Below are 111,328 nucleotides of genomic sequence, written 5' to 3' on the forward strand. Positions count from 1 at the left end.
CCCTCTGATGCTTCCTTGGAGAGGCAGCTGCACCAGGGCCATGCTGGGAGGTCTGTGGTCTGAGCCCACCTAGGACCCCAGCACCTCCTCAACATTTTCTGGGCCTGTTTCTCTTCTAAATTGTTTTTTGGCAGGTAGGCACCTGGCCTAACACAGCCCTATTCTCTGATCTGTACCCCATGGGACTTCCCTTTCTTACCTGAGGCTCCAGCAGAGCCTGGAGGGGCATTAATGAGATCCTTGGACCCACCTGAATCTTCAGGTTTTGAGCTTCCCCTGGATATGGGCTTCCTCTGGGCTGAACCACCCGCACAGCGACATGGGGCAGCAGGATGAAAAGAACAGCTGGGGTAGATTTTCCTTTGTGCTCTGGGAGCTTTAAAGGGAAGTCCAGAAGGAAATCAAATGAGCTCCTTACACCCCGTGTGGCTCAGTACAGTTATGTGCTGCTCATCTGCAGTCGTGATGAGACACTAGTGACATCCCTCCATTCACAGCAGCTCATTTCAGGTTTGAAGAAGCACCGACAGATTTCTGTATTCGCACCACTGAAACCAAGCTCCATCTGTGTCTCATGCTGCAGTTGGTGTTGCTCCAATTCCCAGTTGCTTACATCCCTTGTATATGATGCACGTTAGGACCCAGGGTTGATGCCTGTACTGCAGAGATTGACCCCACTACTGCAACTGTGGCTGTAATGCTACTCCACCTGCAGACCCGCTGGATCACTGTGACAGATGGCTGTCACACAGCATCACTCATGTAGGGCCTGGCAAGGGACGTGGGGTGGGACTGGCAGATGGGAGAGGATCAGGGAGCACACACTGTGCCTCTTGTGCCAGACTCCACATTCCGGCTGCTCTCTTACACAGCCAATGCTCAGCCCTGAGGGCTGCCTGCTGCTCACACTGCCTGTGGCCCACAAGCCTCTGGGGGAGAACAAGGGTGGTGCAGCCCCTGTGCACACAGTCCTCAATCAGGAGAACAACCCATGGCTGCACAGAAATGATGTTTGGCTTACTCTTAAGGACCATAGGAGCAGGGGAGACAGGAAGCCTTCTGCAGTGACCTGCATGGACCAGGGGATGGACCTCTGCACCAGGAGCTCTGCCTCCACCCTCTTCTCCATCTCTAAAGGATCCAGGAGCTCTTCTCTATTGTCTCTGGGCTGGAGCTCACAGCAGGGCCCTTCCTCTTAGCAAAGACAGCAATAGCTGTCTAATAGCTCACCTGGGTAAACACTTCCCAGGCAGGTTGGAGCATGCACCAGGAAGAAAAAGCAAGGCAAAGTCTTATGGGCTCCTGCCAGCCCTGTGGAGAGTTGTGTGCGTCCTTGGACCTCACCATCCTTGTGGGTGTGAGGAGCTGCTTCAGCTACCCCAGGTGCTCCTTGTGCTCACCCACAGCTGGGGACAGGAGACCTGTTTGGCAGCCGTGCCAAGAACAGGACACAGGTCCTTCCCTGGGCCTAGGAGGGCTCAGGCTACATTGTCTTGGTAAACCTTCCTCTCCAGTTTAACTGTGGGTGGTGTGGACACAGCCTAGCATCCCCCAGGCAGCAGGTTTTGGTGACTCAGAGGAGAAGGTCTCTGTTCCTGCATGCTCTTGAGGAGGCACTGAAAGATGATTCACCCACAAGTGATGTTGGGGCTGAATTTAGCATTTGACACTTGCCAATGTGTCACTTGAGTCAGGCACTGGGTCGGCTACAAGCATGGGAGATGTTGACACCAGCATCTCCCACGGCTTTCAGGGAAACCTGCAGCCCCATGGATCACCAGGTACTTCTTCCACAGCTCCAAATAAAAGCCATTTCTGGGAGGTTAGAAATGTCTGTGGTGACTCCAGCCCCTTCCCTCCTTGTGAACACCCTGCTTAAGTCCTGTTACGCAGCACAGCAGGGACTGGGAGGATGTCACAACTGCTGGGTGACACCCCAACCTCCCCCGAGGTCTAGGTACATCAAGGGACGCGAGGACTGGAAAGCGGCAACTGTGGCACCAAAATGCTTCCCCGGAGGCAGCCAGAGAGTCCCAGACTGATAAATGACACATCTGTTCTCTGCAAATGAACAAAAATTGGCATAAGGAGTAGGAAACTGGCATTATTGTTAGAGGATAGATGGATAAATATGACATAGTGGAGAAGAGGTGACACAGTTCTCCTAAAGTGAATTCCAGCTGAGAGAGGTCACCTGCATTACCCCAAGCAGATTTTTTGATGAATGAGGTCAGTAGAGAAGTGACAAAATCTGCTAATAATACTGAATTATTCTGGATTCTTTGGATGAATGCTATACATTTCAGGACTTTCAGGATCTGAAACAACAGCCAGTGTCAGGGAAGTGATACATATGCAGAAGCCAAACCCTGCCTCATGTCTAAAGTGATGGGCTCTGAGACCGGGAGCTCTGATATTATATGAAAACATCTCCTTGGCACTCAGCAAAGGTCAAACCTGCAAAGGTTCTCTCTAAAAACTAATAGGAGGGGGTAGGAAAAAGTAGAGGCAATAGCAGAGGTGCCACTGTTCCCAGGTCAGTCCTGGCCTTTGTGTGGTCCTGGGCCCCGTATCCCAAGAATACAGCAGATCCAGAAAATGAGCAGAGAAGGATGACAGGATGGTCAAAGGCTTCTGCACATGGTGTGCATGATGGACCAGAGCTCTTTGGCATGGAAAAGAAACAACTGGGGTCACAGGACAGAGAACTGCGTGGCAGGGGGAGATTAGAGAGAGACTGGTAGATTTGGGGTAAACACAAGGAGGTGACTCAGTGCAGAGCAGTCCTGCTGCCATCGGCCGCTGCAGATGCTGTGTGGTTTAGGAGCAAGACTGAACAAATCCACATAAAGGAATCCATCACCCACCTCTAAATACAGAGACTGGCAGGAAGAGCCTTGCAAATATTTAGAGGCAGGAATTGTGTTGAGGGGAAATGTTGCTACAGATAGGCACCAGGAGACCACCAAAGACTGGGCAGTGGGTGAAATGGAGCATTCTCACCACAGCAGCTGTCCATGTGGAAGGGGATACTGCTCCCAGATATAGCATGCTTTTGTTCAGCAAGACATTCCCAGGCTGGAATCATAGTTCTTCCAGCAGCCCCTCATCTGCATACCAAGTACATTCCATACTGGTTGCTCCATAATACTTAGGACCCTACAAACTTCTGTCATTCCTTCCAGATATCCCAGTTCCCATCAGGCTGGAAAGAAATGGCATGCCCACCCATCCCAGCTTGCTGCCAGGTGCTATGGAGAGGGCTAGCATTGAAGAGATGCTCTGAACAAGATGCTTTGCAGCCTCCTCTCACCCCAGCCTGCTGCAATATGTTGCACAAAGGTAGCAAGGGCCAAAGACAGGTGGTAAGTTGGGGAAAAGTAAGGAGGAACCTGGAAGAATATGGCCCACACCAGATCCCATATATGATGTGACACATCACTCCTCCCAAGCATCACAAACTAGGACATTTCTGTGTCAACATTCACACACATGATGCAGAACCAGGCTTTGTAGGTGTGTTTAGGCCATTCGGACCCTGTCTGTCCAGACATGAGGGATATGCCTGAAGCATGTATATTTACCATGTGGAGCAAATTCTTTCTGCACTTTCTGCAGTTCCCCAACTTTTCTGTCGAGAGAAATCATGATGCAGTTGGTAATATAACTGAAACCATGCTAATTCACCAGAAGAAGAAATGACAACTTGCTGACAGACATCTGCCAGCTTGAAGCCAGATACATCGGTCATTGCCTCACCAGTGCCAAGCACCTTTTCTTCCTCTCCTCTCAGCGCTGACAGTCCTCTCTGCACATCCATGACCCTGAGCATCATAACTGCTCTCTGGTGTGATCCGTTATTCCATTAACACATAACGAGGTGTGGGAAGCCATGGGGAGCTTAATTTCCCAAATCCAGGAAACAAGCCAGCAAGAGAGCTGGGTGACAGGAGAAAAAAATGACTTCAGGACTAATACCAGAGTATGAGAAACACATCTTTCACTGACAAATGCAGGTATGAGTTGAGGGAAATTTCCAAACAGCCACTATGTAAAATCTTTGCTGGTGTGGGGTTTTTTTGTTTGGTTTTTTGTTGTTTTTTCGTTGTTGTTATTTATTTGATTGATCGATTGCTTCTGAGGGTTTTTTTTTTGTCTGGTTGAGGTTTTGTTTGGTTTTTTGTTTTGGTATCTTTCCATAAAAATGTTTTGCATGGGCTCAAGCCCTGGAGACCTGGAGCCATACCCGGTGCCTGTGGGCACAGGGCAGCCAAGCTGAAGGAGGACTCTTTATACCTGCCCTGAGTATTGCCCCAGCAAAATCAGGCTCGTGGCAGGGAAACCTCAAGACAGATGATGGCTCAGTGGCAACAGCTGTATTATACCATGCAAACCTCATGGCCACCTGCTTCCACACTCCGCCCAGCCAGATTGATGCTTTCAGGGCTTTCAGCCCCTTCATTGCTGTCCCTCCGATGGGGAGGGCATGGAGAAACATCTCCATCGATGGGGGTATTATTTGCCCCTGCCAGGGAGCTTGACCCTGCAAGGGCACAGCAGTGTCCAAGTGGGATAAGATGCCTGAATTTCTCCTTTGAATGAACAAAGAAAGTGGATCCAGCTGGGAGAGCATGGATCTGAACGCTACAGCAAGTGGTAAAGTGAAATTGATTGGAGCTGCCTGCATTCATCGATCTGAGGCAGAGCAAACTAAGGAGCTGGAACATTTGCAGCTCAATCAGAGCCACGTGACAGTTGAAGGCCTGGGCTCTGAGGCTGGCAGGGGACCTGTGCACCCCAGGAGAGTGTTAATGGTGGGTTTGATTAATCCAGCTGCAATGGCCATGCTCACACAGCTGAGTCCTTGTCCAGACACTCACTAGCTTTACATTGCCTAGGGAGTGTTAACTGCCCCTGGCATCCCCTTTATATCTCTTAATAGGCCTGTCATCAACCATCAGAAAGATGGGTATGGGACAAGAGCAAAACGGGCCATTCTCCCCATGCAGATGGAAAAAATTGGTTGGTTTTGCCACCAACCCAGCCCCATGTCTTTGAAAGGGCTGGAAGGCTGAAAATTAAGGTGAATTCAGACAGGAGTGCAAGACATGGAAAGGTGAGGGCCAGGCAGGCTGCTTGTTTTCTGCCTGCTCAGCATCACAAAGCTGGGTTAAGAGGTGGCTGTGTGCAGGCTATAAATCCCTGCCGCTGGAGGAGACTCCCAGTCATGGTGCAAAGGCAGAGGGAGAGCTTGTGCTGGTAGCTGGAATGAAGCAGGACTCACACACACATGTGGCAGCATTTATGGCGGACTGCAGGGTGGCTGACTCTTTCCTGGGACACTTTTATCACATCCCATCTTCAGCTGGGTGCTGAACCAGAAAGAGCCCAAGAGGCTGCTCCAGGCTTTGTGCTCCTCGGAGATCAGACAGGACGACTTTGGTGAATCCCTCTCCATACATTTTGGGGGCCATTTTCCTTGATCTCTAAACACTGGAGCTGGGCAAGGGGATCCCAAAACATAAGCAAGCAGAAAATTGGTCTGTTTGCCTTTTTGCCTGCCCCACATAGCACTGGCAGACTGGAAAATGTCCTTTGAAGCTTAGGCTTTAGAAGAGCCAGGACCATCTCATGCACTGTTAGGGGTTCATAAAGTCTTTCAAGAGCATCAGATATGAACATTCATGTCAAGAAATACTTGAGTCCTTCTCCTTCAGGCTTTGGTGTGTGTCTCATGAGCTAGAAGAGGATGGGGAGGTGAACGGTGGGGAGAGAGCCTTGCCAGATTGCTTGCAACTGTCTTCCAGCTACCCTTCAGTCCCAAATCCCACTTAAAACTTTCACCTCCAGAATTATCCCAGCCCCAGGACATTTCCCTGGCCTCATCTTGCTTCAGTATTCTGCACTGGTCTGTCAGTGCCTGTGAGTATGGGAACATGGGATACTGTGCTAGATGGAATGAAGTCACTCTGATTTGCTTAGGAAGGAAGGTAGGCTTTCAGCAGCAGACAAACTAAAAGCCGAATTTATGGCCTCAGAATATCCAAAGATGACAGTGCTGGCTTGAGTCAGTGCGCTGTTTCCTATCACCAGTAAAACACAGAGCACCTTGTGCACCTTGCAAGACGGGCATCTATCCTGCCTTTCTGTGCACCAGTGCCACTCCTGAAGCTGTTTTCAGGATGTGAGACCAAAAGAGGAGGCCATGGATATTGTTCTGCCTTCCATCTGCCTCACTGAGGCCAGGAGAGGTGGGCAGGGACTGCCCCAGTGAGGGAACAGCTGGAGAGGCCACTCAAAGGGCACAGCACCTGAGACAGCCTTGCAGTGATGAATTACTCTTGTTCCTGTGCCAGCCAGAAGATTTATTTGTGCCACAGAATGACAACATCTGGGCGCAGCAGCACTCTCTCTCTGGCTGCACGGGCATTTCAACATTGCAGGCATCTTTAAAATCCCACTGAGTGCAACCCACAGGCATCAGAGGGCTTGAAGAAAAGCCTCCTCTGAGGGACAGAGGAGGGTGGGAAAAGACGAGGCACCCACCTGGAGCAGCCATCCCACCCAGATGCTGAGCAGAGCCTTAGGACATCAGGTCAGCTAGCAGGCAGAGGATCCCCCAAAGCCCCCACAAGCTCACCTCTTTTCCTCCACACTGAGTGAACATGTCTTGGCAGGTCCTGACCCTGTGGGTCAGACTGGCAGCAGCTGTGAACAAAATCACACAGGAGTGGACTGTTGGGGCCCTGACAACCTGGCATGATTTCAATAGGAATGATCATATCCAAGTCCTCCTGGGGAAGACAGCCCTTGGGTAAGCAGCTGTGCTGGAACAGGGCCACCACCACAAGTGATGGGTGGCATAAGCTTCATTCCTCCTCTTCTGCACCAGCCAGGCCCCTGCTGCTTATCTCCATGTCCACTCACCACCTCCCAGCTCACTTCCATGTTTGGCCAACTGCTCTATCGCTGCAGTGTTTATCTCAGTCATGCCTGTTCAGCAGTTGAGATCATTGTTATTTGGCCAGCTTCCCTTTCCAGAAAAGTCTGCTGAGCATCACAAGCACGAGCCTCACTGCCTTCTCCCTGCACCATGCACACCATGTGAGCAGCACCCAGCACACACCATGCAAATGTCAGCTCTGCACCAGACCAGATCGGGAACCGGAATCAAGACCATTGTGGACACCAACCTTAGGGGTTCCACTCTGTCTGTTCATGCAAGTGCCCTAGGAGGAATCCCCTGGTCACCACGTGTGTCACTGTAGGTTCTCCATCCCCACCAGACACGAGCAGCGTGTCCTGCCAGTGGTGGTCCACATTTCCAAACCATCCCACCTTCTCCCTTGGGTGCTTCTTTCCCCCCACCACTGTGCTGACCCGCATTTGCGGCAGTTGTCCAAGACTATGTGTGAGAGCAGGCCAGCATGGAGCTGGGCTCATCCTTACACCAGTGACACAGTCTAGCTCAGTGGCACTGGACACCACCAGTCCAGTGTGGAGGAAATCACCTCAACCAGGCAGAGGACAGCACAAGCACCTGTCCCTCTACAAGGTTGTACCTTGAGATTCAGAGATTGTAATGACTCCACCTCTGTGGCTCAGCAGCCCCTGTCCTGCACATGTCTGGGTGGTCAGATCTCTCTCCACAGTGCAGCCAAGGTGCTGGTGATGGTGTTAAACTCTCTGGATATAGGAGACACATGTATCTGTTAACAGTGGAACTGCACTCACTTTAGTTACACATTAGTGAGGACACAGATGGTGTCAGGGCACAGAGGAGTAAGATCAGTGTCCCTGCATCACTATGGGAGAGACAGACTGGGATCCTTGGAGGGCAGAAAATGGAGGGAGAAGGCCAGCACTGGGAAGGCAGTACCAAAAACCCATGTGGACTCCCAGGTCATGCAGATACCTCCAAAGAGGCTCTCCTTCACCACCTCCTGATCAGCCAGGTTTTGTGTTATGGAGAGCATCTCCCACTGCAAAGGTTCCCACCATTGCTGAGGGACCAGCCTGCACATCAGTGATGAGGGCAAGTCATCAGTAAAGAGGCTGAGAGAAGAATGAGGTGGGCATAGAAAAAGGGAACACAAAAGGCCCTTTTGTCTTCCTCCACCACTCTGAACTCTTTGGGTTGGATACAAGCAAGAGGAGATGATTAAGATGGCAGGGGTAATTACTTCATGGACTAATCAAAGTGTACAGGGACTTCCACTGGCTTGTCCTGAGTTTCAGGAACACTCGTAAGATTTAGGATTCGCCAGCTGCAGCAGATAAAAAGGGACAGATATGGTGCAGGGACATAGCCCTTCCCAGCATGGGCAGCATGGTTGCAGACTTCCACCTCTTCCAGCACACTCTCACATGCAAACAAAACTTCAGAGGTGCCTGTAGATGATGCCAAGTGACAAGCTCTCTGTGCAGCAGGAGCAGAGCGTTCTGTGACTACCTTTTCCCATGCAGCACCACAGAGGTGTGTGAGTCACCTGGGCCACCCCAGTGCCTTGAAGTGCCCTGATTGTTCTAAAAATACTTGAAACAAATAAATGCTTTTGATCCCAGGTGTTGGGAATTCTTCACATAGCTGTGAAAAATAACAGCCTCTTCAATACCTGGAGCACTGTAAAAACCAGCAACAGAAGTGTCAGCAAACAGTCATTTACTATTAATGTGTGCTTCACCAGGAAGAAATAGGAACCACGGCATAGACTGATACCTGCCACTGCTTTGGGTCGCAAAGTCAACTTCATCATTAGCCCCTTATTTTCCACTTCATCTGTAGACACTGCCCTGGTGTGTCCAGTTGTTAATCATAGAATCCCAGGCTGGTTTGGGCTGTAAAGCACCTCAAACAAAGCTCACCCGGTTCCAATCCCTGTCACAGGCAGGGCCACCTTCCACTGGAGCAGGATGCTCCAAGCCCCTGTGTCCAACCTGGCCTTGAACACTGCCAAGGATGGGGCAGCCACAGCTTCTCTGGGCACCTTGTGCCAGTGCCTCAGCACCCTCACAAGTGAATGCTGCAGCGAAGAGAAACTTTGTTCCCTGAGAAACACGCAGAGTGGTGAGAGGTAGGAATACACTTGGTATTGGGACATGGTGAGAGTTGGCTTAACAGGTTGAGGGAAGGTTTGGGGCAAGAACTGAAGGATATGGCTGGAAGCAGGAACATGGTCAGGATCACAATCTGCAGTTGAGCCAAGGCTAGAGGAGGGGAGTTAGGGTTAGGAGTGAGGTCAGAGAGGGTTAAAACCACGGTAAGGTGGGGGTCACGATGAGACACAGCTTTGGGTTTGGGGCTGGGATCAGGGAAGGAGGTGAAATGGGCTTAGAAGTGGGGTCAGGCCAGGGTGAGGGGCATGGGGAGGGCCAGGGTCACGGCCCGAGCTAGGGTGCAGGTGGGGAGCGAGGCCCCGCTCGGGCGGAGCTGAACGGGCCGGGGCGAATCCCGTGCAGCGCTGCCAGCGCCGGGGGCGGTGGCGGCACCCGCCAGTCACCGCGCGTCGCCATGGAGACACAGCGTGACGGGGGCCGGGCGCCGGCCACCCTGCCCACCTCCGGTCACGTGCTCCAGGCCGTCAGCGCTAAGGGCTGTTTCAGCAGGCGGAGGAAGCGGAGCCTCGGTAGCGCGCCGTGATCGTATAGTGGTTAGTACTCTGCGTTGTGGCCGCAGCAACCTCGGTTCGAATCCGAGTCACGGCATCGCCCCGGCGGTACCACGGCAGAAGGGCTCCTGTTTTGCCATTTTGTCCATGGCTTCATCTGCATTAGTTTTATATTCCTTTTAGCTTCCCGTGCTCCGTTACCTTTCCCCCCGCCGCCTTACAAAGCCCCGGGCAGGGCGGGCTGGGCAGCGCAACACAGCGCCCCGCCAGAAACCCAAAAAAACCCCTTTAACAGTGAAATATTGGCACGATGTGGAAAAAGAAAATAATGGATCAGGTCGTTGGGGCGCAGAAGGAAGAAAAGCAGAAGCCCCTTTGCCGTGCTATCGCCGAAACGATGCCGTGACTCGGATTCGAACCGAGGTTGCTGCGGCCACAACGCAGAGTACTAACCACTATACGATCACGGCGTGCTACTGGGACTGTGATCCGCTGTTCTGCCGATGCGGCCCTTAGTGCTGATGGCGCAGATCACGTGGACAATGCACACGTGGCTGACACCAGTTGTGCCTTGGGGTCTGCTCCGTGGCACCAGTGCGGTGACGGGCGCGGACATGACTGAGCCCCCTCACTATACACGTGTTATCAATGAGCGAACCAATGTCGTTTTAAAACGCAAAATCATAAATTTATAAAATTGAGCAAGCGATAGCAGATAAAAAACAGCGCTGGGTGCGCCGCGAAGTCTCTGCTCCGCCCAAGACGCGCACATGGGGTCTTTGGGGGGCTGTCCTTTATCCTTCTCGGTTCAAGGCTTCAGCCAATCCCGCTGCCTCCTTTCGCCCGGATGTTAACGTGGCGCTTTTCCATTGCTTCACTCTGTTGCTGGGGTCTCATCGTCGATAGGTTTCGAGAAGCTCCCAGAAGCTTCAAGAAGTGTCCGTTACCAGCCTCACCATCACCGGAACCTCTATTCTTTATGGTGTATGTAACCATACTACCGAACTCCCCCGCCCTCCACCAGCAGGGGTGCGCTCTGAACACCAGCTCGATCTCGCTGGCTCCAACCTCAGCATCGGGCTCGGGGCTCCCCCCCCCCCCCCAAGTCCCGTGCTGTGCAGTACTGGGGGATACCAGGTTGCACCACCGCAGCTTTGGAGTCTGCCTGTGCCTGCCTCTTTTCCTGGGAAGCATTTCTCAGAGTGGACTAAAGGCTGGATACGTGGGGGTAAAAGTACCCAGCACAGCCTCTTCTGGGCTGCAAGGCCACCCCGATGGGGTTCTGCCCAGGCTCTTGTGGGCACCCGGGTGTAGGACCTGGGAGGAGCTGGGGCAGCCCCAAGTGTGCCCAGCCCAGCTCTTTGGACCTAGCTGTTAATCGGTAACTGGGTGTGGGGATAGGTGCTGTGTGGTCAGTGCGGCTGGCAGGTGAGCACAGGAGCGCGGCGGGTGCTGGGGTGGCAGTAGCCATGGGGCTCGGGGCAGGCGTTAGGCCATGGGGTGCATGAGAGCATGGGGCAGGAAGATATAGGAGGTGTGAGGGCATGAGGTGCAGGGAGGCAGCTGGGAGGGCAGAAGGGCATGTGACCACATGGCATGACGAAGCTGTGGGGGTAAGGATGTGGGGCGTGGGAGCATGGGGGACACCCACCTGCTGCCCCACTGATTGCCTACCTGTTCATATGGGCCCACTCCTTCAGTGGATGGCAGTGTAAGAGGCTTCACAAGAACAGAAACCAGCTGAGCCACTGGGGGGGGGGGACGGGGGACGGGACGGGACACTGAGCCTGTGAGGGATGGAGAGAGCCAGGAGCCTTGGTGTTCTTGGGGGGTCACTGAGCACTGGAGGTGCCTGCAGGGTCACTAAGCTCAGAGGGATCTCTGGGTGTTCCTGAAATGGTGGGCCTGGGAAGCGAGGTCCTCGTGTTCCCTGCCAGGGTTCTGGTGAGGGGTCCCTGAGCCCTGGGGGACACTGGGGGTGCTGGAGACCATGGTCTGGGGTCCTGGATTCCTACCATGGCCTTGGGTCCTGCCCTGTTGCTGAGGAGCCATCAGACTCATTAGCAGCTGGGGGACATGCTGGAGACCAGCATGCCTCAATGGTCCCCATGGAACCAATCACTACCTTGAGCTGTTGTGAGGTCCCAAGCTGAGGGGGATGTTCTCCAAAACTCACCTCCATTTGTTGCATTCAGGGCTGGGACAGCCCCTTCAGTGAACCCTAATTTTCACACTGGAGGAAGCAGGTGATGACGCTGCCTTCTCCACCTTCTCCATGCAGACCTCTATGGCTCTCCTCCAAAAGCAAGGACAACTCCTTACTTCCTCTGTCCTCACACACAAATGATTCTACAGTCGATCGCTACCTTCTCTGCAACTTGTTTGCCCTTCCCTCATCTTTCTTCAGGTTAAAGGAACCTGTAGGAGCCCAGGTGGCATGCTTCAAGAGTTCCTGCCCTGGCATGACACTGGTTCTTCTGCCTGTGCTGGACTAGTTCTCCCTGTATGATTCTCCTTAAGGACCAGTCCCCATGCAAACTGCCACTTACTCCTCCCCATTCCTGATGCACTGTATTAGTTACGAACATGAAAAAACCTTCTTCCTTATCATTCCTTATCTTCATCCTTATCCTTATCCTTCCTTACCCTTGTCCTAGCCTTCCTTCTTCTCATTCTTCCTTATTCCATTTGAGATCCTCAGGACAGTGAGAAGAGTGTGTAGCAAGCTCACTGCCCCGAACTTCAAGAGAGCAGACTTTGGCCTCCTCAGGAACCTGCTCAGTAAAGTTCCATAGGATAAAGCCCTAGAGGGCAGGGGGTCAAACTCAGAAGGAAGAAATAAGCTTATAGAAGGTGGAAGTGAGGACATGTGCCCTGGTGGAATTCTGGTGTCCTCAATATAAGAAGGACATGGAGCTGTTGGAGCAAGTCCAGAGGATGCTGTGAGGATGATCCAGGGGCTGGAGCACCTCCTGTATGAAGATGGGCTGAGAAAGTTGCAGCTGTTCAGCCTGGAGAAGAAAAGGCTGCGTGGAGACCTCAGAGCAGCTTCCAGTATCTGAAGGGGGCTACAAGGATGCTGGAGAGGGACTATTCATTAGGGACTGTAGTGATAGGACAAGGGGTGATGGGTTCAAAGTGAAACGGAAGATTTAGGTTAGATATAAGGAAGAAGCTCTTCCCTGTGAGGGTGCTGAGGCGCTGGTCCAGGGTGCCCAGAGAAGCTGTGGCTGCCCCATCCCTGGCAGTGTTCAAGGCCAGGTTGGACACAGGGGCTTGGAGCAAGCTGCTCTATGGAAGGTGTCCCTGCCCATGGCAGGGGTTGGAACTGGATGAGCTTTAAGTTGCCTTCCAACCCAAACCAGTATGGGGTTCTATGATGTTATTCAGTTGCGCCCAATGAGTGATGCAGGCAGATTTATTTTTTGCAGAATCTCACTGGAAGGGTTGCTCACAAAGGCTGATGGCCACTACCACAATCTTGGAGGAGCAATACCAGCTCTTCCTGCTGCACCTAGTCCTCTCCTGTAATTTCTTGGAGACATGGAAGAGCAAACCTTCCAAGAGATGAGAACAAGGGATTCAGTATTCCCTCCCCACAGCTTGAGGATCCTATGGGATGGTCCCTTGATGTGCTGGTGCAGAAACTACTCTGAATCTTTACTGCAAAAGGTGTTTTCCTCCTGGGGACCTGGAACTCAAAATCAGGGTTGGACATGCATGTTTCCAGAGGTGATCCTCCTGTCTTTCTCTTCCCAGCCAGCATTGTTCCCCTGCAGTGCTGTTTCTGTAATGCATTGAAACTGCTGCACTTCTGGAGATGGAAGAAAACCAGATAACCCTGGACAACCTTGGGAGGGGCTCAGATAACCCAGCTTTCAGCTCTGTGGTAAGTCTTCCTTTCCCCTATGTGTGGTACAGGAGCTGCTCATGGTGCTCCAGCTAATGATGCTTTCCAGGGGGAGGACAGACTCTGTGAGGGATATGATGGTCCATGTGGTGAGACCAAAGAGAAGAGGAGAGGTGAATGGAAAGGGAGATTCTCCTCCTACTGCAGGTAGGATAATCCCTGGAGATGCATCTGTGTAGGGTGTTTCCAGTGGTTATAGCAGGTCTGCAGTCCTTGGGCCAGTGATTCCCCTGATCACAAAGCAGGGCAGGGTGGTATTGACCACATAGCAGGGACAGTGCCTGACAACTCCATATGGCTTTGTAGGGTGCAGTCAGCAGTGCAGCCACCCAGCAGAAACCTCCACTCTTTGTGCCCAGGGTGTTGTGTGTGTGGTGGGGTCTCCCTTGCTACAACCGGCCAGCTCACTCCTCCTGGTAGCAGGCAGTAGGGCTGCTGGAGGCCATGGCACAGCTATCAACCATGCTGCTGCCACAAGCACCCTCTAGTTATGACCTGGTTCCTTTGAGTTGGGCTGGGTTCACCTTCAGGATCCATCTTCTGTGCCTCTCAAGTCTCTGGCATGTGACTCTCCCCAGGAAGGCTGTGCAACCGGCTTCCAAGGCAAAGTGCTTCTCCAAGGCTTATGCCAAGGTGTTGAGAAGGGTCATCCTAGCGCTCCTTGGAATAGGTGAGGACTTCCCAGTGCTGGGACCCCATCTCCACATCCCTTTGGCTGGCCATGTCCCCAGCCTCCAAGAACTGGGTTTGGCCACCCATGTGGAGGTTGTATCTGCCCTCACCCCATGGCCTGCCCCCTCCTCGGTCACCCCTCCTGTCCATGAGGGCTACCTGCTCCTCACTATCCGCCTTCCCTTTGTCTGCCTACCCAAAGGGTTTGGTATGCCTGTTCTGGTTGCTCCATGTGCCCCTAGACAGCTGAGGTGCTGTCACCGGTGGGCCCGTCTGCTGGGTTGGTGCTCCTTGTGCACAGATAGGAGCCTCAAGGAAACTAACCCCGTTGTTGGCCATGGTTAGTGTTATGAACTCATGATCTTATGGGCCTGATATTTCTGACCTCCAATGTGCCTTCTCCAGCCTATCTGTGCTACTTTATTGCTGCCTGCTGGCTCAGCTTCCAGCGAGCCCTTCCTTTGGTTGTGATGACTGCTGTGGTTGTCTTCTTCATCTGCTGGAGCCTCTTCAAGAAGCACTGTGGGGCAAAGGTGCTGCTGCTCCTCAGCCCCATTTGGAAATGCTTCAAAAAGTCCTGGCTATGGCTGAAATGGTGAGTCAGGAAAAGGCAGGGCCAGATCCCTCCCAGTACCAGAGACCCTCTCCCATGGTTGCCCTGCCAACACAACCAGCAGCTGGTGGCTCTGGACAGATGCCTTAGTCCTGCGCAAGCACCTCATGAATGATGAGGAATGGCCCAGCTTGAGAACCACTTAAAAGCCATGGCAGAAACATCCTGCTACTCTACCTCAGCAGCATGATGGCTGTTTATAGCCCCCATTTGTGTCTGAGCCCCAGGTTTCCTCAGCTGCATGGACCTCACAGTGGCACCTCCCACACAGTTATCTTCTGCCCTTCATGAGCTTCTCTCCCCATGGGGACATCCTCTCTGTGATGGTCTGGGAATTTCCTTTGCAGGCTGCTGTGGGTGGCCCTCCTGGGAGGCCTGATCATATGGCTGGCTTTGGACACTGCCAGAAATCCAGAGCAATTCATCTCACTGGCTGGCTTCTGCTTCCTGGTGCTGTTCCTGTTTGCCTGCTCCAAGCACCACAGTGCAGTATGTGCTTCAGATGTTTCTTGCCCACTGGTGCTCTCACAGCATGTGGCCTCCCAGTACTGGGAAAAATGTGCTTCTCTCCCCTGGCATCCCCTTATGGCCCATCGCTGGAGCTCCCTGGAGGAAGCAGAATCCAGCAGGGCTCCTGGGCAGAGCTGGATCAGCGTGGGGACCTAAGCTGGGTGGATGGAACCAGCCCCAAAGCTACCCACTGCTCTTTTCCCACTGCTCATCACCATGATCCCACATGGTGCCTCTATCCTGTTTTCCATCATGTCTCTCATAGCTGGATCAGACACAGAGACCCAGGACAAGACTCATGCCTGAATTCCAGATGCCTGTGGGTGGAGGGTGGGCCAGAGCTTCAGGTGACTTGGGCAGAAGTAATTGAAGTCCCAGTGCTTTCCAAACCAACCTGCTTCAATGTTTTGGGCAATCTGCTGCCTCCAAAGGATTAATGAACAGGAAGTTTTGATCCAGCAGGTCTGTACTAGCTGTCGAACCATCAGAAGGTCTCTGTGCCCTTCTCCTCCTGGGTAAGCCTGGCAGATTTATGTTCTACCAGCCAGTTTCTGAGTCCCACCAACTCATCTTCTAAACCCACATTATGTTTGTGGATTACTATCTCAATTTCTTTATTAGTATCCCCATGACGTTCATGCAGGTGTTTGCCATATGCAGCTGTCAAAGGGGCAGGAAGCTAAGAAAGGGAAGTCTGTAGGCTTCACTAATATTTCAGTCCCTGTTCTGCTCTTGGTCCCCAGGTGTCCTGGAGAGCTGTTTCTTGGGGTCTTGGCTTGGAGTTCATATTTGGACTTCTCATCCTCCGAACAACCCCTGGCATCCAAGCTTTCAAGTGGCTGGGTGACCAGATCCAGGTACTGCATGTGCTCACATCACCCCATGCCCTCCATGTAGCCCCCCCCCTTGGGATGCAAGGACCTGCAAGAAGAGCAGAGGTTGGCATGGGGTGGGGAAGCTGCAGGGACTTCACACTTAGAAGCATTTTTGTTTGGGACTGGAGAAAAGCCAGCTATTTCCTGCTGGTCTGCAGCAGCCAGGATCTGGTGCAGTCTCCAATGCAGGCTGCTGCTGTGCCCCAGCACTTGGAGACAGCCCACCAGTGTCCACAGCTTAGGTTTCAGCAGGTCATTATCTGGTGTGGTGGTGAATTGAGCTATGGGGCTGGGGGGATAGACTTCTGCTAGGTAGATGTAAGATGTCAGGGAGAGAGCTAATGGAGATCTCCCTCCTCCCATGTAACTTCTCTACTGCAGTTCTTCCTAGGCTACACCACAGCTGGCTCCAGCTTTGTCTTTGGGAACAGACTTATTGAAGAAGTCTTCGCCTTTCAGGTCAGCTTGGGGTATGGGCTATAGGGAGAGAGAGGCCGAGCCTGGTTCTCTTCTGATCTGGCTGCCTTGCTGGATCCTGAAGGGCATGAAACTGAACGCAGCCATGTTTACTGCAGAGATCAACCAGCTCAGGCATGGCTCTCTCTCAGCTTTGTAAACATTCATGGACCTCCTCAGAGCCATAAGGGGTTTGCACTGGTCCCCTGTCCCAGCTGCCAGCCCAAAGCTGTGGCACCCCAATAGTGAGGGCTGGCTCTGCAGTACCTTGCCATGCTTATTTTATGGGGCAGAAGGGCTTGTTCCCCAAGTGTACTTAGATGTGTTGCTCAGCTCTCCTTTAACCCTATGTCCCTGGTGTCTTGCCTACAGACTTTGCCCATTGTTGTTTTCTTCAGTTGTGTGATGTCCATCCTCTACTACCTTGGCATCATGCAGTGGCTCATTGTCAAGGTAGGGCCTCACATCTGGCTCTGGGATGGTAGTGGAAAGAAGAACCTGGTGGGTTCTCTGACTACTGTGACCAGCTTGAGGGATGTTCCAGGAAAACTGGCATAGTACTAATCTGGGGTGATTTGTTCTGTCTAAAAGAATAGACACAACCCTGGTCTTTCTTGCATGTCCTCTTGAGAAAGTCCATCCTTGGAGCTGATGTTGCTGCCTGGTCTGTGGACACTTCCCAAGACCACCTGTGTGCAGCCTGAGCGCCCTCCTTCATGGGGTGGGTGTCAGGGTGTCAGTCTTTGGAAACATGGTGGCCTTGTCTTTCCCCAGATCTCCTGGATCCTTCAGGTCTCAATGGGCACCACTTCCACTGAGACGCTGAGTGTGGCAGGGAACATTTTTGTGGGGCAGGTAAGGTCCTGGGCAGGAGACCCAGCTCCTCAGCCCTTGCAGATGACCCTGCCCCAGGGGAAGGGCTTCTCCTCCCTTTCCAGGAGACCTATAGCCCTGAATGTCCCTGTCTCAAGGACAACAGGGCTTTCTCTCTTGCAGACTGAAGCCCCGCTGCTCATACGCCCATACCTTGCAGACATGACCTGTTCAGAAATCCACGCTGTGATGACTGGTGGCTTTTCTACAATTGCAGGCAGTGTGATGGGTGCTTACATATCCTTTGGGGTGAGTACACAAGCAGATGTGTGCCCCATACTCTCTGCCATGGGGTCCTGACACACAAGAATTGCTCTGGACTTGTGGGTGAGAGAAGACCCCCAGAAGGTGCCTCATGTCTCCCATGAGCGGGATGAGGGCAGGGTGCCTCGATGTCTAGCCTCACCTCCATTGCTCTGTCCAGAACCCTGAGCTCTGCCAGGTAGGAGGCACTGCTGTGGGGCCCTTATTGCATGTCCTTGCACAGTGAGCGGGGGAGATCTTACTGCATCATGGGATAATTTAGCTTGGAAGGACCCTATGGGGATCTCTGATCCACCCTCGTATCCAAGTGATGTGATGGCAAAGCCCACAGGGTTGCCCAGAACCTTGTCCAGGTTGGTGGTGGACATCCCATGGAAGGAGGTCCCCTCTCACCTCCCTGAAGTAAGGACTCACAGGAGCCTCGTTTGTGGAGAATACTTTTTCCATATATGCAACTGGAATTTCTCACTGAAACGGTGACATCAATTCTCACTCTTTCCATGGACATCTCTGTGCAGTATCTTCCCACCAACACCCCTTTTAAGTAGTTGGGAACAGTTACTACAATCCCCAGCCCTCTTTTCTCCCAGGTGAACAAGCCCCACTCCCCCAGCATGGCCTTGGTGGTCCTGTGCCCTGATCCACCCAGGGATGCCCTCTCCTGTTCATCAGCTTCTCAGCCATGGAGAAGGTGTCCAGATGTGGTCTTATAGAATCATAGAATGGTTTGGGTTGGAAAGGACCTTAAGATCACCTAGTTCCAAGCTCACCTCACACTAGACCATGTTGCCCAAGGCTCTGCCTAACCCAGCTTTGAATACTGCCAGGGATGGGGCATTTACCACTTCTTTGGGTAGCCTGTTCCAGGGCCTCACCATCCTCACAGTAAAGAACTTCTTCCTTATATCTAACCTGAACTTCCCCTGTTTCAATTCAAACTCATCACCCCTCGTTCTATTGCTACATACAGCCCTTAATGAAGAGTCCCTCTCTGGCATTCTTGCAAGCCTCCTTAAGATACTGAAATGCTGCTCTGAGGTCTCCACACAGCTGCTCATCTCCAGGCTGACCAGACCCAACTTTCAGAAGAAGGCCAGAGAAAGGAAGACTTCCCCCTGATTATAGAGAGTTGGGTTAGGGACAGGTTAGACAGACTTAACACTTATAAACCCACGGGCCCTGATTGGATGCACTTGTGGGTGCTGAGGGAGCTGCACCCATCATCGTTGAAAAATCATGGAGAATGGGAGAGGTTGCATGATTGGAGCAAGGCCAGTGTCACTCCCATCTACAAAAAGGGCAAGAGGGAGGAGCTATGAAACTACCAGCCAGTCAGCCTCATCTCCATCCCTGCAAATATGATGGAACAGGTCATTCTGGAGTCATCACCAAGCATGTAGAACATAAGCTCACCAGGAGTAGTCAGCATGGATTCACCAAGGGTAAATCTTGCCTAACCAATCTAATAACCTTGTATGATGACATAACAAGATGGGTCGATGAGGGGAGAGCAGTGTATGTCATCTACCTTGACTTCAGCAAGGTTTTTGACACTGAATCCCATAGTATTCTCATAGGTAAGCTTAGGAAATGTTGGTTAGATGAATGGACAGTGAGGTCGATTGAGAACTGGCTGAATGGCAGAGTTCAAAGGGTTGTGATCAGCGTGATCAGTGGAATAGAATCCAGTTGGAGGCCTGTAGTCAGTGGTGTTCCCCAGGGAGCAATACTGGGTCTGGTCTTACTCAACTTGTTTATCAGTGTCCTGGATGAAGGGCTGGAGTGCACCCTGAGCAAGTTTGCTGATGATACAAAGCTGGGGGAGTGGCTGATACACCTGAAGCCATGCTGCCATTCAGCAGGACCTCCATAGGCTGGAGAACTGGGTGGAGAGAAACCTGTTGAGATTCAACAAGGGCAAGTCCAGGGTCCTGCACCTGAGGAGGAAGAACCCCAAGCACAGGCTGGGGCTGACCTACTAGAGAACAGTTCAGCTGAGAAGGACCTGGGAGTGTTGGTAGATGATAAGTTGACCATGAACAGCAGTGTGCCCTGGAGCCAGGAGGGACAAGAGTATCCTGGGGTGCATCAGAAGTGTGGCAGCAGTCAAGGGAGGTTATTCCTCCCCCTCTACTTGATCCTGGTGAGGCCACGTCTGGAGCACTGTGTCCAGTGCTGGGCTCCTCAGTACAAGAAAGACAGGGAGCTACTGGAGAGGGTCCAGTGAAGGCCACAAGGATGCTCAGTATTCTGCAGCACCTCTCTTATGAGGAGATACTGCAGGAACTGGGCCTGTTTATTCTAGAAATAGCAGACTGAGAGGGGATCTTATAAATGCAAATCAATAGCTCAAAGGTGGGTGCCAGGAGGATGATGCCAGACTCTTTCCAGGGGTGCTCAGTGACAGGACTCATAGCAATGGCCATGAACTAAAACACAAGTTTCACCTCAAAACAAGGAAGAACTTCTTTCCATTGCAGGTGGCAGAGCCCTGGCACAGGCTGCCCAGGGGGGTTGTGGAGTCTCTGTCTCTGGAGATATCCCAAATGCACATGGGTATGTTCCTGTGTGACCTGCACTCTGTGGCCCTGCCTTGGCAGGGGGTTGGACTGGATGATCTGCAGAAGGCTCTTCCAACACTAATGGTTCTGTGATTCTGTGATTCTCAGCCTGTCTTCATATGGGAGGTGCTCCAGCCCCTGATCATCCTTGTGTCCTTCTCTGGACTTGCTAAACAGCAAGCAGCTCCATGTCCCTTTTATGTTGAGGACAGCAGAACTGCACACAGTATTCCAAGTGGGTCTCATGAGAGCAGAGGGGCAGGATCACCTCCTTTGACCTGCTGGTCACACTTCTTTTGGTCATCAGTGCTCTATAGTGAGGAATAAACCTTGCCCTCGATCTGCTGGCTGAGATCCTGCTATTTAAACATTAATTAGTCTCCTTAAACGGGTATTCAAGAACAAAAGGTCAGAGAAATGAGACATTGCCATTTGGCAGGCAGGGAAGGTGTGACACTGTGAATGTGGCCCTTTGTCAGGAGGGAGAAGTTCGCACTGTTGCACATAATGATAGAAAGGGATGAGGAAGGGGCAAGGATGATTATGGTTAGGTCAAATAGCAGGAGAATTTATACCTTCAAGGCCAAGATTGCTTCAGTTCCACCAATGCCTCCATCCAGGCAAGCTGCTCTACATGCCATGGCCAGCTTACACGGGAAAAAGACAATTTTCCCATCCTGAGAAGCCCAGTCTGCTAATGCCAGCAATGTGCCAGTATTCCTGGGGGTGGCATGTCTTGGGGAACAGCCTCACATGGAGTTGCCTAAGCCCACAGTCTGCATATTGTAGATAGATGCGGCATCACTGATAGCAGCTTCCGTGATGGCTGCGCCCTGCGCCCTTGCCATGTCCAAACTTGTCTACCCTGAAGTGGAAGAGTCCAAGTTCAAGGGCAAAGCAAGCATCCGCCTCGCCAAGGGGTGAGTGTGAGGATGGTGGAGTGGGGCTGCATGCATGGCCAGTGCGGGGAAGCCATGGGGGCAACTGCGGGGCACAAGTGGACATTCCAGGTGGCCTGAGGCTGGGAGAGCCTGTGGTGTGCAGACATCCACAGACAAGGAGCTGACTTAGCACAGAGAATGCTTGGCCACAAGAGCCAATTGGTTGTTGTTTTTTTTTCCGTACAGAGAAGAGAGGAACATCCTGGAAGCTGCAAGCAATGGGGCTGCAGCCTCCGTAGTGCTCGTAGCCAACATTGCAGCCAACCTCATTGCTTTCTTGGCGGTGCTGGAGTTCATCAATGCTGCTCTGCGCTGGTTTGGGGAGATGGTAGACATTGAAGGGCTCTCCTTCCAGGTATCCCCAAGGTGCAACCCCATCATCTGGGCTACCAGATCCTACATCCCCTACCCATCCCTACCTTTGCCTCAGTAGGCTGCTGAGACCCTTGTTGGGTGTTTGGCAAATGCTGACACAGCAGGTGTCTGCCCCAAGCCTGGGGCTGTGCAGGTGGTCAGCTCTGAGTTGTTCCCTTCTGGGATCCTTTTCCCAGGTTATCTGCTCCTACGTTCTCATGCCTGTGGCCTTTCTTATGGGGGCAGACTGGGCAGACTCTCCACTGGTGGCTGAGCTCTTGGGGATGAAGATCTTCCTGAATGAGTTTGTGGCGTACCAGCAGCTGGCCACATACAAGAAAAAACGTCTGTCGGGTCTGGAGGAGTGGGATGGGAGCCGGAAGCAGTGGATATCTGTGAGTGGCACCTCCAACCCTGCCAGGCACAGGGCAGGATGGAACCAGATGAAATGGGGCATGGGACATGGCTGGTCAGGCAGGAGGATAGCTGTTGGGGTGGGAGGGCACTTATGGCCAACTAGATGTGGATGTTTGCTAACTGCTGGGTATGGGGTCATCCTAAGGAATGAGTGAAACTCTTTCCCATTTATCCTTCTCCTTGGTGGTGCAGATCATAGTTCCAGAGGCCCTCCTGTTCCCCCAGCCCAGCCTCTCCCAGGGGCAGGCTGCCTAGCATCTGCATTCTTGCTCCCAAAATTAGCTGAAGGAGAAAGGATTGGGATGGGGAACTTATCTCCATCATGTCTGTCTGGGTTGGGAACTATGCCAGCTCTGGGGCTGCTCCGGGGGAGAGATGACAGTTCCCTCCTGCTGCGCCCTCCAGGAGCGAGCCGAGAACATCACCACCTTTGCACTCTGTGGATTTGCCAACCTCAGCTCCATTGGGATCATGCTGGGAGGTCTGGGTGAGTGTGACCCATGTCCTGGGTGCCTTGCAGTGATGCAGGGTAATCTTGGGACCAAGGACTCAACTGGGGCAGAAGGAATTTGCTGCCCTCAACCCCCCATGTTCAGCCTCTGCCAGCACAGAAATAAGAAACAGGATTTGTGTGAGGTGAGTAGGGATGATTTTGCACTGCACCCATGGGCAAAAGCACGTGCATGTCCCACAAGCCCAGGTGCCACCCAGCCATGCAGCAAAGAGCAGAGACTCCAGTGTTAAGAGCACCGAGTGCTCTGGTTGATCACCCACGGGTGCAGAGTGCAGACAGTGTGCTGGGTGCTGGCTGTGACTGCTGTGTCACCCAGACACCAACAGTTGAGATGGGCAGTGCGGTATGTGACAGAGCCAGCTAGGGACCTAGGACACATCCCTATCTCTTCCTAGCCTGGGGTGGAGCCAGAGCAAGGACTTAACGCACCTCAGTCTCTGCTTTGTCCCTGCAGCCTCCATGGTTCCCCAGCGTAAGGGTGACTTGGCATCTGTCGTGCTGCGAGCCCTACTCACTGGCGTGTGTGTCTCCATGCTCAATGCCTGCCTGGCAGGTAAGTCCCTGCCCATTGACAGTGGGCCAGAATGAAGTGGGGACAGGCAAAGACCTATAAATCCAGGTGCAGGTATGCATGTCCTCCTGATGGCTCTGCCAGGGCCTCCAAACCCTTTGCAGAGGCTGCACAGCAGTTGTGCTGAGGCCCTTCAGCTTCATTTGTGCTGGGGATATTTCAAGGACAGCTTCTGGGGCACTGCAAGGAGTTCCCTGGAATCACTGCTGCAACAGTCTTGGGGGTGAGGTGGGAGAGCACATGCATGGTCCCAGGCACAGGATCTGCAAGCAAGAGTAGGGTGAGGGTATGGGACTGGGGAGCAGGGTCGGGGTGTGGGATATGTATGCATGGTCCCTCGAGCCCCAACCAGGAAACTTTGTCCCCCAGGCCTCCTTCATGTGCCAACAGAGGTGGGTGACTGTGTGACCTTTCTCAGCACTGCCAACTTCAGCTCTACCAGCTACGCCATGTATACCTGCTGCAAGCAGCTCTTTGCCAGGTGGGCGTGAAGGGCCCCAGAGCCATATGGTCCTGCCCAGAGACCCGGGCGGTGGCCAGCACCTCATCCTGACCATGCTTCTCTCTTTCCAGCTCGGTGCTTGACAGTGGAATGCTCTCCTTCACTGGAGCCTGGGCCGGCCAGCCAGAAGGCATGCGGTGCCTGACACAGTGCTGTGGGCACTACAACGACACTACCTGTGAGGGGACAACCTAGAAATATGCAAACACGGCCTGGAAACACCAGCATCTGCAAAATCTTGCCCCAAGCCTAAGAAGTGCCTCATCAGAAACTTGCAAGTTTGGTCTCCTCTGCTCCAGTAATGATTGACAGCTGCATGCACCCTGCAGCCAGCACCCTTAGGTGCTAGCCTGCAGACACAACAGAACTGCTCCCAAATAAATCACAGAAATCCCCATGTACTTGCCTTCAACCCCATTCTGGCCCCTGACCGTGGCTGTCCCACACAGCATGAGGTGCTTTGCTCAGGCTGCATGCTGCAACTGCCACAGCCAGCTTTTGCTGCAGCCATCAGAAGCTGAGCCTCTGCCATGTTCCACCTCAGCTTTCAGATCTGGCCCAGCCACCCTCTTCCCTCCTGTAGGGTGTGGATGAAAGTAAAAACCATTACTTGAAGACAATTTCATCCCTTGAGCACAAAGCCACCCCCATCCTGCTGTGTTTCGGTGCATCTTTTCCACAGGGACCACAGCAGCGGGGAACAGGCCAGTCCTCACTTTATTGCACTCAAGAGCACCCATTCGCCAATGCAGCCTTGCTATGTATATCATTATTTTACAATGACCCCACAGCAAAGCACCAGGATCCCAGAGCATGCCACACTCCCAGCCCGGTCCCTTCTGGACAAGCTTCTTCACCAAGCTGCACAGAGTCACCCTTCTGGACACCACTTTGCTGGGTGGCACTGCTGGCACACAGCACCCTCCTCTAAAGCTCCAGGGAAGGTGATGCTCTTCAGCATGATGAAGCATGCAGCTCTAGGGCTCTTTGCGAGCTTTGCTGCCCATTGCCACTCTCTGGTGGCTGCTGCACACCTGAGCGAGCTGATGGGCACAAGGGAGGCTTGATGTGATGCAGGGTGCTTTACTTTCCAGCATGAGCACCACTGCCTGTCCATCACTGCCTCCTGACGCAGGGCAGTGGGACCTGGAAAGAATGCTCCTAGCTGCCACTGAAATAAGGCATGTGCCAAGCAGGGGTGATGCCAAGTGAGCATGACCAGGTTGTATAATGGAGCTGAGCAGGGTGTACAGGGTCTGCATATGGCAGGTGGGCAAGGAAGGGTGAGTCATATAGGTTGGATACCCACATATACCTGGCATGGATGGGAAGTGCCTCTTCACCCGTCTCCTGGGTGCCCCATGTGAGGTAGAGCAACATTACTGTGGTGCTGGGCACCACCTGTAGCAGCACTGCTGCTCCCAGCATCCGCCCAGCAAGGGGATGGAAGGCTGACCCCAGGGTACAGGGGTTCAAAATCCCATCCCTGTGAGCTCATGCCAGTGCCCTGCCACAGGCCTGGACCCCAGAGCCCCACACAATGCCAGCCCGAGCCCTACAGGTCATACTAAACCCCTCCACAGCAAAACCTTGGAAATCACAGTGTGCTGCTGGACTTCACATCCTCCACATAGAGCACAGACAGGGCTTGGCCCAGTCGCTTTGCAGAGGACAGAAATAGGGACATGAGGTGCTGGGAGCCAAAAGAGCAGCCCAGACTCCCAGTTTGCTCAGGGGAGCCAGGAAGGGGGCATAGCGCTTGCAAAGCCCAGGGGAGCAGGTGTGACAGCCCCTGCCTTAAGTCAGGGAAACAGAGAGTTGGGAGAGGAATGAGAGCCTGAGCATGGAGGATCTCCACCACCAGCAGCAGCTCTTGTAAAGAGGTATTGGCAAGGGGTCCAGGCTGCCCAAGGCTCACATTCTCCCCACGACTCCCACTACCACACACCACACAATGCAAGTGCCGCGGGCCAGGGCAGGAGCCAAAGGGAGAAGAGTGGTGACAGTGGCCACTGCCAGGGTCTTCCCTTCCCAACCTGGCCGCATGCTGCCTCCAGGCTGTTTGGATGGGGTTCCAGAGCAGGAGGTCCAAGCTACAGCGGTGCTGGCTACTGTGGGCGACCAGACCTGCTGCTCTCTCCTGACCGGGGTTTGGAGGCTGCTGGGGTCTCCCCTGTTTCTGCTGCTCTCCGAGAACTTTTTGGGCTCACAGCAGCCTTCCGTGTACCCTGGGGACTTGCCAGCCCCTTCTTCTGGAGCTGGGGACTGGACTGTGCAGATTTCCTACCCAAGGAGGGGCTCTTGGAGCCTTTAGGCTTGGCTGGCTCCAGCGTCTTCAGGCCAAGGATGCTGCAGTAATGGTTACACTGGTGAGCAGTCGTGAATTGCTCCAGCAGAGAGGGGAAGCAGCTTTCCTTCATCCCCTGGTACCTGCCAATACAGCAATCCTCAGCCCCTGCTTCGCACCAGGAGACGTCCCACTGGAGCAGGGAGCTGAGGACGGAGCCTGGCTGCACTCACCACCGTGGCCCTTCGCCACATGAGCAGTGAGAGCTGGGACAGTTTGTGGGGGACACTCACCCTTTCAGGTTGGTAGCAATCCGCACATTGGTGATCTTCCAGCCCACTCCTGCAATGAAAGGGAGGAGAACCAGTGTCTCCCTGAGAAGAACAGGCACTGGCAGCAAGAACAAGTCACTGTCCTGGGAGCTGGGCTCCATGGCATATGGGGAAAAAGGCAGAAGGACAAGGCTAGGGCTTTTCCCCTCTCCTTTCACAGGCCAGAAAGTAGTGAGGGGTCACAGAAATCAGATGGCAGATGCCTTTACCTTCCATGTCAGTCACAAGGATGTTTCCATTTGTCCACTGATAGACCCAATGCTGGAAGGTGCAGCATTTGAGCACAATCTCTGAAGTGCCTCGTGCCACCAAGCTGCCATCTCTCTCAGTGACACAGTACTTCTCGCAGGGTGCACCCAGGTCCTCCTCCATTGTGGCATAAGGGATGTTGTTGGCAGGTCGGTATATCAGGTACAAAGGAATTATCCTGCATGGGAGTACACAGGCAGGTTCAGCATCAGACACACTCTCACTGCAGCCAAGTGGAGATTCACACTGTGGTCTACAACCCTTGGCTTTTGCCTTTCCCCTATGCCCCTTCTGTCTGAGGGTGGGAGAAGAGCACACTGCCCTTTGGGATGTCCCCAGCATCCACAGGTAACCCTCCCACCATCCCCCAGGGTGCTCTGCCAGGATGTGAAGCCAATGAAGCTGCTGGACTTACTCGGGCACTGCTCCAAAACCAGGGACAGCTCGTGCCTCAGCAGCAAAGATCTTGCAGTACTCGCGGCTGGAGTTCTGGATTTTACATTCCTGGAGATGCAAACAGAAGAGTCAGGGACCTGTCCTGTCTTGCCCAACGAATCCCAGGACACCCTGCCTGGCCAGGCATCCTCTGGGAACACTGCCAGCTGTTTCCCTCCCCTGGTGGTCAAAGGACAAGTGACAGGGAAAGCTCTGAGCAGTTCTGTGTTGTTCAGAGAGAAGAGCTGAAGCCAAGAATAACAAGGATAATGCCAGCCTGCTAGAAGGCAGCTCAACCCCTCCAGAGCACTCAAAATGGGGATGGCAATAAAGAAAGTGGGCACAGAGTTGGGACTGTGGCACAGACAGGGAAGGTGTGGGGGAGACAGGTGGAGGTTGGCCCACAAGGATGCCCACCTGGATGGTGATATCGTAGTTCTTCTCTATCAGACTGTTCTCATTCTTGGTCCCAAAGACAATGAAATTGTGCACTTTGATTACACAGGTGCAGCCAGACTCAAAGACGGGCTCCAGGCCGTAGATAGCTCTTGCCCGGCAGGCTTTGTGCAGGAAACTGGCACCCACTTCCAAGTCTTCGCTTACCACGCGCCCAAAGAGCTTATCTCCCCAGTAGCCTGCATCAGCCAGACCCTTCGCGAACACCATGGGCGTCATCTCAATCTCCTCACCAACTGGTGGAGGGAAGAGCTGGTGAAGGAGGACAACATGGACACAACCTGCCCCCATCACAGAGCTGCTGCCCCTTGCACATGGCTCTTACCTTCGATCTCTTCCCGCAAGATAAATCCTGACAGCACTATATGGGACAGAAAGCAGAAAGGCGTCAAGGTCCTACCAGGATCCCACCCTGCCCCATGTGCTTCCACACCAAGGGACAGCAAGGAAGATGGTATGAATTGCTCATGTATTAGCACATGGAGGCAGATGCACCTCACAGAGATGGTGTTACGGGGTGTGCAAGGTTCCTCCCACTCCGCAAACCTGGCACCAAGCTCTGCCTGGTTCGCCACACTGCCCCATGGCACAACTGGGGAAGCTGGGAGAGCTGTTCAGGCTGCTAGGGGCTCCTCACCTTCTCCGCTGAGGAGGAAATCAGTGGAGTCAGTGCCATACTCATTGCTGATCACGCATCGGTAGACCCCGCAGTCCTTCTGGGATGCCTGCACAACAGCCAAGGCTGCCTGGCTCTCATCACCAGCGCTGGAAGGAACCAGAACATGGCCTCAGCCCTGTGTGACACATGTGGGCACATAGGAGACATGTCACGGGCACTGAGGATAGGCACTGTGCTGCTCTTAGGGGACTGGAAGAGGGCTACAAAGGAAGCCAGCCCAAGGGCATTCCAGCTCCTCTCCTGGCACCTTATGGTACCAAGAGTCCTGCTCTGCAGTTTATACTTGCAGAGATGCTCATCTTCCAGGCAAGCCTTGCAAAATCTGATCAGGACTGGGCTACAGACAGACAAAGGTACTTTCCCTTGAGTGTGGCTCAGGGCTGTGCTTGGGCTAAGAGACTCACATCTGAATGGATGGATGGATGGAAGCCAAACAGCTACAGAGCCTGTCCAGCTTCATTTTCAGCTGTTCATGAGTGAAGGCAGACACCAGTCCCCATCCTGAAGTTTGCCCCTCTCCAAGGGACTGGCAAAGCATGAGCTCTGTGTTCTTCTCCAGCCTGCAGCACCAGGCTTTGGGCTGGCAACTCATCTAGCCAAGGTGGCCCACTACACAGATGAGTCTCCAAAAGAACCAAAGGTGTGTTTCTGCCCCACATGGCCAGCATAAACCAGCAAAGGGATGACAGGCTGCAGAGGGAAGAGGTAGGACCTGAGATCAGCCTGCTGAGCAGGCTCTGCTCTGGTCAGCTAAAAGGCATTGGCTTCTCCAGGTCCATCTGCCCCAGCTCAGATATCTGAGAGATATCAGGAGACTGTTTATGCCTCAGAAGCACCTCTTCCTTCCTGCTTATTATTAAGGGAGCTCAAGGGATGCTCAAAGGCATCACGTAAATCTGGTCCTACTCCACCAAGCTCCCCCGGCCTTCAGAACAAGTTGCTCTCCATAATGCACCCTAAGAAGCATCCAGGATACACCAAGCCACCCAGCTGCCCAAATATGCTCTCCCTGTGCAAGGACAGTGCCCTGGGATAGAGGGGGCACAGCCAGAGCTGCTCTTTCCCTGTTGGTGCTTGTCAGTGGCGGTTGCATGGGAGCCCCTGCACCTTGGATGCAATGTGCAGACCCTCCAGCACAGCTGCCACCCTCACATGTATCACATGGGGTTCCAGTTTTGCAGCTCACACCCAGCTCTCAAACTCTGCGATGGGCACAGCACTGTCCCTGCCCTCCCCAAGGTTCAGGTTCAGCCCCTGCCCTCCCCAGGGCTCTGCTACTCTCAAAGCATCAGCCCTTAAACCAGGCTCCAGATGGAGCATCAATAGGACAAATTTGGCAGCTATTTCCCATCTGGGCAATCCCTCCCTCCCTGGGAACTGAGAACAAAGTTTGCAGTATACCATGCCATGCAATGAGCTTCCCATGCAGCCTCAACAGAAGGGGCACCTCCACCTCAGTAAATGCAAGGAGCTGGATTTAACACACGAACCCAGGGTTATGCACAAGGACCACAATGAAGCAGAGCTGGTAGATTACCTCCTTTGTGCTTCTGCTACAGGGATCTCATCCTTGTACCACATCAGCTTAGAATCACTCAAAATATTGAAGAACTGGCACCAAAGTTTCAGGTTTCCTGATGCATCAGAAAATTGTTCTGCCCTGATTTTACGAATCACCTGTGGAGCTAAGGACAAGGTGCAAAGAGATTGATGGTGAGATACACACTGCTGGATGCAGCTCCAGGGGCAGGGCAGCCTACCCCAGAGCTGCTGCCTAGGACTTTGGTGTTGGATATCACGCATATGTCAGCACAGCCTAGTATAACATCACCTTCTCAGTGAAAGTCTCATAGTCTGCATGACTGGAGGCAAAGGAGAAAAACCACTGCAATGTTGGAGGAAACATCTACTGAAGTAGGGATTTATTAAGGTTACCCTTACTTTTGCAAGAGTGCTGATTCCTGTGAGGGTATCATCTGGCTCTTGCAAGAACTTCAATATCGGGATTATGACTTTTCTAATTCAATGCCATAAGGAATCAAATTAGCATTTACCATGGAGGTGGAAAAGAGTGCACACTCCGCTAATGCCCACTGGACCCCCAACCAGCATGAGGCATAGTGAGGACCAGAACACAAAGACCAAGAACAAGAATAGGGAAGTTCAGGCTATGGAGATAGCCAGTCTCAGTGCTACTGCCTCTTGTATTCCTTTGCCCTCCCTGAAATAGGGAAGAAGTGTTGTGGCAGAATTTGCCTTTTACATTGCCAAAGGATGATACTGAAAACCCTGCAAATGCACAAACCTCTTGTGGCCCAGCTAACTATCGCTGGCTCAGCTGACCAGCCTCCCTTTGTAGGGAACAAGAAAACATGCTCCATGGGGATTACCTCTTCCCTTACCTTTTAAGGGGTTGTTTGCTTTCTTGAACTCTGCTGGCTGTGCTTCTGGCTTAGCATCTTCAGGGACCTCATGGTCACTACTGCTGTCACCTGTGGGCTCCTCATACAGCTTAGGAACCTCCAACGTGGCCATCTTTTTCATGAGGGTTGGCGAGCACTGCTCTGCAGGAGAGCACAGAGTCAGGGCAGGCGATGGCAACAGGGCCGTGTTCTTCCTGGATTGTCGTGGTGAAACATTTGGACTTCTCATGTGGCCTGGGCTCTCTGGGGTTGCCTCCTCTTCCTGCCCAACCTGCTTGGTTTTTGGCAGGTATATTTTGCGCCGGGCTCCAGAAGCCAGCTCCTCTGGTGTGGCACAAGGTAAAACTGCCAGAGGGCCACCAGCACTCTCTTTTTCAGGGCTTGCTGCAGGCAAATCTGAAATCTCACTAGGAGGCTGCCCCACTCCTGGGGCTGGGATGCTGCCCACCACAATGGAGGGCACAGAGAGCTGGGGCAGCCCCTCTCCCTCGGCAGCAACCCGAGTACGTCTCTTTGGTGGCACAGGCCTGCAAGCCAGCATCTCCTTGCTGGTAATGAATTCCTCGTTAATCATGCCCGTGATCCGCCTGGATGTCCTGGGAGTCAGAGGCAAATTCTCTGCTGTTTGGAAGAGCTGATTGTTTTGTACCTTTTCCAAAACTCTCCTTGAGGTGCGAGGGCTCAGGCCTGCAATGCCTATTTCTGGGAGCATGAGCTCCTCTGCATCAGGCTGCTCTTTGTCACCGGGGTCAGTGTCTTCTTTCATGGCATCCTTACTGCTATCTGACATTTTTAAAAGCAGCAGCAGATAGTTCTTCAAGGAGGAAACAAGGTTTTTGTGCTGCATCTTTTCCTCCAAAGACATCTCCTGCTGTGTCTCGGGGCTCGGCAGGACCAGTGGTACTTGTGGCTGAACCTCAGCACCTCCATCAAAAGTGCCTGAAGGTGCTGCCAGCTCCTGGTGTGGACCTGTGGCTGTTAGCTCTTGTCTTTCCTTCCTCTGAGGTCTCATAGGCACTGATTTGGCACTATCCTCCCCTACCATGCTGGCTGAAAACTTCTCTTGTGGGGCAGATCCATCTGCCTTTCTGATTTCTGTTTCTCTGCTCACAGCAGGCAGCAGCTGTGCTCCAGACTGCACCTCTCCTGCTATGACCTTCATCCCTGGGGCACTGGGAACTGCAAGCAGTGCCTCCTGAGCCACCGATGTTCCCGCTGCAGGAGCGGGGAGTGGCTCTTCTGTGGCAGGTTGAACTGAATCAGGAGCTGGACGTTTAGTCTCCAGATGTCCTAAAGGTGTTCCTTCTGCCTCTGGGTGCACAGCCCCAGGAGATGGCTCTGCTGCACCTCTCCCTTCTGCCTTTGCACTGTGATGGCTCCCAGATAGCTCCACTCCTGCTTCTTTGCTCTTCCCATCCTTGACTGCTGTCTGACATGTGATTTGCTCAAGAGGAGTGTTTTCTTTGTGCTCTGGAGGACTCAGCTTCTTTAGTAATGGCTTTTCCTCACCTTGGCTTTTGTACTCTTGATTTAACAATGCTGATTGGATCTCTCTGCCCTCAAGAGCATGGGAATGTTCTTCTGTCTGTTTCCTAGAGGCAGGTTGCTCCTTTCTGGGCTGCACATTGTCTGGGGAAGGTGCTGGTGGCTTTGGTGGCTCCTGTGGCCTCAGCCGAGGATTTGTCCTTTTCCCTGATCCCCTGGTCTCCTGGCAGAAAGGTATCTCTTTCCTGAGCTCCTCTAATTTACTGGCTTGCTGACCAGCCTCTACGGTTGGAGCAGACACTGGACGGTTCAGATCACAAGCAGACTGTCCCATGGCTGCTGCAACCTAATAAAAAAAAAAGAAAATAGAAAATTAGCACTATTTTACTGCCTGGGTCTGCTCAGTGGTGCTTGTGGTCCATCTGAATCAGATGGCACTGCCCAACTTTCTGCTTGAATTACAAGTATTAACCTGGTACCACTGATACTCACTCATCCATGGCCTCTTGGTTTTACCATCATCCCGTGGTAGTGAGTCACACAGTCCCCTGTCATGCTGCACAAAATGTCTTTTAATCAGTTACAACTCTTCTGCCTTTCAATACCTTGGTTTTGCACACACAGGCAGGAAATTGGCTACTCTAAAACATTAAGTGGGTTTTAAACCATAGAATCATAGAACAGTTCTCCAGATGAGAACCATTCCCTCTCCTCTGACGCGGCACCTACCCAAGGAGCAAAACTGTCACGTTTCCACCAGCCGCTTTAGAGACCTTTTATAATTTCCTTGCTCTTAAGATTCAGTGTTCCCCCTATACTGTATCTACAATCTCCACACTGAGACGGGCAATCAGCAGATCACACACTATCCCAATGAAGCTGCCCAAATGATTTACAGCGAAACTGTACACCATGACGTTATCTGCACTATTCAACCATCCTGTTTCTTTGACATTCGGGAAGCTCAAATGTTTCCAACTGCAGCTCACACCCGCAGACGTTTCAGCAAGCTCTGACAGCTGAGCTTTATCCCAACGAAATGTGACAAAATCCTCCAGCCAAGGGGCACTATCTATTCTTGTAGGATAAGGATCAGGGAGGCAGTGATACCACTGATAAATGCTGTGCCCAGCTGATGCTCAGCTAACAACATCAGGACAATTGCATGGGATCAGGGCATGCACATGAGAGCTTCCTCATCCATCCTAGATAATCTGCTGCTAAGGATTTTCTCACTGAGGACTCTGACTTGAGGTTTAAGGCTCCAAGAGTAGGTCCATGGGAAAGGAGGGCTGTGGAGCTCTTGCCTTTCTATTTAGCGCTCTTTTGGCTTCAATTGAAAGTTTGGTAAAAACAGGAAAGCTAATGCTGGTGTCTCAGCAAACTGTTAGGGCAATATGAATATCAGCTGGGGTGGGAGGAGCAGCATTAGGGACACCATTCCTGAACTCATTATTCAAGTCTGTTCCTTGGTAGTCTCCAAAGAATGCCAAAGGCTGGGCAGTTTCTGTCTCCACACACAAGGAGTGCAGAACCAGGGGTCCAGCTCACAAGGTTGCATAGCACTCCCAAATGCCACACACCCCTCCTGCTGTCCCACTAGAGACATGTCCCTTTCCTGCTTCATCAGCTGAGCATCACAACACAGAGCATCCCAGGGGTCAGGCTTAAAAGGTTTTATTTAAAGAGACAGACAGGGTTCATGCAGTGAAACCCTGCTGAATTTTACCACAGACTATATATGGTCCTCTGGGGTGCAGAAAGGGAAGGGACACAGCCCATCTAACTGCAGGGCCGGCACTGACCCCTCTGCTCAAGGGGCTGAACAGCTCAGTGCCCTGGAGCTGGAGGTAGCCCAGGCTCACAGATGGGATGCACAGAGGTGGCTCTGCTCAATGGTGATGGTCAATGGGTTCAAATGATGGTCCTCTTTGGCTGAAGAGGACTTTGGGATATTTGCTTATCATGAACTAAAGCTTATTCAGAAAAGCTTTCAGGGGGCTTTTCAGAAAAGCATCTGTCCTTAAACGATCAGAAAACACTCAAACTAGGGGCATATAAAAGAAATATAATAAAATCATTGGTTTAAAAGTTAGGCAAGAGTGATCATCATGCAAATCTAGCTTCTCTGCTCTTGTGTGTGAGGCTGTTCAGAGCCTGGCTACAGTCTGGCATTTTGCAAACCCCTTTGGCTATGGACAATTGCAGCTCAAAATAGAAGTCCTGAGCATGAGGCCCAGCTAGGTCGGTCACAAGGCCAGAAAAAAAATCATGTTAGGACCCTGTCTTGTTTAAGGGAAAGTTTAAAAAGAAGGAGATAAGCAAGGTTTCCGGGTGAGTGAAAATATCCTCAAACATGTCTGGAATCAGCTTTAAAGGGCTTTAAAATAGCTTATTTGGTCACACAAAAGCTTGAACACTTTTCCCAGCATCACCAACTAGCTGAAGCATTCAAATTCAAATCAAAAGCATTTCCTTTTGTCTACTCAAAAGCACACCAGCTGACAAGTTATAAGTTTCCCTCTGCAAGTGGGTTTTTGAAGAGAAAAATACCTTGATGCATGTCAAAGGCTAAGGGATGACAGCCCAAGTGTAGCTGCTACACACCAACACTTTCATCCCTCCTTAAGAACAAAGGGTGTAAAAATGAGCAGAGGGAGAAAACAAATAGTTCTGCCATGGGCTCACATGCACAGCAGTAATTTCTGCAGCATTATGTGATGCTGATGGGTCAGGTTAAAGACAGGTTCGGGGTGCTGCCTTGTAGCAAGGGACACAGATGTTCACTGTATAACATAGTAGTTTTCTTACCAGTAAGCAGTGCTCCTACCTATGGCTAAAGAAAATTAGAAGAGGAAGAAAGGGGTTTTATTTTAGCAGAGCACCCAGCAATCCCACTTTCTGTATTGTGGATATTTCCATACCCCATAGTATTTGCATTACCTACCGAGGGAGATGTGCTGCACCCAGAGTGCCTCCTCTGATAGCCTGGGTCTGTACTGAAAGCCTGCACCTATCATAGCTCAAATGCTGAACCATAATGGCACCTGCAAATTGGACTTGGGGAACCTTTTACCACAAAAAGGGTCATTATAGAAAAAGGATCTAGAGATAGATATATATAAAAGACTGGTAGTTTCCAATCTAGTATTTTCATGGAAAATGCTTCAGGTTAAATGATTAAAATAGAAGTTGACTAAAAGATGCAGTGAGGGTCAGGAGCAGGTGCTGTGCCTTGTAACTGCATCAACACCACAGTAAGTTTTGCAACAGAGTTTTTCCATCAGGGAAGAGCCAAAAAATAGCCCAGATCTACTGTATATGTGTTGCAGCATAAACAGAACCCAGCACCCTGCCCAGCACAGCTCACATGGCGGGCCTGGCACACCACGTTCGTCTGCATGGGACTCATTAAACACCAGCCGAAGCTCAGACTCAATTGCTAAACTGAACAGATGTCATCAGTCTCACTGCTTGTCATATGCACCAGGCATCCACCCCCAGCTATAAATAGCCATTCAGTGCTCTCTGCTTAACAGATTTGGAAACATTTTGTCTGAGGTCAGCCTGCCGATTAAACAGGAGAGCCCACAGCATGCCCTGGGCCGCCTAGAGACCAAGGCCCTGACATACACCTCACCACCTCATCTAACATTTATTCAGAGATGGGATGGAAGCCCTGCTGTCAGGGCACACGAAGTCCAGGAAGCCCTTTTTCCTGGGTGCTTTTGCCAATGGAGACCTTGGGGTATACACAGCCTCCCACAATACAAAAATGTGGCATGAATATTGTCTTGTTGCAACCTCTGTGTTGGCTGCTTTCTGCCCTAGTTACCTCTGGACTGACAGCTTTGTTTCCCTCCGCCATCTGTGCTTGGTGCCGGCCTCTCTGTGTGTCGGACAGCACAGGTCCTGCCTCTGCCACCTTTGAGGACGATGGAGCATCCTCTGGCTGTCTGATGATTGCCACAGGCTGCAGGGCAGCCTTGCTCACAGCCTCTTCCTTGGCTCCCGCCTCCTCCTTCCCTGCTGCTGGCTCCACTTGCTTGTCAAAATACATCTCTTTCAAAGAGAAGTGCATGTCACCATTGATTTTAGCATCCTGACTCACAGCTTTCCCAGGCTCTTTGATTTTTAGACTGCTTTCCACTTCTTGATCATTTGTCCCCCTCAAATGTGTGTTCTTGCGTACGGGGACAGGAGGGGCAAACCTTGGATTTAGAGAGGGGTTGGCCCTGTTTCGCCCACTTTCTTCTCGCTTGGAAACTTCCTGCTTTGCTGCTGGAGAAGCCTCCACTTTCTTTTTCTTTTTAGCTGCAGAGTCTTTCACCACTGGCTTAGTCGTGAGGTCCTCCACTGTCTCATAGATGTATGTAAGAAAGCTGTTCCCATTCTCCTCCACGCTTTCAAAAGAGGCATCTCCGTTGGCGGTCACCTCTGTTTTCAATGGTGTGCTCAGTTTGTTTGGAAAGCCCGTCATTGCCTTCACTGGCTTCTCATTTGGTTCAGCAATATCCTTGTGTAATCTGGACTGAGAATCGGCAACATGAACTTTTGCTGCATCCTCTTTCTCCCACAGAGAGGCTCCTGACTGGTGGTTCATATCCCTGACCAGCCTCCGCTTTCTCTGGAGCCGATCGGGGCTCATTCCCTGCAGCCTCTCCACCTCCACATTTTCTTTCCCTCGCTTCTTGCCCTGTTCTATTTCTCGCAGCTTTTCTTCAGCTTTTCTCTTAATCTTGGCAAACCACTTCTGATGAATTTTGAATTCCGTCATGGTTCCCACTTCCAGCACACCAGAGCAGGACACAATGCCTTTGTTATTTCTAGCTGAGGCCTGGTAAATGCCTGCATCTTCTTCTTGGCACCTGGAAACCAAAAGCTCTGTGTGAGACCTGCCCACCCTCCCCAGGCACTACAGCTGGACACACAGGCATGCACGTTCTCCCACTTCTTGCTCCAGGAGGGTGAGAAAATGAAGATGTGGCCCTTGAGGTGCCGACAGTAGGTCTGGAGGCCTGGGGCTGTCCTCCCTCCTGGGGCTCTGCCTGTTCTCAGCACTGGCAGATAAGCAAGTTGGATGTTAAATCAGTGTCCAGCTCCCCCTGGGCTGTAACTCTGATAAGACAGGGCTGTGATGGAGGAGGAACAGCTAGCATCAGGCTTCCCAACTGTTCTTGCCCACATTCTTCTGCAAGATGGTCTCCTCTCAGCAATTTACAGCCTACATGACATTTCTGTTCTTCCTCCACCCTATTGCCTTACCAAATCCTTCCCATCCCACTTCACAGGCAGCAGGACAAGCACATGCATGCCATCCCAGCTGTCACCCCTTGGAGATGCCTGGCCCATGGAGATCCCTGATCCTATGAGAGGTGATCCAGCCTTTGATAGAAACCTGAAACACACCTGGGGCAGCAGAAAAGCCCGGACTAGAAGCATGAGGATGACAGAACTATCAGTACTGATATTCTGCACTTTCGGACATTGAAAGTGCAAAATACTTCTGACATCCCAAATCCAGGTTGTGGTGCGACCAGTCTCTGCTTGCTGGGGACATGGTGTGCCTGGCTCTCCAGAGGCACAGTCCTCTTTTAAAGTTAAAAGAAGCTAGTAGTGAGGGCTAAGTTAAAGAGGTCCTTGGCTCCATCAGTCCAGTGCCAAAGTAGCCCTTTCCCTGACTTCATGGTGAGAGCTAAGAAAGGCCCTCCTGGGACAGGGGTGCAGCCCTTTCCCCTGTTTGCCATTGCTCAGGACACTCCTGTGAACTGTTTCTGTCCTTGTCCCACCTTATCCCTGGACCATCATTCTGGAGGTAGACAGTGCATTCCTTTCACTCACCTTCAACCAGGCCTAATGTTCAGCTCTTGTCTGGAACAACCATAGTGCATGCTGCTACCAGCACTGGAAGGCTCCAGAGAGGAATTTCTTATGGCAGCTATCCCTGAATGCAGTAATTGATCTGATGCTGATATGTTTGGAGAGTTATCAGAGTGAAAAGCTGAAGGGGAAGGGACAGCCAGGAACATCTCAATGGGAAGCAGGAGGGGCCAGCACAGGTGCTGATGGGAGATCACTGCTGACAGGCTGCTCCTCCAAATACTGAAAACACACTCAGAGCTCTCATCACCAAATCCAGCCACTCTCCAGCTTCCTTACTCACTTGTACAGCTGCAGGGTGTGGCGATTTCCATGACGGAATATCTGATACTTGGGTAAGCCACAATAGCGGTCCATCTCTTCATCATCCTTATACCACGTCACCTCCGGCTGCGGGTACCCTGGGGAGGAGATGGACGGAACACCAGTCGGTGTGAAACATTGCACCCAGTAGCCCAGCAAGCCTGCTTCAGTGGGGACAATGTATCAACAGCAACACTTAACCCTCCATCGGAATAGGATATGTGTTATTCTAGGCTCAGTGCATACTTTAAATCACAAAGCAGAAAAAGCATTGTGAGTGGAAACCTGATGGGCTTATCCAAATCTTTTATCACTCCTAGGAATAGGTCTATTTTTGAGAAAAAAATCCCAGCACTTCATTCCTGAACAGAGGGGAGTAGATCACACGATCATCTCTTGTAACCCTGGCTGGGAGGAAAAGGCAAGCACACTGTCACTCTTGTATGAAGAGGCCTGTTTTGATGAGACTAAGGCTAAGGTCAGAAAACAGGCATTCATCTCTCCATGGAGTTCACAGGATTTTGCTAAGTGTCACAGCTTGTAAGCTGATCCAAAAGTTTCCATTGAACAGAAACAACCTTGATTGCATCACAGCCAGCTTGGTGTCCTACAAATGTCACTTGACAGCAGATGTCACCTGCCTTTTGAGGAGAATGACATCATGCGGTGTGTGACTGGCTGGCTAGCAGGCTGGGCATGCAGCCATGGTCCCTGCCACCACTAGCAGTGGTGGATCAACATAACTGCCCCACATGGACCAGTGCTAGCCACAGCTCCCACTTCCCACTGGCAGCAGCCCTAGCTCAGAGTAAAAGCAGTTTTCAAGGGAAAACTCTTGAACCAGTGGCCAGCACTGGTTCCAATTCTCTACATGGGGCTCCCAGCCCAGCCAAGCTGGCCTTAAGGGCATGGAATGAAAGTTTCAATGATCACATCATGCCTCCACTTAAGCTGATGTACTCAACAGTTGTTCAAAGCCCCAAGGTAGATATCTGAAACTTATCTCCTAAAAACGCCTCTGCTGGCTTTCCGTGCTGCCAAACAGAAGGAGTCCAGCACACTGCTCACTTCCACTAGGGTGTCCCCACCAGCCCCTGATACCCCCATAATGCAGCAGGGGGTCAGTTCTCATAGACAGCCCCAGCATGGAGCCAGCAAGGGCTCTCCAGGAATACGCAATGCATCTAGACTTGACGACTTGATGAGAGAGAAGGCAGGGAGAGGGCAATACCTACCTATCCTGGATACTTCCCAGCTGAAAACCCACAGGTTTCAGGGCTGATGAGGATCCTTTTCATCTCCAGGGTGAGGAACCTGCACCAGCCAGAGATGATGTCAGCCTGTAGCAATGCCTGAGCCCAGCTTACACATGCTCCTAGGAAGGTCCCACAGCAGAAGCAAGAGACCAGGAGCAAGGACTCATGAGCAGGAATCCACCCTGGTTTTGGCAGATTCAGAATCTCCTCCTCATGTATTGCTTAGCTTCCCATGCACCAACCTCCTCTTCTGATACATTTCCTGTACCCACCCCTTACTTGCTGGGACTCTCCAGTGTCCTCTGGCCCCTTGAGGGACTTAGCCCACTGGAACTAAAGAGGGTTGAGAAAGCAGTCTTAGACACCAGTCTTTCCTGCTCTCCTCCACGAATAGCAGCCATCCCCATAGCCAAGACAGCCCCCACACTAAGTTTTACTTTATTATCTTCCTGTCCTCAGTGAGGTCTCTTACTCTGCACTGCTCCTGGCATCCACCCTCTCCATCCTCACTGTTCATACATCTCTCACATCCTTTGCTGCCTCATTCCCTTTCCACTGCTGCCATCAACAGCTTTGGCTTTCTGTTGGTTAGCCCCTCGTTCCTCCTCTTCTGCAGGAAGCCAAGTCATAACTTTCTCCTGAAGCCCCTCCTGCAAGGCTCTCCATCCTCCCCTTCAGTCCCTGTCCCACCATGGTCTGCAGACCCACATGGTACTTGTGGCTGAAGCAAATGAGCTCTCAACTGCTAACTGGCAGAGGCCATGAGAGTATCCCAGTGATGGGATCACCAGGGACTGATGCTGCTGCTTATATTTTCCATAAGTATTAGTTACTGCCTGTACTTGGTGGTGGGATCCTAGGCTGAATGAGCCTGTGGCAGTTTCTGTCTGCTCCAAAGATAAGGAACAAAGCAATTTTCATACACAGCTCATACTTTGCCCAGAGCAATTCTGCCCTTCCCAATGGCTGTTCTGCAGGCAAGACTTGCAGGAGCCCCCTGGTTTGTAATGCTGGCAGCTGGCAGGCAGATTTTCCTAATACTCTGTGAAGAGCAATCATAGCACTTCATTCTGGGAACTGAAACATATCATTTCCAAGAAGCTCTGTGATGTCCCCCCATGGCCTCTGCAGCTGATTCCCATTCCCAGCTGACATCATCTGGAAAGAGCTGCAGTTTCTATAGCTGCACAGTGCCTCGATGAAATGCTTTTCCTCCTGTTAAGCCTAAACTCCATTTGACCTGCAGCACTTGTGTCCTTGAGGCTACCTGCTTCCTACTTGGGGCTACCACCCTGCAGGCAAGGAGGTACTAGCTCCTGCTGCATGCTCCTGTCTGTGGTGAAACAGAGTTAGAGGCAAGTGCTGGCTGGAAACCTGCAGGAAGAGAGATGCTAAAAGGCTTCCACCTCCCACACATAAACAGTGGCCACAGCTGCCTGTTCAAATACCAGCCGTCCCTCCCCAGGGGCTGCCGCTGGAACGAAGCAGGGAATGAAGAGATGTCTGTGCAAGGACAAGGTCCCCTTGCACGCCCTGCGCTCCACTTTGACAGGGGAGCTGCTGCTGACACTGCAGGCACCTATCTTCAGGCTGCTGAGCAAATAAATTCCCCTTGTCTGGGGGTTAAGGGTGGGCAAGCATCACTCCCAACACATCCCCTGCAACCACAACATCCACATCCAACTGCCACAACAGGAATGGCAGAAGTGGGATAGGATGGCTGAGCTTAGGGCTCCATTGGTGGGCACTGCCACGCTGCAAGGTGCTGGATGCCCATCCTTAGCATAAGCATTCTGCAAAACAGAGTACCCATTCATAAATCATATATTTGCCCCTCCTGAACCTGTCCCTGCTACAGATCCTCTGCAACTGGTGCTGAGTAGGATTTGAGAGCAGCTGGTCTCTGTGTCCACCAGCGGGTGCCCTGCAGCTGCAGAGTGGTGCCTGTAAACAGGGCTGGTGTCCACTGCACATCATTAAGCCCAGCAGAAGTGTTTGTCAGAAGCATATCTCTCAGCTGCTTCAGGACCCAGGGAGATTTTTTTCCCCACCAAGACTGCCAGATTTAGATCAACCATTCTTTTTCCCAAAGCTGTTGAAGTCTGAGAAGTCTTCAAAGCCTTGGTAACGTTATCCAAAACAGCTCTTGTGATAGCTATCCAAAATCTCCCACAAAAACTCTGCTTAAAGCAACTTTGGATTTTATTTTGTTTTAGTTTTGGGGGGCAGGGGTGGGGAGGAATTAGCTTTCTGAAACTTGGGAAGGTGGAAGAGTTTAGAACACTTACATGTAATCTCCATGGGTTTCTGTTTCTGCTCTACACAAGCTATGTGGAGGGGGGGAAGTGCTTCAGGCAATTTTAGGAGGAAAAGTCATGGTAAGATGTCATCCTTTCTGGCTTTAAGGATTTGAACCTTCCCATCGCCTGAAGATAAGAAGGTTTCCAGTAATGCTAACAGGAGGGACAGATATGTGCTAGGAGTGGTAGTTCCCATGTCACCAGCCTGCAAATGGTGCTTATTCTCCATCCCCCTCTTGCCCTGCTGTCCCAAACTCAGGCATTCTCATCTCCCACAAGCCTGCTCTCTGCTTTTGTGCTCACCACCCCATCCCCAAACCCACCCATCCACCGCTTTTGCAGCCCCTGCATTGCTCTTCACTCTCATCCTTCAGATAGTTCACTATAAGGGCCACCCTAGAGGAAACAAATTGAGAACTTTTATGCTTATTAAAATCGTCATCCACTAAGCCCATAGCTTTCTACTCATGTTACCCAAACTCTCTTCCCAATCCATGGGCAGAGCCCTTTCCCCTCCGTAACCCTACAATAAAACCAGACTGGTTCTGGTCACACTGCTTTGTTAGCATCCTCTCAGGGATGTGCTACTCAACCCAGTGCAGACACTCACACTGACACACTGAGCACCATGGTAAAGGTACCAGGCTGGACACTTCTTCAGCACAGCAGTGACCCATGAAGGCAGCAATGGGACCATGCTCCTGAGCTGATGATTTAAGTAGCCAGGTCAGAGCGGTTGAACCTGCCTAAGGAAGGGGGTTGGAACTAGATGATCTTTAAGGTCCCTTCCAACCCAAACCATTCTGTGATTCCATGAAATGGTGCTGGAGAGGCAGCAGTACAACAGCGAGCAGTACTGGTTCTGATATATGATGGCCTTGGCTAGATCCAGTCATCACCTCTCTCAACCTGCCTCATTCTCTAACAAGCAGTCATAGGCCCAGGCCTCTTCATCCAAGCCCCCAGATTTCGTCAGCCAATATCCCTTCTTCCTGGCCAACACTATACAGAAATGACTGAAAAGTTGTAAATCCCCTGTAAGTAGCATCTCCAATAAGATCCATTCTCTGAAGAGAAGAGCCCAATACCCACTTAGTGAGAAGGATATGTGATGACCCTTGAGATCTGGAAGTCCAGACAGACACATCAAGGAAAATATTTGGTGCAGAGAAGCACAGTACCCTCTGCTCTATAAGAACCTGCACAGTAAAGGGAAATGTTCTCATTTTCCTTTTCGCATCTCTCAGAGAACAAAGGATGAACTAATTTTGTCTAAAAAAAAGAAAACATGTCATAACTGATGCTGGATTTGACCCAAAACAATCAAATCAGACATACTAGGGACAGCAGTAGCAGGCAGCAGTAGACAAGTGGAGGAAAAGAGGGTTTGTGGAACCACCCAAGAGCATCAGGTCTGCCTCTCCCGATTTGTTTTTTTTCTTGCCTGCACCACCCAGTACATCTTGGAGGCTGGCTCTTCAAATACTTGCACTTTGCTGCCTTCCCAGGACAGTCCCTGGTATTGGCAGATGTGGAACCACCCTGTAACTCTTATTATTGATCAAGAAGCAGGAAAAGAAAAAAATAATGTTATTGTAGGTCAGATATCCATATCTGTGGCTTGAGAGTCAAAACAGGAGCAGCTGACAGTCTGCCCTTTGCCTCCTGCTCATCTATGAACCGAACTGTCCCTGGACTCCAGCCACAGCAGTGGAACTGAGCTGGTTTCACTCTGGTCACTGGCCAGAGAAGAAACCACCACTTCTTTTTTCCCAATAATGTCTCCCAGTTGAATGTAAGCATCATGGCAGGGGGAGACAGCTGAACTACTGATCAGACTTTGAAGTCACAGTTCGCTTTGTACCTCCTGCCTCTTACTCCCAAAGAGATTTTGAGCTCCTAAAACAGTTCACAGAGACACATGCAAGAGATGACTATGTGCCATAAGTGATTCAGGCTGCTTTTAAGGACATCTCCATGAAGATTCCTAGGTTTGTAGGTTTATTAATTGAAGGCTGCTTTTTAGGAGGTTTCCTTGAAGATTCCTAGGTTTGTAGGTTTATTAACTGAAGTGCATAAAGACATTCCCCAATCTAGTTTACCATGTTACAAAATACTGCAATAGACTATATGCTGAAGAGGCTTATCTGATACTTTTCTTCACTTGAGCAGAAAATGACACTAGTATCAGGTTAAGTTTTCAACTTCATATAATACACCGGGTTGTGCTACACAGCACCAGCAGGTCATCCAAAATTGGCAAACAGCATCCTGCCTATCAAGAGCAATAATGCACTGCAGGAAGAGCAACAGACTGGACAGGGACCAGATCTGTCTCTAGACATTGATACTTTGATTTTGGTACAAGCAGAGGAGGTTATTCTTTGGCAGCATGTCTCCTGCACAATATACAGTGAAATTTCTCTAGCTTTTCCAGGTAAGATGCTGGAAAGAACATGGTTATTGCATCTACAAGGCCTCCTTCGTAGGGCTGACTGTAATATCTCTTCCCCAGGAATCTGTACATGCTGGGCATCACACACACAGGGCATATCCATCCAGCTAGTCTCATGGTGAACTAATGCTCAGATGCACAAATGTACTTCACCTTGACAGAGTCTACATGGAGCTGATGGTGTCATCTGGACGTTGGAAGAAATTAAGTTTGTTAAAAGAAACTGTCAACCTCAAGATGCAGATGTTGAAGGCTTAAGCCAGTAAGAGAAGTCAAGACTGGACACTTAAAAATGGGCAAGAAATCCTAAAACGGCAAGCAATACCACTGCATGTCCTTGTAGTAAGCAGTCATGGTCTGGGTCTGCAGCACTTCTACACTTTCAGGGAAGGGGAGATGGAAGAATTTTATCTGCTGCTACTCAGGATTTCCTAATATATTTAAACATCACTCATTTTTCAACCTCTGACACTCATGGCTTACAGAATGGTAAGTTCCATGTTACAGCACAGTATGTTAAGCTTTTGCTTTTAGAAAACTTGAATTGGGAAAGCCCTTCTAATGCACCACCAAAGGGCATGGTTTGGAGGTATCTCCCTTGCAGCCCACTTCTGCTCTAGAAGCAGGAGGTGGTCTGCTGAGGTTAACAATATAACAGTTGTACCCCTGCAAGCACAGAAAGTCAGACCTGCAAAACAAGTGAATCTGTAACACAAGAGCCAAGAATTCAAATCCAGCAGTTCTCAGAGGGGCTTGGTCTGCTCTTCCTGGTGCACAGCTTATTTACAGCATGTTTTTAATGGCAAACTAGATTTCCTAAATCTTGGGAAAGTCTTGGTCCTTGTGACTAGGAAGCTAACTGGAGACATCCTCCTCCTTCCAAAACTTACAGACTTGTTTAATGTCTCTCACCGAGTAACCCACCAAAAAAATTGACATGAGCAACATCAGAGAGGATCACAGAGTCAGAATCCTACACAGTTCGTACAGACTACCGACAAAAAGAGTTTGGAATCTCTATATTTAAAAGACAAAAGCTCATCTGCAAAGGAGCTGCTTGCCTTTACACCAATGCCTGCCATGTCACATCATCATAATGCCTTAGTACCAGCCCTCTTTTTCAGTCTCCCCCTCCTCCTGTTACTGGCCTAACCCCTTCTTGCCCAAGGTGAGCTGTTAGCTTACTGGGCAGAAACCAGCTTCTATTTCAGCTATTGACAGATACACAAGTTTACCACTGATGCAAACACACTCTAACCACTTACAGCCAGTGAAGAGAGCCAGAGTTGGCTCCAGTATGACAGCCTTAGTCTTCAAAATTGCATATTCCTGAGTTATGGAGTCCAGGATTAGAGAAGCAGCAGAGATTAGGACAATAAAATGTAGCTTGCCCAAGCAGTAACCAGAATATTCCATCTTCTGATCTGTAATTTGCCTTGTTTGAGATGTTAGGATATGCCTTTGCCTCTTTATAATCTCAGATGGTTCTCCCCCTCCCCCTTAAATTAAAGCTGAAATCACCATGCAATTGCTGAATCTTTACTTGCATTCTGGCAACAGTGAACTTTTTAATGCGTTGCCTTGTTATCACTTGCTTTAGAGTTTAACTAGTGCAAGTCCAGCAAATGAGGCAGGACCAGGTTATTCACAGGAGACACTGTTACCTGTCACTATGCATGTGAATTTAGCATCAGAGTCCTCGGATACAGAACGGGATTTGATAGTGGTTTCAAATAGTGGCTGGGTTTCCTCCGTCAGCTGAGAAATGATTGCGCAGAAGGTGCTCCTGGAAGATTTAAGAAGCATTTCTTAGACATCAAAGTACTAGAAAAATCACAGGGTCCAGTTTCTAACTCATCTAAGAAGCCTATGTTCTTATTATGAATGCCTTCCTTCCCTCTCATCATCCCTACAGCAGGTTGTTCACAAATCCAGTTCAGCATCAGGGTAATTGACCTTTATTTCTCCCCTAAGATGACTGTTAATTTAAAGTGTCTTCACTCATGGATATCAGGATAATGAATGTCAAGAACCATATGTCTCTATTGCACCTGAACATTTCCTGAATCAGGCAGCAAGCCCAAAGCAGAACCCTAACAAAGTCAGCTTCACATTCCAAGTGAATGTGTGAACTACCAGTGTTTCAAGTGTTACTCTGTTCACTGGGACTTTATTTATATGTGAAGACTTCCTATGTAATTTCAGGCCAAGTGTCAGCTGAACATGTCTCCTGAACACAACGGCCCTCTTTGAAAATTTTGAACTAAGAAAAGTTGCCTGCTTCAGGGGCAGCTCAGTGAAGGAGACCTTGATCCTGGCTTGCAGCTTTCTGAGCCCAAGAATTGTACATGAAGCTGACATCCATACCCTCTTTAACCTCGCTCAGCTCCAGGTAGGCACTCACACTACATACTCCATGAGTTCAGGCACTGACCTTGAAGTTCAGGCTCGGTCACCCAAATAGCCATAACTATCCAAACAGTGCAATCTATGAAGCTCAGAAAAGGAACTCATATTCTCCAGTCATTTAAGCACTATTCATTTTTTGCAATAAATCACCGTACAGCACTGCCAACCCCGTTGGAGCATCACCAAGAGAGGCCCCAGAAGATCTGGGCTTTCTTAAAGGAAAATGGGAAAATTCCAAGCTGAGTCTTCATTTGGATAGTGCTCTGGGGCTCTTGGAAGGGAAGAGCTTCTTTCATTTTCTCCTCTGGAATTAAAACACTACATGTTTACATGAGGAGAGAAGACCCCAAGTTCTCAAGGGCAAGGATCTTAGGAGAAACAGGAAATGCTGCAAGAGAACTAGTAGCTGGCAGCTCTAATTATAGCATTTTCAGCACTGAAAGACATTCCTTAAACAAGTGATCAGCTTCTAGAGACATGCAAGAGATAGAACAAACCCCCAAATCATTCCTGACAGAGCTCCACCACAAGCATGTGCTCACAGCACATGGTGACAGGTCCATAAGGAAGACCGCATCCTCACAAGCAGCCCCTGGCTTGCAGGCAGAATGCTGGTGCTGATGCTACTCATGCTCTACCTGCTGAGGAAGCAGACTTGTTCAGGAAGAAAAAAAACCCACCATGTTTAGCATGAGCCCTGCACGGTCAGGTGCACTGACAAGCTCTGCAGCAGGGACTGAAGGTGCCACAGCCACAGCAACTGCCTGTTTCATCCATCCAAAAACTTACCTGGAGGCTGCAGTCCTATCATTTTCACTCTGGCTTCCTGATAGAATAGGTTTGTAAGAGACACAGGTAGATGAATCCCTCAGTAACAAACAGCTGGGACACAGCAGGAATCTTGCCAAACTCCCAGGCACTTTGTGCTGGGCAAGGGTACAGGGCAGGGACAGCTGGGGTTGCAAACTTGACTCATCTACTGAACAAGGGTCATAAGCACTGTCTATATGCAAACACATGTGGGATGGGGTAAAAAACAGATTCCACAGCTCAGACTCTTCTGTGGAAATCAATGGTCCTGAGGAGACTGGGGCAAGCAACTCTTCACACAGCTACAAGGCCAGGAGAGGGCTGCTTAAGCCAACAGGTGTTCAAACCAAAGAAACTTTTCCATGCTCCAACCCCAGGAGAAAAAAACTCCCATTTCCAAAGAGCAAGGCAAACAATCCAGTATCAAGGCAGTTACTGGTGGGGTTTACTGGTCTGGCCCCTTCAATACAGATCCCCAGCCCTAGGCCAGTAAATGCCTTTTAGATCCACATAAAGGAACTTTCCAAGCATCAATTTCATACACCAGCAGGAGAGCAACCGGATCAGCATCTCAAAAAAAGTGATGCGCACACACACATAGTGATACTCGTGACCAAGTTCAATCCCAGTACCATGCCATCGGTATCAGCAGGCAGTGCCAGGAATAAGTCTGGTCCCTTCAGTGCAAATCCCACAGTCAGGTGAAACACAGCAAAGGCTACTGAATGTTTTAGGAGAGCAGCATCACAAGAAGCTGGGGGCTCCACAGGCAGAGCAGATGAATAAGAGGAGATTTGCCCAATGTACACTTGGCAGGAAGCCCTGGAAGGCCTATTTAATATTTCAAAGAAACCCTCGTATTAGTCACAGGGGGGAGAGGGTAGAGGGGGTTTGGAAACTGCAGCACTGTGGGGCTCTCAGCTGACTCCCTCCAGCTGCAGTGGGACTTGTCCAATTCAAATTGCTTTCTAAACCAGTAATTCAGAGCATTCAAGAAATCTGATACAAAGCAGCAGCCTCTCTTCCTCCAGGCCTTCCTGAAGCTGCATCTTTGTTGCAGAAAAGCCCTGGAGCCTTTGTCCTGTGGAAGAGGACATTGGTAATTCAGTAGCCTTTTCACATTAAAGAGGGATTTCCATACAAAAGCAGTCTGCTGGAAAAGGAGATTTAAGAAGTGTATTCCTTTCCAGCATTATTTTATTTTCCTTACTCTTTGGTTAACAGTCAAACAGCTACAGGGGTGTTCTGGAGAGGCTTTTCCCTCCACAGTCATTCCTCTACCTGCTTCTGCAGCAAGTCAATAATAGCAACTGATTTCCAAATGTGTTATTTTGCCAGAAGCAAAGTACAGCTGTATAAGTGCATTTCAGGGCAGAGTCTAAATGAATGAGGATCTTCAAAACAAGGCACAGGATGGCAGGGGGAGAAGAAAAATGCTTCTTTTAAAGTATTGGGGCAGGCTCATCTAATTTTAAATGTCTCTGGATGGAAATCTCTCTTTAATATCAAGAAGTAGCTGAGCATCCATCCTTTGGCTAAGAAAAAGAAGTATTTCTTGCACCTTAACACAGGAATTGCAATTAACATTCACTTTGCTGTCTGCAGTTCAAGCAAGTACTAGGGATCCAATCATGCAGAATAAGGCTGTTAGATCACTTCAAGGCTCTCTACTAATTAGTTGGTACCAAAGCATTATAGATTAATCAAGTGCAGCCAGATTCAGTGTTGGTCAGAGCAGTTTGATGCAACAGAGTTTTACCTTCCTAAACTGGAGGGAGAGAATCTGCTGCTTGATAAGCTAAGCAAAAAACAGCATAAAAAACATTAGAAGGAGAAGCATGGAAAAGAGCTGAAATAAACAAACCGTTACAGAGATGATTAATGATGAGTTGTTTTGCACAGGTCAGAGTTCCTATTAAAAGAAGGCACAACTGCCTCACTCAGGCTGACTGCCAGGATGAGCAAGCCACATTATCAACTGAAATCAAAGGCTGTAAAAATGAAATAGTCGTTAACTGCAGAGAATAAGTGTAAGACATTTATACAAGTAGGTTTCCAAGAAGCAGCACCTGAGCCTTCCATGCACCATCCACAGCGCTGTGCTCAAAGCAGCAACTCCACCCCAGGAGATGTTGGATTAAGTGGCAGGCAGGAGTACAGACCATTGCAAGCCCACTTCTCTGCTGGCAAAGCAGGTGGCCTGAGCTGGTCACCCTCTGCGTTTCCAAGGACAGCTCTTTGGAGAAGCTGAAAACTCTCCGGTCACTATACAGCGCTTCCCAGCTTGCCACGCAAATCACTAAGGTCTGGCAAAAAATTAAAATAAAAGAAGTAGACTTCACAAGAATCTACAGGTTTTGCTATCTTTGCAGGAACATACTAACATGTTATAACATTAACCAACTCATGGGAGGGGGGGAGTGGAATCAAACACCCAAGTCCTACACAAGGGACACCCAGATGAGCTACTTACCAGTGGCCACCAGCTCTCCCAAAGAAGTGTCTTCAAGGACTCATGTCCTAGCCAAAAGGCCACATTGCCATTGTGTGGCAGCAGCCCTCTACAGGCTGTAAGAAATAACCTCTTGGCACTGACTCACAGCAGTCAGAGGCAGTTCCTCGGACCCTCAGGTCAATCACAGGACAATCAAAAGCCTAAAACTAACTAGGTACCAGGTAGTCATCATCACGTAAGCTCAGTGATTTAATCACACTGAGATATATGTTAGTTATGCCTATGCAACAATCTCCCCATTATAGCCTCAGAAGCGACTGCAGTACAGACATCCGCTTTGGAATGTAAGAAGTCATACTCCTATATTGGTACATGCAGACAGATCAAACCTTCTGAGCCTTGCAGCCTTGTGCACTAAAGACCACCACTGAACAACCAAACTTCAGTGCTTCATGATAAAGTTACAGAAGACAGCATGAAGAACCAACAAAGGTGCACCTCTTCAGGTCTCCTACCCAGACGATCACATCTGGGTTCTGTGCCTGTCTCAATAACATGGAAGTAAGCAGGACTTCAAGTCTTACCCTAATAATTACCACAGAGGGTCTCTTGAAAGTGCTCCTGTCAGCCATATGGCACTTCCACCTGCAGAGGCAGAACCTGAATGGGATTAGTAAGTAAAAAAGCAGTTCAGCTTGAAGGTCTGACACTTTACACAAATAATTGAGAAAAAAACCCCAGCATTCTGAAGAGCTCACTGACTCCTTTCCTTCAGATCAGGAGAGCAAAGATCGAAGAAGTTTTAGACAGTGCTCAGAAATATGGGTGGCACTTGCCCTTTTGGCAGTGGCTTCACCCTCTCCACTCCCAACCGCATGATCTTGATCCCTCTCCCTTGCCAAATGCTGTTCACACTGTCAGAGGATGAACAGATCAGGTGTTATCCAGCTAGAAAATTCAAACACTAACTATAACAGGCTGAGGATCAGCCACCTGATATGTCTTGCATGAGCTGGGCTGACCCATGGGAGAAATCAGACAGAGGACCTCTGTCTTTCCAGCTGAACCCCACTACCTGGGGCATCCTTTTGAGCCCCATGTCCTCTCTAACAGTGCAAGGCATGCCTTTGCATTACCTTACTGACCAGTGCATCACCTTGTCCTCATCACACTTAGACACCATAACAGATTAGAGAGCTCAAACTGTACATCAAGTTTTTCTCAGCCTGCTCTGACCTCTAAGGGTCATCCCCACAACCCTTCCAGGCAGAGCCATCAGAGCTGATCTTGGGCCAGCAGCACCCATGTACTGGGTCCCTGTGCTCTGGGCTGCCCCAGGCAGGTCTGTCTAGCGGGAAAGATAATATGTGCTTCCATTACATGAACCACCACTTTTCAACAGTAAATGAATCCATCAACATTTTGCATACCAGTGCAAGAGAAAAATGTCCTTCTAGCCTCCAGAAATACTAAGGTTTGGGAATTGCCTGAGGAGCCAGCAGGGAAGATCCTAAAATGCTGCTGGAGAATGCTAGTGTAGGCAGAAGTGGTTTTAATCTTACTTTCTTGCATAAGACAAATGGGAAGATGTTTTGGTTTGGATATAAAGAAAATCACTCAAATAGCGAGAGTCAGAATGAAGGGTGCCTGTGCCATGAACCCTTTGTGCTCATAAATGTACTCAAACAGGGAGCTTCATCAATACTTCTTTTTAATCCCCAGTGTTGAGCACACAACCTGGGCTTTATTCACTGCACATCCTGAAACATGGTCTGAGGGTCTCTTCAGGATCCTTGATATTATCAAAAGAAAAAGGTAAACGCCACACATTAACTAAAGTTTAACCTCAATATGCTAAGGAATCAAGTAAAATTTGCTTTCCAGTCTAGAGATTTAAGCACAGAGAGAGCAAGATCAAATTCTGAATGCCAGAACTGTCTGCAGGCAGCTGGTGTTTCCCTTCATTTTAATGACATTCACATCATACCCGCACAGAGCTGCAGCAGCATAACTACATCAGACTCCAAACCAAACCCACAAGATTGGAAACATGGGGCTTCCATGCAAGGCACGACAGACGCACCAGCATGACTAGTCTGATACGCTGGGATTGGGCTGTTAGTGTCCTCAGCTCCCCAGAGACTTGTTAGTGCACACAATACAGGACTCAGCTCATGAGATGCAGCATCAGCAGTGGATGTGTCTCTCCTGAGCAAGCTTCAGGACATTCTAGCTCCTTTATCCTGAGGAACACATCTAAAGTGGGTAAATCAAAGTCTAAAGGTACTGGTTTCTCTTTACTGGAGCTCAGACAGATATGCATGTCCAGCATCAGTGGAAGGAAAGCCTCTTCTGGCACCTTGCATTTATGAATTGAAGCACAGCTACCCCTGAAAGTACAGGTTTAGTTATTAACCACTGTAGTACTGTACCACAGAATTATACCCCTCTACTGTGTACCTTCTACCAGCCTCAGTTCTTTAAATATTATCAGATACTTTCAAACTGTTTGGGAATTTTATCATCCTCTTACAGGTTTTAGCTCTTCGATGACTCATAATTTTGCTCGAAGTGTAGACAGTCTTCCCCATTTTTCATGCACATAGAATCGTAGAACAGTTAGGGCTGGACATGCCAAATTTCAGTCTTGCTGCGCTGGCAGGAGTCTGAGCCATCAACACCACCCACTTTTTTTCATCACTAAAAGTACTTCTCAGGTTGATGGCCTAGGCTGGTACATCACCTCACTGGCACTGAAAAGTTAACTGCTTGAAAAACATAGATTTTAAACCTGGCAGCTTTTCTAACCTTCTTATGCAATCACTGCTTGAAATTCTCCTCTTTCTGTATTTCTTCTCCCTGAGATACAGAAATCTTTCTTCTTCCAGCTCATGTTCTCATATGGAAGTTGACAAGAGCTCAGCAGACTCTGAAATAGGCTTCACAGTGGTTCCACCCTCACACATACAAGCACAGAGACTTGTACTTGCAGCTTGAGCTGCAACAGTCATTAATATATTTCAGTGTTCTTCCACAGCACAAAAACTGAGCCACACACATTGTCCAGTGCAGCAAGTACACAGCAAAACGTGTCACAACAGCAAAGCTGAGACATATGAGCTCTGTGTTGATAGAATCAGCAATGCACAAGAGCTCCTCAGAAAAACCCAATGAGAACTGGCAGCCCTTCCATCCTGGGAGCGGGACAGAGGGATGGCCCTGGCAATTCCCTACAGATTCTCCCTCTTGCTGGCATTCTCACCAGTGACATTATTGGGCATGTTTTACACATGCAGATTTCCAAGTATAAGATTTCATATGAACTTCTCTGCCTCCAAGGTTGATACTACTTGAGACAAACACAAAGCACTCCAAATGTCTTCTCCAATGTCAATAGCAAACCGTTTTCAACATTTAAAAGCCAACAAGAAGCTTTCATGTATGGTTATGCTTCTTTCCTGCCCTGTGTCCCACTTCTTATCAAGTGCTTCATGCACACACAGTACAAGTGTGTTTGTGTTTCATATACCATGACAGCAATTATCAGCAATCCTTTGATAAAGCAGCTGTGAGTGCTATGGAGCTGTACAAGACACACTGTTATTTTACAGACTGGAAAACGGATGTATTGAGTCTTTGCTTGGCAAGGTCATGGAATGCACTGATGTCGGAGCTGGAGAAATATGGCAGTTTTCCTGCAGGTTATTTACTTTGAGCAGAGATAAACACAGACTTGCATGTAACAATTTAGAGCTAGATGGCATTAACAGAGAAAGTGGAAAACAACAAATTAAGCTACATGTTTCTGTATCAGCATCTGAAACACTGAAGATGGCCCAGACCTGTGTATTTTAATTCTGAATTATTGCTGTCTTTATGGTCCAAATTAAACTGGTAACTAGTTGAAAGACATCAAGGAATGAGAAAGGATAAAAGAAAGCAAAGCAAATACTAGGCAATGAGATGCCCAGGAAAGCGGACATCTTCCTGGTAACGCATTGTGCGTAGATTTTTGTAGCTGTGGGCTAGAAAAGCAGCAAGGTAAAAATACAGTTGTTCAGAACAGTTCTGCCTTCCTCTTCTTGTACCAGGTGATGCTGCAAAGTGTGAGACTTCATTCAGCTTCATTCACCCAAGATCTTTCTCCTCTTGCTGAAACAGAGTGAGGATAGAGGAGGTCTTCGTTCCATCTCCTGGAAATGGCCTCTGCTGTGGAACAAAAGGTGCCCAGTTCAGAGGAGATCATGCTCTCCTGTCCATGCAATCAGATGGGATTCCAGGCCTGGGAAATGTCTCCATTTACAAAGTTTCCAGAGAAGAACAAAGTTTACACATGTGATATATTCTATATTTTAACACTGGCCCTGAAGACCACTGTTTGTCCAGCTCCACATCTTCATCTTCCAGCCTAGGCTATCAGCTCTTCAGCCTACAGCCAGTTCTGCTTGACCTTCTAGAAGGTAAGGACAGGAGGCTTTTTAATGGGGGCCAAAATGTGAAGTTTAGGATTATTATTCAATTAACACAACTGCTGAGGAGCCCCACTCAAACCAAGCATTACTGCGCAGATAATCACACTGAGAGGAAAGTGATGCCTCCAACCTAGATATCCTACAGACCGCAGATGAATTTACTGATGCTTTTACTTTTGCCTTTGCAGTGGGTACTGGATGTTCCCTCCTTTCAGAGTTTGGGACGCTTCCATCCGACACAATAAATGGACTGAATTTCCCCAGATGCAACAGCATCAAAAGGCTTCTTGTTAGGGATTTAGAACCCTTGTTGCCAAAATAGCCAACCGAAAGTCTGGGAGTTAGCATCCAAGGGAACATTACTGAGGGGATCTGCTAAAGGCCACCTGATCAGGAATCTGTGGGTGAAGCTCTCTATAGACAGATAGGAACAGCTTCACGTTTGCAGGTCCTTGTCCTCATGGTGGACTTCAACCACTCCAGTATTTGTTGGAGGGATGGTATGGCCTGGCACAAGCAATCCAGGAGGTTCTTTGATTCCGTGGAAGAGAGCTTCCTCTTGCAAGTAACAGAGGAGTTGACAAGGAGAGGTGCCATGCTTGACCTCATGCTCAGGTGGAAGAGGGGATAGGAGGGCTGGGAAGAATACAGGGACATTGTCTGGGAAGCTAGGGATCAGGTCAAGAAAGCTAAGGCCCAGTTAGAACTGAGTCTGTCCAGGGATGTCAGAGACAACAGGAAAGGCTTCTATAGGTATGTTGCCAGAAAAAGACAGACTAGGGATAATGTGGGCCCTCTACAGAAGGAAACGGGAGAACTGGCTACCCTGGAGTTTGGAGAAGGCTGAGGTTCTTAATGACTACTTTTCCTCATTCTTCACTGGCAAGTATCCTGACCACACCACCTAAGTCTTGGAATCCAGATGCAGGGACTGGGAGAATGAAGACCTTAGGCCCTCTGCAGGAGCGGATCAGGTTTGAGATCATCTTAGGCACCTGAATGTGCACAAATCCATGGAACTCCATCTGTAGGTCCTGAAGTTCTTTACTGTGAGGGTGGTGAGGAACTGGCACAGGCTGCCCAAAGAAGTGGTAAATACTCCATCCCTTGTAGTGCTAAAGGCCAGGCTGGATAGAGTCTTGGGTGATATGGCCTAGTGTGAGGCATCCCTGCCCATGGCAGTGTCACTGAAAGTCAGGAGAATAAAATTCCTTAATCCTAATGTAGCATCAAGAAGCAGGCACTTCTTTATTGCAGTGCTGGTACTGAGTGGAATTTCCACAAATCAAGTACACCCCATGCCGATTTTGTTGTTACATTTATACACAAAAATGACAAGGTAGAACACTCCCAGTTACAGTGATTTGCATACAATTATACTATTCTCTTCTGCTACTACACTTGCACGGGGGAAGGGTCTTCACTTGGGCAAGGGTCTTCCCAATCTGTGGGTGTGCTTTTTAGTATTATAATGAGGGCAGTTTACTTCAGGTCATTTTAGAAGTAAGTTTTGTTGCCAAGTTGGCTGGCTAGATTTCTACCTTGCTAGGTTGTCAAATAACTCATCCTATACACAATAGACCTGGGTGCTCTGGTTATGGTCTAGTGAGTAAGGACTAAGGCTAACATGTTACAGAAACAAGGACTTCAAGCAACACAGCATCAGATTTCAAGTAACACCACAACCCATGCTAACATAAAGGCTAACTTCTTATGGTTATGGTCTAGCAAGTAAGGACTAAGGCTAACATGTTACAGAAACAAGGACTTCAAGAAACATAGCATCAGATTTCAAGTAACACAGTAACCCATGCTAACATAAAGGCTAACTTCTTAAATCAAGATGTTCTGTAAATAACTGTTTCACAAACAAACACAAAATACAGAAAGATTCAGTAAAACTTAAGATAATCTGCAACAGCAGGAGATTGGAACTGGATGACCTTAAGGTCCTTTCCAACTCAAATCATTCTATGACACTATAAATAGCAAGGTCCCATAGTAAGTTACAGATGCCCAACTGCTGAAGAGGGAACCCCTCTGAGCTAAGAAAGCTATGCTCCTTCCATGCTCTTCAGGAAATAAGCACTCTTGAGTTTTCAGCCCACTTTATTATAGTAAGATATCTTTCACCTTCATTTGATATTATGTGCAAACCAAGAGGTACAAGATTGAGGATATTTTCTAGCCAGAAAAGCCAGGTGGCACAGCACTCTCCTGAGCTCAACTGCTTCCACAACCAGAGACAGCATCCAAGAAAAGATCAGAGGCAATGCCACTATACTCTATAAATATCTGCATACGATGAAGCTATGACAGTAGGAAGATATTTAAGTAAGGAGGCAATGCTGTAACAAGACCAAGGAGCAGACATCAGCATTAGAAAAGAGGGACAGATTGCTTCCAACAGAGGAGTTTGCCTAGGACTCAGATGACGTTTTTACATAAAATCGTGTCTCTCTGCACAAGTCATATTTCAGACTCACTAGTTCGTAAATTAAGGACACCTGAAGGCATGGCTTGAAGTTGTAGCCCATGAATACAGCCAAGGCAGACCCTGGAGAGGGCTGACAGCTTCTCCTTTCACTTTGTGAAGTAATTACAGTCAAATGCTTTGAGACATAAGAATTTAAAACAAAGAAACCTACCCCAAAATAAAAAAGCCCCCTCAACTGCCAGAGCAGAATACACGTCACCATGACTATAAGCTGCTCCTCACATTGTCTGTTATCTAGCATGTTGAAAGACCAGCAAAGGAAAGGCAGTGATCTCTTGCCACTGAACTATCTGCTCACAGAGAAGATTCTTCCTAAAGACTAGTTCCCAAGGGTACAAAAAGTAAATATACTGAATATTCCATGTAATAAATGGATTATCTCTCTATAGCTATTCTCAACACCTGTATTCTTTCGCCCCTGGAGCACCACCTCTGACAAATTCTTTAAGTTAAAAACCAGAAAGACCATGTTCTGTTTTCCAAATTAGTATCCTTTAATTTACACAACATCCCTTTCCTCCTATAGGATTAGGGAGACCAAGTAAAATCATCCAGTCTACTCTCTATGTGGTTCATGAATGCAGGCACATAGATGAAACATATTCATGAGCCACATCAGAAGCAGCAATTGCTAACCTTAGTTTCTTCTCATAAAGATATTACCATGCCTCTAAGGACCCCCATCATGACACTGTACTTGCCACTGCTTTAAGAATCAGCAAAGAGAGCAGGCAAATATTTTGCTTAAACACACTCTACAGATACATACAATGACAACAACAGAGAAGACTGAAAAACAACCCCACACTGGGTTTGGATCAGAATATCCATTTTTGCTTTCTAACCACCATAGCAGCCTCCCACCACAATTCTGTGTCTACATCACTTGTCCCATATTTTTGTTAGCTCCAAACCCACCAAATTCAAATACTGTTCTATGTTAGAGAATGGCTGAATGTTATCTGCTCTTAGGCATGTCACTCATCTTGCTTTTCAAGTTCTCCAAGGCAAGTTCTCCAGATGCTCCTGGATTTAGTTAAATTCAAAATTGCTTTCTGAAAATCTTCTTGCTACATCATTCCACTTGCTTGCTTTCCAGAATTGTTATGATACATTATTTCATTACAGGACAAAAAGCCTCATTTCATTCAAGCCATTGCCCTGCATTATAGACAACAGCACAGTTTCTATGCATTCTTGCTCAAGTCTTTTAGGTGCTCTCAAGGCTGTGGAGGGAACAAGACTTCTAAATTCCTCCTCCCTAATTCATTAGAGAAACTGGAAGGTGTTGTGACCACAGGGACAGGTCAGTTTTGCTACTCAGTGAATATTTACTCTGTGATTCTTACAACAGAAGTGGCAGCCACTGAAGTTAACAGGCAAAATGAAATTAACTTGCTATGGACTTTGATGAATGAGTATAGAAATGGGCTGAAAAAAGGACTGGACAGTGTTTGGAAATGGAATGCACTGTTGATCTAAGTGTTGTAGCACAGTGTCCCTTTACCTGCAAAAGCATCTGGGTCTCATGAAGCATCCACCCACAGCACTAGCCTGACAAGTTCAAGGTGCTCAGGACCCAGAGCTCTGCAGATACAGGCTGGATTTACTGTGCCTAAACCACAGTATCAATCCAGTCAGAAGTGCTACATCCCTCCGTGCCTTTCTCAGTGGCCTTAAGGAAATCCGCTTTGGGGATTTAGGGAAAAGAAAGCTAGGGGAGACCTTGTAATAGTCTTCCAATAGTTAGGTATTAGTTGGCCTACAAGAAATTTGGAGAGGGACTTTTGACAAGGGCCTGTAGGGACAGGACAAAGGGGAATGGCTTTAACCTGCCAGAAGGAAGATTGAGATTATACATTAGGCAAAAATTCTTCCCTGTGAAGGTGGTGAGGATTAGGGTTAAGGTCAGGGTGCCCAGAGAAGCTGTGGCTGCCCCATCACTGGCAGTGTTCAAGGCCAGGTTGGACACAGGGGCTTGGAGCAAGCTGCTCTAGTGGAAGGGATCCCTGGCAGGAGTTGGAACTGGGTGAGCATTAAGGTCCCTTTCAATCCAAACCACTCTGTGATAAGTCAGTGGGGAAGACCAGAAGTATTGCCTGAAGGACTGATGAACCTCCAGGATTAAACTGATTAAAGCTGCACTTAGAACATACTTGGGGGGGAGGGGGGACAGGGAGCGGTTGGGAAGTTCAAGCTACAGGTAACCAAAACACCTCAACATCTTATTTACTAAAGACTCTCTCTACTTGTAATCTGCAAAATGAAGCCATCAAACTTGATTACAGATTTCTTTTGGTATGGTCTAAGGTCACAGCCTGGTTGTGGATGCTGTACAGGCATTTGTTGGTACTGAAGATGCCATGGTATGCAGATAGACTGCAATTAGATCGCATGCTACAATACAATCGTAAGGGAACTGAATTAAAACAATTTAACTTTGGCATTACCCCAGTTTTAACATCTGACTTTCAGATAGCACCTTTTAATCTCTTTTGGTCCTGTATTTATTTTTACGAATCTCTGATTCTTTGAGGCATCAATGCTTGACGCACTGGAAATGGATTATTCATAAACTGTTGAAAGGAAATAGGCACACTTGTTTCAAGAGCTTACAGACTGAAGAGCATTCCTAGTGAATTCAAAGTAATTTATTTTGAATGACTAGCACAATCACTGACACCTTTGCCTTTGCTGGCTCGTTGCCTTGCATTTTTGTATTTGCTAACCTCAGTCTCAGTTGACAACATGTTTATCATACCTTCTCCTGTGCAAACAAAGCCTTATTCCCACCACAGACCCTGTGCCTAAGGCCATTTCTGACCTAGGAATTCTGTTCTCATCATTGCTTGGCTTGTATCTACATTGTAGAAATACCTTTCTGACAATAAGATAAGGCACACACTCTGTGGGCCCCTTGCTCGGCGTCTGGTGTCTTTAACACACAGGGCTTCAGTACAGTAGAGGCAGGAAGGTCAATGCAGAACCCTGTACCCAAGTTTAACCTGGGAGGCGCAAACTTGTGTCCATCGTAATTTCACGGCAAGGCGATGGCCTCAGTGTACCTGCCCCAGCTGCACCCTCACAGAAACTCGGCCTCTCCTGGGAACAGAAGAGGTGGCCACAGCAAATTCTTTCGGACAGTTCGAGCCCTCACTTGGTTTTTCCACCCTGGAGGAGACCTCCGGGCCGGGGAAGGCTGTGACAACCGTTCCGCCTCCAGCTCAGCCGGCGTCTCGGCCTGCTCGGGGCCGGGTATTGCCTTACATGCTGGGCCGCTGCCAGCCTGCTCTCCTCCTGCCTCGCTCCAGCCAATTCGTCCCCGCACACCGCTCCCCAGTCTTCAACCTGCCTTTGACATGTCTCCCGTGGGCCCGTACCCGGGCCTGGCGGCAGCATGCACCCACGACGGCGGTCGGGCCAGGGGAAACTCTCCGCGCCCCAGTCCCTTGCCCCCGCCCCGGCCCCCTCACCTGTTCTGGGGCCGGATGCCCAGCAGGTAGCTGCGCCGGTCGGGGCGGGAAGCCCAGGCCGCGCTCTCGGCCTCCTCCGCGCCCTCTATGGTGTCCGCTACCCGTCCGTGGAGGCCGCCGAGAGCGCGGCGGGGAGAGCCCATGGCAGCGACAGGACCGCGACCGCCCCGACCCCGCCACTGCCCACCCCTGTCCCCGTCCACTGCTGGCATTTATAGCCTCACCGCACATGCCGCTGTCACTCGGGGGCGGTGGCGACTGACGCGGCGCCTGCGGCCCGGCCTCCAGGAGCCGGGGGCCGCCTGCCCGGCCCGGCCGGGGCCTGACTACTGCCTGGCTGCCCGGCCCCCTCCTCCTCCATCCATAGCTGCCAGCTCGAGCTCGTCTCTTCAGGAGAAACGGTATTAGTATTGTATTTATAATAATATAATATATTATTTATAATAACACTCCCACCCCCCGCAGCTTGGGGATTTCTTGCACCTCGAAGACATCTCTGGACCAGCTAAAAATGCCCAATTTCTTGAAGCAGCAGACTCCCACCCTGGGCAGCAGCACCACTCCGTGCAATCACAGCAGTCACGCCTTGTGTTGGCCTCTGGAGCATCTCACGCTTTGGTGGCTGGGGTTTTATCCTGCGCTGCCTGGGAGGACTGTGATGTAATTTTTTAGTCTCCATGAAAAGGACAGCACAAAAGATGGCGATAAAAGGGGGGTACATGTCACAAACTGTTACCAGCAGTGATTCAACACCAAGTGAAAACAAAATGCATAATAAAATGGGAGTGTTTTCTTGTTCCACTTTTGTCTTACCTGTCAGGCTGTTGCATTGTGTGCCATGGGCACATCGCTGGTGGCACAGCACTTCTACAGCGCAGGATTGACGGATGGTGCAGATCAGCTGTCTGCTCACACTGCAATTGAGGAGTGTGCAGCCATGCAATTTAGTAGAGCAGTGCTTGCAGACACCACTGCATCCAAAGCCAGGACCCACAACTGGATTTTATTTTCATATAAACTTTCTTTGATCCCGTTAGACCTGTCAGAGTCAGTGTATACTGGGCCAACAATTTGGGGTTTGTATTTACAGTAGTACAATATCATCCTAAGCACACTAAATCTGGATTTCTCCAGTTGGTTGATAGAGGCCTGGTCAGACTTGTAGTTCTTCCATTTAAGACCCAGTGAAATGCTTTTCTCAGCTCAGATCTCAGATCTCAGTCTTGCATTTGAGCAGTGTTTTGGAAGGAGCCATCCCAGGTGTAGGTACTGGAGTTTATTTGCTTTTTTGTAGGCAGGTTATTACAGTATCAGGCATATAAATATCTGGATTTGTGATACCAGAGAAGGACACTTCTTAGAAATGCAAAGGAGGTGGACCTCGTAAGATGTTTGGTTGTGGTCCTACAGATTAGGGGGAAAGAAGGTGGTCCCAGAGAGCTGCCTGAAGGTCTCACTTTCACCAGGCAGTAAAATACCAGATGAAATTCCATAAAATGAATGTAACATGATCCGTAGAGGAAACAACAATACTCGTTTTCAATAGGCAGCCGTGGCCTCTGCATGGACTACTGCCACTCAGGTATAATCCATCTCAAGCAGAATACAGTAGACTTGAAAAAAAAACCCAACAAAACAAACGCGAAACTCACAGAAGGGCAGCAATGGTGAACAGAGGTACAGACTGGCTGCTGCAGGAAGAATAACTACATAGGCTGCGATTCTTCAGCCTGGAACAGCTGAGATGCATATGACTGAGTTGTGAGGGACAAGGATTACAAGAATACAGACACTGAGTGAAATTAGGAGGAGGTAAAATCAGTAAAAGGGATATACTTCCTCCCTCATCTTGGCATTAAGCTGCTTCCACACACTGCTGTGGCTGCTCAGTGCTAATAGGGGTTAAGAAACCCCATAGAATAAATCTGTGGAAGAAAAAGCTCTTGAGGTTTACTCAGGACAAAGATATTGCCTTTGATTCAAGAGGTCTCCAAGCTACAGAAGAATACTCACTGTGTGCATGCCCTGATCTCACACCCTTTGCTGTACCCTGGCTGCCCCTAAGTGTGGAAGGCAGAATGCTAGGTTGGGAAGAGGGCTAAATGCAGACTTCCTTGTTTTCTTCAACTACTTCACAGGAGGGTGTGGACCAGACAGAGCCAGCCACTTCCCAGAGGTGATAGGGCAACAAATACAAGTGGCAAGGAAGAAAGTTCTGAATAGATGTTAGGAAAATAAATTGCCCTATGAGGGGGGTAAGAGACCCCTCTAAGGGTCCCAGAGAGATCAGTGATCTCCATCCTGGGAAACGATCAGCTGTGGATGGGACAAGGTCCCAAGCAACTGATCGACAGCCTGCTTGGAGTGGAACGCCGTACCAGAGACCTCCAGAGGTCCCTTCCCACCCCAGTCACATAATGGTTCTTTGCCTCACCCCAGAAGTGAAGAGAAACCTGGATGTTAAGTCCAGGTTTAGCTTGGCTGTGGTGAGATGAAGCCTGCCGTGGTGGTTGATCTGAACCCCACATGCACAGTGGATGCATTTGTTTTCTGCCCTCTTCAGGCTCTGAATGGTTCTTGTGCCTGTCACCTGCCACCCTGCTGAGACATCAGCTTCCTCCTGCAGCATCTCTTTTCCTGTCATTTGTTCACAGAGAGTGACAGTTCCCTCTGCTCTCATCTCCATTTGGAAATGTGCTCTCTCACCATTTAATTTTTGAAGCCTAAGCCAGAGTCAGCCACCAGGCTTCAATCCTTGTTAGCAAAGCTTTCATCCTCTGCCTGCAAATCCAGCACTGGCTCACAGCGAGAGCGGCAGATGTTTTCTCACTCCTTTCAAACAATGTATCCTTCCCTTTCCACCCTGCATGCATTCACATAAGTTCCTCCCTTTCTAATATCACAGGCTCATTCCTGCTCTCCAGCATGATGTCAGCAAGTTCTCCCCCCCCCCCCCCATTCCTCACCAAACATTCAAGCAGACTGTGCCAGTGAAGGGCTCTTACAGAGGACGAGCATGACATCTTTTGTCTGGATATTTGATGGAGGATGCTCTTTTCAGAGCCTAGAGAAGCAGTCTATAGGGAAAAACAGCAACCTGCAGCTATTTGAAGAGATGTTGCATCAACCAGAAGTGTCATCTTTAACTCCAGGAAGGTGCCAGGGTTAATTTCATGATCATTTTTATTAGCTACCAGCACTGCATTTATAATAATTCTGCACAATAGGCATGACAGGGAGCTACTGGCACATACTCAGCCAGAACCTTCATTTGCAATAAATTTATTTTAAACCTGCAAGGGTGTATTTCCAAATACCTGACTGAACCCTGTAGAAACTAAGAAAATGAGGATCTGTGTAATCTCAGAGACAGCTGGGGAGATAAGCACAAAGAAAGGCCCTGCAAATCTATGCTAAGCATCACCTTCCCTGTATTCAGGAAAGGAAAAGACCAGTCTCTGTAGGAGCAGGGGTTGCTCCGGATTGTGTCAGATGTAGCATATTTTCCTACCTTTGCAGGAGCACAGTGTGACCATCCCATGCTGCACAGAGGAAAAGATGTGGAGGAGAAAGGATGTAGAGGGAGAAAATCCTTCCTCCATCTACCAGTTGGCTTTTTGCTCTTTATTTAATCCCTTTTAAGAGGAAAGCAGCAGGTAGAGGTTCATCCCTCAGCCTTGCTTAGCCACTCTGATCCTGTGGCATGGCTCAGCTCTGCCCTGGGTTCCCTATGGAATCCTGTGGAGTAGATCCATGACTGCTCTCAGCAACGACTGTGTTTCCCCATCTCCCATCAGCCATCCCAGAGCTGCCTGCACCTTTCCACACTGCCACTGAAGGCATTTGGGAGAGGCACCCCTGATGGCCTTGCTTTTCCTTCATCATCCCCCATCACAGCCACTGCTGGAGACTCAGCGGGGGGGGGAGGGTGGGGGGGGTGGGGGGGGAATATCAGCAGGGGAGCAAGATTGTCTCTCACAGCTTCTACTCCAGATAGTCTGTGGTCCCTTTTGTGCTGAAGTCCTGGTCCCATCACTCCTGGCACCATGGGGACCTGCTGCCCAGGACCATTGGCTTGTGGAGAAGCCAGCCTGGTGGGAATTTGCCTGCCCTGGGGCTGGAAACCCATCAGTGGGGCACCCCAAGTCCTGAACCCAGACCTGCTTCATCCCAGTTGGCTTTGTGTCACACTCCCTCCCCAGTCACTTTGAAGTTCTTTGGGAATGACAAGCAGTCACTCCCTGGTTAATCACCTGTCCTCTCTATTTCTAGCTCCTTTCTATTGGGTCATAGAATCACAGAACGCTTTGGATTGAAGGGAACTTAAAGCTCCTCCAGCTCCAACTCCTGCACAGGCAGGGACACCTTCCACTGGAGCAGCTGCTCCAAGCCCCTGTGTCCAACCTAGCCTCGAACACTACCAGGGATGGGGCAGCCACAGCTTCTCTGGGCACCCTGGGCCAGCACCTCAGCACCCTCACAGGGAAGAGCTTCTGCCTAAGAGCTCATCTCAGTCTCCCCTGTTCTGGCAGGTTAAAGCCATTTCCCTTGGCCTGTCCCTACAGGCCTTCGTCTAAAGATCCTCTCCAGGTTTCCTGTGTGACCACTTTAGGTACTGGCCCTCCCATCTCTTCAAAAGAGTTTTAGTTTAATGAGTCTGACCTTACTTGCCCTAACTTTGGAAATGAAAGTCACAGTTGCAGCACTAGCAAGCCCTGGTGCTCACCACCGTGTCGTTTCCCCTGCGGGACCAGGGCATCCCCGGGCACCCCTGTTTTGCCCCGTCCCAGAGGGGCTTGTGAAACCTCCGGACGGTCTGGCCCACAGCCACCTCCCCTGGGCCCCTCGTGATGCCCGGCCCAGCTGACGGGGATTTCTCAGAAGCAACCCCGCAGGGTTTCCATCTGCCTGTCGGGGCAGAGCTGAGGCTCCACCATGAGCTCTGGGACTGCAGCTCCCGAGGAGAGAGGTGAGGACACCCGCAGGAAGTGGGTGAGAAGAGCGACGTGGGGAAGGAATGAGGACACCCGTGGGAATGGGGAGAAGGTCCCCAGTGGAGAGGGGGCGAGGATCCCTGTGGGGAAGTTTGAGGACACCCGGGCCGGGGAAGGTACGGGCGGGCGGCCGCGGTGCCGAGCGGGCCGTGCCTCCTGCAGCGTCCCGGGACAGAGGCGGCCAGGGCATGGCCGGCCCGTGCTAGCGGGCAGCCCCGGCATCCTCCAGCGCCGCTCCGCCCGGTTCCGCTGTGGGAGCGAGGCGGGCCCGGCAGCGCGGAAGCGAAGGCGCCTTCCCTGGGCGCGGGTGAGTGTGGGGCTGTAGCCCCGCCCCGCGCGGGGTGCTCGGTGGGGCGGAGCCCGCAGCCTGTCCCGCATGGGGGCCGCCGTGCCCGACCGCTGCCGGGTCCGGTGAGCGGCTCTGCCGCCGGGCCCGAGCCGTCCCCCTAGCTCTGGGCGCTGCCGTCCCGCCCGCCGCAGGTACCGCCGCTGCCGCTTCCCCGGGAGAGGAGTCGCTGAGGAGCCGCCGGTGTAGCGATGCAGGAAGGTGAGCGGCTGCTGGGGAGCCAGCGGCCAGCGCGGCCTGAGCATTGACTCTTTTTGCCCTGCAGGGCGAAAAGTGCTGCCCCCCTTGCTTTTGGGACTAGAAGGTGACCCAAGAGCCCAGTGGCAGCCCCAGGTCACGGAAGGCCGAGCATCCCTTGTTTTCCAAATGTCCTGTCGTCCTGGGGTGGGTGCTGGGACCCCTCTTGCAGCCCATGAAGCCTGGCCAGTGGTGGGAGGAAGTCCCTGATGAATGCTGGGTTGTTTGCAACTCTGCACACTGTTTCTCCACAGCCATTGTGATCACCGAGCAGCCAGTATCCGTCTCCGTCCCCTTGGGATACTCCTTCACCCTGCGGTGCAGAGCCGAGGGACAGACCTTGCTGCAATACCAATGGTTTTGTCAGTACCAGGTAATGGTGGGAACAGAGGTAGCACTGGTGTGGCACCAGGCTGGATCCCTGCCCACAGTGATGGAACTGGCCCTCTGCGGGCAGACCTGGTGCTAACAAGGAGGCCAGAAGGAGAGGGGGAAAGGATACATGTACATGACAAGGGCCTCTGCCCCTCATAATATCATAGAATCATCAAATGCTTTGACTTGAAGGGACCTTAAAGCTCCTCCAGTTACATCCTCTGCCGGAGACAGGGACACCTTCCACTGGAGCAGCTTGCTCCAAGCCCCTGTGTCCAACCTGGCCTTGAACACTGCCAGGGATGGGGCAGCCACAGCTTCTCTGGGCACCCTGTGCCAGCGCCTCAGCACCCTCACAGGGAAGAGCTTCTGCCTAAGAGCTCATCTCAGTCTCCCCTGTTCTGGCAGGTTAAAGCCATTCCCCTTGGCCTGTCCCTACAGGCCCTTGTCCCAAGCTCCTCTCCAGGTTTCCTGCAGCCCCTTTGGGCACTGGAGCTGCTCTCAGGTCTCCCCTTCAGGAGCCTTCTCTTCTCCAGGCTGCCCCAGCCCAGCTCTCTCAGCCTGGCTCCAGAGCAGAGCTGCTCCAGCCCTCGCAGCATCTCTGTGGCCTCCTCTGCACTCGCTCCAGCAGCTTCACGTCCCTCTTGTGCTGCTGCCCCAGAGCTGGATCAGGACTGCAGGGAGGGTCCTCCTCAAAGAACAGCAGAGGGGCAGGATCCCCTCCTTCAACCTGCTGTTCATGCTCTAGGGGTGCAGCCCAGCACACGGGAGGGTTCTGGGCTCAAGTGTGCACACACAGACAGGTTATGCGGAGCTTCTCCTCACCTAACACCTTAAAGTTCTCCTCAGGGCTGCTCTCAGTCATGTCTTCCCCGGCCTGTGTCTGTGCTGGGGATTGCCCTGACCCAGGGTCAGAACCCTTCATTTAGCCTTGTTGAACTCCATGAGGTTCACATGGGCCCATCTCTCAAGCCTGTTCAGGTCCCTCTGCATCACATCCCTTCCCTCCAGTGTGTCAACAGCTTGGTGTTACCAGCAAACTTGCCTAGCATGTACTCAATCCCACTGTCCATGTTGCTGACAGAGAAGTTAAACAGTGCTGGGTGGGGTGTGCATTGCAAAAGCTCCTCTCACATCCCTGCAGCTGGAGGAGGAGAGGATTTACACTTTTCCTGGTCTTATAAGGTGCCTGCTGGTGTCTTCTGCTACCAGCAGTTACGGGGACTTGCTGCTCACCACCTGTGTTTTCCCTTTAGTCTGTCTGCAACCAGATTCCTGGTGCTACCAAGCAAGACTTGCCCATCACTGCACAACAGACCCAACTCTACACCTGCAGAATCAATGACCTCTACAAAAATGCCATCTTCTCTGACTGGGTGAAGGTGGAGGTCCATCACTGTGTTGCCAGAGGTACGAGCATGTCTTTTTGCTTTTCCCTATTTTATGCTTTGCCACCCTTGCAGCAGTGATCCTGTGCAGTTCTCGGGGCAGTGTGTCCTCCCAACTCAAAAATCACAATATGGAAGCATTGCTTCAGGAACATGAGCCTGCAGGCCTAACTCAGACCTCTGTGCCCATTCTCTGGGTGGTTCAGGTCCCTGTCATGGTCTGCATAACCTCAGCTGTAAGTACCTGCTCCTCCTTCCTAGAGATATACTGGGTGTTTGCCTGTTTGCGCTTGACAGTGGTACTGGACAAGGCAATATGGCTATTTCAGAGCTGAGCAAAAATAACTCCAGGTGTGGTTGATGTCAGCATGTTGACTTTGTGCCATTGGCAGGGAAGGGCAAGCATCAAGTCTGGGAAGCCAGAGGCAGGGTTTTGGTGTGTCATTTACTATCGTGGGTGTCACTCTCCAGGATTCCCTGCTCCCAAAGCAGAAGGGTGCAGTGGTGATGCTGCAGTCACAGCCATCCTGTGGGACTTCTTGGAGTGGGTGGAAAAACTTGCTTTTCTGGCAGTGCATGCAGGTTCTTGTACAGGGATTAAAAATGACCCCTGTTTTATGTCTTTGCGGAGGGAGGACCAATTCTGTGTCGCTGCTTCACAGGACTGCCCCCTCGGCTCTGGCAAGGAGAACCAGTCATCGTTCTCAACCCCACTGAGCAGAGAGTGGAAGTGGGTAAGCCACTACAGCTGCAGTGTGCTGCCATGGGGGTCCCAGCCCCCAGCTACCAGTGGTACCAGAATGGAAACCTTCTAGAACACCAGAAGAAAAAAAAACTCTGGGTAATGTTGTCTTGGGATAGTTCAGACACTTTGGCTGCTGAGGTGGGTGATAGGAGAAGCTCGTTGCTGGGTGGTGGGCATGGGAGAGCCTTAGAAACCTTGGAGAGACTGCTAAAAATTGTGTCATTGTCATCCTGGACATGACAGTGTCAGTCCTTAAGCCTGGCTTGCATCTGCCTGGCTATCTCAGGCGTGTTTTGATCTTTGTGATAGGTGGATGCCAGCAGAAAGCAGTGTCTCGTTGCCTGGCTTCCCAGTCTCTCCAGCCCATGAGAAGCAGCCTCATGCTCAGCAGTTTTTCCCTGCTGCCTTGCAGGGTTTTGGGAGAGCACTCCATGTATCATCCCAGTTGCTTTGGTAGCCGACTGAAGGCCTCCAGGTGAAAGGGAATATGTCTTATGGGCTTCTTCCAAAGCTGCAGATATTTCTCTTAAGAAGTAACCAGTTCATAGATGTGTTGTGGGCTCTTGGCAGTTTTCTCATTACTTTTTGCAGCAGTGGCACATGAACAGCTATTGCATGTCAGCGCAGGGACCGTGGACTGATGGAGCTGCAGGAGTGATGCCTGCCTGCAGAAGAGCTAGAAGGAAAAGTGGTTAGTCCTCACAGAGGAGAGTCAGGGACACAGCAAAAAGTGTGGCTTTATTTTGGATAACCAGCTGAACGTGACAGTGCTGTCTTCTTGAAGCAAGAAAGGCATATTTCCTTGTGGGGCATCATGTGAAGGGTAATGAAGACGAGATCCAATTTCTTTTCAGGAGCAATAGATGATATTAGGGGACAGTGGTCTCAGATTGCACTTTTCCCAGGCAAGTTCAGGCTGGGGATTAGAAAGAAGTTCTTCATTTGGAGGTGGGTGGTGCTGCTTGAGTCGGAAAAGCAACAAGATGTCCATCCTTGGGGGTTTTCAGTACTTGTCTAGATGAAGTCATGGCCAATCTGACCCAGTGGTGCCTTTCTGAGTAGGAGCCTGGGCTGAAGAACCACATAGGTCCTCACCAGCCAGTACTGCTGTGATTATTGTCAATGTCAAGAGAGATGCATAAGGGTTGAAAACTTGCCAGAAGAGAGCTATGATCAGAAATCTAGAAATTGTTACCCAAGAGGAAAACCAGGCAACCTTCTGATTTTGGCTACACACCATCCTCCCAATGTGGCTCCTGAGGCAGAGTATGGCTATGACACAGGGGTTTGGGGCTGCTGAATAAAGAAGGGAAGGCAACTGGGGAGGGGATTCTTGTGCTCTAGAAGCTGGGGTCAGCATCTGACCTTAACATAGAAGCACAGAACCATAAAATGCTTTATGTTGGAAAGGACCTTAAGATCATCTAGTTCCAACACTCCTGCAATGGGCAGGGACACCTCCCCCTAGACCAGTGTGCTCAAGGCGCTGTCCAGCCTGGCTTTGAATACCTCTGGGGCCACTGAACTTCCTAGAAAAGACAAAAGTCATGGCAAACCTTAGCTTTGTGAGGCAAGGAATGAAGAATAAAGACTTCTCATTCCAGGAACACAGGTGTCTTTGACAGATACTGTCAGGGGGCTGTAAACGTTCACCATAAATAATGTGATTTAACTTTTGATCTGTCTAGATCTCCCATGCAAAGGTCAGTGACTCCGGCACATACCTCTGCTGTGCCTCCAATAGCCGCGGCGAGCACTGGACCAATGCAGTGGATATTCACGTAGGTGAGCAGAGCCAAGCCACATCTGCTTTGCTGCAAATCACCTTCTACCATGAAAAATAATTGAAGGGCAGAAAGGAGTTTAGTGGTCTTGCCTGGAAGTGGTGAGCTGGTGAACAGGGATCCCAGTGCTGGTGTGTTACCCTGTGGCTCAATTAGTGCAGAGGAAAGCTTGGGCTCCAGGGAGTAGGATTAGGGGAAGTAGGATGTGTGGCTCTGATGCTTGCATCTTCCCCTGGCGCGGATGGATCTTGTATGCTTTTATTAACATAAAGAAAGACCATGAATTTAAAATACCACTTCTGCAGAGAGACAAAGGTGTGACACTTCAGAGCAGAGATGCAACACAGGGCTCTGCAGGAGAACTGAAGTGTCCTGGCAGTGCTGTGGCAGCTGTCAGGGAAAGAGCCTGCAGAGTACAGTTTCACACCCTGGATATACTGGATACAATGATCTCAGCAGAGCTGCGCAAGCCCTGCTGAGCGGCAAGCACAGGCATCTGTCACCCTGTGATAAATAGGATTCTTTGATAACAAAGTTCAGACACAGTGAGAGAAGCGGCGTCTGTAACAGAAAAAACCTAAAAGCCAGTGATGCACTCTCCTGTGGTGTAGGGTGCTCCTGGGTCCTGCAGTCTGTCACAGACCTGACACCTGAGGGTAGGTTGAGCACTCTCGGATTCCCATGTAGTTTTGTTGCCTTGCCAAGGTGTTGATTTGATAGCTCCTCGGCCAAATTGCAGCAGGCTCCCATGCTAAAACTCATTTACAGCCTTGCTGAGATGAAGTGATGCACTCAGACATACAGAGATGGAGAGGATGGTGTTATTTTGGGAAGGTTCAGGTCCTTTGGGCTCACAACCCAGGCCTGATGCTGCATGAGCTAAGAGGGAGAAGATGGATCCCCAGAGCCTTTGGCATGCTCCACCTTCAGTGTGTGAAGCCTGCTTTGGCCCTCTGCCCTCTGTGGGACAGGTATAGCGTGGGCTAGTTTTACTGGCTCCTTACTCCATCTAGAGACTTTTCTATGCCATAAGCTTCTCATGTCACCTTTTAGGCTGGCTTTAAAATTGCTCCATAGCGTAAGTTGGCCATGTATAGCCAGAGAGTACTCTCCCTGCCTCCTCACAGATGGCAAAACAGCATCGAGGGAGGACAGGCAGGGAGAAGGGTGCACTGGACTGGGATGGGTTCAAGATGCTACAGCTGCATAGCTTTACCATGTAACAGTCAGCTCTGTCAGAGGCAGGAAAGGATTAATGGCTTTCCAGACCTGAGTTTTAGGTAATTAAAAATATGCCCTTGATTTCTTCTTTTTGTGTGGTAGGGCTTTAGGGTTTTCTCATGGGCTGGACTATATTTTGAAATCTAAATGGGAAAAGCTGGAGTGGTTGGGTAATGATGATTTTAAGAGACTGGGCAAGGGAACTTGTGGAGTCATGAAAGTGAGTCGCATTTTCTGAACAGGAACTGCTAGAAAGCAGGGAAGGGCTCTGGGAATTTTATCTTAATCAAAAGCAAACAGGTGGCTTCCTCTGCACTGGCTGCTCATGGGAGGAACTCTGTTTTGAAGCTTATGCTGAGCCTTAGTTACTGTGTTGCCTTTGCTTTTGCTGCAGTGAGGGAGTGGGCAAATCATCTTGGGAAGCAGGGCAGCCCAGGCACAGCTGGTGCAAGTAGCACAGACCTGCTGATGGGTTCAAGCTCCTCCATGCTGCTCTCTTTCCCCTGGCTTGCCTCTTCTGCAAGCTTTGCTTCCCAGCTGCTCAAGATTTCATACATCAGGCAGGATTCCATACATCCTTCTAAAATCACCAGACCAACGTTTTTAAGGTTAGCAGTCGGGCCCGAGGAGTGTTGCTTGTGTGGATGCTTCGTGCTGTATGATCCAGCTTCGCATTGCTGGGGGATGTTGGAACAGGTTTCAGACTTGTGGGAGTTGACACTGGGGTGCTGGGTGCAGGCTTATAATTTCTTCTGTCTTTTCCAGGTACATGTCGCTCTGAAAAGTATTTTGGTGAGTCCTGTCATCTTTTCTTCCTGAGCAATTCTTCCCCTAATTAGAAGTCAGGCTTTAGGGTAGAAGGGAGGACAAGGCATAGGAGTGCTTTTCCTGCAGATATCACTTCAAGCCTCTATGCTCACATTGTTATGGGCTCTGTGCTTCTGGGATCAGAACTGCAAGGCACAGGATGAGTGCCATCCCAAGTCCTGATCAGTTTCCACAAGATTTCTCCTAATGAGTAACCCATTCTTCACATCTGTGCCTACCAAAGCGAGTTTAAAAGTATTGCTCACATGACACCTTTTCCCTTCCTTGCAATACCTCCTTGGAGCAGGGAAAAGTTCCTTGCTCCCACCACTGCTGAGTACCATAAATTTGTTTTTTCCTACAGTGGAAGGTAGGGATAAAATGAAAGCAAGGATCCTGGGGTGTCTCTCCTTCAGCCTCATGGGGGAAAGGACCTCCTACCCTGGCTCAGTGCATCTGGGCACTGCTGGCATGCAAGACCTGTGGTTATGGTAGGGTAGCTGCTGAATAGCTTCAGTAGTGTGGATCCTCCTGCACTCCTGGGATTTTGGCTGTTAAGTGAAAACTTTCCAAGTCTTTCTTGCAAAATGATGATTTGTATATTTTGTGAGTGTTCAGAAAGCCAAAGGCTTTCTGCAGGGCTCATCAGGCTTATAGCAACATAGGGGCTATCCTTCCTGCCTACATGTAAGAAAAGATTTCCCATGTCCTGACTGCAACAGGAGGTGAGACCTTGTCTCCTGCTGAGTGTTTACAGCTTTGTCACTTGGTATTTTTTTTAGCTACAGGCAAGATAGCACTTCTAGTGGGCAACAACCACTACCAGCATCATCCCAACCTCATGGCTCCCATCATGGATGTGTTTGAGCTGAGACTCCTTCTGGAGCAGCTGGGCTTCCAGGTTGTCTCCCTTCTGGATCTGAACAAGACTGAGATGGAGGCAGCAGTCAGTCGGTTCCTGGAGCTCCTGGGGAAAGGAATCTATGGTAAGGCAAAGCCAGTCCAGTACCTGCCGGTACTGAGCAGGCAGCAGCTGATGTGCAGGTAGCAGCAGTAGAGGACAGGGAGAAGGAGGGATTTGGCAATTTTATGAACAGCTGTTAAATTAAAAAAGAGGAAATTAAACTTTCCTTTGGGGGATATGGGGGCAAGGGAGACCTGCAGCATAGTCTGCAGTGATGCCAGGCTTTTAAGGATCCAGAGCTTCTGATGATGAATGGGAGGTGTTTTGATTTTGCCTTAGATGACAAAATTGAGATTGACTATCAGCTGCCCCCACCACTCTCCTCTGTGAGAGGGGGAGCTCCTTTTTAGTGGTAACTGATACAGCTGGCAATGATTTCTGTGTTTCTTTTTCCTGATGGTCTCACCTGGGACTTTGCGTTTTTTGCAGAAGAGCATTCCCAGCTGCAGCTGGGTTTGAGGTTGGGCTTTGAGTTTATTACATGCTTTTCTCAGAGGGAAGCATTCCTCAAACACAAAACCAACGAGCAAATCTTGTGGGTCTTAAAGCAGATGTTCAGATGTGGTGGTGAAAATAGTTCTCTGGGGTTTCTGAGGTTCTCTCAACCTGACAGATACCCTGAAAACACTTTGCAGGTGTAAGGGTTTTTTTTTAATTCCAAACTGACATGCAAGGCTTATCTTCACTGCCCTCCCAGCTGCATGGCATAGCAGGGCACTCGGTGAAGGTCAGTGTGGGATAATTCCAGCCCTGTGCTCAGCAGGAGGTTTGGAGGTTTTGCAGTGGACAAGGACACAGCCCTGAGTGAAATGCTGCAAAGCCACCTTGTTCCTGGAAACACTGACTCACTCTGGGAGGCTGAGCTGGCAGGGAAGGGCAGAACATGGTTGTCACCACTCCAGCCAAGCACATCACCTGATGGCAGCATATTTCTGTGACTTCACTTGCAGCTTCCTCTTGTGGTTGCTCTCTGAAATCCATTTATATCTGGGGCTTTACCTCCTCTCCCAGGCCAGAGATATCCCTGGTGGGCTTCTCTGCTTGTCCAGTGGCACTGCCATTCCCAGTCTCTACTCATGTTGTGTGAAGACTGAATAGCATTCTATCCATGGCACTTCCCTTGTTTTCATAAGCACTGGGCAGAAAAACTATTTGGAAATGGCAAACCTTTCATGCTGTCATGCCTTATTTAAACTTCTAGTGCTTTTCTGCATTTGTGGCCACTGATCCTTCCTGGAAAACTGACTTTGTGTGCTGTCAGGAGAAATGCTAACAGCTGGGTTAGTGAACCTCAAAGCCTCAGGTGTTTGCTTTTGGATGGTGGTTTTCTTTGGAAGGTGGTTTTCTTTACAGCTTTCTAAGCTGAGTGGTCTACTGTTATTTGGAGGCAGTGAACCCCAGCACAGGCTGATCCCAGCAGCATGATTGAATTGAGGGCTCTCGCTGTAATTGGTGGCATCCAGACTTAATGGTGAGCATTGGGTCAGTCTGCCTGCTGATTGCCCCAGGGTTTCTCCATCTGAAGTGTGATGCTTCTTCCAGCATTTCTTCAGCTGTTTTCCTTACATAAAATATAAAGAACCAGGTGAAGCACAAGTCACTTAAATTAACTTGTCTTAGTAATAAAAACACACACTAGGAAAAAGCTAACAACTTCTAAACTGTGTATTTTTCAAGGCACTAACTCCAGGATAAACATCAAGAACTGACTGAGAGGTTTAGGATTCATGTAACTCATATGCAGGGCAGATAGTGGTGAGAGAGCAGCTTCAGAAACAACCTAAGGAGCCTGTTAAAACTAAAAAGCCCCCCAGGGGCATGTGTGATAGCCAGTCTTGAAGGTCCATGTATGTATGTCAGACAAACACCTGCATAGAGGCATTCCAGTGCTTCTGCCTGTTTTTTCTGGTTCAAGGAACCTGGAAGTGCCATCTGCTGTGTAGCCATCGCCAAAGCTGAGGTCAGGATAGCTTTGTTTAGACATGCAAGTGAAGCAGGGAGCTGGGAGGAGAGGGCTGACTAGTGAAAGACTGGCACTGGGCTGAAGTGAGAGGCTCTGGTCTAACAGACACCTCTCAGCATGCCCAAGGAGTGAGGCTGGCTGTCTTCTGAGGTTTAACTCCAGCTGGAGCATTCATACATCTTTTTTCTGGAGCAGATCAGAAGAGAGGACATAGCCACATGGATTAGTGTTTAAGCATAGTGCGTGTTGTTGCTTCTAGTGATTTGTTTAGCTTCAGGATGCTGATAAGAGCTGAAGATGTGTCTGTCCTCCCTAGAATGGCAGGGCCCTTTGGATGGCTGCCCTCTCTTGCATGTCCTTACTGACCTGTCTGTGATTTACACTTGTACAGGGGTTGGTAAGAAGAGACTTAGGAGTCATCAGCACAAGGTTAAGGTTGGTTGTAGCTCTCCTTATCAGGTCAAGACTTTCAGGCATGGAGCCCTCCAGTTATCCACTTGCCTGTCCCAGTCTGCACCACTCTCCAGGGAGGTCTTTCCTCCTATTAGACATGACCCTCCAAGGGTTGATGTTCATTGCCTCATGTTGTTTGGTCAACTCTGACATGAGAGTTGGGTTTTGTTGTCTCTGTAACTGCTCCTCCAGGAGCTGTTGGACCTTCTTCTGCCTCCACGTCTCCAGCCCAGCTCAGTTCCTTCACTCTCTCCTCACAGGCCCTGGATATCTCGTAGCCTCTTGGCTACAAGGAGCCAACATCTTCGTAGCCTCTGCTGGCCTTTTTCCAGCTTCTCCACCCTCCTCTTGAACTGAAGCCCCTAAAACTGGACTCTGGATCTAAGCAGCATCTCCTGGGGCCAAGGAGAGGGGTGACATCTTCTGTGGCGATCCTTCATCTGCTAGCATAGCCCTGTCCCCAGTGAATGCTGGCTCATCTTCAGCATTATGTCCACTGTGACTCCAGGCCCTTATCTCTAGGCTTGCTGCTCAAGCATTACTCAGCCCCAGCCAAAATGCTACCTGTGTTTATGTGCCTCAGTGCAGAATTTTATTATTGTTGTTGAATCTGTTCTTAAATTTCTCAACCCCAGAGCAAAAGCTGATTTCATTTTCAGGCACAGGAATATTGTTTAGCTGTGTATCTAAGGTGATCCAAAGGCTTCTCTAGTTCACCATATGGACATAGTGGCTCATCTGACTAGTTTTCCTCCAGATCTCCTCTCAGAAGAGCTGCAGAGGATTTTTGAAGGCTGCAAGCATTCCCTGAGTGGTCTAATCATGCAGCCTTAAGGCAAACAAGGAATCTCCCTGGATTTTATTTTGAAGTCTTAAAAAGTCCCGAGTCAGAGAAGTGCAATGAGAGCAGAAAGCTGTGAGTGAAATACTAGGAATATGCTGTCATGCCTTAATTAAGCTGCATGCTGATGCTTCCTGTTTTATAAGCAGTGCCTGGAGCTTCCGTTTTTAAATTTGGTACTCAGAAACTTGTCCCTCGTCAGCAGTTTTGACCCACAGGATGTGGGAAGAACACTGAAATATTAGTTTGGAATAAAATACACTTTTTCTTCTCTAGGCCAATCATTGACTTTCCTGTTCAGGAGGAGAGATGAGGTCCAAGAGAGATTTGCAAAGCTGCTCAGCTGATGTAAAACTCATGTCATTTTGATTTGCACACAAATCTTTGTGGTTTATGTAGTGTGGGGAGCACTTGGTGGTACATTCAGGGTACACAACAAGCCTTCAAAAGTTACAATATTTATGAGATTTAATGATTGATCATTCTTTGTGTGGTTTTTTTTCCATAATATTTCATTTTCTACCAAGTATCAGTAATGCTGCCTGGTAAGGGATGTCATCACCTCTCTTTCACATACAGGAGTGCTTGATAACTTGAGGGGCCAAACCTGAAGTGCCTACATCTGATTTTTGCAGAAGGGTCCCTATTTTATACTTTTATAGTCTCAGCAGAGGTTTTGATTTGCAAGCTCTAAAAATATAAAACTTCTGCAAATCAGAGCCCTGCCTTCCTCTGGCTGATGATCCACAAGAAGAGGAACCCAAACCCTGTGGGCAGCTGTGAAGACAGCATTTGAGTAACTTTCCATCATTCCCTGAGAATAGAAACCAAAGATAACTTGAGGCCTTTTTTGATGTAATATCATGCTTTCCATCTCCCATACAATGAGATCATGCTTTCAGTCATTCAGCTCCTGCCACATTCACTGCATCCCTTGCAGCATCAGAGATCAGAGTGAGTGTCCTGTGAGCTACCAAGGCAGGAACCCTGGAGGGAAAAGAGAGGTTACTCTGAAGTTTGGGCTTTGGCAGCAAATTTGACTAAGGAATTTCTCCTGAGGAGTTTGCCTCTTAGCCACTTGTTTCCATTTCTGACCTCTCATTTTTCACTGTCCCTCAGCTGTGGTAGTTTGCGTTACTCACAGAGCTATTTTTAACCTGTTTCAGTTCCCCAGGTTGGCTTTCACCCTTACCCCCAAGTAGTGGAGTCAGCGCTGGGAAGAGGTAGTTGGCCACTAGACAGCTTTCTTTCAAGAAGCTGCAGCCCATGTAGGAATCCCTGTGCAGCAGGAATGCCCTTCGCCAAACACATGGGTTGGAGAGAAGCACTACCTTGGGGTGTGCCAAGCTCCTCAGTGCTGGCTTTCCAAGCTGAATGTCCCTGTGTTGCCATCTCTTGTGAAGGCAGAAACCTTTTTGAAGTGTCATGTACTTAAAACTCAAAACCAAAATTCTTGTTGGGTATTGGTCTTCTCACGAATATCTGGATAAGTCTGACTCCTCATCAGCCTTACAGGGCTGGTGTCTGGTCTGGGGTTGTTGAAGCATGTGGTCCATGTGTTCTATACATCTGGAGATCAAGTCTCTGTCTAATTTTTCACCAGCTTATAGGTGTGTAAATACAGGCAGACATTTGAAATCTGGAGAGTGTTTCCCATCACCTAATCCATTGCTAGTCTCTTTTCCAAAACTAGGGAGCTGACAAACTTCTTATTTAAAAGGCTGTTAAGGTATATTTCATAATGATAAAATATTTTGTTGTAACTGTTCCATGATTCTTGCCAAGAGATGATGATTAACCAAGACTTTGTCCAAAGGTGGCATTCCTGAGAACATGGAGTTCTCTTGAGTCCACACTTTTCTGATGATTATCAGTGGGGGAATTACCAATCAAAGTTCACCTTTTGAAGGAAAAGCATCCTACCACCCTCAAACTTACTATTATCCTTCCCCATTAAACTGCATTTCTCCTCTGTTTGCATTCTCTCCTTGGTTTTCCCCCCAGTGCTACCTAGATGCTGAGTTTGGGTGTTGTAGCACAAATGGTTATGGAAATGAGTAAACCCAGTAACTTTGAGGTCTCATGACAGACGGTGCTGAAGACTACAAGTGCAGGAGAGCCTCTCAGGGCTGCTTCTATATCTGCTGAAGGGAACAGACTAGAAAAAGCCAAATTTATGAGGTTAGTTTCATAGGTGCCCCCTGCAGCAGTATCCCTTCAGTACAGGAGGCTGGTTACAGACCTGGAGGTTCACACCATGGCTCATCGTCTTCTCTCACTGTTACCAGCTATATTCTACTATGCCGGGCATGGGTATGAACATTTGGGGAGGAACTACATGGTCCCAGTTGATGCTCCACAGCCCTACGCCCCTGAGAACTGTATCAGTGTGCAGAGGATCCTCCAGAGGATGCAGCAGCAGCAGACGGCCCTGAACCTCATCCTGCTGGACACCTGCAGGAAATGGTAGGTTGCTTTTCCCACTTCCTCACCTGCAGTGGGCAGAGCATGGCATTGTGAGGAGTCAGGGGAGACAGCCCCCACTTCAGCAGTGGACTTCTACACAACCACGTGGGGTGATCCCTTGGATTGCTGGGACCACATCCTCTGTTGTGCTGCTGAGCCCAGCTTATTGGGTTGTAAAATCAGCAAGACAGTCAGGTCTTGCAGGATGTCCTGGGAAGACCATTCTTCCCAGATGCTGAGATCATCATATGCTGCCTGAGAGAAGTGGATGGAGACCCTCTTGTCATTGTTGGGGGTGAAAAAGCCTAGCACAACCAGGCAAGTTGTCTAAAGCCTGTGGAGGGATGGGTCTGCCCTTACACAAACTATTGGTTGAAACTTACCATAGCGTTTGTCTTTTTGTGCTTCAACCCCCTGCACTGAACCACCTGATCCAGCAGGCTGTAGCAGCACCTTGCTAACCTTGTACTTTCATGTTGTCCATGTGCTCAGGCTCTCTTCTCCTGGCTTGGTTTTAGTTAACATCTCAGTGAAGAGTGCAACATGATGGGGAAAATATTTTAAGCTATGGTACTTGGTTTTTACTGGCCTTATATGCTTCTGAAGTGCTCATGTTGTAACATGGGATCCAAGGTGCTGCATTTTTCCTCTGAGATCAGCATTTTTCCTCTGTGGAAAGCTCATCATTCTCCCTTGGCCTGCAGCTTCTGGACTGCAGGAAATTAGTACTTGTCCATTTTCAGCAGAGGTAGGTGGACTATTCCAGTAGAAGCTTTTCTTAATCCATTTATTTCAATCTCCTGAGGCAGATTTACAAGTCAGAAAAGACCTGGAGAAATTTCCCTCTTCCTTCTGTGGTTCTTTTACTAAGAACCATAAAGGTGACAGGGATTTTGATCCTGTTGCCCTGAAAGAGCTGCCAGCCCCTGGAGAGTTGGTAAATCTTAGATGCCTTTTGGCTGGAGAGGCGGGATGCTCACTTCGAATAGCTTATACACTGGATACCACAGCTCTGAGTTGCCAGTGTCACTGGAGCTTGATGTCCTTTGATACCTGCCCCTGAATGCCCTACAGTGAAGCTCCTTCTTGCTCACCACTGCTGCTGAGAACATGTTGTTTCCCTGCACCATCAAGTGCCTCTGTGGCACATGTGGAAGCAACTTACCGCTCTCTCCAGCACAATACCAGGCAGGGGATGTCTTGCAGTCAAGCAGGAGCACTTAGCTTTCATGGATGAACTGGTGGAGCTCGGCCAGTATGCCTCTGGTAGCCCATGTGAGTGGAGTGTGTGATGGAGAGGTAGTGTGGTGACATGGAGTCTGCACAGGGCTTGATGACACAAACAACGACCATCTATGAAATAGCTTTTGAGCTGATGTCTCTTTTCTTGGCATTGCCAGTGGTTTCTGTGCTCAGTTGAGCCTTAATGACATGTTGGGAAAAGGATGCAGCATGAGAACCACTGTGATATTTAGGCATTGTTGTGAGGCTGGTTTTCCTCACCTAAGCTTCATACTTCTTTCCTTCTCTTCCCCACAGCAAGCACAGCACCCAGTGCAGTAGGTGTTATCACCAGGCTTGTGGAGATTGCTGTAAAAGCTCTCTCCTGAGCAAATTTTTCTTGGGAAGTTGCTGTTTCAGCTCAGCAAAGCATTTGGATTTCAGAGCTGCATGTGTTTACTCTGCTCTGTAAAACAAGGCTCCTGGGGCCTTCTTTCCCAATGCCCTTTTGGTTGGACTGGTGCTGCAAGTCTGTTGACAGTCCACTCAGCCATGCATGAACTGGGAGGAGTTGTGTCTGTGCTAAGAGGATCTCACCCCGAATATCTTTTCATCCCATATGTTGGCATCAGAAATGCCAAGGTGGTGAGAAACACATCCCTCATTGCCAAGTTGTAGCAGATGTTCAGCTTCAGCAGAGAAGGAGATAGGAACATGGAGCCTGTGTGTAGCCTTATACATTTATATGCTGATTCTGGGTGAATGCGAGTGCCTCTTCCAGGAATTTCCCAATTTATGAGGGTTTCTAGCATACACCACTTAGGACAGAAGGAGCACACAATCTCCTAACTCGGATGCAGATGAGAAACAGATTGCATGGGATGCACTGTGTAACTGAGACTGGTTTTGGGTCTGGAGCAGGAGGGATGCTGCCACCTTCTCCACTGTCAGGTCACAGTCTGCAAATGCCACTGCTGAAGCTCTCTTTCTGCTGGACAGGATCGCAGCCAGCATTTCTGCTGCAGGCACTAGCTGGCCTTGCTGGAGCCATGGATGCCTCCTGGTGCCATCACAAAAGGTTTGCATTAGCTCATGTCAGCAGCTTTGGGTAGATGTCCCCAGCATGAGCACAAGAGGAGCTTGGCTTATTTTGTGATCCCATGTCATATTTCTCCTTGGACCTGGAATCCTGGTTTTCTGCATTCATTTAGGAGCAGATAAATCTCTCTGCTCAGTGTTCATATTTAGAAGCATATCTCCTTTCCTACATTTTCTCTTCTGATCATCTTTAAAGAACTTACACAAGCCAGATGAATGTTGCCATTAAACATCACCAGACTGCACCACCAGAACTGGTAATGTGCTGTCTGCTGGCAACACAACCATCCCTTCTGCTCTCCTTAGCATGCCAGCTTCAGCCCTGAGAAACTGTGCTGGAATTGAATAACAGAGAATAATGTCACCTCTGTGCCTGGCTCTTATCCCTGTGTGACTGAGAACAGTTCCTAGTCACTGGTGTAAACTGGAGGCAGCCAGTCCCTATTCAGTTAAGTCTGGCTGCAGTCAGATGGGCAAGGCTTGTCCATTATGTGCAACCATAATATCTTTTTTGGTGGAAACCAGAACCACCTTAGGGATATACCTCATTTTGGAAATAACAGGGTCTGAGCTCATTGAACTGCATCTAGACAAGGGTTCTGGAACCAGGTTTGGCTTCTGAGACCTGGGTGTGCATCCTGATCCCATCTCTCAGATCTAGAGGTGCATCAGCTGTAGCGTGTTTTGGTTTTCTGGGGCAGAAGGTTTGTGCATGGTCTGGAAGGGAACTGTGAGACACCCCAGACTCCTGGGACAGGTGGTTGAGCTGTAGCCATGCAATATGCACACCTCTAACTTCTTTATATACAGTCATTCCCTTGGGCAACAATGTGTTCTCTGCACTGTTGTGCTGCTTGGGCTTGTTACAAACTAGGCTCAGGAAGGAGGAGGCATGGTTGTACCCACAGCTCAGGTTCACTTGCCAGGCAGGGAGCAGCTCACCAGTGCACACAGATCAAAGCTAGCCCTATCTACTCACTTCCCCGTGGTTGTGTTCTTTGTGGGTTGATCTTACTGCCATCTGTAGGAGATGGATTTGGTGGAGCTTAAGGGTTCTGTCCCCTCCAGGCACACACTAATGGATGTCCTTGACACTGACTTGTGCCTTTGTCTGCTCTTCCAGGTACAACTCCCAGTGTGCCCTTTCACAGGTACAGCCATTGGAGCCCTGGGGCAATACTATTTATGGATACGCCACGTAAGTAGTGGCAAACGTGGTTTGGCAAGCTCACGCCACAATATAGGACCAAATGCTGGCACAGCCATATCTTCTCACATCCTTTTGTGCATGGTGGCTTTGGAGACTTGAGGGGGCTTTTCTGATGTTTCCTCTGACTCTCACCCTCCACCTCTAGCATTTGCTGTTCAGGCAATTCTATCCTTCTTCCTGTCATCACTAGTGGCAGCCTGTGCATCAGTTACAGGTTATGCATGAAGGTGGCATCAGGTCCTGTCATCTGTTCTTCCAGGCCTGAGCCTGATGCCCAAGGTGCATGTGCTATGAGGAGATCACCTGAAGCCTCCTGAGATGATCAGTGTTGCTTACTGCTCCAGTGCCAGTTCTGCTGGCTTTTCAACTACTGACACTCCCCTAGGATGGCAAAAGAGGCTTTACTGTCCTCTGCGTCCTTTCCACCCTCTCCTGGGGAAAACCAAGCACTTTCTGTCATTGCTTGAGAAGCCAAGCTGGACTCAGCCAACAGAGTCTGGATGGAGTCAGCAAGCCCTGCCTCACCACACGGCTTCATGCCCCTGCAGAAATGTGAGGACAATTCCTTACTCTTCCAGGAGTGAAGATGCAGAAGCCTATGAGTTGCAGGATGGGGAGTTCAGCTCTGGGATCTTCATGAAATACCTGAAGAAACATATTCTGCAAGAAAAGAAGGTTACACACATGCTGGAGGATGTGCTAGAAGGTAAAGGATGAGCTAGAAACCATTTGCTTCATTAGCAGGGGTGAGAATTGATAGCAGCCACCCCACCCCAGCCAGCCAGCCAGTCATCCCTCCCTAAAAATCAAACCGCAGGCCATGTCCCATGTGAGCTTTTAGTAAACTGGCAGTGGTACAAAGATGTTAACATAAGGTATGGAAGCTAATGAGATAAATAAGGAACCTGGAGTGACCTTTGCACCTCCAAACTCTCTCCCCCAGACATTGGCCAGGATCCCTTGGTTACTGGAAAGCAGGTGATGGAGATCAAGCATACTCTGAAGGAAGCCCGGTCTCTGACAGATCCGATCTGTCCCTTGGGAGCAGGGGCCGAGTGCTGGGGACACAGCCATGGTGAGCCATGCATGATGCAGGGAGGGCTACCAGATGGGAGTGAGGAGAGGGTTGGGGGTCTCTGTGCCCCTCAGGGACACTGATCTTCATGGAGTTCTTGGCAGGATGCTCCAAGACCCCTCTTGTCTTTCCCTTCCAGAGCTGCTGAGCAAACTGGTGACCTTCCCCTGCGGGGCACGGGTGGAGCTGCGCTTCCACCGACTCTTCTCCAACCTAATCTATGTGTGTGCCAAGCTGCAGTGCTCCCCGGCCCACATCACAGATACCCGCCTCCGGCTCTGCCGGCCCACTGTGAGTCCTCCCTTCCCTGCATTTCCAACGGGATCCTTTCCCCATAGTGGAGTTGGGAGGGTGGCAAGTGTGAGCCCAAGGGGTCCTGAGGGCCAGGAAAGGCTGAAACCCCCATGGAAACAAATCCCCTCCTCTTCTACCTCTGATGCAAATAATCCTCCCTGCAAACACCTTTTTGAGTGCTCCTTCCATGTGTCAGTACCCTGCAGACTGTCTGCCTTGCTCTTAATGCAGCATGAAAAGGATTTTTTGGCAGTTTTGATGCATTTAACCAGTTAACCTTGGACTGGTTTCTGGTCTGCCCAATTAAAATACTGCATTTAATCTGATTGAGGTGAAGAGCTTTTCTGTTTCCTGTGTTTGGAAACAGATCTGGCTTTTTGTATCATAGCACCACAGGGTGGTTTGGACTGGAAGAGACCTTAAGGGTTCTCCGGTTCCAACCCCCTGCCACAGGCAGGGACACCTTCCACTAGAGCAGGCTGCCCTAAGCCCTGTTGAGCCTGGCCTTGAACACTGCCAGAGATGGGGCAGTCACAGCTTCTCTTCTCTTCTTCTGAATCATGCCTTCTTAGCCCACTGTGCTAGTACATCTTAATGCAACAATATATTTCTTCCCTCTTGAGCTGTACCAGCTTCCTTGCACCCCTTCTCACACCTTTCCTGGTATCCATGTAACCAGTGTGACTTTTCTGGTGATATCCGTGGCAGCTCTAAGGATTTATTTTGTTGCTCCTTTTTGCTAACTATCTTTCTCCTTTTCTGTAGTCCTTTTGCTGAAGCATAGCGTGACTGTGGTGGAATTTTTTGGACCTTGTTTCTCATGGAGGGGCATTGCCCCTAAGTATTTTGTGGTCACTGATTCAGCGCAGTGTGTCCAGCAGGATGTTTGGAGCCTGAGCCTGCCCATTAAGGAGCCAGAGCATCGTTTCCTGCTGTGAGCTCCTGCATGAAAACCGTGTGTGTACACGCACCTGTGTCTGCATGTGTTTGTGTGCATCTACCCCACATCAGCAATAGTTGGGAAAGGGGCACCCAGCTGCTTGCTTGTGCATTCAGAGCTGTCTCAAGACATGGTCCAGGCCTGGGGAAGAGTGGCTGGAAAGATGCTTGGTGAAAAATGAGCTGGAAGTGATGACTGACAGAGCTGAACATGAGCAGCTTGTGCCCAGGCAGCCAAGAAGCCAGCAGCATCCTGGCCTGTGTCAGCACCAGCGTGGCAGCAGGGGCAGAGCAGGGATTGTCCCCCTGCACTGGGCACTGGTGAGGCCACCACTCGAATCCTGTGTTCAGTTCTGGGCCCATCTCTACAAGAGAGATATTGAAGTGCTGGAGGAGCAGGGCCTGAAGCACAAGTGTGATGAGGAACAGCTGAGGGACCTGGGGGGGTTTGGTCTGGAGAAGAGAAGGCTCAAGAGAGACCTTATCGCTCTCTAAAACTGCTTGAAAGGAGGTTGTAGTGAGATGGGGTTAGTCTCTTCTCCCAAGTAATGAGTAATAGGACCAGAGGAAACGGCCTCAAGCTGCACCATGGCAGGTTTAGATGGAGCTGAGGAACAATTCCTTCCCCAAAGGGTGCTCAGGCATTGGAACAGGCTGCCCAGGACAGGGCTGGAGTCACCATCCCTGGAAGTGTTCACAAACTGTGTAGACAAAGCCCTTAGTGACATGGTTTAGTGGTGGCCTTGACAGTGCTGGGGAATAGTTGGACTGGATGATTTTGCAGGTCTTTTCCAACCTTGTTGATTCTGTGATTGTAAGAGGGATTGGCAAAACCAAAAAGGGACCCCAGTAAAGCCATGGCAGTAGGATCCTGTCAGGGTCTGACTGGAGAAAAACCCCAGTGTTGGACCTGTTTCATTCCTGATCCCAAGAGTGAAATTAAGATGCAAATGAGGTCAAGTACCACAATTAATCAGTTGGTTTATTACAAAAAGGCAATTATTATAAAAAAGGATATTACTGTTAAAAAAAGAAGATAGTGATGGGGCAGATAGGAAAAAGAGAAATGCAGCAAGAATTCAGGGTGCAGAGAGAGTCTCCACTATGGGTCCAGCAGGGCTCCGTAGTCGGTATCAGAAGTGGTAGGAGTCCTCCATCATCTGTAGTCAGTATCAGAGCAGTGTCCCCAAGAATCCATAGTAGTCATCAGAGGTGGATGTCCTCATTAATGTGTCCTGATGAAGGTGTCCTTGTGGAGTTGTCCTCATGGAGGATGTCCCAGTGAAGGGTGTCCTCATGGTGGTGTCTTTCCTGGTGATTACCTTTTCTCCCTTTTATTATGAGCTGGGGGGAGTATGTCTGTTGTTAATGTCATGTACTACACATTCCTGGTGCACCAGTTTCATTGGCCTTGCAGCCAGTTCTTCAAGTGTCTACAGCATTTCTTGGGATAATGGGCAGCAATTCCTCACACCAATCCTTAAGATAATGAACAGAAAAATCTTAGCTCCTCCCACCCATCTGTCAGGCAATGGACATTGGGGTCAACTCTTCCCACCCAGCTCTGAGATAGTGGTCGGTGGAATCCCATCTCACCTTCTCATACCAACCTTAGAGACAGTGGACGGTGGAGTCTGATTTCAGTTCAGTCCCTCACAGTTCCCCATCCCTAGCCTACTCCGCAGTGGTGCTGGCGCACACTGACCTCCAGTGGTGTCTGCTGACGTGGCAGCACATCCTCCCACTTCAGTGAATTACAGTTAAACTGCCCCACATTAAACATCCACAGCAAGGACACCCACTGCCCTGTGGGACCACAGTGAGATGCACGGGCATCTGCAGGAGGGCACCTGGCTCCTGTCAGGATCTGGGCAAGCTGTCTGCATCCTCACTGAGCCAGCCTCCTTGGAGATGCTGAGGGGAGCTGGGGGGCTGTCTGTGCCACACTTGCAAGGCTGAGATGCAGGATCTGAGGCTGAAGGCAAACAGAACGAGGCTAGATCTGAGGTATATGTTGTAATGCCTGGCAATGAACCCAGGGAGCTGTTTGTTTGACTACCCTAATGGTAGTTTTCCCACCATTTGCCACATTCTGCTTATCAAAGTGAGTTAAGCAGAGAGCCTGGGCTTGTTGTAGGGCTTTTCAGAGGATGATGATGAGAGCTTATAGAATTGATCCATTTTCTTTAGTTGCCCAATGGCAGTGTTCTATCCCATCCTGTGGCTTGCCTGCTTGCATTTTTACTTGACAAGCGGTGTCTTCAGAGAGAGAGGCTGCTCTAGGACATACATACAAAGGAATAATGCTGAGCCAAGATGTTCCCATTTCTTTGCTCTGTACTGTTTAAATGCTTATGTTTTAAACTTTTATGTTGGATCTGCTCATTTTTAAGTCACTTGGTCGGGAGCTATTTGACCTAATGGCCTCTTCAGTTATGCTTTCCCATTTAGAATACGTGAAACTCTGGGCCAGCCAAAACTCTGGCCTTGCCACTTCCTGGGCATTCTCTTCATTAAAGAACATATTCCACCTGGGCGGAAATTTTTATAAATAATTATGAATTGGCTAAATAATTAATTTAAAAAATCATTTTCTCCATTTCCTAACTCCTACACAGCCAGAAATGATAAAGGAGACTAATGAAAGAGAAGACTTATGTGCATGCAATTAGATTCTGAAAGCACAGGAGGCTACTGAGGTTGGGAATATAGTGGAGGGGCAGATACTTGTGGATAATGAGTTACTGGCACCTGCTTTGAACCTCATATGTCAGGGCTTTAACTGACCCCTCAAGATTAGGTCGCTCCTTGCCCAGGTAAATGTCTTGAAGGTGTTTCTGTGTGACATGGCCCTCCAGAGGCAGGAGGTCAAGGAGAGCTGGTGAACTTTTGAAAGTCCACCTGATGAGCAAGAAGTCAGCCAAAGGTGGCAGGAGGCCTGTGTGACCTTGCAGGGGGCTCTAACTGAGCTCACACATGAAAAGGAGTTGTACAAGGGGTAGAAGCAAGGGCAGGTGGTGGAGGAGGACTATAGAGATGTGGCCCAGCACATAGACATGGGATTAGGAAGCCAAAGCCCATCTAGAGCTGAATCTGAAGGCAACAAGAATGGCTTCTACAAGTACCTCAGCAGCAAAGGGAAAGCAAAAGAATTATGGGCCACTGCTAAATGAGTCAGGGTATTTTGGATGTTCAGTGCTTGGGACTGAATTCATCCCACTCAGGGAGGCTCTGTGGTTCAGAGCATCTAAACTTCCTGATGCTGTTTGGCTTTTCCTGGTTTAACTTGGGATGGGATATTGTTCTATCTATGCTAGTCATGTCTGTAGTACACCAGGCATTTTATTTCTTAGGCTGAAAAAAAGGGTAGTCCAACCTCAAGGGGCTCAAAATTGCAAAGCAATAAACAGATGTCTAGAAGAGTCCAGTGCATTAGCACAGATCTGAGCACCCCTGTCCTGCTATTTGAAACCCAACTGCGCTGTTAATCACTGAAGGTTCAGTGTCTGCAAAGGCTGCTAGCACAATTGCAAAAGCAGGCACTTAGCATCTGTGCCTGCAAGGAGACAAAGGGAATGTGGCTCTGACAAGCTGGTGAATCCCTGGAGGAGCCACTCTTGGAGAGGTCACAGGAATGGGGATGCCCCAGGGGAAGTCAGGACTGCAGAAATCAACAGACACATGGGAAACAGCAGTGAGGCAACTACGAGAAGGCTGGAGGAGGGTGCTTACAGCATCATCATGGATGGTGATGAGAGGGGAATAGCCGTGGGGTGACTATGAGGAGGGCTTCTGGCCATGAACGATTCTCTTTCTAGTGGTTAGGTTGTCATGGGTATTACAAGTCTAGCAGGGTTCAAAAATAACTTTGTCACCTTCATAGGAGTCCATGAAAGCTATAGAAAGCATAGACACCACCTTTGGCTCAGAAAGTCACTGTTTTTTTCCATGGCAGGAGGCTGGCATGGTAGGTTCATGTGGGCGAGGCTGGCATGATAGGTTCACGTGGGCAAGACTGGCAGCATGTACATCCCGTCTTTTCTGAAGCATGGGCTGAAGAATGGATCTAGCTGGATGCAGAAGGGCTACTCCACTCGTTTTGCAGTCTTCCTGCCAAGACCCTGCAGTACTGGCATCCAGGCGGTTCTGGTTTGTGCCTCTCTCTGGTCTCCAGGTTTAGTTTAACCTGGCTGTTGAGCTCAGCATAGTGGTGATGGCATCAAGGTAGCTGGGAGCCAGGTGGAAGGAGAGGACAGTGGTCACTTGCAGAAGCTGCAGTGCTCCTGTTTCAGGCACAGTTCAGGCTGGTGGAAGGAACGAGGGTTCCTGGCAAGGAGAGTTGCTCCATTCCCATGTGAGCTATGCTCTCCTCTCACTGGCATACCTGTCTTCTTTTCTACCATCTCTGTTCACTGCCCTGATCTTCCCTAGCCTCCCTCCAATTTATGTTTCCATTAATGAGTTGCCAAGTGCAGAGAGGGGACTTGGCTTTGCTTTGTACAGAGATAAATGGTATTTCTTCAGCCTGCCTCCAGTGCAGTTTTGATCAGCAATGGTGTTACTCCTGCTCAGCTAGCCTTTCAAGCAGGGAAGGACCCTGATGCTGCAGATCCCAGCCAGCATTTGGGATCCAACATTTTACTTTCTACTCTCAATATTCTCTTAGTCAAAAAAAAAAAAAAAAAAAAAGGGCCTGGGCCCCTGCAGGCAGCAGTTCAGGGAGGATCTGTAAAGGCTTCTCTGATCTCTGCCCCCTGCAGTGTTCTCAGTCTCCTTCATCATCGTGCCCAGTGTAACTTCTCCTGACAGTAGCAAGAATATTTTGCAAGGGTCGAACCCTCCTCGCACACCACTGGCGTTGTCTGTGGCTGCAGGGAGCCTTACCCGGCTGCTCCGCTCCCACACCCAAAGCCATGCCAGGCCATCCTACTGCTGGCCAAGTCAGGGCAGCAGGATCACACCGTGTTAGTTGTCAGAGCCAGCTGGCAGACGTAAGTGCCTTCTTATGGAAAGGACTAGTGAACTGTGGGCTGTCACTCATCCTGGAATGCTCAAATCCAAAGCAAGATGCTATTTAATAAGGCCCTTATTCCCTTGTCCCTTCTTATGCTATTATTACTGAAGAGTATCCCATAGAGATGGGGCTGTTTTGAATGATTTTGAGTAATTCCCCAAGAATTGACAGTTCTGTAGCTGGTAGCGGGTTAACTCGGCACCTGCTACAACTCCACTTCTCCAGCTATGTCTTTGGAAAGCTTTCTCCCTCCTCCAATTATGATAGTGGCTGTTGCTCCTACCTGCTCTGCTGTAAATCCTAGTATTACCACAGTTTTCCCAGTAAATGACTCATGGGACATTTAGCTAGGTCTTGTCACTGATGTACACAAGGTGAGTGTGTAAAAGCTCTGTATTTCTGTTTCTTGCACTCTGTAGTACTTCCACCAGCGTGTACAACATTTCCACCAGCCAAAGTGCCAACGTCACAGGCTAGCCCTGGGCACTGCTGTGTGCAGAGAAGCAGTATGTTTGATGGGCAGTTGTGCCTCCATGCCCAGGCTGATGCTGAAACTTCCTTATGTTTCTTCTTGTTTTCCTGACACAGGAGATGGACAGTGAGGCCATCCCGAAGGAAAACCACTGGGACCAAGTCAAGTCTCTGCTCTCCTCTGTATACAAGCAGGAGGAGCTGGACTGTGTCTTCCAGCTCTGTGGACTACAGAAAATTCAGGTAGGGAGCTGCCAGGTGCAAATATCTGTGGTTCTCCTGCACCCTCACATAACTTGTACTCCCCATCCCCACTAACTCGAGCTGGATGTGCTCTTGTGACTCTGCATGGACAATGCCTGGCATGCCTCTGTTAGTGCAACATCCAGATCGATGTTACAGGGGTTTGTTCATCTTTGAGGCACAAAACCCATCTTCTTTCCCTTGGCTTGCTCTGTTTTTCTGTGCTGCCCAGCCATGGAGGCTGTTCTTTACCTGCATCAACCATGGGGAGATCAGGCTAGCCCAAATCTTTTGGATGGAAGATGTCTCACTAGGCTGTGTGCTTGCTCACGGGCTGGCCAGGATCTCAAGCAGTGGGAGAGGTTATCCCCTGCTATCAGGGTGACAATACCAAGCATGGCCCAAGCTGTGCCTGTTTGGCAGACCTCAGAAAACCGTCAAACTATTTAAAGCCCATGAGAGAGGCAGAATTGCTAGACCCATGGCTTGTCTCTTCCTGCAGATTCTCTCTCCCCAAATAGCAGCGAGCACTTAGTTTCTCATCTGATTTCTTTTTCCCTCTAGCACCCAGGCAGTGGATCTTGCCAGCTGCTCATCTGCTCTGCTCCATGCAGACTCCTACCAAACATTGCTCTTGAGCTGCTGCTTGGATTTGCCTACAATGAGCTCCATTTGCTGAATGCATGGCATGCCTTGGTATATGACAGCTCTTACAGTTCTTGATTGTTCCTGGAGCTCTTTTCTGAACCCTTCCCAAGCATTCAGCATTACTTTTAAGTGCAGATGGGAGACCTGGACCATGCATTGCCTGCCAAGATCTTCTTGCTCTGTTATACATATCGCTGCTTTATACAGTCAGGCATCTGAGGCACAGCCCCATGCTTGGGTTCATGGCCAGGGGTTTGGCTGCCACAGATATGGTTATTTTCTGATTTCTTCATCTTTTATCAAAATCTAAAATAGTCCTAGGCTGTTAACAGATCCCTGTGGGGCACTGCTGTTTAAAACAGCTGGCTTTTACTGTGCAATGTGTGTTTAAGTGGTTCTGTCCCTTCTCTTGCATGCTTTCCTCTCACATGTGCAGCAGTCCTGTGCCATGGTCAGGACAGCTGTTGTGCCATTCTTTGTATGGGTGCAGTCCCCCCTCTAATCCTGCTTCCTGTGCCAGCATCTTAGAAGTGATGCTCTCAGTGACAGTGCGATGTCCAGTGAAGTGGCTTGATTTCAGAAGTTCTGAAATTAAGGAACCGTGTCCGAGTCCCACAAATATCATGGATATATGTAACAGCTCATTTTCTGAGACAGTAGCATTGCTCCATCATGCCACAGCATGGGGCTGTGAGCCTGCAGACCAGCCAGCTAAGTCTGGCATTTCTGTTGACAGCAGCAAAAGTAAAAAAAGCTCTGCTTCAAGTCTTAGTCTCTGATTCACACTGTGACATTTGCTCTCCCCTTCCAGACAGATGTGGTCCTGCAGTTGGATTTGCATTACACCCAGCTGAGCACAAAGCAGAGGATTTGTGAAAGCCTGCAGACAACCCTCCAGAAATCTCTGCTAGGGCAGTTTTTCAGCCACATGAATTACTCCCAGCCAAACTACTGGAGAACTCCTGCCCGTGCAGGTGGTGTGTGCCTCCGGGACACAGTGGCGCTGAGCATGGATCTGAAGGGACAAGCATCAGTGAGGACAGGCTTTGGCCATAGCTTGCCCAGCAGCAACCCCTCCAACTCCATCAGTGAGCCAGAGGAGAATGATGAAAGCGACCTGAGTGACCTCTGCTCAGCATTGCTGAGGGCTGGCCCAAGGCAGGACTACCCCTGACTCCATGGGCTGACATGCCCAACCTTAGGAACTATTTTTAATAGAGAAAACAGTTATTTGAGTGCTAAATATGTCAGAATCCATCAGAGGGAGAATTCTAGTCTTGGCAACCGCCCTATCCAAATGAGGCCAAAGCTGCTTTCTTGGAAAGGGTTCTCTCATCTGCACACTGTGGCATGTGGGCCCTGAAGCCCACTGGAAATAACTCCATCCCATGGGAGAGGTAGGGATCAGCAAGGAGTTGTTGTCATGTCTGGCGGAGGACAGGGCCACCCCACTATTGCCAGGAACAACACGTAGCTTAAAGGGCACCGCCTGATGCGTTCTGTGAATTGGGCATTGCCTGAAAGCCAAAGTGACAGCATTAAACATTATGAGGAACCCATAAACACTACAGACCTGTGGAGAGTACTGATGCAGCCTCAAAACCCAGCTACAGCTGCTGGCTCTCTTCACACTCATGCAGGCGTCACAATGCTTGACCAAGGGAAGCAAATGGAATTATGTGAACATATAAGTTCTCCCTTGGGGTTGCAGTGTGGTTTTCTTTCCTTGTGAGTCCTGCTTGTGCCAAAGCAGGTTTTAAGTTATGCATTTATGTATTTCTCAAGAATGTATTTATACTTGGGGCAAGACAATTGCTTGCCAGGAAAAGGAAGGTCAGATATTCTGTCAAGTGTGTGTTTACAATGGAGGCTGGTTTTCCATCAGTAGCAGCCACTAGGCAGGTACGTGTCCCTTCCTAGCATGGTACGCAGGGGCATTAAAGGTTGTTAAGTCCTGTGCAGTCCTGAGTTCCTCTCAGATGCCGAATTTCCTCCATGCGAGAGTTGGAAAAAACAGAGTGAGGGAGGAAGAACCTTAAAAAAGTTATTATTAGTGCAAGATAGATTTTTTTTTTTCCTAAGTGCCTGTCTGTGCATTCACTGTGGGCAACCTCATGCGCTGCCTTTTGTGGAGAACCAGCTGTCCAGAGAGACCCACTGGTGAGCAGTGCCCAAAGGACAACCCAAGTGAGCACAGTCCCCTCCCTGCCTGCTTCTCTGCTATTTGTTTGATAAAGGTTACACCATAGGTCCAGGTGATTGCTCAGCAAGGGCCTGGGAGGATGATCAAATAGTTCAACATTGACCAATGACCCCATCACCTCCATCCCAGGCGCAGCTACAGATTGGGTGGAGAAGTCATTCAGAGCAGGCCTGCAGAGAAGGACTTGTGGATGTTGGTTGATGACAAACTGAACGTGAGCCGGCTTCAATGTATATTTGAGCCCAGAAATCAACTGTGTCCTGGGCTGCATCAATAGAAGCATGACCAGCAGGTTGAAGGAGGTGATCCTGCCCCTCTACTCTGCTCTCCTGAGACCCCACTTGCAGCACTATATCCAGTGCTGGTGTACTCAACATAAGAAGGACATGGAGCTGTTGGAGCAAGTCCAGAGGATGCTGTGAGGATGATCCAGGGGCTGGAGCACATCCCAGATGGAGACAGACTTGAGAACATTGGGGCTGTTCAGCCTGGAGAAGAGAAGCTGCTTGGAGACCTCAGAGCAGCTTCCAGTGTCTGAAGGGGGCTACGAGGATACTGAAGAGGGGCTCTTCATCAGGGGCTGTAGTGACGGGACAAGGGGTGATGGGCTCAAACTGAAATGGGAAATTCAGGTTGGATACAAGGCAGAAGTTCTTCCCTGTTAGGGTGATGAGGCCCTGGCACAGGTTGCCCAAAGAAGTGGTAAATATGTGTAAATCCCTGGCAGTGTTCAAGGCCAGATTGGACAGAGCCTTAGGCAACACGTTCTAGTGTTCTCCTGCCCATTTTAGGGGGTGTGGAATGACCTTTTCCAGCCCAAACTATTCTGTGATCCTCAGAGGACAGTGCAGTCTGGACTGGAGAAGGTGCTAATGAACTGATCTGGGAGTTGGACTAGATCTCCAGAAATCTCTTCCAACCCTAATGATTCTGTGATCTGACAGGGTGCTGGACTAGAGACTGCCAGAGTTCTCTTCTTTCTGGCTGTTGTCCTCTGAAAGAAAGACTTAAAGACTTCTTGAGAGGTCAAGGATGGTGGGGTGGTGAGAGCATCCAAGCTGTGTCTTCTGTCTTGGTATAAAATGGTGGTGTAGAGAGCATTTTCTAAGTTGTAGTTCTTCAGCAGTGAAGATGCTTGCATCTCTATCTATGGTGTCTGTTGCATCATGGAAAAATAGGAAATGTTGCTTCCAGATGAGCCATCCTGCAATTGCTGGAAACCTCTCTGAAGAGAACAGGGGAGGCTTTTTACTCTCTTCACAGTGAGTAGAGCCAAGGGTAAGAAAAGGAGCCCCATCAGGCTAAAGTTTAGAAAGTCTCCTAAGAGAAAATGTAAAAACAGTGAATAATTGACAGAAAGTATTTTAAATAAGATGGTCTGAGGGAGAAGCTAAACCAGAAAATGATGAGCTAATAGAAAGGAGAACCAAATATCAACTCAACACCAGCAGAAACTTAAGACAGGTCAGTGAGAATGTCTATGCAGGCATTTAGGAGATGTGAGTCTCATTGTCCCTATGAGGACTGTACCCACCCTTCTATATTGTTGGGGCAAAATGTGTTTCTGGCTCATCTAATCATGGCAAATGTCACCTTGCATGAATGTTAATCTCATTCAAAGTGAGGCTGTTTATTTTTTTCTGAATAAAACACTGCTGGTGTTTTTGGATGCAGACAAGCTTCATGCGGCTCCAAGTGAACTGTCTTCATTTTATCCTCTAATTGATGTAATTGTCATGGTTTGACTTTAATATTGACCTGCTGTGCTCTTACTGGGTTCTGGGTTCTTGTTGACCTATTGGGTTCAAAAACATAAGGCTCTTATATGTTTCTTTTTTTAGGTAACTGAATATTGAAGTTGGGATTCAGAAGGTGGATCAAGTGGCATGAGATAGGATGAAATAATGTCAGGTGAAATGTGTAGCTAAAATGTCAGGATTTATTGTGAATTATCCATCTCCTTTGTAAAGTGGGGCTGGCTTTTGGGTGGCTGGGTCATTCTGTTCCAGTGCCAACCATAGGACTTGTCCCTGTCACCAGCTCTTGTGCTCCTCCAGGGAGACCCTGCAGCCAAGCCCAGGGCTACCATCACATTTCAATGCACCTTAGTCGGTTAAACCAAGAACATAAGCACTTGCAAAGCTGAATTGCAAAAGTGGAGTTTGAATCCCAAGCTTCTGGCCGTGGCAGCCTGGTGCCCTACTGCCAGATGGATTCATTGTAGGAGAGGGTGAAGCTATGTCTTCACCCCCCTTACATGTGAAATCTGAACTCCCCCATGGTGGTATAACTGTTTAGTGCCAGTCAATTTTCAATTCAATATATGCTTTCATATCGCAGCATTGAGGTTGAGCAACTCATCCAAGATTACTGTGCTTCTCTTGATCACATCCTTCCTGATCTCCATCCATAGTCCTTGGGAGCCATAAGCTCCCTGTGGCCAGCCTGAAGATTAGAAAGGAGGGAGCACCCATCTCCATGCAATGCACCATCGTTTCATACTCTGCTTACAGCATGCCTGTGGCCAAGAAGTTCCAACAGCCTCTGCCCACTCAATGCTTAATTCCTCTTGTCATTGCTGCCCCTTCCATCCATCCTGGCTCCCGGACAAGGCTGTTTTACCCTCAAATCTATGTGACCTGACCTTACCTCTTCCTGCCGCATCAGTTGCTTGCTCTCTGCCATGACACTGACCTGCAGCAAACAGCCATTCTCACTGTTTCCCTTTCCCATCTGACAGTGCATATCATGCCCACCTTGCTGTGTCATTTCAGGTTGTCCTCTCCCTATCAATTTTGAGTACATTCCCATGCCTTTTCATACACTGAAGTAGCAGGTGATATCTCCAAATGTAAAAGCCTGGAAATCTGATGCTATTCCATTGCATTTCTTTGCTGGGACATAGCCTGCAAAGACCCTATGGCTGGACAATGCCTAGTCTTCATACTGCCTTTAGTAAGAAAACCAGTCCATTACTTAGTGTGATTCCCCCAGAAGGGCTACAAGACCTGTTAAATCCTGGGACTCATTCATTAGATGCGTAACTGCAGGAAAAGTAGCACCAAGAAATCAGCTCTAATTTACATTCCTTCTCTGCCTCCATACCTTCACTTATCCATTCATAGCCACAGCCATTACCCTCTACTTCCCATCGTTCCTGTGCCACTGTGTGCCCAGAGGCTACAAACAGCATCGTTTATGCAGGCAATACAGTTGCTTTTCCTGTTTTCTTTGAGAAGCACCTAGTGAACCAAAGCTGTAAAACATTCATTAATCTCTAATGAAAACAGCAACACCGATATCATTTTATTTTTAGATGGCTGCCCTTTTTTTCTTCTCTGCTAATGCAGATGTAGTGAAGGGAAGGACCTTGCTCAACAGCCTGATGCGCTCTTCTATGGAGTTTGGTTGGATGAAGTTTTCAGCTCTTTTGTTTGTATTTGGCAGTTCCTGACAAAACAAGGCAAGTGTGCCCAAAAGGAGTGAGAAAACAAGGCAGTCAGAATCAGGGATATGCCAATTCTGTCTGGTTTTTATTTAGTTACTGGAAAATCACCGGCCCAGCATGCAGTCAAGAAGCATGTTGCATGTGCACTGGCATATGCACTCAAGCCTGGCACCCTTCTGTTGGCAGCAGATCCATTAAGGTTTGTTCTCAGTTGGCTTTTCTATGACCAAAGCAAGGAAATGGAAGATTGGTCTTGGACCAGCCACTCACCAGACTCAACCAGAGAGCGATAAGCATAAGGCAGATCTTTCTGCATCTGAAGAATTGGTCACACAAGTAAACTAGCAAGTTAGGGATAAGGAAGGCACCAGAAACAAGACTTAATAATGCTGTTTTGTTCCTCCCTCCCTGGTAGCTTCTCATACATGCAGAAGAGATCCTGAAGGCATTAGGTGGCCATTCCTCATTCCTTCCCAGGGAAGGAAGGAGCTTCCTAAAGGGCAGCTTGTCAAGTTCTTTAGCAGTTATGCTACCTTTCCTGTAGGCAATGACTGGATAGGGTGATCTCTTGACCTCAGAGAGGAATTGCTTTTTTTCTAAAATGCACTCATTAGGTCATTAGCTGAGGATCGCTTCTGAAACACCAGGTTGTCTGCTTCCTATAAGCATAACAAGACCATACACCACACAGTAACTGAGGATTTCAAGGCCAGATTGGACAGGGCCTTGGACAACATGGTCTAGTGGAAGGTGCCCCTGCCCATGGAAGGGGGTTGGAACTAAATGATCTTATGGTCCTTTCCAACCCAAACCAGTCTGTAATTCTATGATTCTGTAAGATACCAGGCTCAGGACTAAGAAGGAGGTCCTGAATCGCTAAATCCAGGCAGTGCTATCAAAGGCAGTGTGTCACAGATGGCCTTTATCCATAATACTTTGCACATGGAGACACCCACAGCTGTCCTCTTTCCTAACGTTGGCAGTCTTCCTGCTTCAAACAGGAGGTTGGATTAGGTCCCTTCCAGCCAACGCTCCTGTGATTTGGTACCAGAATACATGCCCAAAAGAGTAGACATGTTCAGAGTGATTCTGAACAGCAAACTGGGAGATGCAAGACTCTTTCAGTGAAATATCACTGCTCCCTGTCCAAAGAGTAAACAAGGACATTGGCTCAGCTCAGCTGGTTCCACATTTATGGCAGGCCTAGAAAATAAGGGAAAGGTGGTAAAACAGTTCTGTAAGACGGTTCACATTCAGTTCTTCCAGGCCTCCCCAACAGCAGATTGATTAATAATAAAATTAGGAGGATAGTTTTAAATAAAAGGGGTGAGTGAAGCCATTCACTACAAAGGCAACAAACCTGAGATTATCCATATTAAACAGGAGATAAGCACCACTGGCATGCTCTCAGGCAAGCTACCCCTCTGCAGAGAGTGGGATACCTCTTTGGAAAGCAAAGACAGAAGCCGGTTTGGTGTCATGGTGAAGTCTGCAGACTAGGATCTTTTTAATGGTGAGAAATTATTGATAGCATGGCCTTTTCATATCATCCCAGAGTTCTCTCCCCTATCAAAAATTATTTCAATGACTGTTTTGTCATTGCTACTAATCACTTGAAATTAGTCTATGACATCATATGGCAGTGAAGAGAGAAGCGTATCACAAAACAAATGAGAATCCTTGAAGTGCTTGAAGTTGCTTCTTATCTTCACAGTTTGGATAACCTTTTGCATAATAATCAACAATTTCAAGTATATTGGTCATATCAGCTCCTCAAAGAGATGGAAGACACTCTTTGAAATCATAGACCAGACTTCATACACATGAGAAGAACTGACGTGGTGTCACACAATGATGAAGAGCTAATGTCTCTTTGATAAAGCTGTCTTCACTGAGTTAGATTTTCTTGCCAGGGTGTCAGGAACAGTTGACGAGACAGACGTGTTATTAAGTGGTAAAAATAAACAGATGGAAGAGACAAGTGAGAGATTTCAGCTCTGGCTTTCCAGAATGTTTCAGCACAGAATAACCTCCTAATTTACATTCCCTACCAGAGATAAAAACCGGGAGATACTTACCCAAGTGTTGTATGGTCACAGCTCCTGTGCAGCAGTGGGGCACCCACCATAACACTGGACCACAAGTCCTTTGAGCCAGCAGCTTGTCCCTACCTAGCCAAAGGGCCCATGAGATGGGGCAGTTTGTGGACCTGAAGAAGTGCTGGTCCCAACCTGCTGCTACTCTGCAGACAAAGTCATTATTATTGAGACCATGGGTGGATATTCATTTGTGTGCTGACTGCCTTGGTTCTTCATGGGCATCACGACCTATTTTTGAGACCGCAGCCTCTACACCCTTCCTCTTTTCTCACTCATGCTCCCCCATCCACAGTGGTCTCTTCTCCTCAGCTTTCCTTTTGTCTCACCCCTTCCCAGTGTGGAGGCTGCAGCAGCTTGGCCAGGGCTGTGCCAGCACCCTGCCGCACTGGGGGAAGGACAGACAGTGACAAGCAGGCTGAAGGTTTTCCATCCACTGGACTGCAGCAGCTTGAGCGAGTGTCAGCTCCTGAAGAGATGTGAGGGTGAAACAGTGTCAAGTGACAGTGTAGTGAGCTTGGAGGAGCATCTAGGGGCCTTACCATAGCAGGGCACAACAGAAAGTTTTCTTGCCTGTAGAGTTGATAGAAAAGTGGTGTTGCTCCCACACTTGGCTCTTGCCCAGCTGCTGGATGATATGTTACCAGAAAAGTAGAGGGCAACTTCTTCTGTGTCACTCTCTCCGCACACCACACCCCCGCCCCCCCCCCCCCCCCACCTTACTCTTCTGTGTGGCTTAATATAAATTATAAAATATTAAATCAGAAAAATACCTTTAACCTTTCTGGATGATAAGAAAAGACATTGTTCTGCTTTCTAAAATGCCATTATTTTCACTGGAAATGCTAATGGGATTATGTAAAGGTTACTTCAGCCTCCTCTCAAGTCTGGAGATGTGGCAAAATAATCATAATGTCTTTTGTTTATGCTTTTTTAATGTCTGCTCTTATCTCAAGGTATCTGAGGCCTCTGCATTTTTTTCAGGTCCTCACTTGTAGAATCCTTGGGCTGCTTTTGGGGGGAAACTTCCTGGGGAATATAAATGTGTCTGTGCTGTCATATTTGAAATCTGGAAGTGACCTGATGAGGTGAAGAGATCTGAGACTCTAGCAAGGGTTGGATGTGTATGTCTTGATACTTGTAGGGTTGTGCCCTTGTGCATTCTGCAAGTATGAGCACCAGGGAGCTCACATGGATTCAACATGTTCCTGTGGTGGGTTTGCACAGCAGTGCCCACACTGGTGTGCTCCTGTGCACTTCTGAGGTTCTGTCTTCTGGTTTCCTTCTTCGAGGCATCTGTGTGTGAGCCAGTGCAGGATGCATGCATGAACACGTGTTGCTCTCATGATGAGCAAGTGGTGTGGTGCAGTCCCTGTTTGCAGCCTCTGGTCTAGACAACCTTCAGTGCACATGCAGAAATGACAGGCTGAGGAAGAAGCATAGTTCATGAGCCAGGGAAAACTACAGAAATAATCATGATGGTCCACATTCTCTGTTCTCTGGGAAGGTGATTTCAAAAGCATGTTTTCCTCTAATTTTTGGTTGTTATTGAGTTTTTGCCCAGGCCTTTCCTTTTTACTAAGTCATTCCCTTGTGTCCCAGAACAGACCCAGTGTTTTGCAGGGGGCTTGTAATGGCCTGATAACCTTTTTGTTTTCCAGAAAAAAGTAGCAGAGCAACAAGATAGAATTGTATCTTCTAACATCAGAAACACCAGTAAAGAGCTGGTTCTCAGTGGGGGACCCCTCCATATCCCCACTTCCATGTGGACTGATAAATAAAAGTTTTTCAGTTGTGAGCGTTGGGATCACAGATACCCTATGCATCAGAATCAGAGTCACAGGATGGTTTGGGTTGGGAGAGACCTTACAGCTCATCCAGCTCCAACCCCCTGCCATGGGCAGGGACACCTTTCACTGGAGCAGCTTGCTCCAAGCCCCTGCGTCCAACCTGGCCTTGAACACTGCCAGGGATGGGGCAGCCACAGCTTCTGTGGGAAACATCTTTCCATGTCTCACCACTGTCATTGGATATAAAGAAGAAATTTGTTACAATCTCAATCTCCCCTATGTCAGTTTAAAACCATTGCCCCTTGTCTAGTCACTACAGGCAGGTAAAAAAAGCCTTTCTCCATCTTCCTTATAACCTCCATTTATATACAGAAAAGATGCATTAAAAGTGGCCTGTGCAAGTGAGGAGTCTTGCTTTGACCAGGAGGTTGGCCTGCAAACTTCTGGGGGGGGAGGGGGGCCCTTCCACCCTAAGTCCTTCTAGGAGTCTATAACAATTGCTGTGAAATTCTGTTTAGCTTCAGTATTCTGCCTTTTCACCCTCTCCTAAAGTTTGTTTTTCAGGAGGAAAAGATACAATCAGAAATGTGGCCAATACAAGGACACTCCTCCCTGCTGAAGCTCTGTGTTGTCCTCACCCAGCTGGTGGCACAGGAGGAGGGTGTGTGCAGGTAGCCTGGGGCTGCACAAAGAGTAGGATGGGTATTCACTTTTTTCTTTAAAAACAAGTCTTTTATGAGCCTGGGAGAGGGAAATGGTATCTGGGAATGATTCTTTTAAGCACAGCTTTATTGTGTGAATAGATTGAGTAATTTGAGAGGACAAACAGGTAGCTCCTGGAGGGCAGAGGAGCAAATTAGCTAGTGCAACAGGTATTACATCTTTCACAGCTAATAGAGAGAGAAAAAGAGAAGGCAGTTGTCACTGCCTGTTGAATGCAAAAACATTTAGCAAGGAGGATGGGCAGAGAAATGTGATGCATCCCTGGTTTGGTGGAGATGTGAGTTACAAATCCTGTTACTGAAAGTTGTAATTCTCTTTTCTGAAGTTACTTTGTAGGTCTCCCTGGAGGATCATGCCTCAGAGGTCAGAGACAGTGCAGAGCAGCTGCTTTAGGATGACAGTGTCTTAACATTGATGGGGGGTTGCTCATGCACATTGGCTACGTAAATTGATAGAGTAGCTTTGGTTTTCACATTTAGTTTCACCGAGACCATTTGAATCCTCCCACACAGAAGGATTTCATAGTGTAAGATGCACACAATGTAGTTTGATCACAGTGACAGGCAGTGCTCTTGGCCATGTCTGCAGGCCAGGATTCGTGTGTGGTGCTCTAGTTTGGCATGTTTCCTGCAAGTTTGTTTTGATTATCATTTTGGTAGCATTTGAAGGGTGAAGAGGAAAAAGACTTCAGAGGATGGTGGCTTTTCCTATGTAAGTGGCATTTGTGTAATGTTTTTCTGGAGAGCTCCCAGACAAAGGTGGTATGGAATGAGCAGTGGAGGTTCAACAGGGGAGCTTGTCTTTCCCCCCTTGCAACAGTTATCTGCTGGTCTAATGAGATTTTTGTTCTCTGTCTACAGCCCTTGCCAAATGATATCATAGAATCATAGAATGGTTAGAGTTGGAAGGGCAGGGACACCTTCCACAATGGCCTTGAGCACTGCCAGGGATGGGGCACCCACAGCTTCTCTGGGCACCGGGTGCCAGCGCCTCAGCACCCTCCCAGGGAAGAGCTTCTGCCTAAGAGCTCATCTCAGTCTCCCCTCTGGCAGGTTAAAGCCATTCCCCTTGGCCTGTCCCTACATCCCTTGTCCAAAGCCCCTTTCCATATTTCCTGTAGCCCCTTTAGGCACTGGAGCTGCTCTCAGGTCTCCCCTTAAGGAGCCTTCTCTTTTCCAGGCTGCCCCAGCCCAGCTCTCTCAGCCTGGCTCCAGAGCAGAGCTGCTCCAGCCCTCAGAATCATCTCTGTGGCCTCCTCTGGACTCACTGAAGCAGGTGCATATCCCTTTTGTGTTGGGGGCTCCAGAGTCCCTGTGTCTATTAGGCTTTGAAGTTCCTCAGGTGATGGATGCTTATCACTCAGTGAGACAAAGCAAGAACCTAGTTAATGCTCTTCCCTTTGACATAAGTGAAGTTAATCCATCTCAAATCTCCCAGCAGGAAATTAGGAAACATGTCACAAACCCCCAACACATCAGCAAACTCCAGCAATTTCCTTCAGGCAATTTGAGTGGCTGGATCAAAGGAGTATCTCTGACACACAAGGTCCCTGCACAGTTGTCAGAAGTGCAGCAGCTCTTCCTGAAGTACTTCTGTGATGCGCATCCATCTCTGCTGGCCCTGACTCTGCAGGGCTGGCTCCAAAGTCAGGGTCTCAGCCTGTCTGTAGGGCCGTTCATCACTCCCTGCTTCTGCTCCCTGTCCTGGGAAGGCTGGTGGCCACTGAAGAGAAATGCAGAAGCCTTGGTCTGAAAAAAGCCCACCATCCACTCCAGACCCACAGCACCATACGTTGAGTGCAGATGTGTTTCAGGCTTGATGTGCAGGTGCTGATCCTGAACATGGAATCTACAAGATAAACCCCTCTTGGAAAAGTACCTTAAAGATGGGGGGTTGTAGGTGATGGCAATAGCAGTGGCATTTGAGAGCAGCATGCTGATGCTCTGAGAAGATTCTGTCCAGCTTGGGCAGCATTGCCCTAGGGAAAGGGAATACAAGGATAGAACAGAGGTTCACCGGAAACCCCTTCAGCCCAGTACATTACCTCTAGCAATGTGACATGGCAAGATGCTCCAGGAGAAGATGAGAAACCTGCTGCCTCCCACACAGGCCAATTCCTTTACTGCTCACTTCCTTCCTACCCTAAAGCTGTAGGTTATAATTTTACGCTGTCTACTCCATCATAATTTTATTCTTTGTCTTCATCAATGCTTTAACGAGCCCTGCTCAGCCCTTTCATAGCAGGAGGTTTTTTAATCCCCAGTGCAATAAGGCTGCTTATTCATTTCTGGCTCCCCTCCACTATTTTCTCTCACAGGAAACGCTTTTGCTTCCCTGTAGGCTGCAATAAGAGCACTCAGCACATCTCTGCTGCACCGGGATGAGTCAATATGAGTTCAACCTTTGGAAAATTGTTTCTTGAAGGCCAGAGACATTTGTTTGTCCTTTACTTAAATGTCTTTCACTGACACATCAGAGCAACCACAAACTATTGTTTAGGATCTTGAGTGACAGCATAGCGTAACTGAGGGCCCGGTGAACATCTAACAGGATAAAAACCCCCATGAAAATACTCTAATGACCACAGTTAATGGGGTCAAAGGGGGCCTCCTATGGAAAACTTCATTTTCAGATGACTTTTGACTGCTAGTACAGTGCTTTCTTATCATGACAGTCCCTAGTGGTTTTAAGGCATAAAAAGATTTTTCTCCATAACAAATCTTACAATTGTTTTTGGTTTGGAGGTTGGGCTTTTTTGTCTGAAAAGCCTGTTTGTCACAGTCCCTTATAGTTTCCTCTCTTTCTTCACCTTTCTACCAAAGCTTATTTTGAACAAAAAAGTACTCAGCATCCTGCACCTCTTATGAGATGCTGTGCCTGATACAGGGTGTTATTTTTTCCTTTCTTCACACCCCAGTCATCTTTATGGAAAAGTAATTATCTGAGATAGCTGCTGCTGTTAAACAAAACCTTAAAATGCACCTTTTGGTGCCAAGACCCTGCCATATTTTGTTGACCTGTAGCCCAAATCTGCCAACAAGGTGTAAGCCTAAGAAATGTCTGCTGTGCATCCCCTTCCCAAGGAGACAGGACTTGGGAAGGAGACAGTTCCATGGACTGCTGGCAGCACTGCAGTTCCATGTCACTGTACTGGCTGCAATTCTTTGGTTACAGCTTGACTGTGTTCAGGAGCTTGTTCTTTGTGCTCTTTGTTCCAGAGACATAGAAGTGTGAAGGCAACTTATCAAAGGCAGAGCAAAGACCAGTTCTGCCTGCTCAGTCTTATAATGCATTGAAAGCCTCTGGGACACACGACACACCACCAGTTGTCCCAGTTGAAGCCAGGTTTTAAATTAAGGACAAAGCAAGGTGACAGAGGAAGGAGAGATATGGTGTGTAAATTCCCAAGGTACCTCTCCCTCTAGTTTAAAACCCCCAAAAATCTGGAGGAGAACGAAGAGAAAGTAGTTGGCAAAGAAAGAACAATTTTTAGGAAATAAATAGATTTTGCATCTAAAACTGCTCCTCAGAAAGCACTAAGAGATCTTACTGAAGGCTGTGACCTCTCCAGGGGAGTAATGACTGCTGCTCTAATACAAGCCTTCACCTCCAGCTTGTTCCAGCAAGGTCTACAGAGGGGCATTGAACTATGTCCTATGTAGTACCAGTATTGGCTGCCCCAAGCTGAAATGGCTCTGCCCATGGCCCCTCATGTGGGGCAGATGATGCAGAAACTAAAGGTGTTACAGGAGCTAAAGGCAATCCAGAAATGAGAGACAATGCAAGAGGCAGAAGAGATGCAGGAGGGAGAAGGATGCAGGAAGCACAGGAGATGCAGGAGAGAGAAGTGATATAGGAGGCAATGCAGAAGGCAGAGGTAAATCAAGAGGCAAAGGAAATGCAAGAGAGGCTACACAGGAGGCAGGGGCGATGCAGGAGGCAGAGCAATGCAGAAGCAGAAGTGATGCAGGAGGCAGATGCATACATGTGCCAGGCAGCAGAAGCAGAGAAGTGAGGAAGAAAGCAAGATATGTGACAGCTGCAGTGATTTGTCTGCAATTATCCCACTGCTACATGAATGTGGAGTGAGCAGATGTGGGGGGTTCTTTCCTCATGTATGAAATAATGGACACAGAGGTGAAGGCAAGACATTTATGTTACTAAAATACAAACCGGAATGAAAATTCAGCAGTTTTGCTGAGACATGGATCTTTCCTTTGATTGAGAGCTTGATGGAAGGACTAACCAGGGAGTGAGGGACAGCAGAGCACACCTCCAGACACAATGGGGTACCACATAAGTGGAAACCAGTTCCTAATACAAATGCATGAGCCAAACTGCATTCTGTGTTGATGGGGGATTGAACAGCCCTCCTGGTGTTGTGAAAGGGTGACATGGATGTGGCCCACTTCCCAGAAAGCAGAGTCAAGCTCCGAGCTGTGGCCTCACAGTCCATCATGTGGGTTTTCATGGGAGAAGTATGAAGTGCACTGAATGAGTTGCATGGCAGCTTAGTATTTCCCGATATGATGGAGACTATCCTGGCAAAGGGAACAGACTGGTTTAGTATGTGCTCTTAAATAACCGTGTGATAACAAATGCTTGGAGACTAATGATGTGATGAACAGAATTTGTACATAAACTTCTCCAGGTTCAGCTTGTTTTCCTACTATTGTGCTGAAAGAGAAAATAGTAACATACAATTCTGAGAACAAAAAATGCACTGAGCTTTTAAGTTTCAAATGAATGAAAAGGTTTTGTTAATATTTTTCAGGGGAAAAAAGAAACTATGACAGGGTGGAGATCAAGCATGAAGGGCTTTTGCCTCATCTCTGGGATTTCTCGGAACCTACAATGTTTGGAAAGCAAGAAGAAAAATCCTTTGGTTGGTAGCTGTCCTCTTGTCCCTAGCTATGCAGAAAAGCCTCTGCTCCAGATTGGGTAGAGTTTAAAATCTGGCCGTGCTCCCCAATGCAGACTGTGGGATAAAGCCTCAACATATGCCACTCTGCCTCCGGCTGGAACTGTTGTCATGCAGCCCAACTGCAGATTAAATTGTTCAGATGCCTCACAGGCCCTGGAGACCTTTCACTGTGCCCGGGGGAGGTTCAACAAGTGTCCTGTGTGCACCTGGGAACGCTCACTGCAACATCAGGAATCACAAAGATGGGAGCTCACCTATGTATGGGCTATGGCAATCAGTGGGGCTGTGCACCAGAAGCCTTCATTTCTGAGCTATTTTTTTCTTACTGAAATGAGGTTCTGTACATGATTTCAGTTTTAGCATTTTAAATATGAAAACTCTCTAGCCAGTGAATGGTGCCAGAAGTGTCAGATTCACCTCAGAATTATCAATGTATTTTCACAGAAAGCAAAAAATCCTAAACATCATTTTGGGGCTACATTGCCCTTAATCCTTGTTTGACACCTGGAAACATATTCATACATTCTAAATCCTAAATGTCTCTCTTAGCTGTATGAGATAATTTGCATGCAGTGCAATTTCATCTACTCATCTGTTCTTTCCTACCTTACCTTCAAACATGGTCATATTGACTGCTTGTTCCCCCTGTTGGAAGAAATAATAGTTTATTAAAACCAAAAGCTGTTGTAACATACAGAGTCAAGTTCTGCTTCCCCAACAGATCCATCTCAAGAGGGTAAGCATGGAGCTAAAGGGCAGACTGTTAGGGTTTCTGGGGAAGGAAACCTAACAGAAAACCCTTTTCATCTGTTTGATGTAAAGATTTTACTGGTAATTGGAGAAACTGCTTGAAGAAAAGGCTTTATGCAGAAAGCCCAGTCTTGGAACTGAGCCTGCCCATGCTTGGCTGCCCTATTACTGTTCAGTGTGTTGGCTAAACTATGGGATTACGCAACGGCTACCACCATGGCCACAACATCCTGTGTACCCCTCAGCTATGCCTGCAACATGGACTGACCTTGCACTAGCATCTACATTACTATCTCTCTTTCCACAAACATGCAAAGCAATCTCTCAGCGATCTTGATGAGGCTTTTCAAGATACAACTGCACTGAAATTGCTTGGAGGGTGCTACAGGCAGTTTAGGACAGAGAACTCTTACAGTTATTCTTCTTGCAGCTTTCTCAAGCTTTGATTAAACTTTCTAGCAAAGTTCAGAAGAGTTTCCTGGGGTAACCTGGGCTGTGGCTTGGTGCCACTTGTCTTTCTGCTCCAGCGGCTTTCCATCTGGCTGATTCACAAGTGATAGCCAACCACCCTGGTCTTTGCCCACACAACTGTTTATGGGGCTAAATGCAAGCTAATGTGTGAACTCATAAGTTTAGTTTCTTCCCCAAAGAGGTATATAAAGCCTGGATCAGTTCTCTCTGATTCTACCATCACACAGGGCAACTCGAGGCACAAAAGCAGGATCAGTTCAAGCCAGTCCTGTCACCCTGGGAAACATGGGGAAAGCACAATGTCTCCCAGCCCCCATTCCCCCAGTGAATCCAGCACTCACGTGCAGAGCACTGAAAGTGGTTGCATCAGTGCTACTCAGGAGGAGCAATATGAAGCCTAGGGCTTTGCGCTGTCTCTGCTGTCAGCACAGAGGATTTCGCAAAGGGTCCTTTCTTGCCCAGACCTTGGAGCATGTCCATACCACACCAGAGCCTGCAGTTCTTGTGGGTGAAGAAAACTGGCTGTCTGGAAGTTACTCTTCTGGCTTTCTAGTTGAGCTGTAAAACAGGTTTGCTATTGCACTAGCAAAAGGCGATATGGGAAATACACATCCTTGCCATTTCAGCAGGCTTTGACTACAGCCTCCCCATCAGAAATCAGTCCATCTCGGCACATCTCCAACTCCATTAAATTGGAATCAGAAGCATGGCAGGGCACGAAGCAGTTCTTCTCTAACAGAATTTTGCCAAACTGGATTCTTTTTTCTATTCTCACCCTTGCGGGGATACTCGCTTTGTTCTCGTTGATTTGATGCAGGAATTTAAGGTCAGGTGTCCATCACTGCAAGCGAGTACCACAGCCACTGACTACAAGCTGCCTTGAGCATGGATGTGGAGTAAAGGCAAGCCTTTTCTATGTTCATGGTGCATCAGTTGTTGTACAGAGGAATCTTTGTTGAAGAGGTATGTTGGCTCATCAGCATATGTGTCCAGAAGCAAAAAGGGATGGGGCATGCTCTGGGCATCAAAGGGCATGCTCTGGGCATCAGGGTTACCAGAAAGCCAGAGTGAAAGGAGTAACTGGTTTTAAATATATACAGATGACATCTGTGTAATTAATTACCCTGATTTAAGTTATACTGATCTTTTCTTGTGTAGATAATGCCAAAGGCTATGCTGTTATATTAGAGGAATGTTTGTGTCTGGAGAGTCATTCTCACTCTGCCTGTAATAAACTTTCCCTGGAGTTTCTGAAACATTAATTATAGTTTTATAACACTCGAGTTTTGCAACCAGCTCACGGTAATTCTCTGTAACACCAAGCTCTGACAGAAACAAATTAATCACTGATTTGAAAGCTGACAGTTGCCTAGGCATGAATGCTCAGGACTTTATTATGTTTGTTATGTATAAATAAAATAGGTCTCACTGTAGCTGCCAGCCTGCCTGCCTACATCCACTCTCCAACATAGCCAGCACCTGGGAAGAAGCAGTTTTCCCCCAGCTAAGAAGCAAGTACCAACAACCCCAAGCAGGAGGAGAAATGAAAAGTGAATATCTTGGATGCTGGACATCACTTGAGAGTATTTCATCCAGGGGCTTCCCTCACTGAGGTGTCACTGGGACACAGAGGTTCCCACCGCTCCAGCTTTGACATGTTCCAAGCGCTTTCTACCATGTCTCCTTTAGATCCACAGCTTTCGTCTCTTCCACATCAAATCCTTTAGCTCAGATGATGAAACAAGCCTAAAAGGACAAATTTAAATCTCACAAAAAAGGAGGACTATTTTTTTATTTCCAGATTTGTCAAGTTACCACATTGGACAAAAAATAAATAAATGCCAAAAGTGATTTTTAGTTAATACAGAAGAATATAGATTCTCCTTAGTCCTTTTTGTGTACCTGTTGTCTTGAGGAGGGGAATGTAGCTTCCTACGTGGCCACTTTTGGGCTGCCTCTCCTCCTTGGCCATCTTGGATGGAGTGAAATTCCCATTGGCATTATATTTCTTAATTAGCATAATCCTTCAAATTACAGTGGCTTTCCTGCAAGCCACAGCTTGTTCAGGACTGCAGCAGTTCTTTATAAATTGTGTAAGAAACGTAAGCTCTCTTAATAGATACAACTTAAAGCTCTTGAAACAGCTTTTCATAGAGGGGTGCTGAAAATAGAGGTAGCAGTTGCAATACTGGAAGTGTTTTCTTTATTTCCTTTGCTTTTCTGTTGGTCTTGAGGCAGTCACCTCCAAAAAGAGAAAGGTGCTGACACTGATTCTGAACTGAAGCGAAGCTATGAGTGTCAATAAAAAAACCCCAAGAAATGTTTTCCCCATGGGACTGATGACAAGGAAGAAAAGAATTCTTTATCTCAATGAGAAACAATGTGTTTTGAACAACGCTGCATGGCCATTGCCAGGTGTAGACAGTAAAAATGTCATGTTGCAGGAAAAACAAACTCAGGAAATACTCATCTTTTCTTACAATGGGTGACATATTCACACCTGAACACAAAATGCTTCACATCATCACATGGTGACTGAGGTGGGAAGACGCCTCCAGAGGTCAATTGGTCCAACCTCAAACAAAGCCACCAGGTTGCCCAGGAAATCTAGACAGCTTCTGTAAACCTCTGAGGATGGAGGCTTGCAGCCTTCCTGGGCAATTTATGCCAGGGCTTGGTCACGCTCACAGTGAAAAAATGTTCCTGGTATTCAGAGGGAACCTGCTGTGTTTCGGTTTGTGCCTATTGCTTCTGCTCCTGGCTCTGGTCACCACTAAAGACAGCCTTCAGCTGTGCAGTCTTCCTTCAGCTATCTACACACATTGATAAGATTCCTGCCCACCTCAGCCTTCTCTTCCCAGGATGAGCTGTCCCAGGGTTCACAGCCTTGCCTCATGATGAGATTCCTTCTTCACCTTAGGCCCCCTTTGTTGGACTCTCCAGTCTCTCCCATAGTGGTGAGTGCAGCACAGGACATAATGCTCCACGGGTGGCCTTGCTGCCACTTCCAAAGCCACCACTAACTGTGGAAGAGGTGAAGCACAAACTGCTACAATTAATTTTTATTTATTTTATTTTTTTTTTAACTGTAGGACTTGCTAGTGTGTGCTTGGGAATTTCATCATCTGAGGAAGATGCTGAGCAATTAGCATCAATGGTCAGTACTAACAGCCTGCACCAGGTTGTAAGGCAGGGGGCAAAAATCCAACCCTGTTGCACATTTGTGAACAAGAAGTGATTAATCCAGGAGACCTTGTAACAATCTTCCAATACCTAGAGGGGGCTCCAAGAAACCTGGAGAGGGGCTTTGGATAAGGGCCAGTAGGGACAGGCCAAGGGGAATGGCTTTAACCTGCCAGAGGGGAGACTGAGATGAGCTCTTAGGCAGAAGCTCTTCCCTGTGAGGGTGCTGAGGCGCTGGCACAGGGTGCCCAGAGAAGCTGTGGCTGCCCCATCCCTGGCAGTGTTCAAGGCCAGATTGGACACAGGGGCTTGGAGCAAGCTGCTCCAGTGGAAGGTGTCCCTGCCTGTGGCAGGGGCTGGAACTGGATGAGCTTTAAGGTCCCTTCAACCCAAACCAGTATGGAATTCTATGATGCTATGGTCATTTTCCAGAATTCCAGGTCATTTTGCCTAATTGTAAGCAAAATCACATCGGTGTTGATGCAGGGCACAGTGAGGAAGGAGATAAAAGACGAGGGGAAGTGACTGCAGTGGACGCCCTTCTGCAAGATAGGTTTCGATGAGAAAACGTTGAAAACGGAGAAGCGCGGCCCCTCGGAGGCGTGAGGGGCTCTCGGGACGCGCCCCGGCCGGACCTTCCTGAGGG

General features: G+C 49.0%; 3 protein-coding genes and 2 non-coding genes across 10 annotated transcripts; 3 read left to right on the top strand and 2 right to left on the bottom strand.

Moving 5' to 3' along the window:
* Window positions 1-9,511: 9,511 nt before the first annotated feature.
* Window positions 9,512-23,941, top strand: LOC101880228 (sodium/nucleoside cotransporter 2). Its single transcript, XM_034066153.1, has 19 exons — window positions 9,512-9,626; window positions 10,125-10,207; window positions 13,429-13,497; window positions 13,568-13,665; window positions 14,097-14,188; window positions 14,596-14,785; window positions 15,151-15,292; window positions 16,057-16,170; window positions 16,570-16,647; window positions 17,017-17,097; window positions 17,419-17,499; window positions 17,641-17,766; window positions 21,132-21,262; window positions 21,470-21,638; window positions 21,835-22,032; window positions 22,460-22,541; window positions 23,023-23,121; window positions 23,509-23,620; window positions 23,713-23,941. The coding sequence occupies exons 1-19, from the start codon at window positions 9,512-9,514 to the stop codon at window positions 23,834-23,836; spliced, it is 2,184 nt and encodes a 727-aa protein (XP_033922044.1). The 3' UTR covers window positions 23,837-23,941.
* TRNAH-GUG (transfer RNA histidin (anticodon GUG)) lies at window positions 9,634-9,705 on the top strand. The gene has a single exon. It is a non-coding gene; the product is annotated as a tRNA-His (tRNA).
* Window positions 10,007-10,078, bottom strand: TRNAH-GUG (transfer RNA histidin (anticodon GUG)). Its single transcript has one exon. It is a non-coding gene; the product is annotated as a tRNA-His (tRNA).
* Window positions 23,942-24,355: 414 nt separating the features above from the next.
* Window positions 24,356-60,440, bottom strand: ALPK3 (alpha kinase 3). Its single transcript, XM_034066154.1, has 14 exons — window positions 60,298-60,440; window positions 49,160-49,198; window positions 45,846-45,967; window positions 38,151-38,268; window positions 35,823-36,855; window positions 30,482-32,333; window positions 29,617-29,764; window positions 28,038-28,165; window positions 27,726-27,761; window positions 27,362-27,636; window positions 26,925-27,013; window positions 26,470-26,687; window positions 26,222-26,270; window positions 24,356-26,071 (listed from the first exon to the last, which is right to left on the bottom strand). Exons 1-14 carry the CDS (start codon window positions 60,438-60,440, stop codon window positions 25,750-25,752), a joined length of 4,572 nt encoding a protein of 1,523 aa, XP_033922045.1. The 3' UTR covers window positions 24,356-25,749.
* A 5,229-nt stretch (window positions 60,441-65,669) lies between these two features.
* On the top strand, window positions 65,670-93,788 carry LOC101879906 (mucosa-associated lymphoid tissue lymphoma translocation protein 1-like). Of its 6 annotated transcripts, none has more exons than XM_034066441.1 (14): window positions 65,670-65,838; window positions 66,129-66,247; window positions 67,506-67,659; window positions 68,300-68,520; window positions 70,071-70,167; window positions 72,153-72,179; window positions 72,977-73,180; window positions 78,704-78,881; window positions 82,324-82,398; window positions 82,989-83,116; window positions 83,354-83,485; window positions 83,625-83,776; window positions 90,321-90,446; window positions 91,906-93,788. In XM_034066441.1, the coding sequence occupies exons 1-14, from the start codon at window positions 65,829-65,831 to the stop codon at window positions 92,266-92,268; spliced, it is 1,986 nt and encodes a 661-aa protein (XP_033922332.1). In that variant the 5' UTR covers window positions 65,670-65,828; the 3' UTR covers window positions 92,269-93,788. The 6 variants fall into 6 exon arrangements, with proteins under 6 accessions (XP_033922332.1, XP_033922333.1, XP_033922335.1 ...); XM_034066442.1 differs by having other exon boundaries at window positions 68,300-68,478; XM_034066444.1 differs by having other exon boundaries at window positions 91,910-92,082.
* The last annotated feature ends 17,540 nt before the right edge of the window (window positions 93,789-111,328 follow it).

The sequence above is a fragment of the Melopsittacus undulatus genome, chromosome 9 (genome assembly GCF_012275295.1).
Source record: "Melopsittacus undulatus isolate bMelUnd1 chromosome 9, bMelUnd1.mat.Z, whole genome shotgun sequence".
NCBI classification, from domain to species: Eukaryota; Metazoa; Chordata; class Aves; order Psittaciformes; family Psittaculidae; genus Melopsittacus; species Melopsittacus undulatus.

Bases quoted from the DNA above. Each gene is read 5' to 3' on its own strand.
- LOC101879906 (XM_034066441.1), top strand. The intron at 68,521-70,070 runs GTGGGTGATAGG...TGATCTGTCTAG, and splicing joins CAGACACTTTGGCTGCTGAG to ATCTCCCATGCAAAGGTCAG. The intron at 83,777-90,320 runs GTGAGTCCTCCC...TTCCTGACACAG, and splicing joins TCCGGCTCTGCCGGCCCACT to GAGATGGACAGTGAGGCCAT.
- ALPK3 (XM_034066154.1), bottom strand. From the start codon at position 60,440: ATGGGCTCTCCCCGCCGCGCTCTCGGCGGCCTCCACGGACGGGTAGCG. The intron at 28,166-29,616 runs GTAATCTACCAG...GGTTCCTTCCAG, and splicing joins GTAGCAGAAGCACAAAGGAG to CGCTGGTGATGAGAGCCAGG. The intron at 27,637-27,725 runs GTAAGAGCCATG...TCCCTCCACCAG, and splicing joins CTTGCGGGAAGAGATCGAAG to TTGGTGAGGAGATTGAGATG.
- LOC101880228 (XM_034066153.1), top strand. From the start codon at position 9,512: ATGGAGACACAGCGTGACGGGGGCCGGGCGCCGGCCACCCTGCCCACC. The intron at 21,639-21,834 runs GTATCCCCAAGG...TCCTTTTCCCAG, and splicing joins TTGAAGGGCTCTCCTTCCAG to GTTATCTGCTCCTACGTTCT. The intron at 23,122-23,508 runs GTAAGTCCCTGC...TTTGTCCCCCAG, and splicing joins GCTCAATGCCTGCCTGGCAG to GCCTCCTTCATGTGCCAACA.